At 31.2% G+C, this 144,179-nt stretch overlaps 9 protein-coding genes and 1 non-coding gene across 19 annotated transcripts; 7 read left to right on the forward strand and 3 right to left on the reverse strand.

The window, feature by feature from the left end:
* Window positions 1–7,425: 7,425 nt before the first annotated feature.
* Window positions 7,426–14,407, reverse strand: LOC110626757 (solute carrier family 35 member F1). 2 transcript variants are annotated; one of them, XM_043962012.1, is made up of 12 exons: window positions 14,183–14,407; window positions 13,835–14,025; window positions 13,275–13,369; window positions 12,829–12,886; window positions 12,439–12,633; window positions 11,212–11,288; window positions 10,395–10,477; window positions 9,993–10,044; window positions 8,845–8,913; window positions 8,399–8,485; window positions 8,222–8,283; window positions 7,426–7,959 (listed from the first exon to the last, which is right to left on the reverse strand). In XM_043962012.1, exons 2-12 carry the CDS (start codon window positions 13,950–13,952, stop codon window positions 7,734–7,736), a joined length of 1,122 nt encoding a protein of 373 aa, XP_043817947.1. In that variant the 5' UTR covers window positions 13,953–14,025; window positions 14,183–14,407; the 3' UTR covers window positions 7,426–7,733. The 2 variants fall into 2 exon arrangements, with proteins under 2 accessions (XP_043817947.1, XP_021628520.1); XM_021772828.2 differs by having other exon boundaries at window positions 13,835–14,407.
* A 14,165-nt stretch (window positions 14,408–28,572) lies between these two features.
* On the forward strand, window positions 28,573–33,271 carry LOC110626294 (probable methyltransferase PMT19). The gene is made up of 6 exons (XM_021772117.2): window positions 28,573–29,444; window positions 30,613–30,823; window positions 30,994–31,291; window positions 31,910–32,290; window positions 32,714–32,791; window positions 32,931–33,271. The coding sequence occupies exons 1-6, from the start codon at window positions 28,764–28,766 to the stop codon at window positions 33,151–33,153; spliced, it is 1,872 nt and encodes a 623-aa protein (XP_021627809.1). The 5' UTR covers window positions 28,573–28,763; the 3' UTR covers window positions 33,154–33,271.
* Window positions 33,272–41,918: 8,647 nt separating this feature from the next.
* On the forward strand, window positions 41,919–43,738 carry LOC110626196 (isoeugenol synthase 1). Its single transcript, XM_021771977.2, has 5 exons — window positions 41,919–42,152; window positions 42,255–42,389; window positions 42,617–42,845; window positions 43,073–43,276; window positions 43,357–43,738. The coding sequence occupies exons 1-5, from the start codon at window positions 41,961–41,963 to the stop codon at window positions 43,554–43,556; spliced, it is 960 nt and encodes a 319-aa protein (XP_021627669.1). The 5' UTR covers window positions 41,919–41,960; the 3' UTR covers window positions 43,557–43,738.
* A 20,108-nt stretch (window positions 43,739–63,846) lies between these two features.
* On the forward strand, window positions 63,847–67,759 carry LOC110626195 (isoeugenol synthase 1). The gene is made up of 5 exons (XM_021771976.2): window positions 63,847–64,137; window positions 64,613–64,747; window positions 64,831–65,059; window positions 67,228–67,431; window positions 67,520–67,759. The coding sequence occupies exons 1-5, from the start codon at window positions 63,946–63,948 to the stop codon at window positions 67,717–67,719; spliced, it is 960 nt and encodes a 319-aa protein (XP_021627668.1). The 5' UTR covers window positions 63,847–63,945; the 3' UTR covers window positions 67,720–67,759.
* Window positions 67,760–72,224: 4,465 nt separating this feature from the next.
* LOC110626711 (plant UBX domain-containing protein 11) lies at window positions 72,225–81,480 on the forward strand. 4 transcript variants are annotated; one of them, XM_021772758.2, is made up of 10 exons: window positions 72,225–72,382; window positions 72,737–72,836; window positions 72,943–72,995; window positions 73,106–73,187; window positions 73,754–73,819; window positions 73,920–73,987; window positions 76,000–76,218; window positions 76,306–76,825; window positions 78,198–78,464; window positions 80,911–81,480. In XM_021772758.2, exons 2-10 carry the CDS (start codon window positions 72,737–72,739, stop codon window positions 81,156–81,158), a joined length of 1,623 nt encoding a protein of 540 aa, XP_021628450.1. In that variant the 5' UTR covers window positions 72,225–72,382; the 3' UTR covers window positions 81,159–81,480. The 4 variants fall into 4 exon arrangements, with proteins under 4 accessions (XP_021628450.1, XP_021628452.1, XP_021628451.1 ...); XM_021772760.2 differs by having other exon boundaries at window positions 73,923–73,987; XM_021772759.2 differs by lacking the exon at window positions 72,225–72,382 and adding an exon at window positions 72,434–72,654.
* Window positions 81,481–87,161: 5,681 nt separating this feature from the next.
* On the reverse strand, window positions 87,162–87,233 carry TRNAT-UGU. Its single transcript has one exon. It is a non-coding gene; the product is annotated as a tRNA-Thr (tRNA).
* A 3,246-nt stretch (window positions 87,234–90,479) lies between these two features.
* Window positions 90,480–100,447, forward strand: LOC110626508 (2-isopropylmalate synthase 2, chloroplastic). 4 transcript variants are annotated; one of them, XR_002489736.2, is made up of 13 exons: window positions 90,480–91,280; window positions 93,229–93,442; window positions 93,526–93,606; window positions 94,216–94,308; window positions 94,385–94,471; window positions 96,425–96,525; window positions 97,382–97,415; window positions 97,505–97,579; window positions 98,807–98,890; window positions 98,996–99,130; window positions 99,658–99,800; window positions 99,881–100,107; window positions 100,231–100,447. XR_002489736.2 is itself a non-coding variant. In XM_021772433.2 (13 exons), exons 1-13 carry the CDS (start codon window positions 90,568–90,570, stop codon window positions 100,259–100,261), a joined length of 1,956 nt encoding a protein of 651 aa, XP_021628125.1. In that variant the 5' UTR covers window positions 90,480–90,567; the 3' UTR covers window positions 100,262–100,447. The 4 variants fall into 4 exon arrangements, 2 of the variants coding, with proteins under 2 accessions (XP_021628125.1, XP_021628126.1); XR_002489737.2 differs by having other exon boundaries at window positions 100,242–100,447; XM_021772433.2 differs by having other exon boundaries at window positions 99,881–100,045.
* Window positions 100,448–106,719: 6,272 nt separating this feature from the next.
* Window positions 106,720–111,636, forward strand: LOC110626872 (PTI1-like tyrosine-protein kinase 3). 2 transcript variants are annotated; one of them, XM_021773026.2, is made up of 9 exons: window positions 106,720–106,905; window positions 107,179–107,190; window positions 107,754–107,898; window positions 108,905–109,161; window positions 109,307–109,433; window positions 109,535–109,808; window positions 110,782–110,914; window positions 111,026–111,112; window positions 111,196–111,636. In XM_021773026.2, the coding sequence occupies exons 3-9, from the start codon at window positions 107,805–107,807 to the stop codon at window positions 111,328–111,330; spliced, it is 1,107 nt and encodes a 368-aa protein (XP_021628718.1). In that variant the 5' UTR covers window positions 106,720–106,905; window positions 107,179–107,190; window positions 107,754–107,804; the 3' UTR covers window positions 111,331–111,636. The 2 variants fall into 2 exon arrangements, with proteins under 2 accessions (XP_021628718.1, XP_021628717.1); XM_021773025.2 differs by lacking the exon at window positions 107,179–107,190 and having other exon boundaries at window positions 106,722–106,905.
* A 1,632-nt stretch (window positions 111,637–113,268) lies between these two features.
* Window positions 113,269–125,017, forward strand: LOC110625666. Its single transcript, XM_043961823.1, has 4 exons — window positions 113,269–114,687; window positions 117,092–117,353; window positions 123,455–123,632; window positions 124,194–125,017. The coding sequence occupies exons 1-4, from the start codon at window positions 113,391–113,393 to the stop codon at window positions 124,773–124,775; spliced, it is 2,319 nt and encodes a 772-aa protein (XP_043817758.1). The 5' UTR covers window positions 113,269–113,390; the 3' UTR covers window positions 124,776–125,017.
* A 5,235-nt stretch (window positions 125,018–130,252) lies between these two features.
* On the reverse strand, window positions 130,253–133,931 carry LOC110625834 (vesicle transport protein GOT1). 2 transcript variants are annotated; one of them, XM_021771495.2, is made up of 8 exons: window positions 133,780–133,931; window positions 133,511–133,573; window positions 133,293–133,356; window positions 132,259–132,350; window positions 132,078–132,158; window positions 131,849–131,946; window positions 131,684–131,765; window positions 130,253–130,560 (listed from the first exon to the last, which is right to left on the reverse strand). In XM_021771495.2, exons 3-8 carry the CDS (start codon window positions 133,321–133,323, stop codon window positions 130,522–130,524), a joined length of 423 nt encoding a protein of 140 aa, XP_021627187.1. In that variant the 5' UTR covers window positions 133,324–133,356; window positions 133,511–133,573; window positions 133,780–133,931; the 3' UTR covers window positions 130,253–130,521. The 2 variants fall into 2 exon arrangements, with proteins under 2 accessions (XP_021627187.1, XP_043817309.1); XM_043961374.1 differs by having other exon boundaries at window positions 133,511–133,864.
* Window positions 133,932–144,179: the final 10,248 nt, after the last annotated feature.

Raw genomic sequence — 144,179 nt, forward strand, 5'->3', positions numbered from 1 at the left:
AGGTTCGATTTTAATTAGAAAAAAATTATAAAAATTGAACCGAACCGATTAGTGATAATAGTATATTATTTTCAATAATATAAAGAGATTAGATTATATTAAAATTAAAATATTTTAATTAAATTTTAAAATATTAAAAATAAAGAGAAAAAAATAAAAGATTATTAAAAATTTAAATCGATAAAATTAAACCGAATTAAATCTATTCGATTCGATTTAATTTTTTATCAAAATTGATTTAATTCGATTTTCATAAATATTAAAATTTTAATTTTTAATTTATTTAATCCGATACAGTTTTCAATCAAACCGATCAATTGCTGACCCTAATTAAAGTTTCAAAACTGTATAAAAAATATTAATTTTGAGTTTCAAACAAAACCTATATATATATATATATATATATTATTACATTGTTATATTTTTATTATATTAATATTTATTTTATTTTATAATATTATGATATTCTTTAATTTATATTTTATTTATTTTAATATCTATTTTAGTTTTATAATATTATGATATTTTCCTTCAAAATTGTGAGGTAAATCTTGGCTTTGTTGAGTGTTCCCCTCCATTTGGATTAAAAAAAAATTGTGAGGTAAAAATAAATAGTCTATATAAAAATAATAAAAAAGTAAATTAACAAATAATACTAATTATTTGAAAGAGGAATTAAAAAATCTTACAAATTGAACACATAAACATTTGTTAGTTTAGTTTTCTAATTTTCAATTAGAAAAATGAAAATACATAAATCAAGAGTTTTAGAAGAAAATTGGAAATTTTATTTTTTCTTAAAAAAAAAAATCTACAATATTAAACTTGTAAAATGTCAAATTTTGAAATGATTGGATCTGTGAAGGATGCTCTTTATAGCGTTTGAGTATATTGATAATTATACAAAGATTAATTTATAATATAAATTAATAACTTATTTATATATTAAATTATTTTTAAAAAAATAAGAAACTTTTAAAATGGAGAGATATAAATATGAAATTCAAAACTTCATAATGTTATAGTTTTACTTTAAATTTTAGGTAAAAGACGATTTTAGACCCTTGTAAAAAATCTAAATAGACATTTAAAGTCCAATCAATTATTTTGGGCCATAAAAGTTCTTTAAAAATATTATTATTTAGTTGGTATAGTATAAAAAAACTCATTTGATAATCTTTTAATTTCAAAAAATATATTAACATATTTATAAAAATTTTAAAAATTTATTAATTAATTTTAATTTTAGCATTAAATATTATAAAAAAAATCTAAAATATTTTAAATACGAATAACTAATTAATAAATAAATTTATAAAATTAAAAAATTAACTAATAAATCTTTTCATATGACAATACTAAGTAATAGACTAATCAGTAGATTTACATTTATTATAATTGAGACTCTAAAATTTATAGGAGGGGCTCTCCAAGAGGAGGATGTAGAAAGATTTTCATTCTGTCTGTCCATTATGCCCTTGCTTGAATAAACACCTCAAGTGTTCAAAGCTTGAAAAACAAGATTGTGAGGATCATAAACTGCATTCGAAAGGCCATATTATTTCTATTTTTCTAAATTTGCCGTAGAATAAATACTGCCATTTGAATAAAACTAGTTCTCTCTGAAAGAGAAACAAGGGGCGATATCAATTCAGACTAACCATCCTTTATATTTGAAGTTGAAATGAAAGCTGACCTCAATCACAAAGGGGAATTTAACCAAATAGTTGTTGCGTGAGGGCATTTAAAAAACACATGCATGGCTGATTCTAGCTCACCACAATGCACACAATGAGGATCAATATGATTGATACGTTTATGCACTGCCTCGTCAGTTAGGAGCTTATCTAGAAGAAAAGACTAAAAGAAAATTGCCAGCTTCATTGGTAGAGGGATGCACCATATAGACTTTCCAAACTGCTCCATGTTACCAGCAGCAGAAGGATGCAAACCAGCCGCCTTATGATTCCTGGAATACATAATATCTCTCGCCACATAATAACCTGATTTTACTGTGTAGACTCCCAACTTATGAAAATGCCACACCAATCTATTTGGTCTATGGAAAAGACTAATGGGATAGCTTGAATACACTTGACCTCCTTTTGCTTAAAATTTTGCAACAAAATCTGCATATTCCATGAAGAATTAACTCGGTTTATAAGCTGGGATACCAAAGAAATGGAATTATCATGGTTTCTTTTCACATGGGGAGCTACTAGAAAGCTTAAGGGAATCCACCTTTCAAACTTGCAAAAAATGTTTATACCATCATCCACTTGCCACCTGACTCCCTTCTTCAGTGTTTTCCTTCCCGAAAGAAGACTATTCCAACCCAAGATGGTCGATAGCCCATTTTTGCTTGTAAAAAGGATTATGATGGAAAGTATTTGCTTTTAAGGATCTTGGCCAATAAGGAATCCGGACTATTCAGAACTCTCCACCCTTGTTTGGCTAATAAAGCCATGTTAAAGCTTTCTAAATCTCTGAACCCCAGTCCCCCTTTTGATTTTGGGTCACACATCTTCAACCAAGCCTTCCAATGAATTCGTTTTTCCTCCCTTTGTTGCCCCCACCAAAAATTAGTAACCATATTCCTTCCAAAGGGTAGCCAGCAACTTAAAGCACAACATTGCAAGTACTAGTATAGATGCTGCCACTGACTTTATAAGGACTTCCTTTCCTCCCTTCAACAATAATTGTTCTTTCCACCCTGTTTTTTTGAAAGCTACTCGGTCCTTAATGAAAGAAAACACCACCTTCATTGAAGGTGGAATGATTGCAGGGAGAACGTGAAATGTTTGTAGGGAGACCTAAGAATTTATCCGGGCCCTCAAAATTTCCAATGTGTAGAGTGGTAACTACAACCTGGCTTACTCTTTGGGAGGTGTTGGGAATAAAAATAAAGCTTGATTTTGCAAGGTTAATAGTTTGCCCACTGGTAGCAGCATATTCTCTTAGCACCTTTCTAATCTTCACTGCTTCAGGCTTAGATGCTTTTGAATATAAAATAGAATCATCAGCAAATATCAAATGCATAAGAGGGGGGCAGTACCTTAAAATTTTGAGCCCATGAAGAGATACATTTTCAATCTTATGTGCCAAGCCTTCTGCACATATGAGGAAGAGGTAGGGAGAGAGCGGATCTCCTTGTCTTAAGCCTCTCAAAGGGAAGCTAATGTCTATATGATGGCCATTTATATTGATTGAGAAAGAGACTGATGTGATGCAGGCCATTATCCAAGACACCCATGTACTGTGAAAACCCATACAAAAGAGCATATGCTTAAGTAGTCACATTCCACACATTCATACGCTTTGCTAATATCAAGCTTGAGCGCTGTTTCAAAATTTTTGCCTTTCTTTCGTAACTTTAGCGAAATCATTATCTCATGGTTGACAAGGATGTTATCAGAGATCATTCTATTCTTAGTAAAAGTTGCCTATTCCTGTCCAATGATCGAATCCATAAAAGGCTAGAGGCGAAAGTTAAGGAGTTTAGATATAGCCTTGTAAATCACATTGCACAAACCTATTAGTCTAAAATCTTTCATGCATTAGGGTTGTTTCAGTTTTGGAACTATAGTCATAAGGATATGATTCCAATCTGGGGATAAGGAGCTTGTCTCAAAAAAATCTAGCACTCATTGCACAAATCATCCCCAACAATCGACCAATAACATTGGAAAAATAATCCTCTGGTGCCTTCGAGGGATATGTGATTTATGGACTCCTAAATTGTTTAACAAGCCCCAATGAAGTTTCTCTTCTGCCTGTGAACCGTCTTTGCATGAAAATATGCAGTGTTCTTATCCCCTTATTTCAACCAATTGACTCTTATGATTCCAATCTGGGGATAAGGAGCTTATCTCAGAAAAATCTAGCACTCATTGCACAAATCATCCCCAACAATCGACCAGTAACGTTGGAAAAATAATCCAGTAAAACCATATTCTCATGGTGCCTTCGAGGGATTAATTGAAAAAATGGCCTTCCAAATTTCTTCTCTAGTAATCAATCTTATCAATGTTTTATTCAATTTCCTGGAAATTCTTGGTTGAAAATCAGTAGTAAACTCTTGCATATTTTGTGCCTCCTGTGATGAATAAATACTTTGGAAATAATCCCTTGCAATGGCTTTAATATCATGGATATGTGATTTATGGACTCCTGAATTGTTTAACAAGCCCCCAATGAAGTTCCTCTTCTGCCTGTGAACCGTCTTTGCATGAAAATAGGCAGTGTTCTTGTCCCCTTATTTCAACCAATTAACTCTTACCTTCTGAGCTCAATATGCCTCTTCCCTCATAACCTCAGAAGCCAGATCCCTCTCCAGCCTACGAATGGTGTCCCCCTCCCAACTTTGCATATTCCTTTTTGTCTCTTCTAAAGATCATTGTAATTGCATAATTTGCAAATGAGAATTGTGTTGGTGGTCTTTGTTCCACTTAGAAACAACTCTTTTGCATCAAAGCAATTTATCAGGAATGTTACCCAAACCTGTACTATATTGTGACTTCCAGAAGCTAGAAATTCCCTCTTTAACTTGTTGATGTGAAGTCCATTGACTATCAAACTTGAACCATTTTCTCACTCTCGGCAGCTTGGGATTCAAATTGAGGAGAATTGTGGTCCAAGCCAATGTCCTCCAAATGGATTACTCGAGCATTCGAGTAGGCTAGGAACCATTAGTGAGACGCTAATCCCCTATCTATGCGCTCACAAATATTTTGGTTCCCATTCCTTCGATTATTCCACATTAAAGGTGGACCAATGAAATTTAGATTAACAAGTCTCAATTTATTCATAAAATCCTGAAACAAAACCATCTTAGAGCAATAGTCATAACTTCTCCTAGATTCTCAATTATCCTCAAAATTGCATAGAAATCACCAATACATAACACAGCCTAACTAAAGGTGCTGGCATAATTAATAAAAAAAAGTTAATTGCTCCTTCATACTCACAGGGTTACTATTAATATGAACAAAAATCACATCCCAGTCTAAATTACAGCCCATATCAGAAACTGTAACATGAATAAAGAAATCAACAAACCTCTAGACCGAAACCATGAGATGTCCCTTCCAGGCTAAGCATAGACTCCCAACATAACCTCTCAGGTCTATAGTCACCAAATCAAGAAAACCAGTTCAATTTAGTAGCTTCTTCACCATAAACACCTTGTTTTGTTGTTTCCATTAGAAAAATAAGGTCAGAGGAGTGGGATATAGCTTACTCTTTTAGATGGTGAACTGTTAGGGGACTCCCTGGCCCTGACAGTTCCAACTTATAAATCTCATTACTTTAGGTGGGGCCATTGTCGGCTACCACCCCCACCATCTCAAATGTTGGTTCATACTCACAAAACTTCTTATTCCTTTCACTACTCGTCTCTCCTTCCTTTTCTCTTTTTTTTTTTTTTTTTTTTTTTTTTTCTTTAGAGTCATCAGGCTTCTGATCAGTTAATTGTTCTTCCTTGCTGGTTTCTAATTCCTCAATGACAACACTCGAATTTTGCTTTTTCTCCCTTGCCAGCCTCTTCCAGTTTCTTTTAAGACCTGTGGGCTTATTGGATGCTTGAATCTTAATACCCTCTAAAATTTCAGGTTGTTGCCTCTAGGCCTCTGGGTGGAATAAAGTCTTAGCCAAATGCCTAAGATGAGTGAAAGGCACCCACTTTTCGAAAGTCAGATCTTTTAGAGGAATACCCGAGGTTTACAAAGTCTTTGCTACAACCTTTTTTCTCTTAGCCCAACGAGATATGGGTTGATTGTTATGCCCCCGTCCTTTGTATTTAAAAACATGGGGAACCATGGATTGGGTCTTCACGTCCAACCGTGAGACCATACAGACAGCCCCATTAATGTCAATAAGAGAGTTGCTAGAAAACTCAACCCCCTACCTAGTTACACTCTTCTCCTCCTACCTCTTTTTTTCTTGGTCGACTCCTCAATTACTATTGTCGAATGACTATACTGTTAGAGAAAAGGAAAGCTTTTGAAAATCTCTATTGCATTAACCTTATGTATGCACTAAGAAGCAAGATAATTGCTAAAGAGATTTAGTAATAGGTGATTAGGTGCTAACTCTGATAAAGTTTCAAAAGGTAGTATCTCCAAGGCTTGCTTGGGGTTTTGTGTTTCACCAAAACGGGTAAGGATTTGTTGTTGTGGTTCCAAACATTGCTTTCATTAAAAAGGAAAGGTTGGATTTGCCTGTGTTCCAAAGGCCGATTAGTGGTTTTTGGTAGTGGTATGGTGGCTTGTATAGTGGTTTTCTGATGTGTGGCAGGTGAGGAAGTAACACCATGGATTAAGGAGCACAGGTGGTTGGTGTGATTTCTATTTCCTGAAAGGGAAAATTTGGAAAGGATCGTTTTGGTGGACAAGGTTATTGGAAAAACAGGTTTCTCTCTTTAGTTTGGGCATTATGTGTGAAGGGATTCGTGTTTGGGGTAGCTTTCAGCCATGGGCCATAGGAAGATTTGACAGTAAAAGGGAACTCTAAAGGTGAAGAAAACGACTAAATGAAAACGGAGGTACGAAACCCAGATGCAGAGAATGAAGTCTCAGAGACATCTCTGTCACTTACATTTATATTACTGTTATATGAATCCTGGGCTTTTCTATTTTTAAAATATTTGAAAGCTCTTATGGTCCAAAATAATTAACTGTACCTTAAACTACTTGGACACTATTTAAGAGCCTAAAATAACATTTTACTTAAAATTTAATTAAAGCATACAAACAAAAAATAATTATAATTACTTTAATTTAAAAAATTTTATTGATAAAACATTTAAATTGGTCGTTTTTTTAAAACATGTAATTTTATTAATTTTTTACTTTAGGGTCAATAACTCAATTTTATATTAAAATAATATATGTGATATTGTGTCGTTAATAAATAATGACAATTTTTAAATATTGTAAAAAATGTTGATAGTGTAAATAAATTATGCAGAGCTCAATATTAAAAAACTCAAATTTGATTCATAAAAATTTATCCAAGTTTTAATCTTAGTTAGAAGTCGAGTCAAATCTGACCAAATTTTTATTAAACCAAATCTTAAATAGTTTATCAATAATTGATTTATTTACGCTACACAGTTTATCAAATTAACATAGCATAACCATTTAAAGCTACTTCACCTTTCTCCTTCAAGAAGCGCAAAATGGATTTTGAATCTTTTTAAGGAACTTGAGGATTTGTCTCATTTGTTTTTCATGAGGGAAGAAGGTTAAATACATGGATGTAAGAACATTTAGTATTTATGGGAGTTGCACCGATTAGATGTTGTCCACATGAGCTATTAATAAAATAGAACATGGTGGTGATGCATTTATGAAGCCGTTTGAATGATTTTGCGCAGGCGTTTTATAATCGGTTCCAAATTTCAAATTCAAACCTCAGCCAATCTCATAAAAAAAAAACATTATTGCTATATTTGAAGAACAAAACATAAAATACGTTGTATCTGTTTCCGATGTTGTCTCAATGCTTCTGATGCTGCAAGCACCACTACAGCTACCAATTTTTCATTGTCCATATCATTAATGGAACTAAATGAACTCTGGATACCAATGATGAAGGAAACTGAAAATGGGAGCTCAACCTTTTTAAGAAAAAAGATAATTTGTGGATGGAAATACTATGGCAGGCGACATCCACACTTTTTGGAGGGGCCGCCATTACATTTGCAGCTACTATTTCTAATCGAAGTTGCTGAACTATGATTTCTTCTCTAGTGCATCTTTTCCTATGTTCTTGTTATAATTTTCTTGCTTTTCTCGAATGCCACTGGTAGCAGGGACTCGCTTGCTGCTATCCCCTGTTTTTGAGCTTCCCACCAATGTTCCTTGGCTGCGGTTCCCAGAACCTAACTCCTCATCAAAATGTTTGCTTCGCTCGGCTCCTTCATCAACAACATCGGCACGGTGTTCCTCCTTGTCAGCCCTGCAAATAGAATTGTTAAATGTACTACTAAAGAAAGCAAGAAATAAAGACAACAGGTGAGCTGTTTATATTAATTTTCTGCACTCATTAGACAAACTGAAATTTCAATAACATAGTGTCATGAAAACCAATGCAGCAGATCTACATTAACTCCAGAAGGACAAGCAATTGATTCAATTCAAGTTAATCGTTACTTGCTACATATTTAGGTTGTTCGTTTAAAGGTACCAAATTCAAAAAATGATAAAACAACCAAATGTACCCTGAATAAATAACCAGCCCAACAGCAACAGCAGCAAATGCTACATAGTACATCCAATCAACCTGAAAAGTATCATCACCACAAGGAACATCCGAACAAGCACAGTTAGCTACAAACAATTGGATATGGATTGTAGTTAAATTATTAATTAAACAGACTTATGGTTAGCTAACAAACCTTATCATGGTAAGCAAAAATGCGAATAACTACGGACCACATATCTGATGTTAGCAAAGACAGATTGAGCATTGTTGACCCATTAATCTGCAAAAAAATTAGGAATGAGGATACTCGTAAGAGCGCATACATGCATTAAGGTAAACCTCTCCTTTGCATGCAATTGAATTCAAAATTCATCCAAATATTTATTACCGATTTCAAAATTCATCATAGTTTTGATTTAAAATATTGGAAAAACTATGAAGTCGCAAGATGCAAGGCATTGGAATTTGGACAAAGATGATTGCTAGTTTGACAAGAGTGCTTAGTTACTATACCAACAAAGCAAAATATTTGGACAATAGGTGAAGCATAACTGAAACGTATAAATGGAAGCCCGTCCTGATGACAAGCCATCTTACAAACTTAGTAGGAAGTAGTCCTTGTGTAACTCAAACCCATACCTTGAGCAGGACAGGGACAAATGAGTAAAATAGAAACATAGCAAGTGCAAAACCCACAAATGGAAGAGCCTGAAAAAAGATGCAAAAAAGAAAACGAAGTTAAATTAGATTTAAGAACAACAACAAGCAATGCTCATTCTCATACTTTACAAATGCTGAAATTTAAAATGCACAGTGTAATGCTTAATCTGACAATTAATCACAACTTCAGTAGATTTTCTTTTCTTTTTATCAGGTACCAAAGCTGAAGAACTTGCCTTGAGAAATTATATAACTAAAAGCAACAAGTTAGTCCACGCAATATTTCTCTTAAAAGTTAATCATGCTAAGTGTGATAATATTAATGGATTTCATTTTCTCCTTTTTTTAATATTTCCCTCTCATGTCTATAAGTGTGAACATGTGGGAAATACAAGGATTTGATTCATGCAGAAAATAAGGGGAACTTAACAAAGCAGATAAAGTAGGACTCATGCATCCAACAAGGATTAGTTTGGGACTAAAGCATCCATTCAAAGTACAAGATTTTATCTCTCTGTTAGTTTTGTTCTCTTTGCGGAAAAGTTTTACCATCACTTGGACTTCATCAGTGAATTTCAACATCAGTCACTAAATTTCATTTTATCATCAACAAAATCACTTGACCTTGATTTGTTTCAGTAAGGTCACTATTATCAAATCTAATAGTGACTTTAGCGCATTTTTTCACGTGGGAATTAAAGATCATGAAATATTAATTGGTAGAAATTTGGAAGAAGTATATAGAAAATTTTACTGCTTATCATATCAAAAATCTCATTCAAATTCTACCAAAATCTAGTGACAGACCAAAAGCGACCCTTATAAGAGCAATAAAATTAACTGGTTTTGCTTATACACATTGAGGATTTAAAGCCATGCTAAACTAATTTATAAGTTCAATAACCAAGTGTAAAATTAAGCGTACTGGATGGAGAAACATTTTGTCTGCAGAATATGTCATTTACAAACAGGAATCAGTGGCAAATATGATACGCACATAGATACATTCACCATAAGCTATCTAGCTATTATTCTATTAGATTGCAAACCGAAGACAATTGCAAAAGTAACAAAATTATGATTCGCATACTTCCAAAAGGACTGAGAAAAAAGGACACAAAACTTACTGCTCCAGCTGACCAGTGAATAGATTTAAGCTCATTGCGCTCAAGAATGCTTCTGTGTCGTAATTAAGGGGAACAAATTATCACTATGATTGCATATAAAAACAAGAATTCTACTACACATAAACATTAAGATAGCATAATAAACTAATTCAAGGAACATAATAAAACAGAACATTCTTCTTCTCTTTTTTTTTTTTTTTTTTTTCCCTCTATGTAAAGAGAACAAAGCACCATTAAAGTCACCAGGCTGTGCCCAAAAAGAAGAGCCTAGTACATCATTAAGTTTCAAAAAAACTATCATCTTAAGAATGAATTATCAATTTAACCAAAAATAATAAGAGAACACCATCACTAGAAGGGTTAATCCTTATAAGAAATAAACACAATGAACTTAAAGGATACATTTGGATAGCACTAATTATTGCACCAAAAAATCCCAGCAGGGACATGAGCTCAACTCTGTCTGCATTCTTCACAAGGAACTCCTGCACAAGATTCAAAAATAAAAACAACTCAGACAAGCCATGCATGCATGAAGAATAACTAAATTCCAACTGTTAAAGCCTAAGTTAGTACCCCATTGGATTGCATCATAGTGGATTTCACTAAGAAGAGAATAGTAAAAATTTTCAAACTTTTAATCAAAGAAACTTTCAAACTTATAGCACCTGATAACCATTTGCAATTTTAAATTTCAATTAAGTGAAGAAGTACTACAAGTTATTTTTAAGTATACAGGAGCCCTCTTTCTCTCTACCACACAGTTTCCTGTATGTAGCCTATTGCATAACAATTCCAAACAGAGGCGTGGAAGGTAGAAAAAAGAGCAGCAGTTTCCCAAAATTAGCATTTTTCCTACCTGAATTGGTATGAACAAAGTTGTTCCCCTAAAATAGTCTGGACCTATACAGGACTCCTAGTCTAAAGAACGGACAAGTAGAAAAAGACATGAAAGAACAGGAGAGGTTACATGTGTGTGTGTGTGTCACCTCAAGAAGAAATTCAAATAACAGCTGCTAACCACAATAAATAAAAGAAAAAAACATGTGATTCTATGCTGGCCCAGGGCTGGGGCAGGATTTTTGGGAAATTGGAATAGGAATAGAAATAGGGAGAGAATTCTTCTGAGAAAAGAAATAGGATACACAATGCACAACTATAGGAAGAACAAAGTGTCATGAAATGCCTGCAACCCTGGAAAACATCTAAATTAGCTTACCTCACTGACATTACTAATGGCATACAGCGTTGCACCAGCAATAACAAGAGCATCCCCTTTACGAGGATTGCTCCCCCCTAGAAGCAGAAATAACTTGTTAAGTAGATTTTCATTTTATAGATTGAATCAAACAAAAATTCATAGCAAGAAATACAGCATATAAAGTGATAGATCTAAAATTTATAATATTACTTCTGTTACATCCTAAATAAAGGAAATAACTTGAAAGTTTTTGTCCTCAGATTTTTCATTTTAGAGAAGTTTCAAAGAAGTTAAATACATAAATTTAAAAAAATAAAATAAAAAGAAGCAGGAATTGAAGAAGCACTTTGGGAATTAGCAAACTTTGAACTACAGCAGCCCCTAAAAATCTTAAGAACCTAATTGCAGCCCAAATTTTCATTAGATATTTCCATAAACAACCATGAGATAGATATCATATTAAGTTTTGTTTACTTGACAAAAACAGTGCTTCATTTTTTTTCTGTAAATTTTTATTTCTCATTTTTCAACTCATATCTCCCTCAAAAAAATGCTTATGAGCTGCTGAAAATAGATAACTGTTTCTGGGAGCTTGTAAACTAGTAAATATGTGCATTACATCTATTCTCTATTAACAAATAATCAAAAGGAAAAAAAAAGAACAAAAGAAAGAAAGGAGATGAACACTTCTTAGAAGTTCATGTGGTCCTTGCTTCCATCTAGTCATGGATGGACTTTAATTGTATTCTGTAAATTTTCATTGCTGCATTTCTTTGGCGTTGGGCTTAATCATTGCTTTCTTTTTTGCTACATTTTGTTCAGGGAAGAAAAAAGGTAGTACAGTGCCCAACTGCTAAAACCGAGGGAATGGACCAATGATTTCACAAGTGAAACTAGGTTATCTGGTCTTCCACTTATTATAAGATTAAGAAAAGAAGTCTACAATGTATTCAAAATATGTTTTCCAAAACCAGTTAAAATTGGAAAAGGAAAATTAATTCTCACAGAAAATATTTTTATTTGTTCATTAGATAAACTCATTTCAACAGGTAAATGCACACTCATGTGCCAAAACACTACAAATTAAAGAAAATATTCTCTGGAAGAAGATATTTTTGGAAAAGATTGAGCCTCAATTAGCCTCAAGGTAATAGAACACACAAATGGCATTGACAAAAAAACCATCAAACCAATTAAGAGACCAGGACTAAATCATGGAGAACTTATTGAAGAACATATGTTTACCTGATCGGTCACCTGCATGAACATCAGAAAAAACAACCATGACCAGTCCACCAACACAAACAAGTACTCCAGCAATCTTCTTCAATCTATACTTTGTACTCAAGAAAAGCCATGTAAGAAGCATAACAGATGGAATTGACCAACAATCCAGCAGCATGACACTTGTAAGAGATGTGTACTGATAGGCCTTCACCACTGCTCATGGAATGAAGATTAAAATTAAATGCCTACATTGGAATGACAATTTCCTATTTCTGCTTCAATAATGAGAATGAACATACTGATGAATTTTATTTGCGATTTGAATGTTCGACCTCAAGGCAAAATCTACAGTGTGAGAAATAGGTGACCAATATGCAGGTAGACATCTCTACTATTAGGAGAACTTACCAAGAAAGTTGGCCTCTACATCTACGATTGCCAGGATTATGTAGTAGTACCATTTAGCCTGCCAAAATACATGCAAAGTGAGATGAGGCAAATTATACACACAAAACAGAAAGCAAGAAAACCATTAGAGGGCAATGAATTAATAAATTCTGGCCATCCTCCCCGGCACCATCACTCCTGACTAATTTACATCCCAAGTGTTTTTTTTTTCCTTTTTTTTCTTTTTTTGTGGGGGTGGGTTACAAAAGTGTAAAAATATTTAAAGACAAACATTCATCCAATCCTCATAACCTTATAACTTAGACAGCCATTGCTTTCTAATTCACACCATTCAGCTCCATAAAATCTCTAATCAATTGAAATTTGATGCTAATTCCAATTATTAAAACTAAAAAGGAGAGGGGAAAAAAAAAAAGCAAATGCAAAGTCGAAGCATATAAAGCCACCTTAAGAGCTTGCTTCCGATATAGCATAATACTTCCATAAACAATGGCCAAGAGCACATAATTTAGAAAAGACTGAGAAGTTGGTGCATTAATTCCTGCAATGCAAAAGAAATATACAGATAATCAAGTTACAATATTACTATCAGTCGCATTTATAGACGGATTGAGGCTCAGAAAAGAACTTATTTCCATAAGAGCACTAGAAAAACCAAGTAAAGCTAGTATGTACCACACAGAATCTTGAAGTAAAAGACTAAATAATGAAAATTAAATAATTTTAAGTTTTAAGTAATTTAATTTAAAAATTATACAAAAAAAAAACAGAAATTATATATTCTGGCATACAACCACGAGAAAAGGAGGAATACACTTATCTTTCTTAAAATAAATGCTTAAAAGTTAAAAATCAAACAAAAATGATAGTAATCAAATTCAGGGAAATCAAAATGCATTAAAAATTACAGATTTCAATATTTAACTAAACATAATTGAGGAAATTAAAATATATATATTACCGATTACGAAATCATAATCATATATTTATAAGAGAGATAGAGAACCTCTTCTGGCAAGTTCAGAGGATGAAAATCCAGTAGAAGTGATGAGCAGTGATAGAAACTGCCCCAAACCAAGACCCACCAATGTTTTCTTAGTCCAAATATCCTTGAAGTTCAACATCTTCTTCTACCCTTTTCTCTTCCTCTCTCTCTCTTCCACTCTTAAACACACATGCAGAGAAACAAAAGACGACCTAACCAAAATGATAAAGAAAACCAGTTCAAGACAAGAATTTTCTGTCAAACGGCACAAACCCAATTTAAGAAAAAACAAAGCGCCCACAACCCATTTGTCACAGCGCAAATTCCGGGCTTCAAAGGGGATGAAATAGCAAAACAATAAAAACCCACTTGAGGTTTGTGACAATGGAGAAGAAGTCGAGCCGATAAGAAAAGGTTGGTGATGATATGCAAGTGATAGTGAAAGTGAAAAAAGAGACCTTTTTCCTATTTGGAAACTGCAAAATGAAGCGAACAGATTTTGGATTTTATCAAATTCCGTGGAGAAAGGAGAGTTTTATCTGGCCGTCCAATTTCGGGTTTGGGAATTTGGAAATTTGACAATTTGGATGGCAATTATTTTCTTTTGTTTGTTCTGTTCGCGCTGTTAAGTGACAGAAACAATAGAACTACAATGTGAATTCAATATTGAGAGATTTGTTTGGATGTGACCATGCTCATTATAGTTCTGACCTTCCTATACAAATAAATCATTTATTTTTTACATGTAATAAAATATATTATTATTTTAAAGTAAATAAATTATTTTTTAACATTAACAACTTATTTGTCAATACATATTAAATATATATACCAATAAACTAATAAATCAATTGTTATTTAAAAAAAAGAAATTATTTATTTTTAATATATATAGTTGACTCTGACACACATGTACTGCCACTGTGAAAATGAAGTTAATATGTAAACAAATTTTGAGTAATTAATAATTTTATTTCAAGAGGAGAAGACTTTATTCATTGACTATAGTACAAGAATTTCTACGAATGTAGGCAATTATTTTTAAAATTATATAATTCACTTAAAACAATATTATTTAATATTTAAAAAAATTATTTTTATAATATTTAATTAAATATTATTTAAATAGCCATCCACTACTATTAAATAATATTTAATTAAATATTATTTGTTTGGAATGTATAAAATCAGAAGGAAATTTTTGATTTACTGTCTTTCTTTCCTCTCATTTTCTTATTGATTTACCGTTTGAGCTTGTCTTACTAATAGTTATAGATTGTCACCAGTTCATCCTCTTTCTTGTTATATTTTTTTAATTTTTTATTTTAAATCTATCTATTTTAATAATTAAAAAATATTTTTAATTATTTATTTAATATCACATTATCAACATTTTAAATTTTAATAAAAAAAATTTTTCCTTCGCTAATAATGAGAAAGCATAGGTGTTTATTTAATTATAAGAAAATTTTTAAAATTGCAAGACAATCACAAGGCATGATTGTATGGTACCATTTTATCACAAATTTAATTTTAGACATTATCTGAAAATGCATTGTATAGTAATTTTTTTACAGTTTATTAAGAAGTAGAGTTGTAATTGGAAGGAGCAGGGAGTTAGGATGAAGCAAACAGTAGGTGATTACGATGATCTGAGCAACAAAATAAAGAAGAGACGTGTACAGGCAGGCCAAATGGGATTGGAGAAAAAGCTTGGTTTGGTGAGATATTTTTTGACCAATTTATTCTCTAATTATTCCAAAACGGCAAAAAGAAAGTTATAGAAAACGAAGAAAGCGACACAATACCTCTTTTAAGAGCTTAGTGGGTTGTTTTGCATTTGCGAACTTCAAGCTTCCTTGGGTTTTAATGTTAGGTGAATGGTGTTTTGAGATTCTGAAAATAAAATTTATTGTATAAGTATAAATTTAGATGGAAAGAAAGAATTTTTTTTTTATTTGTTAATAACGTTTAACAAGCGTCATTTAATTCTCTCAACGTACATGTGGATAGGGCTGCAAAGTGATTAGACCTATTATCCTGTTTTACTGGGCTAAATTACTTTTTACTGGATCTGAGCTCGCAGTCGATTCGACCTGTCCCGTATATCTGAATCAAGATTTGAGTTGTTGAATGTATCAGCTAAGGAAGGTTTCAAAAACTTTGGGTTAGTATTATTTTTTTGAATCTGGCTTGATTCAAGGTAGACGAGATCCGACGGTCATCGGTCAAATTTTAAACTACTCTCATAAAATGTAAGCAACCTTATTGTAATCAATAAACTTAATATATTCTTTTGTCTTATAAAAATATATATATATATAGATATTTTTTTTTTTTTTAGAAAAAGAGGGATAGAGCTCTTATTTTATTAATGTAGGCCATGAAAGCCCCAACCTATCAGCATCCAGTAAAAATTTAAGTCACTTTTTTAATACTAATTTATTTATTAATTTTTTAACATTTTAAAAACTAAAATTTATTAATTTTAAAAATAATTTAGCATTGAAATAATATAAAGCGAGAATATATTAGAAAAAATAATATAAAATTCATCACTTTTAACTTATATTTTATTTATTTTACGTAAAATATCTTGTGTTTATTAAATATTTTTTAATAAAATAATTAATATTTTATTATTTATTTTTAATTTAAAAAATAAAATTTATTAATATATATATTTTAATAAAAATGTCAGCATACCAAAAATGACTTCTCATTTTCAAAAAGAAAATTATTTTTGTTAAAATGATTTATTTTTTTCTTTTAATTAAAAAAATATATTTATTAACTAAAATTTTTTAGTATTTTAAGCATAAAAAATATAAAACTATTTTCTTAAAAAATATTTTTTACGAAACAAATAGAGTTTTAATGATTATATTTTTTTAATATATGTGAAAAAATAAATAGGTGTATTTTTTGAATCGATTATAATGAAAGTATGCTGGATTATATAACTTTACATGAAAAATCATTATCAGGATGGCAAGTCTTAATAAAGGATCGGATGTTATAGTGTTCGGATCTTTCGCTCCACTAATAGAATTATATTTTAACTTATCACACTCTTGTCATGTGATTTTTTTTTATTATGACAGCCTATAATCTACTTTAAAGAATTATTGTGTAATATTTCTTTAAAAATAATTTTATAATTTTAAATATAATTAACATAAAACATTGAAAATGCATTTTCAATGTTATAGAATTCGGATCTTTCTTTCCACTAGTAGAATTACATTTTAACTTATCATATTTTTATTCTGTGATCATTTTTTATTATGACAGCTATAGTCTATTTTAAAGAATTATTGTATAATATATAAAATGAAAAGTTAATTTTTTTAAAAAATAATTTTATAATTTCAAATATAATTAACATAAAACATTGGAGGTGCACCTTCAATTTGATAAATTAAAACGGGAAGACTAATCTATTGAAGGTCATGTATATTAATTTGACTTTGTTGAACATGTATAATAATGTTTTGACGTGTTTGGAAAGAAATGACGTAATTAAAAATGAAAAGTTTTTATTTTTTATTTTTTTTAATACTCCATTGTGATTCTCCGTGATCCAATGTTTTTTTCTTTAATATAGAAAAAAATATTACAAAATCATGCACATCACTCTCGATTCAAATTATTTTATAAATACACTGAATCGTTCTGCATTAATTTCTTTTAGGCTATATAATTATGGCAACTATTAATCACAAAGTTCAAATATTATAGACTTCACATTTAAACATTCCACATGAGAATTGACTTTGCTTCTTTCTCTCTAATCCAAGATTCTCTTTGTTCCATAGTTTCTTCGTTGGGGGAGGACTGGCCTATCTATGGGCTCTCCCTCTTTAGCTCTTTTTAATATATTATTATTGAAAAAAAAAATCAAAAAAATTTATATGATTTTATTAATTTTTTACTTTAAAATTCATTATTTAATTTGTATCGATATATATAAAAAAAATACGATTTGATAATCTGACCAATGACTAGATAATCAGACGAGACAATTTAGTGAACGATCAAACGAGATGACTTGATGGACAACCAGACGACCTGGTAACTTAGTGAACGACCCGTCGACCTAATGACTGGCCTGATATCTTGACAACTGATCTAGTAACCGACCTAATGTTATTAAATTATCATACTGATGTTCAAATGGTTTGACGATCTGGCAACATGATATCACTAGATAACCAAACGATCGGATGACTTGATAGCCAATACAGAATGTAACGACCGATATAAGGACCTGATTAACTGAGTTATATTGCTTTAAAATTATATTATTTTATAAAAAGATTTTATTTAATCAGATTAGTTTAATTTGAGTTTTTTTAAAAGATTTTGTTGCTTTAAAATTATATTATTTTATTAAAAAGTTTTGTTTTATCAGATTAGTTTAGTTTGAATTTTTCTAAAATTTTTTATATTATTTTATTTTCTAAATTCTTCTAAACCGTTCATTCCAAATGAGTTTAGCTTATGAAATAGAAGGAATAAATAAAAAAATCTATTAATTTAAAGAAAATAATCCATTTTAAAATAATTGAAATCAACCAAAACGATTAATTAATTATATAAAATTTAATTGAAATAATTTTAAAAAAATTATATAAATTAAATACAAATTAATCATATTATTAATAATTTATAAAAAAAATAAAAATTCATCGCATATATTGTTAATTGTAATATAAATTTTGCTAATTATATATAAATTTTTATAAATTAACAAAGTTAAATGCATATAATTTTATTAATTTATGATAATTTAGAATCTAATTAGTAAAATTTCAAATACAATTAATAATATATCAAATTATTTCTAATATCTTTCGTAAATAATCAATAATATGATTAATTTATATTTAATTATTATAATTTTTATAAATTTAAGTATTTAATAAATTAAATTTTAATTAAATATTTAATGGATTAATATAAAAAAATATACGCATGATGAAAGTATATATTCGGAAAAAAAAAATTATGAGTTAGAGAAAAAGAAGGTACTCACAGGTTTAATCTGATAGTAAGTTCATCCGAGTAAATTTGAAAAATTTAAAATTTTACTTTCCGATCCTCAATCCCCAATCTCCCGTTTCAATAAAAAAAAAAAGATTAAGAAGTAGAGTTGTAATTGGAAGGAGCAGGGAGTTAAGATGAAGCAAATAGTAGGTGATTATGGTGATTTGAGCAATAAATTAAAGAAGAGGCAGACCAAATGGAATTGGAGGAGAAGCTTTTGATTTGGTGAGAGATGATATTTTTTGACCAATTTATTCTCTAATTATTCCAAAACGGCAAAAAGAAAGTTATAGAAAGCTTGAAAACGACACAATGCCTCTTTTATAAGCTTAGTGGGTTGTTTTGCATTTGTGAACTTCAAGCTTCCCTAGGTTTTAATATTATGGTCAAATTTTAGAGTACACCCGAAAGTGCAAGCAACCTTTTTTTAATCCACAAAATTAATATATTTTTTATTTTTTAATTTATATTAAATCATATGTCACTTTTCCATTTAAAATAATAATTTATTTTTTAATTTTTTAATACATGAAAATTTAATATAGATTAAAAATATAAAATTTATAAATTTGACAATAAGTTTGTATTAAAATAATATAAGAGGAGAATATAATAGAAAAAGACAACATGAAAAAATAGTATTTTTTCACTTTAATAAATTCAACTTATAGAAATGAATTATTAGCATTCCGAGACTTAGCCTGGTAGAAAGTGCATCCTTGTAGCCTTGAGAGGACTAAAATTCTACTCCCCAACTCCCTATTTAAAAAAAAAAAAAGAAATGAACTATTAAATTTTAAAAAGCAGAAAATATATACATTAATTTTAAGATAATATAAGGATGAAAAATTAATTTACTTTAAAGGATAATTTTATAATTTCATATATAATTAACATAAAACATTGAAGGAGGACATTAAATTTGATAAATTAAAATGGAAAGACTAAACTATGGCCGGACATGTATATCAATTACTTTTTTTTCAAAAAATATGTATAATAATTTTTTGAAGTATTTGGAAAACAATTTACGTAATTAAAAATAAAAATATTTTTATTTTTATTTTTAAATACTCCAATGATGTACCTCGGTGATCCAATGTTTTTTTTTTAATATAGAAAAAAAAATTATTAAATCATGCACATCATTCCTAGTTCAAATTATTCTATAAGAATACACCAAACCATTTTGCATTAATTTCTTTAGAACATATGAATATGGTAACTATTAATCACAAAGTCCAAAGTCCGAATATTATAGACTTCACACTCATGAGAATTGACTTGGTCTTCTATTACGTAGTTTTGTCCATCGTCGTCCTCGGTCTTTTTTCTGAATAGCTTCCTTTCTCTAGAGTGAGCAGTATTCGGTTTAAATCGAAAAAACTGATCAAATCGAATCGATTTAAAAATTTAATTCGATTTTTTATACATTTCGATTCAGTTCGGTTTTTAATTTCAGAAATTTCGGTTATTTCGGTTCGATTTAGTTTTGATCAGAAAAAAACCGAAAAAATCGAACCGAACCGATTAGTGATAATAATATATTTTTTTAATAATATAGAGAAATTAAATCATATTAAAACTTAAATATTTTAGTTAAATTTTAAAATATTAAAAATAAAGTGTAAAAAATATAAAAAATTATTAAAAATTAAAACCGATCAAACCGAACCGAATTGAACCGAATCAAATCGATTTGATTCGATTCGATTTCTAACTAAAATCGATTCGATTCGATTTTTATAAATACTAAAATTCAGTTTTCGATTTATTCGGTTCGATTTGATTTTGAATCGAACCGACTAAATGATCACCCCTACCTCCCTCTTCCACTATGGATGGTGTAATATTTTCTTTTGATCTGTTTGTAAATCGAGGAATTACAGTTTGATACTTTTTGGCCAAGTCTATCTTCTTTAAGCTTTGGAAGGTTTGCTAATTCTAACGAAATTCGATAAATGAATAGGACGACGATGAAGTTTTTTTCCAAATCCATTTTTCAATAGTTTAGGATTTGTGATTGTTAGGTCTCGACCTTTCTCTTATAGATTGGATTAGTTTTGAGGCTTTGTTTTGCTCGATAAATTAAACTTTCTATTTTTATTTTGTCATTTTTAATTAACTACTTTTATTATATAGTTAATATTTTATATTCGTCTTTTATTATTGTGAAAAAGAAAGAGTTATCTTTTATTATATATAGTTAACTTTTTTATATTTTTTTAAATAAAAAGAAATAAGAAATTGATTGAGTACAAGCTACCGATTAAATCAGAATATGGTTGTACAAAGAACCAATTAGCATAAAGTTCAAAAAATAAAATATTGGGTTCACGATAAATTAAACTTTATTTTATAAAAAAAAATTTAAATGAATTTGTGTAAAATCTTGTAAAATTTGAACTTACTTCAAAATAATTTTTTTAATTTAAAAAAAAATTGAATTCTTTTATTCCATAAAAAAATTAATTAAATTAAATTATTATAAAATTTTTGATATCAAACAGATTTTTATTAATATAACTTGTTTGTAAAGCCAATTATTTCATAGTCCCAATAATGAAGAAAAACAATTAATTACTCCATATCATATTATATGAATTTATTTGTTGAAAAAGTATTAATCATATTAAAAGTATGTCCCTTCCATTCTTTTTTTTTTATTATTTTCAAGAAAATTAGAATCTTATTTCATATAAAATAATAATTCAATTTTATTAGAACAATTTTTTTTGCCAATACTTTTAAGTCAAAAAGTTGTGTTTACAATCTAATTAGGATGCTTTTATTTATTTTCTGAGCTTAATTTAACTCAATTTTTTGACAATATATTATGTTAAAAAAAATTAATTTTTAGACTTTTATACAATAAGATGATTTTTTTTTTTGTTTCATAAGATAACAAATTTTAAAGATGCCAAGAAATAAAAGGATAACTTAATGACAATAGATAATTAATTAAATAAAATAAAAAACTCATAAAATAAAATTTGGAAAAATTATTAAATCATAGAAAATTAAAATCCTTAATTCCAAAAGTAGCTAAAAAATAAAAATGACTTTCTAAGAAGCTAGGATTTTTTTTTTTTTAAATATTTAGGCTCAGTTTGCATTGCAAAAATTATTTTATGAGAATATTTCTCACATTTTTTTATATTTGAATCACTTAAAATAAATTAATAAAAAAATTATTTTCTTAATTAAAAAATAAATAAATTGATGTAAGTGAGAAATTACTTTTAGACTTTCATAATCTTAGGTGCGTTCGTTATAGTTATTACAGTGATTTTTTATTTTATAAAAAATATGAAATTTATATATTTAAAAATGTTGCATTTTTATTTATACTACTTATTAAAAAAATATTTTTAAAATAAAAAATAAAAAAATAAAAACTATAACTATTGATTTTCTTATTACAGATTCTATCAAATCATTATTTTTTTATAATTTTTATTAAATTACCATCAAGCTTTTATCTCCATTAATTAAATTTATACTTTTAAATATATAACTATTGGGTTTAGTGATGGTTAATTTTGTCAATTCACGTGTTCTAAACGGCTATTTTGGACGGAAGGACTGCGAATTTGGACAGAAAATAAAGTGAGGGATTTAAGTGTTGGGTCGCTAAAATAGAGACGGCTATTTTGGACGGAAGGACTGCGAATTTGGACAGAAAATAAAATGAGGGACTTAAGTGTTGGGTCGCTAAAATAGAGGGACAGAAATGTTAATTACGTTAAACCTCAGGGACTAAAAAGTAATTTTCCTTATTTTTAATTAAAAAAAACAGAAATCTTACAATGATACCGAATGCAGCTTTATTTTTTATACAAAAAATAAAATAACTTATATTCAGTTATTAAATAAAAAATATTTTTTAAATATAATTATTTTTTATTGTTGATTTTAATGTTAAAAAAAATTAATAAATTTATATAAAGTGATATTACTAAAATTCTTAAAATTTTAAAAAATAACTTTTTCTTAAAAAAAACATTTTTTTAAAAAATTAAATTTTCTTTTAATCAATAAAATATTTTTTATTAATTTATTTTTTTTTCGAGTACTTCAAATATTTAAAAATTGAAAAAATATTTATTTTACATATTATTATAATGGAGGCATAATATGGATTTGAAAGTTTGAAGTACAGCCATTAGTGTTTAGTATGAAAGCTAAGCTAACTTCTTCACATCTTATTATAACAATTAATTAAAGAAAGAATCATTTTGTATTTGGACTTTTTGCATTATTGAAATGGTTGTGCTTCTTGCAAACCGCACAATGTGATATTCTTTTTTTTTTTCTTTTCACCTTTTTAGTATACTTTTTGAGTATTTTCCTGAATTAATAATGAATGGTTTTGGTTTTTATTTGATTAAATAATTGACTGATCCCATTGGTGAATTTTTGACTTCCTCAGAAAAGTAAAGAGAAAAAGGAAAGCAAAAGTGAGATTGTGGGATTTGACTTCAAATTCTTTAGTGGGTATTTTCTTCTTTCTTTGTTGGGCCACAATCAAAAGTCATTCAATTCCAATTGCTAAGATTGATATGAATCTTTAATAGGAAAATAATTTTTACATATAAAATTAGCAAATGTATTTACATAATTTTCCTTTTGCACTATTTCCTTCATATTTGTAAAAAAGGAGTAAACTTGAAACCCAATACTCTCTCATTAGCGTGCCTCCTTACTCCTTTCACAATAGTGAAATCCTCCTTTTTGAAAGCTGAATGTAAGAACTACAAAGGAAAAAAGAAAAAAAAAAGGATAATGGAAGAGAAAAACCCACCCAAATCTAACAAGAAAACTCCATTATGCTCAAGATTTGGGTATCAAAAGATGGGCAAAACATCATATTCAATGATAGAAGCCCCTAACTAAAAACCATAGATCTGAATAAAAAGGAAAGAGGAAGAGGGCCTCCCTCTACCCATAAGGGCAGATAAAGGCCGCACGTCAATGGCAAGAAAGGAGAGACTAGGCTCTCAAAAAAAGAAAACCAGAGAAAACTATGAATTATGATAATCTCCATGATTTTTATTTTTTAAAATAATCCCATTAATAAAAAAAAAAAAAAACAGAAAATGAAGGCTAAACGAAATTAAAGTATAACTAATCTAACAAATGAAAGTTACTTTAAAATTTCATTTATATACCATAAAAATAAAACTAAAAATAGGGACCCATGTCCATTTTTGGATACTTTATATACAAAAGTGACATATAATTTAAGCCTTGCTGCTAAGGACAAGCAAGCAAGCATTGTTCTCAGTAGTATAGTATGCACATAATTATGAAGAAAGATGCAATCCCACGAAGGTAATACCATATCAAGAAAGTAGCTAAGGATGAAGTTCATAATGGAGCTACTGCAACTAATTTTATCTAACAATCAGCCAAGAAGGAGGGTTACATGCATCAAGCAAGCAAGATAAATTTAAAAAGGATGAAATGCAATCCATCTTCAAATAATAATAATAATAATCATACCCATTTTCTAAGATCTTCATTTCTTTTTCTAAGACAACTTCTTCCTTATCAGCAAGATCCTTCTTCTTTTGCCATGAGATGGCTGGCGGAGGTTCTATTGTTATATGCTTTTTCTTCTTTCCTTCTCTAAAAATAGACATATTTGTATATAATAATAATAATGGAGTATAGTAGTGAAGTTGATGAAGAAAAATTGGTATGGATTTAAAAGAGAGCAAACCTAACGATGAAATATTTTATTGATAAGGATGTGAATATAGTCTTACCATTTCAATGAATAATTTTTGTTATAAAAAGTTGTAAATCATTTAAGGAGGAAATTTAAAAAAGAGATTTTACCACCAATGAGTGTTGAGTGTCACAGTAGGTTTTTTTCCTGAGAAAAGACATTGTTGGAAAGGAGTGAAGAATTTTCAAAGGATAATTTTCTATAAAATCTAAAAATAAATATAAAGAGATATCTTGCTTAACAAAAAATTAATTTATCACAAAAAATGAAAGTTGACTCAAAATACCTTTAACCTAAGATTATATTTAAAAAGAAATCTTGAGAGTTAAAATATAAAATTTGTAAAGAAATATGGAAGGGTATCATGCTAAATAATAATAAAAAAAACTTTGGTTCAATCCTTAGAGAAAGATATTGTTGGAGAAGGTAGTCAAGAATTATCAAAAGATAGTCTTCTATAAACTCTAAAATGAGTATGAAGAGATATTTTGCTTAATAAAAAAAAACTTTACTTTATCTTGACGAATGAAAGTTGATTTAAAATACCTTTGAATTTTGAGAGATATAACATGAAGAGGGATATTCTGCTAAATAAATAAAAAAGAACATTATCTCGATGAGTGAAAATTGACTCCAAAATACCTTTAGTCACAACATTATATTTTGAAAGAAAATTTTAAAGGTAAAGCATAAATTTCTAAAGAAATATAAACATTGTTTAGGATAATTTTTTTATTTTTAAAAACTTAAATATGGAAATTATGTTCTTGGAGGTTTTAAAATCTATAAAACTCCAATAAAAGATTAAAAATGGTATTTTACAACAGTTAACAAAGTAGGTAATTGTATCAATCCTCATAATATCACAAACTCACTCAGCATATTCTGCTTTACTGTGAGAAAAATTCATAATTCATTGCGGATAATAATTGAAATCATATGGCAATTATCCCTCTTAATACAAAATTTCACTATTACTTGCATATATGCAACTTTAAACAACTAAATAAAATAATTTAATATATTTAATAGACATTATGAAAAATAAATTTGTACAAAAATCACGTTGCGCAAAAGCGTTAAAGAAGTAAATCCTATATAGGTTTAGAGAAAAATCTATAATTATTAATAGAAAATAAGCTGGCTAATAAAATATGACGTTTGAATAGACGTATATAAAAGATCTGAAAAAATTAAAAAATAATGACAAAAAATTCGAATTAAGGTTTTTGAGGCCCTAAACAGCGTTTTTAGACCTCCTGATGGACCGATATGTAGTCCAAGTCAAGTAAAAGATGTACTGACACCCAAAGTAAAAGTTATGGGTAAAATGCTTTTTGTCGCGTTTGTGGTCGTATTTCGGCCGATCCGTCTATTCTAGATATTACGGCCTATCTTGTCCCCATCAATCTCCTCCATTGGGAAAGAACTCGTCCTCTAATGGAGCAGGAGATTTGAATACAAAGAAGTATCAAGAGTCATGATACATGAATATGTCCGCCACGTTAAATGTCTTTAAAATACTCATGGTGTCTAAGAGATCTATCACATAAGCATTATTATTGATGTGTTTGAGACCTGAATAGGGTCTATACTTCTTGGGCTACAGCTTGCTGTATGTACCAATCGGGAACCTCTCTGCGCAAGAACAACATTACTATATCTCCAACCTGGAAGACTTCTTATTGCTTATACTTATCTGCAGCTTACTTGTACTTTGAGTTTGCTTGCTCCAATTTTTGCTTCACTTTCTTCTGCACATCCACAATCTGCTCAGCCACGTGCTCTGGTTGGAACACTAGCATCTGCACGTTTTGTTGACAGTTTGATCAAATCTAACGTTTGTTGTGACACCTTGGTATAGACAACGGAAAAAGGTGAAGGACCAATGTCACTATAGAGTGCACTATTATAAGCAAATTCAGCTTGAGGAAGAACAAGATCTCACTGCTTCGGTTTATCCCCACAAAGTCTGCAAATTAGATTGTCTGTTTGCCCGTCAGTCTGCAGGTGAGTAGTACTGTTGAATTATAAGAAAGAATCAAACAGTTTTCATAGTATTTGCCAGAAATAGCTAAGAAACTTGCTATCATAGTCTGAGGTAATAGATTTTGAAACCCTATGAATACGAACGACCTCTTTGAAGAACAGTCTAGCAACAATAACTGCATGAGATTTTCCTATAAGAAATAATGTGTGACATTTTGGAAAACCTGTCAACTACAATGGCCTACATTTGAAGTCAAGTTCACCTTATTTTGAATTCTTCAATTTATTTTTAATTTTTTTAATTTTTATTTTTACTATTTGTATTTTTTATTTTTTCATAGCATATACAATCATTTAGGAGCTCTTTAACTTACTTCAAATATGTTGGAAATAAGTATGATTCTTATTATACAACTCTTAATATTTTAGATGTGGATGTACGCATGGTATAAAATAAAAAATTGACTGCTGCTCTATGCAGGCCGGTAAAAAACTTCAGTATAAATTATAAATATCTTACAATAAATTTACAACTTAAAAAGTATATTGTTCCTTCTTTCACATGGAAAACTTTATAATTGAAAATACTTATATAGCTAGTTGGATTTAAAATGACTAAAATGAGAGTGTCTAGCCATAAGTGTTGTAATGCACACCGTTTTATTTTATTTTTTGCCGCCCGTTTCATTGTTACACATCGTTTTATTCCCGGTTGCTCACTATTTTAGTGTTTTTTTTATTCTTTACTTCTATATTACACATCATTTCAATAATTCTTTATTTTTTTCTATCAAAATAATTCTTTATCATGGAAAATTTTATAATACAATCATTATATGTATAATAGTTGTATTATAATTGTTGATCATATGAATCTCCTATAGATTTTACCATAATCAATGTTAGCATGCAATCATTATAAATATAATAGTTGTATGGAATTATTTTTCCTCAAAAATAATATTTATGCAATAATAAAATTATTAACTTACTCCAATAAATAAGGAAAAAAATATGAATTTGATGAAATTCACAATTTAATATCATTAATAAAAGAAAAAATTACTACTTAATCTTTATAGTACGGAGAAACTCACTAGTTGGTTATTCGATTTTGAACGATATTTTAAAAAATCTACTAATTAGTTTCTCCATTAGTTTTAGCGGTTAATTAGTATAAAAAAATCTAAAATGTCATTGACACAAGAGAGACTAATTACTAAACTTTTTAAAAATTTGAGTGGCTAACCAATAAATTTTTCAAAACCATAGAGACTAAATAATAAAATACTCAACGGCAAAATTAATGAAATAACTAAATAGTAGATTTTTTTTTAAATATCAAGAATATTTTAATATATTTTTAAAAATTAAAGAATTAATTAATAAATTTTTTCATACTATAGAAAGTATGTAATAATTTTTTCTTAATAAAATAACCACTCTTCTAAATGTATTATTATACTATGATAATTTGCTTATTCAGCGTTAATAGTTTGCAACAGTTTCGTAAATTTCGATAATTTTAATATTTAAAATAATTTTGAATTCTTTATTTTATAATTTTTTTTTATATAAAATTATTTTGAAAAGAATAATTTTGAAAGAAAAAATTCTACCATTTTAGTATAAAAAATAATGAAAATAGCGTTTTAATATAATCGGCAGAGATTTTTTAATAAACTTTTTAGAATTATAGGATCTTTTAATATATTTTTAAAAAATTAAAAATTAATTAATAAAATTTTCATGTAGTTTAAATAATATATTTTTTTTAAAGAAAATTATTTAACCCTTTAAATATTTTACAATCTCCTATTTGAAATGAAGAATTTTACATGAATTTAATTCAATTGATTTTTTTTAATAATTTTTTTATTTAAAATAAAAAAATTAATTAGTTTAAAAAAATAATTTAAATATATTATTTTATTTCAAAATGAAGAGCTGCTTTTGCCAAAAGTCTTATCCAGTTATCCTCTTATGGAAGTGCCAGAAAGGGTCTACAGGAACTACTGTAGACCCTTTCTCCAACAGTACAAAAACTTCAACAAAAGTATAGTATCGGTTTTAGCTTAGCAAAAACCATGAATATACTCGAAAAGTGATTATAGCAAGACAACAGAAGAAGAAAGGAAAAAAAAATCAGTGAAATGCAGAAAATATTATAAAAAAACCATGCTAAGTCTTTGCTGTGAAAAGAAGAATAGGACAATGGGAAACCCAAATTTTCTCAAGAATCCTCTGGTGAAATTTCTCCTGGCCATTGTTCTATTTTCTCTTTCCTACATTCTTGGAATCCATACTAACACATTGAGCTCTACTTCTCCTGCACCTTCTCTACTCCAAAACCAGCAACTTTCACTCAGTTGTCTTCAGCAAAACTCCTCGTTGCCTGATCTTGACTTTGGACCACATCACAGGCTCTCTCTCCCTCAAGAACCCTTCAAAGATCTTCCATTCTTCAATTTTTGCTCTCAAAACTTCACTCATTACTGCCCTTGTCATGACCCAAATAGGGAAATGCTTTTCTCAACTGAAAGATTCTTCCATCGAGAGAGGCATTGCCAAGAACCTGATAAGAAACTACGGTGTTTGATTCCAAAGCCCATTGGGTACAAGAAACCGTTTCCTTGGCCAAAAAGCAGGGACTATGCTTGGTTCAAGAATGTGCCATTCAAGAAGCTGACTGAATTCAAGAAATCTCAGAATTGGGTTAGATTGGAAGGTGATTTGCTGATTTTTCCAGGTGGTGGGACTTCATTTACTCAGGGAGTGAGGGGTTATGTTGAGGAGATTGCAGGTATAGTGCCTTTGAAATCTGGGAGTATAAGGACTGTTCTTGATGTTGGATGCGGGGTAAGTAATTGGTGGGAATTTAATGGGACTTTTTTTTAATATTAATTTTGGCATGGTTGTCCTTGTCCTTTATATTGAAATCTTCTATATCTGTATATTTTAATTCTGCTGTTATGTTTTTTACAATAGTTTTTTATATTAAAATTTCTGTCTTCTTCTCTGTATTATTACAAGGAGAGGAGAACTAATAAAATATTAGATAGTTTTGCCTAACACATTACAAGGCAAGATTATAATTTAAGTCTGATATTGAAAAAAAAAAATTATAATGACTTGTGTTTCTTTCTGAGGTTATTTAGTTTTTCATGTTTTAGTATTTCCCTCCAATTTGAAAACAGTGCTTCATGTGGAGAACATAAGCATTGGTTGCTATTACAACTCATAGAATTGTAAGTATGGTAATTGCTCCAATGAAGGAGCATTGGTAGTTGCTCCTTCATTGCAACTCAGTCAATATATGCTTTAAATTAAGTAATGTAACCTCTGCTTTTCAGTTCCTGAACCTTTTTCTTTCCTTACAGCATAGATAACTTAGTTTTGTTGCATTTGGAGTGCATCTGTCTTAAATGAGACTTTTTGTTTTTAATATCTAATATGATAATGAACCTAGTAGAACTTAAGAATAAAAGATACTTTCTTGCCTTGTCTGCTAAAGCTAGTTTTATTTATAATGTGTTTTTCCACTGATTTTACAGCTCTACTTGTAATAAAAGTTAGCGACTCTTTTATTCATGTTGGATTTGATTTGAAAGATATTTAAAAGTTAGTTTTCTTGATGCTGACTCTCTTCAGCCTAAAACTCTTATGAAAATAGATTATTGCCTACTAGTTTTTGGACCTATTATTATTTCAAGAGCTATGTGCACATTGATTTTTGAAGTTTGAACTTTATTTATAACTCTCACGTACTGCCTCATTTGGCTTCGAGGTTGTGTTGCCAAATACACATTTGGCTTAACTTAAATGCAAATACCAAATGTACCTTCACATTTATGAGGTCAGTCAGATGAACAAGAATACAATTTATCACTTCCTGGATGTGGTCTTGAAACCAGTTAATATTAACTGGCATGCTTCTACAATTTTGTGGTTGCTATTATTTTAGCTGATGTATTAATCTATTTAGAGTAAACTCTTAGCTTTGACTTTTGATCTACGTTTTCCGCAGGTAGCAAGCTTTGGAGCATTTCTGATGGACTATAACATATTGACAATGTCAATTGCACCAGTAGATAAACATGAGGCTCAAGTACAGTTTGCATTGGAAAGAGGGCTTCCAGCTATGCTTGGTATACTTAGCACCCATCGGCTACCATTCCCTTCAAGATCATTTGATATGGCTCACTGTTCAAGATGCCTAGTGCAATGGACTAATTATGGTACCCTTGATTTTTTTAAATTTATTGCTTATCATCATAATCTTTCACAGTGCTAAGAAAATTTGATGTTTGTTTTTGGCTTTCAAATGATAAAAGAAATATCTGGTTGTGGAATTAATTTCATATTAAGCTCTCTCTGTCTCCTTATTTTTTGAAATGCAAATTGCTAGGTGGACTTTATCTGATAGAGATTGACCGAGTGCTGCGACCTGGTGGCTATTGGGTATTTTCTGGACCGCCTATAAGTTGGAAGGTTAGATTTAAGAATTGGGAGACTCAAGCTCAGGACATGGAAAAAGAGCAAAACAAATTGGAAGATCTTGCCAGGCGACTGTGCTGGAAGAAAGTTGCAGAGAGGGGGCATATTGCTGTCTGGAGAAAACCCACTAATCATTTACACTGCATAAAAAAGTCAAAGACTTGGGAATCTCCTCCTTTTTGCATTAACAGTGATCCTGATGCTGGTTGGTGAGTTTGTTGATTCTATATAGTTACACTTAGCCTAAGGAATGAGGTCATAATTTAAAACTTAGCAATTTGTCTCTGATTAATGCAAGAATTTTAACATGTAAATCTTTTAGAAAAAGAGATCTTGCATTTTGGTTGGACACCCATGTCGATTTGTTTCACATGAAAGACTTGAAAAAAGGGTAGCGGATGCATTTTGGTTCGACTTGTTTTCATTCCATTTCATCTTATATTAAAAAAGGGCAGTGGATGCATTTTCTTTCCACACATGTATATAACAGAGGCTAAAAGTTAGTATCTATTTGGAACTTTTGGGGCTAATTTTATTTTTCTCTTTCCCATTATGTATTAAATTGCTTCATCTAAGTGCTTACATGGCCAACAGCTATTTTGAATTAGCTTCTACATTAACATTTTCATAGCAACTCCACTCTCTTTGTTTCATTTAACAAAATGAGCATAGAAATCACTCCTGCTAAGGAACTGTTATGCTATAATTGGTCAATGGAGATAACTGGAATAGATATTAGCACTCCTTATTTAACATTATTGTTTAGTGAGTCTAGCTTCCGCTATAGTAACTAACATTAGTCTTTTTTTTCCTCAATGCTTTAATAGGTACATGAAGATGGAAACGTGCATTACTCCTCTTCCAAATGTAACAGATATCCATGATTTTTCTGGAGGTGCTCTTTTAAAATGGCCAAAAAGGTTGAGTGCTGTTCCTCCTAGGATAAGAAGTGAAGGAATTTCAGTCAGGGCCTACGATAAGGATAATCAGTTATGGAAAAGAAGAGTTGAATATTATGGGAAAATACTCGAATCTCTCTCCAAAGGTAGGTATAGAAATATAATGGATATGAATGCTGGCATTGGTGGTTTTGCTGCAGCACTGATACAATATCCAGTATGGGTAATGAACGTCATACCTTTTGATGCAAAGAAGAACAATCTTAGCATCGTGTACGAGCGTGGCCTTATTGGAACTTACATGAACTGGTAAAATACTAGTAGCTCTGTAGTTCATACTCTTACTAGTCTTTGTAACCTGGTTATGTCTTATTATTTAGATAGAAGCAAAGAATACTCTGTGGAAATTGTTGATCTCTGCAATTCAATCCGTTGCACTGCTTAGTATGCGTGTTTAGGTTGTTGAAAGGCAATTGCTTTTATTGCTTGGAAGTAGCTTTTCGGGTTTTCACTTTTTTAACTTTCTTCTTTTTTATGTTCTCACTTGACATCACCTGTATCTCCAGTAATTATGAATAATTTCCTTATGGAACAACAAATAGCTTTAGAGTATTATGCATGTATAAGTACAGTGACTTTAACTGAAGAACCAAGCATATCTCGGAAAAATAAATAATTCTTTCTTTTTCTTCAAGGTGATATGATGGATGTATTAACAATTCTTACTTGTAGGTGTGAAGTGTTTGATACATACCCGAGGACATATGATTTGATACATGCCTATGGTGTATTCAGCATGTACATGAACAAGTAAGTAATTTACTTCTATTTCTTTTCGAGTGAATTGTATAAGTTATTGTTTATCAATGGTTGTGTGCCCATCTCCTGCAACATTGTACTAGGAATAGAAATCCTCTTGTCTAATTTGAATTTATCTTCCCTCATGCAGGTGCAACATTCTTGATATCCTTGTTGAAATGCACCGGATTCTTCGACCAGAAGGAGCTGTTATAATAAGAGATGATGTTGATATCATTGTGAAGCTGCAAGGCATTGCAAATAGGATGAGATGGGAAAGCAAGTTTTTACATAGTGAGAATGGACCTTTTCATCCAGAGAAAATACTATTGATTGACAATTCTAAGCAGATATTGCATCCTACCATTCTGTGAAATAGCACCCATTTGTTGGCAAGTGTATATTAGATGCATACAGTAGTTATGATCTTCACAAGCATTGTTAATATGGAGGATTCACTTGAATATATATCTATAATATCCTTCGAGATTTAGATTATACTTTTTCAAGATTGTTATATTTCAGTTTTAAATTATCTTATCTAGTTGTTGAGATTTTATTATGTTTCTAGTACTAAATAATACCGTTAGAGTGATTGAATTATACAACAAATTAATTAATTCATTTTATTTAATATGATTTTTGTTTCAACAATAGTATAAAGAGCTTTAATAATCTTATGGGCCTGTGAGAAAAAAAAAATTATTTTAAGAGAGCTTATGAGAAACACTAGTACATATATTTGCATTAATTTGAAAGTTTATACGAGAGAGAGAAAAGTGCAGTTTCATGGTGAGAATTGTGATAAAATTTTCATGAATTATATGAGAGAAAGTGCTTAAAAAAAGTTTGATGATAAATACATTAATAAAAAATAGTTTTTTGGAGAGAAGTGTTTCAATAAAAAAAAATCAAAAATTGATAATTTAGAGATAAATGTTCCAATATAATTAAAATATTGGAGAGTGAAATCATGCAGTACCGGATATGAGATAAATCTTCTAAAGGAGAGGGCTTTTTTTTTTGGAATAAGTCAATTCATTTGGGACCTGCGGATCTACTCGTTTTCCTATTCAAAAATCAGCCATCGAGTGCAGATAAAGAGATGTCAAAAGAAACTTCTTACTTCCCAAACAGACCCTCTTACATCTATATATAATCGTTGATTTATCAAGAATACACAAAAAAAGCGTTTCGAATTGTTGATTTATCCTAAAAATGGCTTAGAATCAATAGTTGATTATCTAATGGATTTTTCCGTTTTAATACTCTATCCGAGAGTTATCTTGGAGAGAAAGTGCACCAAAATTGTCAATCAGAGAGACTAGAGAAAATGTTGGATCTCTTTGGCCTATATAATTCTTTGGTCTATTTGGTTATCAAAAATTGAGAAAATCTTCTAAGGGTAAGATGTTAGTACTAACTTCTTATGTTTGCTCATATATTTTGCATCATATTTCTGTTTGGATGCCTCTTTTTCCTAAACGAGTCTCAATCTTCTTACATTGGCTGACACTATTAAGTGATGGTCTAACATAAATAAGGTTCCTGGTTGTGTTGGTGATTGAGAAAAACCAGACTATAATTAGTTAAAATGGAATGTGGATAACTCTTGTATTGATAAACCTGGAACTTCAGCCTTTGGAGGTGTTCTCAAGGACTATAATGGTTGTTTTCTATACATTTTCTTCTATTCTATTGGTAAGGGTGATTCAAGCGAAACAGAATTCTTGGCTATTAAGAAAGCTCTTAGTATTTTAGCACTCTAATCAGATGTGTAGAAATCTATGCATGGACTTCTTTTAGAGTCAGACTAAGTCTGTGAAAAAGATTTCAAACCTAGACTAATTTCATCTCTTAGTATTCATGGAAGTTTAACCAGGTTCACAACTCCATCATAAACTTGTCAATGGCCTTCCTTGCTTTTAATATCCGACATGTACCGCCTGAAAGTAATTGAAAATTTTTTGGCTTGGTTATGAATCATCTGTTGCTCTTGTTTTTGCCATGGTAATTTGCTTAGATAGGTTTTCGTAGCTGATTTTGGATGCTTAGACTCAGCTCTTTTGTTGTGGGGATTCTTCTTAATACTTTTACACTTTATCTATAATCATAGGTCAATAGTAATTATTTGAAAATTACTGCATCTATCTCTGCTAAGGAGTATAAAACAAATTTGGACAGCAGCAGGTAGGAGGAAGAGAAGAAAGAAGAAAGAGATTAAGTAAAAGAAACAAATTTGGACAGCAGCAGGTAGGAGGGAGAGTAGGAGGAAGAGAAGAAAGAAGAAAGTAAGTAAAAGAGAAGAAATTTGGACAGCAGCAGGTAAACAAATTTGGCAACGGATAACTGGTTTTAGATTCTTCATTTCGAGAAGAAATTATGGTCATTTGTAAATGACACGATAGTATGAGATATTACTTAAACGTAAAATTTAACCATATATATTTTGAGTTAAAGTATAAATCTTGAAGTAAAAAAATAATGAAATAACCACCTAATTTAACTGAATATTTTAAAATTTAGATCACTTGATTGAGAAAGTTTATCATTTGCCTTATTTTATTTTTTAATTTAAATATTTAAATTTTAAATAAATTATTTCAACATTTGTATTTTAATATAATTTTGATTAATTTTTAAAATTAAAATTAAGCAATTCAATTATTAAATATATAATACAACTATAAATTTTATTTTGTAATAATAATTATAAATATTTTATATTAAATATATTTTTTATTTAAAGTAATAGCATACAAAAAAATATTATTCAAAAATAATATGTCTACTATAAAACTTTTATAATTATTATTCTAAAATTAAATTTATTAACCGTTGTATTATAAACAGTTAAATTATTATTGTATTTAGAATTAAATATATCATTTAACTATAGTTATTATTATTTTATACGTGTAATTAATTTATATTTAAAAAAATAATAATATATTATAAGCCGCATGCGATATAAAATTCTCACATTTTATAAATTAAAATTACATTTAAAAATGATATATTTAAATTAAAATATAAAATGACATATATATTATTATTTTTTTCAATTAATTAGCCCCTTTCATCATGATAAATGATATGTTTGAATAATTCAACCTCAAATTTAAAAATTTCCCAACCTTATATTTCTCGACTCATGAAATATTAAAAGGACAATGTTATGTCTTTGTTGCAATCATCGTTGAAATTTTAAGAGTTACAAATTTTAATTTGCTCAATTGAACTAGCCTTTTAGGTTTGACCAAAAATTGCATAATCTAATAGAAAAATAAGCAACCCTAGACGAAAATGTTTGCATTTCGAGAAAATTAAAATATTTAAATTAAAATGTAAAATATAAAAATATCTAAATTGTTGTATATTAACGTCACTCAAAAATCTAAAAGCTTAAAACAATTTTCAAAAATGTTGAAAATTTGGTTTGTTTTACTCGGAATGAAATGATTGGATTAGATAATAATAAAATTATTAATATTTAAAATTAAAGTAATCACTTTACTATCTTATTTTTATTTAAATTATTAATTTGTGATAATCATTTCATATATCTTATAATTTCATCTTTTAAATTTAAATTTATTATCTAATATTTTAATATTATGATAATTATTTTCAATATTTTTAAATAATATTTAAGTTTGTTATTTTAATAATCATATCTAAAAATTTTAATTATGAATATATATATATATATAAATCAAAATCTATAAATTTAATGGTAAATATGTTTAAAAAATATCAAAATTTTAAATGCACAAATTACATCAAGGATAAAAATTTAAGATAAAAATTATTAAAATTTATTTAAATATTAATTAATTGTCAAATAAAATTAATTAAACTCAAAAAGTTAACAATTTAAATATAATGATAAGATATTATGATAATTATTTTTTTAATTAATATTTAAATTTATTATTTTAATAATCTTATCAAAAAAAATTAATTTAAATATTATCAAAATTTAATTAGATTCAATTTATATGAACTCAAAATACAGGAATATAAATTTAATTATAAAAAAAATTATACAATTTCATATTAAATCTATGGTGAATTAGGTCTATCTGAAAATTGTTTTAAAAAAAAAATTAATTAAATTTTAGGTCCGCATATGGATAGTGGTGAGCCTTATGTCGATTTGGTTTAAAATCGAATTGAATTAAATAAATTGAAAATCAAAATTTTAGTATTTATAAAATTAAATCGAACTGATTTTGGTTAGAAATTAAATCAAACTGATTTGATTTAGTTCAATTCAGTTCGATTTGATTGATTTGAATTTTTAATAAATTTTTCATTTTTTATATTTTATTTTTAATATTTTAAAATTTAATTGAAATATTTTAATATTAATACGATCTAATCTTTCTATATTATTAAAAATAATATACTATTAACACTAATTGGTTTGATTTGATTTTTTCTGATTAAAATCGAACTGAATTAAAATAACTGAAATTTTTAAAATTAAAAACCGACATTGAACTAAAATAGCTGAAATAGCTGAAATTTTTAAAATTAAAAATTGAAATTGAACTGAAATAAATTAAAAATTGAACCAAATTTTCAAATTAATTCGATTCGATTGATTTTTTTTAATTTGAACCGAATATTGCTCCCCTTCATACAGATATAAAATGGCAAGTTGTGTGAATAAAACACTCAATCGGCTAAGAAAAAATGTATCAAATAATTAAGTTGCAAAAAAGAAAGTAAAGTAATAAAACGACATGTTTGAATAATTCAAACATCAAATTCCAAATTCTCCCAATATTATATGACTCATGAAATATTAAGAACTACAAATTTTAAAAATTTTGGTGATTTTAATGTTTACCAACTATATATTTATAAAATAATTATATTAACTGTCACACTGAAAAGATATTAGAATAATTTTAAATAATTTTAATGTTTACCAACTATATATTTATAAAATAATAGTTTTATCACTGATCCGTACATGCTTGTGTTTAAATTGTAAAAAAAAACTAATATAAATAATTATAATAATTTAATTAACATATTAATAATAAAAGTATAATTCACATATGATAAATTAATATTTTTTTTCGGATATATAATAAATCAATATGTTTGACGATAAAAGGAAATTAAACAATTATTTAGTTTAAACATTATGGCGAAATTATAATAAACGTCTTATCACTAATTTTTTACCATATAGATATTTCAATCAATTTCAAACTTTTACTATTATTAATACTTTTATTAATTTATTAAAATATTTTTTAATAATTATTAATGTAATCAAAATAGATTTTGTTGTGATTTAAATTAGTAAACTTAAAAACTAGAATAAAATAAGAAATTATTTTAAAATTAAAAATAATTGTATAAAAATTATATAATTTGATTTTTGCCATCTAAATTTTATACGTAAAGAGATAGAGTTAATTATTTTATCTCTTAAAAATTTAGTGGGATCATCGATTAATTGGCAAGAGATTCCACTAGTTAATTGATTTGAGATCCTGTGATTACAAATATAACGGGTATCTGCTAAAATATTTTCGACTAATGACAATTTTATGTGAAAATTCGATTTAATTAAAAGAGAGTGAGTTTTTATAAAGAACTGAATGCTACAGTATTTAGATTTTTCTTTTCACGAATAAAATTAAATATCGGTTTATAATATTTTTGGTATGTGACTATTTTATAATCGTAACTCATAATTTATTTTGAATGATTATAATGTAATATCAATTATTTTATAGATTTTTTCTTAATATTTTTTTTAAATTAACTTAAAAATGGACAAGTCAAATAGATATGAGTTAAACACCATATATGCTTTTTCAAAAATTATATATATATATATTAAAATTAAATAGGAGAATATTATACTTTTGATTACTTAATGATTGCATAATTATTTATAATATTTTTTGAGAATCAAAAAATAATATGGTCAATCTATTAATAAGAGATTTTATTGACTAATTAATCAGAAATTTTGTAGTTATAAAAATAGAATATGTTGGATTATAGTTTTTAACGGTAATTTCACATAGAGATTCAATCATTTTTTTAAATGGTGAGTTTTTTACGGAAACCCAAACTGAGATTGATCTGAAAATTAAAAATTTTTTTTTTAAGTATCAAATCCGATTAAATTTTTACCATGTGATCTCTTTTCTAGCGTCGGTATATTGACTTTTTATTGTGTAATATCAAATAATATAATAAATATTTAATAAAGTAGTTTAATATATAATATTTTATTTATTAGAAATTTTTTATAATATTATATAATAAATATAAAATATATTTATTTTTAACATAAATTTAAATTAAAAAACTATAAATTTTATTAATAAAAAATTTTAATCATAAATTTTTTTAAAGTCCTCAATGTAATTGAGAGAGAGTAGATAATCACAAGAATTAATGGAGGATAAAATAATATGTGATGTGAGCCATGAAGCAGAAATTGTCCACCACTAATATGTAAGCAATATCGGACACATTTGAGTTAGAATTTCAAACCATTTTTCATTAATTATTTAATTTTTCCGCCGACCTAATTGGAAGATCACATCTGAGATTTTTTATTTATTATCTTGCTATGAATTTCGAATGTTTATTATTTTAATTGGATCTCCATTACAATCTTAAATTTATAAACGTCTCTGTCTGATTTTGACGGACTAGGTCTGCGTTTATATATACAAACACCGTTCAAACTTCTGTACGCTGATTTTACAATCTAGGCATCGTTTGACTTCCATAAAATAATTTTTAGAAAAGTATTTTTCAATTTTTTTAATATTTAAAAATTTAGATAATTTAATTAATAAAATATATTTTTTTATAAAAAAAATACCATTTTAAAGAAAATACTTTTTTTAAAAAAAATTATTTTCACTTTAAAATTTTATTAAAATTTTTATATATAAATTTTTTATTTTTTTTTTCAAATTAAAATTTACAGAATTTTTTTATTGTAAAATCAATTATGCGAAACGAGAATAAATAAAATGAAGTTTTAGATTTCTAATAGTTTATCATTAAAAAAAAAAAAGGAAATGATTAAGTTTGGGTTTTGCCGAAAACCTTGGGAACCTTTTTGTAATTACAAGCAGTTTTCGTGTCATCTTTAAGCTCTAAAGTCTCAAATTTATTATGTAGTTAAATTGGCCAAACTGAAAAAAAAAAAAAAAAAAAAAAAAAAAAAAAAGCACGCTTTTGACTATCCATCGTTTATAGCTATTTTTTTTAAGTAGTTTTTAGCCTTATTTTTAATTTACATGAATGCAACAATTTTCCTTTTTTCAAATATTGTCTGCAATCAAAATTGAGAAATGAAACTATTAACAAAATTACATACTTTGATATAATAATATTATTTAATATATATTTATTCGTGTGGCAACATATATCACTTTTAAATATTTATTTTAAATTTAATCGACTAAAATCTGATAATGATAAGTATACCTAAATAAATCTAAAAGATCTCAAATTTTACTCTCTTAATTCTTGATCTCTATTTACAAAAAAATTTAATTAACTAAAATTTTTTATTTAATTTTTTTTATTTAATTTTGATTGAGCCTGGATAAAATTTTAACCAATGAAAAAGGTTTTTCATATAAAAAAATAATTTTTTTTAAAGAAAAATATCTTAAAAGAAAATCACTTTTTGAAAAAAGAAAATTACTTTTCAGAAATTTTTATTAAAATTTATATATATAAATTTATTAATAAATTTTATTTTTTAAATTAAAATTAAAAAAATATATTTTAAATATAAATGATTTTTTATAAATAAATAAAACCTAAAATTTATAATTTATTAATTAGTACGTAAAATAAAATTAATATTTATTTATTTTTTAATCGATATATATTTTACTTATAATATTAATAAAAAAAAACATCCTTCGCTCTCCTCTCAACAACAGCAAAAGATTTGTCGTTATTATAGTCAACCTTTTTATATTAAAATTTTAGTTTCTAGAAGATTCGTGGAAATTTTTATATAAAATCCAGAAGATAAAATATTTTATCTATCTCTGTGGAAATTTTTATATAAAAATATTAGTTTCTGAAAAATAAAATATTTTATCTATTTTTATAAATAAATAATATACATTTTAACACTCAAATTTAATGTGATGAAAAATATATTAGATTGAATGTTGAGAAATCTCATATTCAATTTTCACGAGGAATTTTTTATATTAATGGAACATGTATGATTATTAATTTTATTATATTAATCAAGAAAATATTAATTTTAACTGATTTAAATCAAAATTAATCAGTTATATATAAATGAAAAAAATTATAAATTATATTATAATTAACAAAAATTTAAAATTTTATTTTTTATTATAAAATTTTATCCCACCAATAGCAACTTCTACGCTAACTGTCCTTAGTAGGTTATATTTAGCGCAAATTTTTAAAATTATGTGAAAATTAAATAACTGATTAATGATAAAAAGATTTTACTCTTTTATAATTTAACCAATTAAATTTTATTTCAGTTATATCTTTTCATTTTATAGAATATTTCTGTTAAATATAAACGATAAAATTTGTATCTATCGCTGATAGATTAGAAATCTGTTATAAGTTTTTTTTTTTTTTTTTTTTTTTTTAAATAGTTGGTTTAGATTCTGCTACAAATGGAACCAAGGAAGCAAATGATTGACCAATCATATCATCGGAAAATACCAAAATGATCAAATTCCCAGCTAACAACATTGATTCAATTGCAGTCTTTCAACATAGTCGAGGAGACCTAAGGCGGATTCAACGAAGAAGGCTGGCCACTGCACGGAGAGTTAGAGGGAAAAAAAAATGGAATCAATAAAAAAAAAACCGTAATGTTTTAAAATCAGACTGAAAAGGAGTTCAAGGCATTTTAATCAAATATTTTTTAAAAATAGATGAATTAATAAATTTTATAAAATAATAGGGATGTGAGAGTAATTTTCTCCTAATAAAAAGAATATCTACGGGCTAACATGATGCATTTTTTCAATCAAAACAACTGCTGGTTTAATGACTACAGTTTTGGCTTTTCCCTTATTTCTATCTATAAATATTCTACATGCACCAGATTAATTAAGAACAGAAAACAAAGAACAAAGAACAAGGAACAAGGTAGCTAGCTAGCTAGCCAATGGATTCAGAAAAAAGCAAGATATTGATATTTGGAGCAACTGGGTATCTAGGCCAATACATGGTCAAGGCTAGCGCAGCCATGGGTCACCCTACCTTTGCTTATGTTCGCCCACTCAACCCTAACGATGTTCTTTCTTCAAAGCTCCTGCTTCATAAGCAATTCCTGTCCATGGGAGTCACTGTGTTTCAAGTATGTTTCTGTTAATTCTCTAGCTTTTATTTGTATGATTTTCTCATATTTTAATATAATTATCTACTTAAAAGATAAACAACTTAACTAACTTAACTACAGGGAGAATTGGAGGAGCATGAGAAGCTTGTTTCAGTGCTTAAACAAGTAGATGTGGTGATTTCTACTCTTGCTGTTCCTCAACACCTTGACCAGTTCAAGATTATCTCTGCCATGAAAGAAGCTGGCAATATAAAGGTAACTTTACTTGTTCATATTATTATAAACCTCATTCATTATTAACTAACAACACGAATATTTGATCTCACCTATTTTATATATAGTAAAAATTTATTCAAAGTTCGGTTCGATTTTTCCACTTGTAAAATGATAGAGTGAGAAATGTTAAGATGATTTAATTAAAGAGAATTTTTAATGCATGAATTGATGAAATGATAATTAATTAACGCGCACGATGTATGTAGAGGTTTGTTCCTTCAGAATTCGGAAACGAAGTTGACAGAGTGAGTGGGCTACCGCCGTTCGAAGCATTGCTGGCCAATAAACGGAGGATTAGACGGGCAACAGAAGAAGCAGGAGTGCCATATACTTACGTGTCTGCAAACTCATTTGCTGCATATTTCATCGATTACCTTCTCCATCCACATGAGAAGCTCGACCAGCTTGTTATTTATGGGAGAGGTGATGCTAAGGGTAAGTTTCCATTCTTCTTCTTCTTCTTTCTTCTTCTTCTTCTATGGAGTCGCAAGCAAAAAAAAACCCAGATTCCAGTTGAAAACTATGGAGCTAAAACTGAATATTGTGAAACTCATTTATAAGAAATACAAGAATCTGAAGCTTTATAGAGAAGAATCTTGTAAGCACATCGATTTATCTAAATATAAAAACTAAAAACATCTTGATTTTCCATTGCAATGAAGCTGTGTTGAATTACGAGGAAGATGTTGCAGCCTATACAGTGAGAGCAGCAACAGATCCAAGAGTTGCTAACCGTGTCATAATCTACCGACCACCGGGAAATATTATTTCTCAGTTAGATTTAATGTCTGCTTGGGAAAAGAAAACTGGAAGAACTTTCAAAAGGATTCATGTTCCTGAGGAAGAAATTGTCAAGCTTTCCGAGAGTAAGAAACAATTTTCCATTAAACTTGTCCTTTTCTCTGCAAAATAACTTAAAAATAATCAACTGTTTGATTGGATGCAGCATTAAAATACCCAGAAAATATCCCAGTAGCTATACTGCATAATATATTCATCAAAGGTGATCAGACGAGCTTTGAACTCACAGCAGAAGATCTGGAGGCCTCCAAGTTATATCCTGACCACAAATACACTTCAGTTGATAGGCTCCTTGATCTTTGCTTGGTTAACCCACCCAAGCCCAAACTTGCAACGTTTGCATGAGAGACAAAACCTTACTTCCAAGTTCTGGTGGTTGCTGCAAACCAAAAAAATAAAATGATTTATTTTTTTTATTTTATTTTGTTGGATTATTAGATGAATATTCAAAGTGTGCAGCTCACGGCATGAAAGTTTAAGAGTTTCTTATTGTATGTTGTTACGCTATCCAAATAAAACAAAACTTATCCAAATCTTCTTTTCCTTTTTCTTTTTAATCAGAAATAAACTAAAAATGACAATTTGGATTCGTCAGTCTTTGCTGGTGATTCTATCTTCATATAAGATATCATTTGAAAAGAATACATGAAAATACATGGTAGTTTTTTGTAATTTGCCATTCAGGTATTATGGATACGTGGGAATTTAAATAAATAAATAAAGCATATTTTCAATTGAAAACGCCAATCCTACAAAAATTTTCTTGCATAGAATAAAATTTTTAGCTACAATGGTATATAATATTTTTCATATATATATATTTTTTTTGACATTGAAAACGCTAATAGTATAAACATTTTCAGAATTTCTATGCTAATACGAAATACTTACTAAAAGAAAATTCTAATCAAGTTGGCGTTTTCTTAATTGACTTTTTTTGAAGAAACTATTGCATGACGTGGCAATTGTTGCATTAATGGAAAATTTTGCTTCAATTGGTTTTTTTAAAAGAATTTAATTGTTATTGAAAATGTCACTTTGCCTGACTTTCGTTTTATCACATCAATTATGAAAAAACTAATTGAATTGGCGTTTTCAAAAATATTAAGTTTCTTTAAAAGAATTCTTCTTGAATGTTTTTTTTTTTGGATAAATTCTATTTTTATAAATTATTTCGTGTAAAATGCATTATAAATTACATTATTTTAGTAATAAATTCTAAAAAAAACTCACATTTAACTTAAAATAATGCCAGGTAAAACACATGTCAAAGAGTTTTTTTTTTTATTGAGTGAGCATTTATACATCTTAATTGAGGCAAAAGATTTTTTAAAAAAAAGTATAAATGAATCAAATCGATCATAAGTTATTCGAGATTCGAATCTATAAAAATTCGATCGAGTTTTTATCAATTCGGAACGAGTCAAGCTCGAACTTAATTTTTAGACTCGTTTGGTAAACGAGCCAAACTTGAACTTTATAGTATTCAGTTCGTTAAAACTTATAAATTCGGATCATTTTCGAATTCATAAGTAGATTCGTAAATAGACTCGTGAATAGTTTCGTTAAATAAGCTGAAATTATTATTATAAGAGAAATAAACTTAAACTCTACGTATACTTTCATGAGCTAAATCTAAATTTTTTAAAGTTCAGTTTTATATAGTTTAGTTACACTCTTAAATTTGTATATATTTGGATTATTAAAATTTAAAAACTCATCTTTATAAGTTTAAGAGTTAATTTACAGATATATTTATTCAACTAAAATTATTTTACTTTTAAACTTATTAATTTTAAACTAAAACTCATTATATATGTAAATAAATTGAACTACTCATAAATTATTCAAGACTAAATTGATAAAAACTCGGCTCGTCTAAACTCGTTTGCTAAACGAGCCAAATTTAAACTTTTTAATACTCGGTTCGTGTTCAAAATAAATAAAACTCGAATTCGGCTCAATTTTAAAAAAATTTAAAACAAACTAAATTTAAACTCTTCAAATTTGAGTCGGTTTATTTACATCCCTATCTAAATATATGTTTCATAATTTTCTGATTAAGAACGTATCATTCATATGTTCTTTTTTTCCTCATTAAAAAATAATCTAAAATTGAAATTTAATTCAATTAATTGTTTTAACATTAACCATTTAAGATACTTGGCATATTTTATTTTCATGTCAAAAATGGTAAACCAATTATCATTATATTTTTATGTTTGGTTTCAAAGTAAAATATAAATAATGCAATGTAATGAAAATTTTTAATGTTAAATTTATTAATGATAGTAATAATTATTTATATTTATTATGATGATTAGTGATGACAATAATTAAATGGTAATAATAATATTAACGATCTTAGTTGTGATAAAAACAACGATAGTGACAGTAACGATGGCAGCAATGAAGGCGAAATAATTAGACAGTTGTGATAGCTGTGATGGTGGTTAACAATAAATGAAATAAATCAAAAGAAGTAATTGTGATTAATTTTTTTTAATGTAATTACTATTATATAATTTAATGTCTGATTAATTTTTTAAATAAAAATTAATAATACGTATGAATCATATTTAATTTGTCGCGATAATAACATCTAAATATTGGGTATTAACACCCACTTAATTTGATGATAAGTGCATCTGAGAAGTCTCAGATTTTACTTTTCGATCTCCGATCTCTATTTTCTCAAAAAAATATTAGACATTAAATTAAAGCACTCAAAAATATTAATGGAGAAATTGATCGCTATTCAAAAATAACAACTAAATTAAAAATGTTACTTTTTTTCGTTGCTAAAAAATTGATGACTGATTAAGCAGTAACCAAAATATGATTATTAAATGAGTGTCAAAGTAAATTTTACCATTATAAACTATGCTCGCATTTTTAGTTGTAAATTGATTGTTGTTAAATGGTCGTTACATTGATCGCTACGTTATTATTATAATTAAAAATGTTACTTTAATTATTTATATTTATCTCTATTTTAATTTTTTCCTTAAAAGCTTTTATGGTTACTAATTAAAATGTACGCTATTTGATTGTCAAGTGATCACCATTTAATTATTAATTAATAGTTAGGTTGAAATAAATACTTTTTATTTAGATTATTTTTTACAATTTAATCGCTGATTCCTTATTATTTTAAAATTAATTTGTTCCTATTTTTTTCATAATATATTTATATATTTATTATAATAACAATAAGTATATATATATTTTAATTCACACAATTCTGCAATTTAAAATAGTAAAAACACCGTTATAATTCAATATTAAAAATATAAATACTAAAATTAAATAGAAGAAATTCAAGTGTGAAGTATTTTCTTTTATTAATAAAGAAAATTTTTTATTTATATATCGAGAAAAACTAAGCATGCCATATCAATAAACTCACATATACTAATCAAATCTTTTTTAAATCTAAGCACTTGCATACTAAGAGAATAAACCTAAAAAACCTCTTATATAATCAAAACACAAATAAAATAAATAAATAACTTCAAAAATCACGATATCTAAGAGAATAAATCTAAAAAACCTCTTATATAACTAAAACACAAATAAGATAAATAAATAAATAACTTCAAAAACCACAATAACTAAAAAAAACCTAAGAATAAAGGTAACGAATCAAAACTAAAATCTAAAGAACAATACAAAATAAATAGGAGACCCAATAATATTTATACTAGTTGATGACCGCTGGATTCCTTCACCCCAGACCAGGGACTTGACCACAGCCCAAGGCCCACGACGTAGGGGCCCGCATACTTGATGTACATAACAAGCCTGGCTCATCCAACCTTCAAGGCCGGGCTCGGCCCATCTTCCTCACTCAAGTCGGCCCGGCCCGCACGAAGCAGACCCTCCCCACTCAGGCTTAGCATCCGGCCCAACTCTCAGCCCAGCCCAGGATCCGGAGTAATATTCACCAGACAGCCTGGCAGATCCGCTCGAACGTACGCACGAGGAGAATCAGAGGCCGTTACGCATGGAGCAGGCGGCTGATACCCTAGTACCTCCGAATCCGCATGGCAGAGACGCGTGGCCCAATCCTGGAGAGACCTTTACACGTCACCGGCAAGCAAGACAATGTATAAAAGAGGAGTCACCTCCTCAGGAAACTCAAGCCTTATTCAGTAATAAAAAACCCTTGTAAAACCCTATTCAATTGGATCTCAGATCATCAATTGGCGCCGTCTGTGGGAAACGAAGGAGATCTTTTCATCACCGGAGTTTTCACTTTCAAAACCCACTGAGATCCACGATGGCAGACCACCAAGACAGTAACCTTAATATTCCAAATGACTTGAGCTCTGCCCAAGATGGGCAGCAGTTCTCCTTTTCTAGCCCTACAACGTTGAATAACCAAACACCTATTTCTCTTAATCCCTCGCCAAGCCTGGCAGGGAATACTCCCACCATGACCCTGTCTAACCAAGACATTCAAACCATGGCTCTCCAGCTACAAACCACTGCTCACTGGTTGAGGCAGATAATGCAACAAAGGGGACTTAGCACCCCAGTAAACGCACTCCCAGTAGTGGAGGAACCCAGAACCGATGAACCCCAACCTACCTCTGCCCGCCTCCGAACTAACAACCACAATGCCAGAGAAGAGGAAGAACCGGAGGCCCGAATTCATGGGAGAAGGGCAAGAGAGTTGATAGAAAATGAAGAGGTGAACGATTATTCTGCCGAAACAACCAGAGAAACGGGAACTGAAACGGAGGAGGAAGAATGTAGTTTGGGCAAAAGATCCAGCCCGGCAGACGAGGAAATGAACCAAAAGCTGAAAAGGTTGAAGGAGCAGCTCCTAGCCGAGCTAGGTAAGAAAGATCAGAGTCAAACCCCCTTGCCTACTTCTTCTCCCTTCTCAAAGTTAATGCAGCAGGAGACCGTTCCCAAAAAGTTTATGATGCCGCCGATGGCGGCCTATAATGGGGCTGGCAACCAGAGAGAACATGTCATGAACTATAAGACCTTCATGGAGTTACAAACTCTGTCAGATGCTCTGATGTGCAAGGTGTTCCCAACAACGCTCTCGGGACCAGCGAGGGCATGGTTCAACAGCCTGGAGGCCGGAAGCATTAAAAGTTTCGGAGATCTGGCCACCCGTTTCATTAGCCGGTTCGTAGCCGGGGTGCCTGCAGATAGGAAGACGAGCTATCTGGAAACAGTGAGACAAAAAACTGGTGAATCCCTCAGAGAGTATGTCGCCCGTTTCAATACGGAGGCCCTGCAGATTCCCGAGCTTGACGAAGGAAGGGCGGTAGAGGCCATGCAAAAGGGAACAACCTCTGCCGAGTTCTTTGGTTCTCTGAGCAGGAAACCTCCGACCTCACTGGCCGAGTTGATGAGGAGGGCGGAAAAGTATATAAGGCAGGATGACGCCTTAGTAACGAGTAGATTTGCCAAAGGGGTGTAAGGAAAAGGAAAAGCCCCGGAGGAGGGAAGGTTGGAGAAACACGAGAAGAAGCGTGGAAAGAGGCCTGAGCCGTACAAGCAGGCCTGGGAAAGAAGGGATCAAAGGCCTCCTCCTCCTCGAGTTCTCGAACCAAGAGCGCTCCCTCCTTGGGTCCCGGAGAAACCGACTCCATTAAATGCGTCTAGAGCCGAGGTGCTCATGGCTGTCCAAAATAAAGAGTTTCTCCAGTGGCCCCAACCTTTGAAGTCGGAAGCAGATCAGAGGAATCCTGACAAGTATTGTCAGTACCACCGGACGCATGGCCACGATACAAATAACTGTTTTCAGTTAATCGCGGAGATTGAAAGATTGATAAAAAGGGGGCATCTCAAAAATTTTGTGAAGAAACCGGAGGGGCAGAGGCCTCAACCCGGTCCGGCAGCCCAGATGCCCAGGAGAACTGGAGCTGGACCAGTGAATGATGGGTCCAGTGGGACTATTAATATGATTGTTGGAGGAACTGGAGGACGGATGAACCGTCGAGGAAAGAAGAGAAACCGGGAAGGGGACACCAGTAATGGCGAGGTTATGCAGATCGTTGAACACTCTCCCATGACCATCGCTTTCTCTTCGGAGGATGCACAGGGCATTCAGATGCCCCATGATGACGCGCTTGTCATTGAAGCAGTCATTCATAATTTTCGGGTGAAGAAGGTTCTGGTGGATGATGGGAGTAAGGTCAACTTATTGCCATATCGGGTGTTCCAGCAGATGGGAATCCCAGAGGAACAGCTGGTTCGGGACCAGTCACCCATCAAAGGGATCGGAGGAGCACCGGTACTTGTAGAAGGGAAGGTGAAGCTGGCCCTTACCTTGGGAGAAGCACCCAAAGCTCGCACCCATCATGAGGTGTTTTTGGTGGTCAAACTCCCACTGAGCTACAATGCGATTTTGGGGAGGCCGGCGTTGTTCAGCTTCGAAGCTGTCACTAGCATCAGGTATCTGGCACTCAAGTTCCCAACGGAAGGAGGAGTGGGAATGGTCCGGGGAAGCCAGGAGGAAGCAAGGGCAGTATACTTGGCCACAGTGACGGAACCGAACTCAGCCGGAGAAGCGCTTGATTCGGAAGTTTTGGAGGTCAGGGATGAGACAAAGGAAGCCCGGACAGAGCCCGTTGGAGAGCTGGAGACCTTCTCCCTATCAGAAGAAGAAACGAGTAAGATCTTCAGTCTCAATGCCGGTCTCACCAAATAACAAAAAGGTGAAGCCATGGCCCTGATCCGAATTCACTCGCCGACCTTCGCATGGAAGCCCTCAGACATGCCGGGAATTGACCCCAAAGTAATGACACACCAATTGAATGTCCTCCCCGAGGCCAGACCAGTAAAGCAAAAGAAGAGAGTAGTGGGAAGAGAAAAGCAGCAGGCTACCCAAGAAGAAGTGCAAAAGCTAGAAGAGGCAGGCTTTATTAGGGAGGTTATGTACCCACAGTGGTTGGCAAATCCTGTGTTAGTCAAAAAAGCCAATGGCAAATACAGGATGTGTATAGATTTTACCGACCTAAATAAAGTCTGCCCTAAAGATTGTTACCCCCTCCCCGATATTAATAAGATGGTCGACTCAACGGCCGGTTTTGATTATATGTCTTCTTTGGATGCTATGTCTGGTTACCACCAAATCCCAATGGAAAAGACGGACGAGGAGAAGACCTCATTTATAACTGAAGACGGGACTTACTGCTACAGAGCTATGCCCTTTGGATTAAGAAACGCCGGGGCAACTTACCAACGATTAATGAATAAAATCTTTCAGAACCAGATTGGTAGGAATGTAGAAGTATATGTGGATGACATGGTGGTTAAAAGTTCAACTTTTCAACAACACATAACGGATTTAAGGGAGATATTTGGGGTGTTAGATCAATACAGGATGAAGCTGAATCCAGCAAAGTGTGCTTTCTTCATCAGGGGAGGAAAGTTCTTGGGGTACATGGTGAGTGGAAAAGGCATTGAGCCCAATCCGGAGAAAGTGGAAGCCATATTGAATATGCCAGAGCCGACCTGTATAAGGGACGTCCAGAGATTAACCGGGAGAGTAGTGGCACTTCATCGATTTATGTCAAGGTCAGCAGAAAAGTGTTTGCCATTCTTCAAAAAATTGAGGAAGGTCCCGAATTTTGAATGGACAGAAGACTGCCAAAAAGCCTTCACAGAGCTTAAGGAATACCTCAGCTCGCCTCACGTGCTCAGCAGCCCCATAAAAGGGGAAGAACTCTTGATATACTTGGCAGCCTCAGAGCAAGCAGTCAGCGCAGTACTAGTAAGAGTGGAAGAAGGGGAGCAGAAACCTGTTTTCTACGTCAGCAAGGTACTCAGAGACACTGAGGTCAGATACTCGAACATTGAAAAATTGGCATATGCCTTGTTGTTAGCAGTCCGGAAATTCAAAATTTATCTGGAAGGCCACCAAGGAGTTGTGATGACGGACCAACCGTTAAAGAAGATCCTACGTAGGCTGGAAACTTCAGGACGGATGTTAGCATGGTCCGTGGAAATCAGCCCTTACTGTTTGGAGTACCGACCTCGGACAGCTATAAAATCTCAAGCGCTGGCTGATTTCATAGCAGAATGCTCATTCAACGAGGAGAAGGAAGGATCATCCTCGGAGATACCAAACAAAGAAGGAGAGGGAGAGCTTTCCCAAGAGTCCAGCTGGAAGCTATATGTAGACGGAGCATCAGGCTCTGAGGGCAGTGGCGCTGGGATAATACTTAAGGGGCCGGAGGGCTTTAAAGTATGTTATGCCTTACGACTAGAATTCAAAACTTCTAATAATGTGGCCGAATATGAAGCCTTGGTGAACGGAATGTTGGTAGCTTTGGAGATAGGGGTAACCGACCTCGAAGTAAATAGTGACTCTCAACTGGTGATCAACCAGGTGACGGGAATATATCAGGCCAGAGATCCCATCATGCAGAGTTATCTTAATAAAGTAAAAGCTGTGGAAGCCGACCTCACGCGCCGAGGAGTATTTACGAGATTTCAGAGGATACCTCGACATAAAAATGAGGAGGCAGACTTGCTTAGTCGGCTGACCAAAGAAGAGTTAGAGCAGCTCCCTGATGAAGTCTACATACAGCATGTCAGCACACCTGCTTTAAAGAAAATATATACAGTACTGCAGGTGGAGCAGAGCCCAACTTGGATGACTCCATACTTGAGATACTTGGAAAAGGGCGAACTCCCCGAAGATAAAGTTGAAGCCAAAAAGATAGCAGCTCGAGCTGCCAATTACCAAGTAATAAGGGGAACTTTATACAGAAAAGGGAAATCCAGCCCATGGCTCCGGTGTGTGAGTCCGGAAGAAGCTGCAAAGGTAATGGAGGAAATACATAGAGGCCTATGTGGAGCTCATGAGGGAGCAGGGACATTAGCTAACAAAATATTCAGGCAAGGATACTACTGGCCCACTGTTAAAAAAGAAGCAGAAGAGTTTGTCCGGAGGTGTGACGTATGTCAGAGATTTGCTAATGCCATCAGGACCCCTGCCACTCCTCAAGCAAGCATATCAAGTCCATGGCCTTTCTCACAATGGGGAATTGACATCCTGGGACCTTTCCCCAAGACTACGGGGCAAAGGAAATTCGTGGTGGTGGCTGTGGAATATTTTTCGAAATGGCCAGAGGCAGAAGCAATAGCCACAATCACAGCTCGCAAGATGATAGATTTCGTATGGGGACATATCATCTGCAGATTTGGCATACCAAGAGTACTTATCTCAGACAACGGCAGACAATTTGACTGCAGCACTTTCAGAGCCTTCACGACGAACATGGGCATATGGCATAAGTTCTCCTCCGTGGCTCATCCTCAGACTAATGGCCAAACGGAAGTCACTAATAGAGCTATCCTTCAAGGACTAAAGAAACGACTGAATGGCGCAAAGGAGAATTGGGCAGAAGAGCTCAATAGCACTCTATGGGCACTCCGAACCACTCCCAGAGTGCCCACTCAAGAAACCCCTTTTGCACTTGCTTACGGCACAGAGGCTGTAGTCCCAGTTGAATTGCAGATCCCCACTCATCGAGTTCAGTTCGTTAGTGAGAACGCTAATGGGGACAAATTAAGGAGCAACCTAGATGCTCTTGAAGAAGTTAGGGAAGAAGCCCAAGTCCGAACTGCTGCTTATCAACAACGCGCAGCAAGATATTACAATCAAAAGGTCAGAGAAAGAAGCTTGAAGGTGGGAGACCTGGCTTTAAGAAACCTGGAAGCTACTGGAAAAAGAGCAGCCACAGGCAAACTAGCACCGACCTGGGAAGGTCCATTCAAGGTGACAAAAGTGGTTAAGCCCGGGGTATACCGAATTGAAGATATGCAAGGAAACCCCGAGCCCCATGCTTGGAACATCCAGCACTTAAAAAGGTATTTTCCTTGAAATATTTGTAAAGAAAAAACATCGTATTTTGACAAATGTGAATAAATGAAAATTGTTTATACAATATCATTATCTGTGTGAAAAAATATTTTTCATGATAAAGAAAAGAACAGGGCTCAGAAAGATCCCTCGCAAACAAGACCTCAGTTAGGCACAAAAACCAGCTGAGATGACGAAGCGACAGTAAGGCCAATGAGCCTGAATTTTGTACAAACAACCGGCGAGGCCCCGAGGTCATCCCGGAAATTCAAAGAAAAAACAGGATCCCGTAAGATCTCCTGGAATCAAAAACTACCGGCGAGGCCCCGAGGTCGTCCCGGAAATTCAAAGAAAAAACAGGATCCCGTAAGATCTCCTGGAAACAAAAACTACCGGCGAGGCCCCGAGGTCGTCCCGGAAATTCAAAGAAAAACAGGATCCCGTAAGATCTCCTGGAAACAAAAACTACCGGCGAGGCCCCGAGGTCGTCCCGGAAATTCAAAGAAAAACAGGATCCCGTAAGATCTCCTGGAATCAAAAACTACCGGCGAGGCCCCGAGGTCGTCCCGAAAATTCAAAGAAAAAACAGGATCCCGTAAGATCTCCTGGAAACAAAAACTACCGGCGAGGCCCCGAGGTCGTCCCGGAAATTCAAAGAAAAACAGGATCCCGTAAGATCTCCTGGAAACAAAAACTACCGGCGAGGCCCCGAGGTCGTCCCGGAAATTCAAAGAAAAACAGGATCCCGTAAGATCTCCTGGAATCAAAAACTACCGGCGAGGCCCCGAGGTCGTCCCGGAAATTCAAAGAAAAACAGGATCCCGTAAGATCTCCTGGAAACAAAAACTACCGGCGAGGCCCCGAGGTCGTCCCGGAAATTCAAAGAAAAACAGGATCCCGTAAGATCTCCTGGAAACAAAAACTACCGGCGAGGCCCCGAGGTCGTCCCGGAAATTCAAAGAAAAACAGGATCCCGTAAGATCTCCTGGAAACAAAAACTACCGGCGAGGCCCCGAGGTCGTCCCGGAAATTCAAAGAAAAACAGGATCCCGTAAGATCTCCTGGAAACAAAAACTACCGGCGAGGCCCCGAGGTCGTCCCGAAAATTCAAAGAAAAACAGGATCCCGTAAGATCTCCTGGAAACAAAAACTACCGGCGAGGCCCCGAGGTCGTCCCGGAAATTCAAAGAAAAACAGGATCCCGTAAGATCTCCTGGAATCAAAAACTACCGGCGAGGCCCCGAGGTCGTCCCGGAAATTCAAAGAAAAAACAGGATCCCGTAAGATCTCCTGGAAACAAAAACTACCGGCGAGGCCCCGAGGTCGTCCCGGAAATTCAAAGAAAAACAGGATCCCGTAAGATCTCCTGGAAACAAAAACTACCGGCGAGGCCCCGAGGTCGTCCCGGAAATTCAAAGAAAAACAGGATCCCGTAAGATCTCCTGGAATCAAAAACTACCGGCGAGGCCCCGAGGTCGTCCCGGAAATTCAAAGAAAAACAGGATCCCGTAAGATCTCCTGGAAACAAAAACTACCGGCGAGGCCCCGAGGTCGTCCCGGAAATTCAAAGAAAAACAGGATCCCGTAAGATCTCCTGGAAACAAAAACTACCGGCGAGGCCCCGAGGTCGTCCCGGAAATTCAAAGAAAAACAGGATCCCGTAAGATCTCCTGGAGACAAAAAAACTACCGGCAAGGCCCCGAGGTCGTCCCGGAAAGAAAACCAAAAAAAAAAAAAAAAAAAAAAAAAGAGGCCGAGCTCCCAGCTCGAACGGACTTATATCCTTACAATACTCAAGGTCGAGCTCCCAGCCCGGACCGATGTCCACAAAGGCCCAAGACCAAGCTCTCAGCTCGGGTTGGCTCATATCCTTAAGGGATCAAGGTACGAAGGCCAAAGAGAAAGGCCGAGCTCTCTCCATAGCAGGACTCATAAATGACGACATCCTTAGGAGGATAAAAAGGCTATAATCAAAGCCTATATTACAGCCTAAATCAGTTTATCTGAAACAAATATGCGAAATTACAACAAAGAAAGCAGGACTAAAAGCCAAAAACTGACATGATAGTTGTCATTAAAAAGGTACGAGACTTGATCTCTCAGATTATCAGCTAAGAGCTGAGCTCGCAACTTAAGCTTAATTCAGAACTTCTGAATGAAAAGATGTAGTTTACATCACAAATACGAAGAGTAGAGATAAATGTCAAGAAATATGAAAAACAAGAAGGAAAATAATATTTCATTAATAACTATTACAATTTATTTCTCCGGCGAGGAAGAAGGATAAATAGTCCTTAAAGGACTTACATCAGTAAGTACGCCCTCGCCCGCATTATCTCTATTTACAGCCACCCCCGAAGGAAGCTCGGTGTCCCTAGGGCCAGAGCTCTCAACATTAATAGTAGGGGCAACTTCTGACCTAAGGTGGAGGCCGTCCTTCTCAGAATCAAGATCATCTTCCTCCGACCCTACCTCGGATTCCTCTGACGAAGACTCAGATGGCCGGTCTATGTTCCTCCGAGAATCTCCTCGGGGCAAAGGGAAATCATCCTCCCCGTATAGCACTGACTCGCCATCTGAGTCCACTTCGCGCCTACGAAGCTCGGCCAAAGGAATATCAGGAGCCTGCCTAGCTTCTCTTAAACCGCGATTGTAGCCAGTTACATACATACGGTAGGCCTTATCAAGGATAGCCTTTTTCATCTCACCAGAAGCTTTATACTCATCAAGGTGTTCTTCACAAGCCTCAGCCACAAATTCCTTAAACTCAGAAGAGTCTTTGTAGTCCTGAAGATGAGCTTCACAGGCCTGATCAATTTTAACCTTCAGCTCATCAGACTCCTGATACTCCGCTATATACTGTTCACGCTTCAGCTGAGCCTTCCCTCCCGCATACTTTACCACCTCAAGCAGGGCTAAACATTTACGTTCCAAAGCCCTGACTTCATTCTTCAGCTGTTGTTGGCGAAGGTTGAACTCTTCAGCCGATGAAGACAGATCTTTGATACGTTCAGAACTTGTGCCCAATTCCTGCTCAAGGACCTCCACTCGGGCTAGGGCACTTTCCTTCTGAGCCTTCACCTCACTCAGGTGAGCTTGAAGCCCCTCAAAATCAGCCTTTAAGGCCTCATGTTGGCGCTGGACCTCAGCCCTTTGGCTTACAGCCTCATCCCTCTCCTGAAGGGCCGTCGTCATAGAGGACAGCTGTTTTACAACCTCTACACAACGAGTTTCCACTTCAGCTGCCCTCTCATCAGACTCCTGGAGAACTCTGCGGGTACGAGATAGCTCTGACTCCAGGGATTTGCTATGCTCTGCCGCCTCAACTGCTTTGTCCTCAGCTCTTTTAGAGGCCTCCAGGGCAGAATGCAACTCCACTCGGAGAGACTGGATCTGCTCCCGGGCGGCTGCCAGGTGGCCCCTCGCGTCGCTGGTGGCAGTCAGGTTCTCATCACGACGCGCTTCCTCGATCCGGCGGTCCACGGACTCCCGGAAAGAGAGATCACGGGCATCCACTTCCATAACCAGGCCTAACACCTAGTACGGAAGAACAATTGTCAAGAAAAGAAACAAAGCAAACTCAAAGAAAGGTAAAAAAATAACTTACCATCAGCAGCATTTCTCCAATCGTGGATCCGAGCTCCTCACGAGAGCGAGATTGGAAGGACACCTGCTCCTTGGTAGAACTGGCCAAGTGACCAGTCAGGGCCAGAAGACGAGGATCCGAAGCCTCTGTTATCCCGCCGAACATCCGTTCCCGGAGAAGTGCGGCAACAGCGGAGGCCGGAGACTCCGAGGAAATGCTTGACAGGTCCAGAATGTTGTCAGTAGGGGACGACGAAGGAACAGCAGAAACACCCTTCCCTTTCCCAATGGGAGGAAGAGGTGGGGAAGGACCCACAGCAGTCCGGGATTTTTTCCGAGCAGGAGATGGGACAGGCGTTCTAGAAGGGGTCGGACGCTTGCCCCCAGTCTTTGAGGGGACACCCTCAGATCCCTCAGGCTCAGTCCTCACAGGGGCAGGGGCACCTTCACCAGAAACCTCCGGGCTTTGATCCTCCAGGAGGACGATCTCCATCCCTATCCTAGAGATCTCCTTATCTTCAACAGGGGACTTAAATTTCCCCCCTAACACCTCCTCAGTAGAATGAACGGCACCCTGCCCCACTTGTTCAGTAGCTGGAGTTTGCTCCACAACAGCTAGGGAAGCTTCCCTCACGACCTCTAAGGAGGCTGGAACGGATCTAAACCCTTCAGCAGGCGTCAAGGTCGAGCTCGACCCACCATGGCTAGATGACCGAGCTGATTTGGTGCTGCGAGAGCTCGGCTTGGAAGTTCGAGAAGAGGCTTTGACGGGAGGTCGGCTGATCTTCTTGGAGGAAGCGGCCTGAGCCAGCTCTGCAGCAATCTCAGTTACAGAACGCCCATCTCCAAAGGCGTCAAAAATGGCATGCATGTTCTCCCGAGACAGGTCAAAATTCTTGGGGAATTTGATGCCCTCCATTCTAACCTCAGAAGCTGCAAGAAACAAGAAGTTATAAAGAATCAGCATACTTCCTGATATCATGAGCAAAGAAGAAACAGAATAGCCGGACAAAGCACTATACCCGTGTCCCGGATATCCCTAAGGTTGGACGCAAACATACACTTCTCGACATCATACTTCCTCTCAACGGAAGTCAGTCGAAGCAGCCCGACCTGCTCAATGAGACTCAATTCGGGCAGATCGTTGTAACCCGGAAAGATCTCCCCCCACCTTAGGTCCACATCCCATGATCGGCAGGACCCTAATTTCAACTCCGCCACAAGTAAATTCTCTACCCATCCCTTTATAGAATCCTTGTAGCCCGTAAGAAGAGACAGCCCATTACGGGGGGAAAAGTAATAGAAGTTTTGCTTCGCCCTAACCAGGCGGAAAAAAGTGACAAACAGACAGGCCGTAGGGGCGAAACCCCAACCCAGACAGATAGACTCGAAACAGGACATGAACAAAATGGAATTTGGGGATAACATTCGAGGAGTTACCCCAAAGTATTCAAACACCTCAACAAAGAAAGGGGTAAAAGGAAGCGGTAGACCAAATTCTCTCTGCTTCAGGAAAAACACTATGCTACGAACCCCTTGGGGATCCACTAAACCAGGTGGGCAAGGGTAAGGAAGAACTATCCTCTCATTCGGAAGAGGTGCTCGAATAAGATACAACGGAGTGTCTAAAAGCCTCCGGGAAATGTGATTAGTTATGTTGGAAGGGGTAATATGCGACTCAAGGTCAAAAACATCAGGAAGCTTTAAACTTGCCATGGAAGAACAAGGAAGCGTACCTGAGAACACGATGGGATGAAAAAAGAGACGTAGAAGGAATTGCAGGAAGACAGAGAGCAACCAAGAGCTAGTTCTTCAAAAGACAGAAGGAATTCGAAAAGAAAGAAAGAAAGGCTATTATGAGGCAAAGCGCTGATACTGAACAGTTTTGTCTTGGAGCGGCGTGATCATTAATTGTTCTCGAAGTTTACCCTCTCGAACGGTTAGGAAATAACCGGCCAGACGGTAAAGGGGCAAAAGGATGATCGCTGGGCTTCTCTACATCTATCAAGGGCCAAGTATACGATGACAGTCCATCATTTAAAAGCCCATTCGCCATTCACATAATACAGGCCCAAATCATCAGTCAGAGCAACTTAGCCTACTACTTTACCATCCCTATGGTAAATGCCGAGGAAACAGAGAGGCAAGTCATGAAAAGACTCAAAAGTACAAGCAAATGGGAGCATGATAAAGATCAGACTTGCGCATCACTTAAAAAGATTATAAGATTTGATTTACCGCTACTAAACAAAGGGTGGGAGATCGGAAAGAGGCGCCAAAAGCACCTCGGTGTCATACAAAGCTGAGAGCTTAGAGTTCAACTCATATAAAGCCGAGCTCAGAGGTCGGATTAGTCCAGCTCAGACAGCATGACTTGAGAGCTCGGCCAGCTAAAGGAAACTCAGAGCTCATTTCACTAAGCAAAGACAAAACTCTCAGGTCGGTCAATTCAGCTCGGACAACATGACCTGAGAGCCCGATCGGATGAAGGAGACTCAAAGCTCAATTCATCGAAGTAAAGACCGAGCTCACAGGTCGGTCAGACAGTCCGGTTCGAAAACTTGGAAGCCCAGTTGACTAAGTGGATCCGGAGTTCAACTCATCAGAGCTCGCAGATAGGTTAGATTAGCTCGGGAAAAAGCAGGACAGAGCTCAGTTGGTTAAAATGATAAGGCGAGCAATCTAAAGTATTTCACACATGATAAAAAAAGAACAGCTTAAGCATGAGAGCAGAACAAGAGCTTCATTAAAAGAAAAGCACATTACAGCACGTTACCAAGGCCTACACTACGGGATGAAAGACTATCCTTAAAGAATTTACATATCCAGATACTTCCTCATCTACGACTATCACCTACCCTACTATTCTAGTCTTCAGCTCGGAGGACTTCTCGTAGCTCGGAATGAGAGTTTTTTCAGAAAAGGCCAAGATCTGTCTCGCTATTACAGGGGAACTGAACAAGTTGATTCCTATAAGCATTTCTCACTGTTCCCCTGGGCGAACGTCCGGTTATCCAAATGTGATGCACGGTACATTCGAACAAGCTCAGATATGGTATGCCGGCCGTGCATCACACATGAAAAACATAAGTCTTCGAGGCTATGGCCCCGAAGAGATCGCGAAGTACACATTCGAAGAAATCGCTGGAGACCTGACTGAATGCAGCAGATCCCAGTCTCACGTAATACTGGTACTTCACACCAAAGGGAATAATAATACTGGTACTTCACACCAAAAAGAACAACAAGCTGAGCGCCGGCGCCACTCCCATTTATATCAAAAGAGGACAACAGGGGCATCGAGGAAATTCCCTGTTTCTCTGCGGAAAAAGGCGAAGTTAGAGCGAACCCCTTAACAGTCCAAAACTTCTCTGGAGCCCGGACAACAAGCAGAGGAGGAGGCCGACCAGACGACCTGGGTAAAGCAGTTTCAGCAGCTTGCTGAATGGTCCCGCCCTTCGCCTGCCATACCCGAAAGATCTTCAATGCACCCTCCAGACGCCTTAGAGGTAACATCAAATTTCCAAGAATTTTGAACTGACCCATATTTATCTCAGGAGCTGCAAAAAGTTTCAAAACAGGGACAAGTCAGAAACAGTTCTCCCTTAAGATGATAAGAGCACAATCAAGGCAAACCTCTGGGGCACAAGACAGCCTGTTTGAAGAAGGCGTCGGATAGACCTGCCACAGATAAAACAAGAATTTCTCGCTTCAACAGAAGGCTCAAGAATGAAGAAAAGCTGGCGCTGATATATACTCGGAGCCTGAGGACTTAGCACGGAGCAGAACTGCACTAGACTCTAAGCTAATGGTGTCAGATTTCTAAAAGATATTCACAGAAAAGGAAAGAAAGGAGATGTCCAGATAATGATGACAAGAAAGTAAAGGCGGCAGAGGACAAGAAAAATAGAGAAAAGACAGAAAGAGGAAAGAGCAGATAGAATTCAGAAACTGCGCAACGACTGAAAGATGAAAGGATGTTATTAAGGCACCTGAACCCGAACAGACGCGATCATAATAGTTCTTGATATTCACCCCCTCGGCAGTTGGAGCAATAACGGCCGAGAAGGTGAAGGGGCAATTGATGACCTCTGGATTCCTTCACCCCAGACCAGGGGCTTGACCACAGCCCAAGGCCCACGACGTAGGGGCCCGCATACCTGATGTACATAACAAGTCTGGCTCATCCAACCTTCAAGGCCGGGCTCGGCCCATCTTCCTCACTCAAGTCGGCCTGGCCCGCACGAAGCAGACCCTCCCCACTCAGGCTTAGCATCCGGTCCAACTCTCAGCCCAGCCCAGGATCCGGAGTAATATTCACCAGACAGCCTGGCAGATCCGCTCGAACGTACGCATGAGGAGAATCAGAGGCCGTTACGCATGGAGCAGGCGGCTGATACCCTAGTACCTCCGAATCCGCATGGCAGAGACGCGTGGCCCAATCCTGGAGAGACCTTTACACGTCACCAGCAAGCAAGACAATGTATAAAAGAGGAGTCACCTCCTCAGGAAACTCAAGCCTTATTCAGTAATAAAAAACCCTTGTAAAACCCTATTCAATTGGATCTCAGATCATCACTAGTTATCTTTCCTTATACTTCATTTGCTTTACTGTTGAATCCCACGTCAATTTGAGATATAGAGATAAATATAAATAATTAAATTATAATATTTTGGCTAATCATTTTGACATATAAAATAACACAATCACTTGTACAAGTCCAAGTAGAATAAAACAATATAATTAATATTTCGATACTCTTTTCAAATATTAGATATTTTAATCCTCAAAGAAATTTGTATTAATCTCGGAACAAAAAATTTTCTAAACAACCATTCACTCATGGATTCATAAACTAGCAAGTAATATTGCTGCAAAATTCAATCACCCCTTTAAATAGTTCTAGATACCTATTTTCCATTTCTAAAAGCAAATGGGCCAACATTATTTGAGTTTTACAATAATGATATTTTGTAATTCTTCATTCAAGGAATAGAGGGGGATTTCAGATAGGGGATTTGCGAGTTGAAGGAGAAAAAAATAATTAAAAAGACTTAATTAATAAGTAAGGGTAATTTAATTTTTTTTATAATATTTTAACGGTAAATAATAGAAAAAATTATATGAAAGGAATATATAATTGATGAAAATAAAATATATGAATTTTTTATGAATTTTTCAAAACATAAAAACTAATTTGTAAATAATTAAAAAAGGCTAAAATTTTGTAACGATAAAACTAAACAAATGTACTTATCTAAAATTTATGATTTTTTGAGTAAATTCTACCGCGATAAAATAGAAATATATATAAACGCATTTCTCTTAAATAAAAATTGAACGAGTATCATTTCAGTCTCTATATTTCGATTAAGACTTTTTATTATAATATATTATAAAATTATTATTATTATTATATAACATTTTTGTTATACTATATTATAAAATTATTATTATTATTATATGTAACAAGTATAAATATTGATATAAAAAATACGTCAACAAGTAGTAATTTTCAAAGGAAAACCTTTATGACTTTTTTATCATTGCAACTTGTTTTTTTTTAAAAAAAAAAAAAAAATTTGCAACTTGCTTTTCTAAAAAATTGAATTTAATAAGTCAAGGTAAACCCATTGTTGCAAATTTTCTATATATACGGTGTCATTTGCATACGTTCCCACGAAAATATAATTTTCTTGTATGTATCAAACATAACTGTAAAAATAAATATATTTTTTAATTTATTAAAAACAATATTTTAAAAAATAATTTTAAATATTATTAAATTAAAAGTAATTGATAGATAAAATTTTATATTTATATTGATAAAGGAACCATTGAATCCTTTCCTGTCATATCCATTTAAATCTATCCTAATTTAAAATTTAATATAGCAGACCTTATAATAAACAAAGACAGACAAACGCAGCCTTGGCCATATGGAGTTAAGATGGGATGAGCAGACAAGTCAAATTCACACATTTGTACCTAAGAATCATCAACATGATTGATGGAATTAAAATTTTAGTTTGATTTTTTATTTATTTTGATTTGATTTGATTTTTAATTTTAAAAATTTTAATTATTTTAATTTGATTAAATTTAATTATAAAAAAAATTAAAAAAATTAAACTGAATTGATTAATGATAATAATATAATATTTTTTATAATACAAAAAAATTAGATTATAATCAACAAATAAATATTTTATTTAAATTTTAGAATATTAAAACTAAATTATAAAAAATTAAAAACTTAATAAAAAAATTTCAACCGATCAAATCGAATTGAATCAAATAGAATTAAATCGGTTCGATTTTATTTTTATTCAAAATCAATTTGATTTGATTTTTATAAATATTAAAATTTTAATTTTTGATTTATTTAATTCGATTCGATTTTAAATCGAACAGAGTGAATGCTTAAATTCAGTTTATCATGGATTAAGACACTCTTAAAATATAAATAAGTGGATCATTCAAAAAAACAGATGAAATACATTTCAATCTTTTTTATGTAATGAATCGGATCCATATAAGAATTTTTTTATATATTGACCAACGAAATGCCACATAATTCATGGTGATGAATATTTATTAAATAATTTAATTATGATGCAATTTTATTTTCATTTAAAATTTTCATAAAATAATTATGAATATTTAAAATTAAATTATAAAATTAAGCTAAACCAAAATAGTTTATTTTAAATGATAACAGTAATTACATAATTGAATGATAATTAAGAGTCAATACCATGAAAAAAGGAATTAGTTTTAATTAATTATGTAGGTTACAATATTTATTAATTTTAAATACACCTAAACTATAAAATCATTAATATAATAAAGCTTACAATATTTGTTAATATTAAATAAAAATCAAATGAAGATATAACGAAATAAATTAATTATATAAACTCGGAGAATTACTCTGAAAGTAATAATTAATTAGTTAATTTCTTTGGTTTTTTTTTATCTTAATGAGCAAATTCAGCCGACCAAAAGAATATATATATATAAACGTATATAGAACAGCAGCCCCTTGGGCTTGACCAGAGATTAGTGCTTTTTTATTGATTAATTAGGGTTAGACAGATGCTTACAAGTGCTGCATTTTATATCTTCAAGTTTCTTTTAATTATACAGAAATATGCAAAAAAGAAATTGAAAGTATAGCCAGTTGAACAAAAAAATTTGGTCCTCCAAGCTTCTCTGCATGTATAAATCGAAGGGGCCAATTAGAAGCTGATCTGCATCATTTAGACCTAGCAACCTTAATTAATCACGTACGAGGAAAAAGAAGGGCAATGGATTCAGAGAAAAGCAAGATATTGATATTTGGAGCTACTGGGTATCTAGGTCAATACCTGATCAAGGCTAGCTTGTTTCTGGGTCACCCTACCTTTGCTTTTGTTCGCCCACTCAACCCTAATGATACCCTTTCTTCAAAGCTGCTGCTTCACAAGCAATTCCAGTCCATGGGTGTCACTGTGTTTCAAGTATATTTCTGTTAATTCTTTAGCTTTTGCTGAGTTGTTTTACAAACCAAGCACAAACTAATAAAAAAAAAATGTAAATCAAGGATCAGAAAAGAGTATTTAGCCTTTCAAGGTGAAAGGAAGTGTTCTTCGACGAACTGTCGAACAACACGAACAAGCTGCTCCCACACCAGCTATAGCGTGGGAGCTAAGCTGTACGAGCTTGTTTGATACTCATATAGTCGAACAAGCTCTCACAAGAGTCAGGGAATCAGGGAATCTCTGCATCCATTCCTGCGTGAATGACTCGACGGATCACAAGTTGCAAACTGTCGAACAAGCTAATACTCACCCTGAATCCATAAATAATTTCTCCAGCCCCTAATTTTCATTTTATTTTGTCCGCCCTGGTTTCCAAAAAACTCAGCTTTTACTTATATGATTTTGACATATTTAATCTGATTATTTACTTAAAAGATAAACAACTTAACTACAGGGAGAATTGGAGGAGCATGAGAAGCTTGTTTCAGTGCTTAAACAAGTAGATGTGGTGATTTCTACTCTTGCTGTTCCTCAACACCTTGACCAGCTCAAGATTATCTCTGCCATGAAAGAAGCTGGAAATATAAAGGTCTTTTTTATTATTATTTTTGTTATTTTTCATTGGATTTTACTGGGTTCTTTTGATCATTTATATTTATAAAATATTTTCAGAGATTCGTTCCTTCAGAATTTGGCAACGAAGTTGACAGAGTGAGTGGGCTGCCGCCGTTTGAAGCTCTCCTGGCAAATAAAAGGAGAATCAGAAGGGCAACAGAAGAAGCAGGAGTTCCATACACTTACGTATCTGCAAACTCATTTGCTGCATATTTTATCGATTATCTTTTTCGTCCACATGAAATGCCAGACCAGATTGTTGTTTACGGCAAAGGTGACGCTATGGGTGAGTTGCCACCTGCCATCAATCTATTCTCTTACCATTTTTATTTTGTTTTCTTGATCTCTTGATTTCTGATAAGAAAAGAAAAATTATTATAAATATACACTCTGTTTCACAGTAAAAGTTGAATTCACGCAACAACATTTTTTAAGGTTTATACATTGTACCAATTAATATGATATTCAATATTAATACTATTCAAACAATATTTTTTTTGACATTCACGCGTAATGCATTTATCACCAAATTAAATATGTTACTGCAACAAAAGTTTAATAATAATTTTAAATTATTATAAAAAAATTATTCTTTTCACAGTGTATAATAATATATTTTAATAAATAATTTATTTTATATTTAATAAATAATAATTTTTATTTATTATATAAAATAAATAAATAAATAAATACACAGCAGATTTTAAATTGTTGGTATTGACTTGAAATTACAATTTAAATATATAAGAGTAATAATTTTCCATTATTGCTTTAAATCCATTTTTATAGTAGTGTTAATTTATTATATTTCTTTTAAATTTTTTGCTAGTTTCTTTAGATATTATGAAAAATAAAAATTCTTAAAGAAATTTAGTAAATTTTTCTTTTGTTAATTGACCATCATTTTTTTTAATTGTTTCAAATAATTTATATCTATTTACTATTATATAAATTGAAACATTAAAATTATTTATATCTATTCTGTTAAGGCTAATGATATCAATGCTGATGTAAATTTTAGATTATATTTAATATATGTATTTACCTTCTTTTTTTTTTTTAACGTAAAGCTAATGATATCAACACTCATGTGAATTCTAGACTAATCAACTTGCATAAATATTTTTTTAATATATGTGTTTACTTTCATATTTTACTCATCTCTAATCTTTTATGTAAGACTATGAGATCAACACTTATCTAAATTCTAGACTGATGAACTTAAATTTAAATTTAATATATGGGTTTACTTTCATATTTTACTATTTTTTATTTTTTTTACGTAAGACTAATAATATTAAAATTTGTGTAAATTCTAGATTGATCAACTTAAATATACAATTAGTATATGAGTTTACTTTCATATATTTTACTAATCTCTAATGTTTTATGTTCAACACTTATTTAAATTATACACTAATCAACTTATTGATACATTTAGTATCTATTCTCTATGTTTTTTAATCGTAAGACTAATAATATTAAAATTCGTATAAATTTTAGATTATCAACTTAAATATATAATTAATATATATGAGTTTACTTTCATAATTTACTAATCTCTAATGTTTTATGTTCAACACTCATCTAAATTATACACTAATCAACTTATTGATATATTTAATATAAGAGAAAGTATAAAAAGATATCATATAATTTTATCAATTTTTCATTTTAGAGTTTTATGTCAAAATAATATCTGTGATATTATACCATTAGCAAACAACAATAATTTTCAAATACTGTCAAAAATATTTATTTGAAAATCATATTACGAAGTATTAATTTGATATAAATTAAGCCACAGATACTGAATTAAAAACAGTAAAATCACAATATACTATTGATATTTTCTCATTCTAATTAATAATTATGTTTTACTTATTTATACATTTAATATTGAAACAAAAGTATAAAAAAAGTATCATATAATTTTATCAATTTTTTATTTTAGGGTTTTGTGTCAAAATAATATCTATAATATTACACTATTAACAAATAACAGTAATTTTTTGATACTATCAAAAATATCTCGTAAAAATCATATAACGAAATATTATTTTAATACAAATTGAATTATAAATTCTAAAAACAGGAAAATCACAATATACTTTTTTATATTTTCTCTTTTTAATTAATAATTATGTTTTGCTTATTACGTCAATATTGTTTTACAGTATTAAAAAATTATTTTTATTTATTAATTTGATACAAATTAATAAATTTTAAAGTAAAAATTAGTGAAATCACAAAATTTTTTTAATGATATATGTGTTTACTTTTGTACACTCATTTAATATGTGGCTTTGGGACTATGAGTTCTATGTAAGAATATTTGATATAAAAATTTGATGCTAATTAATTTTTATTTCTTTGAATATATAATTTATATTATGAAATTTTGCAATAATTTATATAAAAACTAAAAGGTGTTTTCTTTCCCTTGCCATGAAGCTGTGTTGAATTATGAGGAAGACGTAGCAGCTTATACAGTAAGAGCAGCAACAGATCCAAGAGTGGCCAATCGTGTTATAATCTACAGGCCACCAGGAAATATAGTTTCTCAGTTAGATTTAATATCTTCATGGGAGAAGAAGAGTGGACGAACTTTCAAAAAGATTCATGTTCCTGAGGAAGAAATCATCAAGCTTTCTGAGAGTAAGGCATACAGAATTTGATTTTTATTTTTAGGATAAATAGACTCGAAACTTGAAATTTAAGTATTTCCATGTTTGATTGGCTGCAGCCTTGAGATTCCCAGAAAACATCCCAGTATCTATTCTGCATAATATATTCATCAAAGGTGATCAGATGAGCTTTGAACTCACAGCAGATGATCTTGAAGCTTCCAAGTTATATCCTGACCACAAGTACACTCCAGTTGATAGCCTCCTTGATCTTTTCTTGATTAATCCTCCTAAGCCTAAACGAGCAGCATTTGCTTGACCATTGCTGCAATGCAAGAATAAAATCTTAATATTTCTGTTAAAATTGGTGTTTTGAAACATTAAGCTTCCGTTTGGTATTAATTTCAAATAAATTTTTTGGTAAATTATGCATAATTTTATTTTTTTTAAATAAAAAATTTATAAATTAAAAAAAATTATTTTATTTTAAAAATTAAAATCGACGGTGAGAAGCAAACAAAATAAAAGCACACCATCATGTACATTACAAAATGTCATGTATATGATATTTTCTCTCAATCTATAAATATTATTTTATAATTTTTTTAATTTTAAATATATTTATAGAAATAGAACTTGTTATTATTATAGGATGTATTATTGCTAAATAATTAATTGACGAAACATTTTTTAGTATTTCAATTTGGGAACAGTAACATATACAACTATATTTATACAGATAAACGTTTTTTATAGTATTTATACAATTGAAACGTTTTTTTTTAAAATATAATAGCTAAAACCATATTTATATTATGATGTCATTCTAATAAATTCCCTTCATTATAATGGATAGTCAATTTTCAATTAAAAGAGGTGATAATTTTTATTTAAACTAATTAAAAAATAAAATAATTATTTTTATTTTTAATACTAATAATAATTGTGAAAATTCAATGGGATAAAAATGAATTTTCATTAATTAATTGCGTATGTTACTTATTTTTATTTTTAACTTAAATTATTAAAAATAAAAATATTAATATAATAATATCAAATATAAACAAATTTTCTCCAAACTAATCCATATACAATCCTTAGCCAAAATAATTTTTTCAAAAAAATAAACCATATTCACTGTTTGGAATACCAAATTTTAAAAAATTTAAAAGAAATAACTTTTTCTTTCAAATTTTTGTACGTGGCAAAATTAATAATAAAAGAATTAAATTCTTTTAATTTTTTATAAGAATTGATTTTGAACTAAAAATAAATCTTACTAAAATTATTAGAATTTTACAAAAAAAAATAATTTCATTTAAGGTTATTTACATCAAAATTATTTAATAAATTCTACTAAAATTTTAATTTAAAATCTCACATTTACTTTACCCACTTTATGAAATTTATATGAACTATTTAATAATTTGGTAATTACATATAAATGAAATAGTTCAGTTTTTAAATATCTAAGAAAGTATAGTTTTTGATAATTCTTGCTCCGTCTACCTGATAAAACAGAGAAAATTCTACTAAAATTTTAGTTTAAAATCTCATATATACTTTACTCACTTTATGAAATTTATATGAACTACTTAATAATTTGGTAATTACATATAAATGAAATAATTCAGTTTTGAAATATATAAGAAAGTATAGTTTTTTATAATTCTTACTCCGTCTACACCTGGACGGTATAGAGTGTTACATCAAACATAGCTTAAATGTAAAATTTTTACACCATAAGATCATTAACAAAGGCATTATAAAAAGAAACTGAGCAAAACATAATTCTAAACCATAAAATATTGCATATCCACAACTATAACTATTACATCAAAACTATAGTATAAAACACTGCTGACCTCCCGAGCTAATTGTTAGTATATTTGCCTCAGGCCATTATCTTAGACTTTTTTGTATATCATTTTGTTTATTAATAAAAGAGGTTTTATTATCATTATTATTTGTTTGTATGTTACATAATAATGACTAATATCATCGATTACTTATTATTATGATGATAATAATAAAATATGATTAGTATGATTATTGATTGATAATTATGAGATGATTATGTGTATGTTGATATAAATCAATAATCATAAATACTTGGTAGAGAATAAAGTACTAGATGGACCCACATTAATATCATTACATAGGTTATTGTCATAAGTGAATCTCAAAATAGTTATGTTTTAATCGTTTGACTTGAGATTGTCATAGTTTCCAACATAAAGACTATTATGTTTTGACATAACCAAATATTGTCTTTAATCGGATAATCATAAAAGTTATGATTGAACATAATAGAAATTATGTAGAGGATATTGAATAATCAAAATAGAATTTGTTCCTCTTTTTGAGAGAAATATTTTCTGAGTCCCTCGATAAGTGAGACTGAAATGCATGGCCATGATCAAATGAATTGATAATATGATCAATATCATTTGGTTTTATCAACCTATTTAGAGATCGAGAAATCATAAGTTTGAACATTGTAAGTTTGACATTGACCATGACTTATGTTCAAACTATATATCATGTGACAAAGAGATTAATACATGTTATGTTTCTTAGGCTTTATCGGACTTTCGATCATCATATTAATTGGGCAGTCATAATGTCTTGTTAGAAGCCGCTTATGATTTATAGGCCTTATTGAATTGGGTCTATTGCCAATTAATGTCAACCTATTGAGTTACATATAAAAAAAATAATTGATGTGCTATGTCATATTAATGAATTAGGAGTTCGTTAGTATAATTAATAATAATAAAGATGTTATTATTATAAATATTAATTATTTATTATTATAAGATAATAATATTTAAAAGATCTTCAGTCTATTTATAATTGTTGCATATAAAAGTTTTTCATTTTTTTTTGAAAAGAACTTATCACATATCACATAGATATATTTATATTTACGAAATTGTGATAATTTATTATTAACACTAACTCTTTTACTAAAAGATATATTGAACATTGCGGCAATAATGACTATAAAAAAAGTGTATTTTATTTTTTATTTTGTATTTTCAGTGCCATTATACTAGCACATGAAAGTTGAATTAAATTGTGATTTGCCAAGAATAAAATCTTAATATTTCGGTTAAAATTGGTGTTTTGAAACATTAAGCTTCCATTTGGTATTAATTTGAAATGAATTTTTGTAAATTATGCAAAATTTCATTTTTTTAAATAAAAAATTTATAAATTAAAAAAAGAATTTTTTTATTTTAAATATGAAAATTTATAAAAAAATTAAATTAAATTCTTATAAATTAAATTATTGTATAAATTTTTAATAATATATTGTAAAGAAACCAATTATGACAACTAATATTATCATCTAATTGCTTGAATTAATAGAGTTTTATTTTTATAAATAGAGTAATTTTTATTGTATTTTAAAAAACAATTGTGATCACTGATATTCATTTACAAATTAATTAAAAACTAAAATAGGTTAAAAACTATTAAATCTAATTTAATTAAGAAAAACTAAATGAAAATTAATTTTAATAGTAATAAATTTAAGTATTTAAAGTTAAAATTTTGAAATTAAAGTTTAATTTTGAATCTCTTTTTCTATGAGAGATTGACATGTATCATTTTATACTAATTGAAAAATGACATATTTTTTTAAAAAAAAAAAAAGAAATAATGTAGAACTACTTTAAATTAAATTAATTTTATTTAACGTCTATTACACATTATTTCACTTTTAAATATAATATGAAATTATATTATAAAAAATACTTTAAAATTAATATTTTTATTATAAAATCATAATATATATTTTATAATTCAATTCTATAATAAGATATTAAAATTATAGTATTATATATTAAAAAATTTAAATATATAACTAATTCAATGGATCTCTAATTTATTATTTATACATATATAAAAATTAATTTATAAAATTAAGAAAATTAATTATAAATGTCACTAATAAAATAAAATTCTATTGATATTATTAAATAATTGGTATTATTTATGATTATAATAATATTTCAAAATAATAATAAAAAATAATAGATAAAATTAAAAAAAGTTGTAGAATTGAAGCATTCATTTGGATCTTGTAGCATACATAACATTTTTTATTCTCGTTCAAACTCTTTTCAATGATGAGATTTTCTCAAATTCATTATTTCTTTTTTTTTTTTTTTGACAATTCTCAAATTCATTATTTCTAAAAGTATTCTAAACTGCTTTTTTTTAACGACTCTTTTTTTTTCTTTGAAATGATGATATAAAATCTTTATAATATAAATTTCTTCTTCTAATTCATTTTTCATCCTAAAAAAATGTTTAAATCGTAACTTCAAAATCTGCTAAATTTTTATTAAAAAAATAATTCAATATAATAAGTTTTTTTAAATATTTATATATAATAGCGACATAAAAATAAACACTAATATATAAATATAACGATAGAGTTTATATATCCTCTAATTTAATTTAGAGAATATGTAAATTATAAAAATTATAATTCATAAATGTTATTTTATAAGTAGATTTAAATAAAAAATTAATTAAATTAAAATTTTAAATAATAATAAATTATTTATTATTTTTTAATCAATCAAACTAAAGATAATTTATAATAATATAATAATGAGTATTTTAAATTATCTTTTATTTGATCTTTTATCAATTTTATATATAGTATAAATTATATAATAAAATAAAAAATATATAAATTTATTAAATTCAATTTAATTAATATTTAATTAAATAATTTTTATTTTATTTATAAATATAATTATAGTTTTTTTTTTTTTTTTTTTAAAAAAAAAAAAAAAAAAAAAAGAAGTTAGCAAGCAAATTATCAGTCTAATGAAACTTGTGCATTGTACGGTTACGGTGTAACAAGTCGCCCGAGTCATCCCTCTTTTTTCTTATCGGTTACACTCTCTCTCTCTGCGCTCGCCAGATTTGCGAAATAGATTCCATTTCTATCGAACAAGGTGGTAACCGCATATAAATTCGTTAATAACTTAGAATTTTATAATTGATCGCTTGAAGGTTTTCAAGTTGGGGTTGCTTAGTTGAAAGTTCGTGATTTAGGGTTTTACTTTCTCTGATCGTGCCATTGAATTTATGAGGATATGCGTTCCGAAACTAGTTTTCATTTGATTGGTTGCGATTGGAATTTTATGGTTTATTTAGTTTTGTTCGATGTATGACGGTTTGTTAGAGTGAATTCCTACTGTTACAGTACGATTCCTTGCTTTTAGTGGTGGGAACTTTGGTTTTTGTTGTATAGTAATTTCGTATTCACTTTAATTTAGTGAAATTGATCTTTGTATCGTGTCATGTAGATGGAAAATTCGTTATCTGCACTTGTATACAAAGGTTCTATTCCTGAAGCCATTCTCGAATCTAAGAAGCAGAAGAAGCTCTTTGTTGTCTATATTTCTGGTAAAATCTGTTCCATTTCTAATTTCATTTCTTTTGTTTTTCCTGGGTTAATAGCTGTTTGATTTTTTTTTCTTTTAAATTTCTGTATTTCGTTTTTGGTTTTCAGGTTCAGATGAAAAGTCAATTGAATTGGAAAAATCCACGTGGACTGATCCAAAAGTAATCAATACAGATATATACTTTCTGTTTTTTCTAATCTGACCTCAATTTTTTTGAATGCCATATCTGTGTCCTTTGTGGCTGGTTCTTATTCTGTGTGTTGCAATCAGGTGGCAGAGTCACTGTCAAAATACTGCATTTTCTTGCGTATACCGGAATCAAGCACTGATGCTGCAAATTTTTGTGCAATATGTATCCTTTGTTGATTGTTCCTACTTTTTTTCAAAACCTAGTATTGCTCCTACTTTTTTCAAAACCTTGTTTTTTCTTCCTTGGATGATAATAGGTATTATTCTGATTTGAGATTGAGCTGTGTCTAATAGTAACTTGCTGCTTGTTTGGTTAATCGCACTATGTTGTAACTTGTGCTTCTTCATGCTATTTAGATTTGAAATATCTTCAAATATGGTGATGTATGCTTTAGTCAGATCAGTAATTTGGCATATTTACTATAGGAAACCCATCATCAGGAGGATAGGGACACTGGCAACATAGGTATGAGCTTTGAATTTGAGAAAAGTCTTTGAATTGCCTCTCTAAAGCACCAATTACAATTTCATATGATTAATGATATGTAATGGCATCTTTGCACATCATATTTTTCCAGAAGTATGTTTGTCATGGTACTTCATTCATGCATTTCCTTGGCAAGATCAATTTGCACAAGATAGTGTGTTATCCTTCTATTTTACTTGTTTCGAACATAGTCTTTTCAATCTCTGAAAGCAAGAAAGCTTCCTTTAACAAACTTGTTACAGATCCACAGAAGTCTGTCCCTTCTATAGCAGCTATTGGGTACAATGGGGTTCAGCTTTGGCAAAGTGGTATGATATTTATATTATAACCTTTGTTTTAAGCAAACATAGGATCTGGCACATGGCAATGTCAGAAATTTAATTATTTTATTTTTGCATTATCTTTTAGAAGGAATTGTTAGTGGTGAAGTTCTGGCTTCCAGCTTAGAGAAGGCATGGTTGGGTCTTCATATCCAGGTATACCAGTATTGGCTTGTCTTAATTCACATGCACGTATAGTGAACACCCCGTATTGGTTAAGGAGCAAAACCAACCTTAGTTATTATAGAGAAATGTCCAAATGTGGGCAAAGGCTTTGTCACCTAAACCACCATTCTGAGGTTTCAGGAAATTGCAAAAATATCTTGTGACTTTGAGACTGTGTTGCATTCATCCCTATCTAGTTTTTATGTATGATTGAACTTTCCTTAGTTAAGTTCCCTTGCTACTTATTTTGACCTTGTTTAATGTTAAGTTACTAACATTCCTTTGTATGTAAACTTCTGAACCCTTTGAAGATCGAGTAACATTATAATTTCCAGCTAAGCTCTTTTTTTTATTATGCTCTTATTAAGATTTATTTTTATTGTTCTTTAAAGTGTTTTTTTTCCGACCCTTGTTTATAATATGATAAATATGATTTGAAGTGCACTGTCATTTGAGGCTTAAATCCATACCTAGTGCATGTTTTCACTAGAATATCCCCAATACCCTATTAATAACCTTAGATTCTTTAAATACCTAAACTAATGTTGATCACCAACCTTGGTATTGAACCTAGCAAATATATCAAAGCAAACCCTGATATGCTGCCATGCTATATTGTCACTATGGCCTGCTACACCTCTGCCACCACCACCATCGCCAACCCAACTTAATAGAATTGGCTTTTCAGTAATGTGTTGTTTATGGTCATTACTTATATGGTTTCAGCTTCTCTAAAACAGCTTGTAGTTTTTAGGGGTGAATTATGGTAAATAAAAGACCAATTAAGAAACAACTTTTATAGACCAAGCCAAACTGATTTATGGAACCAAACCTAACACTATGTTTGGATTGAGAGAAAATAAGAGGGGAAGGAAAATTAGAGAGGAAAATAAATTTATTTTCCACTTTTTCATGTTTGGTTAAGAGAGAATTGAAGAGGAAAGAATATTTCGGGAGGAAAATAAAAGTTATAATCCATCCATTATTTTCTCTCCAAATTGGAGGGAAGATGGGAGGGATCTTTTGAAAATGACTAAAACATCCCCATGTTTTATAGGTTGTTTTTGAAAATTTAAGGATAATTGTAACTTAATCATTCAAAGGCTACTTTCCTTCTAATATTTTCCTCTCTATCCAAATACAACTGTAATAAATTATTTTCCCTCTCAATCATTATTTTTTTTAATTTCCTCCTATTATTTTCCTTCCACCTATCTAAACACAATTTAAATTTCAACAGATCAAACTGAATCCTAACCAAACCAATTTGGTTCAATTTGAACTTTTTCTTAGGCTTTTTTTGGACTTATTTTTTGGATTCATTTCAGATATAATTTCAATTATATTTTTTATTTTTTAACCTGAACTTGCAGCCCAATTATAATTAAAAATATGTATATATATATGTTCTGTTTGGTTCAGTTCAACCCTTTTCCTTTCCCCTCAGAAAGCATTCCTTGGAGTACTTAAACGCTCAAAAAGCAACACTTTAACCAAGAAGTTCCTTTTGGTCCTGAAATTAGGCTTATTAATGTAGTGAAACCTAAGAGTGACCTTTTCCCTCTTTTAGCTCTTATTACTCCAAATTTTCAAAATCTAAGCAGTAGTGGTAACTGATCATTATGTGTTGAGATATTCTGTGCCAAACAAGATATTTCATGTACATGGCAGTACTTTCTCTTTCACCCCAAGTCCCCTACACATGTTTAGACATTGAGGATTCTAGAACCTAGAGGCAACTTCTTTTTGTGGTTGCTTCATTAGCAGAATTTTTTGGATTATGGAGAAGTCCTTAAAAGGTAGCAACATAACATCTTATGTTTACAAGGGATGTCCTAATTTCTGTACAAGTGTAGATCGGTAGTTAGTATAAACTAGGCTTCTAGCATGCTGACGTTAATATGCAAGGCATTTTGTATCTTATTTACAGATTGGTGCTGATATCTCATATTCATTTTTCAATACGGTGTTTTTTCATTGAACTGTCTGATCACTAATTGCAGGAAACAACTGCAACTGTCCTGACAGCAACACTTGCTTCAAAGAAACCTGAACTATCTACTGCAGAATCTTCTGATATTAGCTCATCTCAGCAAGGGAGTTCTTCAGGTACAGTTGTTCCACCACCTTCAGTGGACAAACATGTAGAATCCTCAGATGTTGGACCACCAGGTGCTTCTAATTCAGTAGAAGAAAGCAACATTGGTGAACATATGGTTGAGGTCAATAAGTTGTGGCCATTGTCTCCTTTTTATGTTTACCATTTTTATAACTATATTTTGAATTGTATTTTGCAATTGTATGAACAGGGCAATGGCACTAATTTTGATGATAAGGCACTTTCAAAATCATCTAATGCTGACAAGTCATTGAGTATTGAGGCTGAGCAAGCTGCTTCTCATGGTGATGAAGCCAAGGAATTAACTAGTCCTCCAAGGTTAGACCCAGACAGTTCTGTTGCTGGTGGCATGTCTTCTAGCACTGAAGATAAGCATCCTGCTGAAGAGAAGATTATTAATCAGTATTTAGGTATTCCTGGTGGAGATTCACATTTAGTTACTTCTGAAAAAAATGAAGCTGAACAAAATGAAAGGGATAAATGTGTTGATGCTATTAAGGCTGATATAGTGGGCAACAATAAGAGTGTTAATGCAGCCAGTGAGGTTCATTTGAATATCCGATTGCCCAGTGGAGTTAGCTTGCAAGACAAATTTTCTGTGACAAGCACTTTAGGAATGATCAAAGACTATGTGGACAGCAACCAAGCTAGTGGCATTGGCCCATATGATCTTGCTATTCCTTATCCTCGCAAGGTGTTCAGCAATCAAGGTAAGAATATTATATGTCAAATCAGTTTACCTGTTTGATAAAGGGTTTGGCTTGTTTAGTTTCCTCCTGAATGTTGTTGTTAGTGTGAACATGTGATCACCTGTTTTGGATTGATTTTCTTACACATGTTGCTTTGGGATATTATGGGTTTGTGGTGGGTCACAATACTTCAACCATAGATCTTTAACATGTGCAACTTAGAGTGTTCTCTTGTTTGCATTTAAGAAATGTAACCCAGTGCAGATTCCTCATGCTACATTGGCCAATAACATCTGACTTTAAAAGTGACCATCACAAGAGAATTTGAATGGGGCTTGGCCTACATGAGTGTATTTGTCGATACTTTGTGGCCAAACTGGTTACGCATTTTTATCATGTTTTCTATATTAAATAAAACATGAAATTCATATTTCTAGATGATGAACTTGATTAACTTCATAGTTTATATACTATGGATGATAAAGGAGATACACATGTCTTTTTTATCAGCTTATGTAAATCACTTGTGATCCTTAACTGAATAATCTTTTTGAATGCTATTTTTTGGCCTACATAGATATGAATTTATAGTGGACTGGATGCTTTATACTTTTCATGTTTGCACTATTGCACAATGGACTAATGCAATAACTGCAACTTACTGCTATATATGCTTAAACTATAGTCATAAATCAAAAGTAATAGTTTAAGCGCCGCAATATTTGCCTAGCGGTTTACTTATTTTTTAGCTTCGGATAAAAATTGCTGCCAAAATTATAATCTTATTTATTATATATAGTAAAAAATTGAATTTTTTTTTGTGGTAACTTTAAAATGCTGCCAAATTGTTACCCTAGTAATATTAAGGTAATAATTTCACACCCATTTTTAAGATATTGTTGCCTAAATCCTAAAATGTAGTAGTGTTACCACACTTTTTTTTTTGGCAAGAATATTCAGTGATCCACATTGGAAATTGGGAAAGTTGTGGATGTTGAATATTGCTCAAGTGCTTTCATGCTTGCTAATAGATTTAAGTATAACTACTTTTCTCTCATTACTGTTGTGACTCTAGTCCCATCCTGCTTTTTAAGTTTATTTCTTCTGTATTTCTATATTGTATGTGGCATCATAAGTCCTATAACTTCTAGCTCTTTATTTTTATCACTTGATATTGATGTTGTTATCCTTTTACAGATTGAATTCATAATCTAGATGTCTTTGAATTAATTTCATGAAGAAAAAAGGTTTCGAACTGAATAGTTTTCTTCTTATTTTGATCTAACCCTTATTTTCTTTATTTCACCATTTTTTTTTATAGATATCTAACACATATATTACCTTACTGCATCAAATCCTTGCCATCCATAATTTTGCCTGTAATCATATGCAGATTTGAGCAAATCATTGTCTGAGCTGGGTCTGTTCAATAGACAAGCATTGATAGTAGTTCCTCATCAAAGGGCCACAAATTACCACAGAGGAGGTTCTTCGTCTGACCAAACTTCTACAATAACCGACAGTGATTCAGTTGCACGTAACGGGGGATATTTTGCTTATGTCAAAACAATGCTATCATATATCAATCCACTTTCCTATCTTGGTGGTAATACAAGTTCATCAAGTCCTGGACAAGCGCAAAGTGGCATGTGGGAGTACAGTAAGTAGCTTATTCTAATGTTAATGGTTTTCTACTTCTAACATATGAGATGAACATGTCTCTATTAAGGCCTCTTTTTGTAGAGGTCAATTGTTAGGGTCCTTAGAAATGAATCAAGTTATGGGTCTGTTGCTGGAATTTTCTAGGGATGAAATTTTCTTTTTGTAACCTATGGTTGCAACGGAACAAGCGCCTTAGGGAACACCTAAAAATCTCTTGAGTTGAAGTATCCAAACTTTAGGAAAATTTTCTCATAAGTTTTTTCTGAGTTGCTGCACTTAAATACAAGAGGGAGATATAACCATCTCCTAAAAACAGGAAACCACTAAACAACATGGAGGATTACTCTCTACTACTGAGGAAAAGTAAAAACTAACTTGCACTATCTACATCATGAGCTAATCACTAAGAACATGGCTTAACCATTAACTACATGACTCTTGAAAATAGGACAACAATTAAAAATGCGAGAAGATGACAATTGAAATTTGGCAGCAACACTGAATTTTCAGCAACACTAGGTAGCATCACCTGTCATTTGTTCTGTATCTTGTTGAGGCTGGGTCTGCTAACATCAATGGTTTTCTATTTCTAACATATGAGATGAACATGTCTCCATTAATTCCTCTTTTTGTAGAGGCATTTACATCCACAAACGAGTTTTTGTATGCAACTCCCCTCCCCTAAAAAAAAAGAAAGAAAAACACACTCCCCATAAAGTCCTTTAGATTTGCATATAATCGAAGGGGAGGGGGAATAATAGGATTCCCTTTAGTGTCTTACTTTTTTATATTATTTACATTAATAAAAAGCTATTTAAATTATTTTTTTAAAATCTATTTTGTAAATTAATTTTAAATACCTAAGAAATTCTAAATAGGTTAAATTTTGCACTCCTATTTAATTTTAGAAAGAAGAAAAAACTAAATTTTGCATTTCTATTCATAGTGACAACAATGAGAATAAAAAATTGATTATTATTTAAGATAAAATTAAAAATAAAAAATTGATTATTATTCAAATAAATTTCAAAGCGTACTTAAGCTTAAAACAAATTAACTCAAATTCAAATTTAGACCTATTCACGAGGAAGTTGGAATTTTATTTCAAGTAAAACTCTATTTAATTATTATTATTTAAAATAAATTTCAAAGTTTATTTGATCTCTTGGTATAAAATTATAAATTGAAAAAGATTTTCCTAATTCATATTCTAATACTAACTAATATTCATTAAATTAAAATGCACTTCAATTGTCAGGACTTATGTGGAATTAAAATTCCAATGTATATATATATATTACTGATAGTTCTAACTGGGATAAGAAATAGAAAGTCCAAGCTTGGTGTAAGGGTTGCTTCTGAATATTGTGAAAGTACACGTATTTACAAGGTTAAAATAGAGGTCTTTGCTGTTAAAAATCTTCGAAGTGAATTACCCTATCTCTTGCTCACTAATGAAACAAACATATAAACAGAAAGCTATTAATCATCACTAATCATCTCACATATTTTTTTGTAATTGATTCACTGTACATAACCCACAACCCAATTAATCAATGTCTATTTGTGCTAATGGAAATACTTGTATTTATCAATGCATTATTATAGTATATGCTAATGGAAATATGTGCATATTTTTAGGTTTATTTTTCAAGTAAATTATTTTAATTTTCAAATACAATTTTTTTATGAAAGGAAAATCAATAATTTCAGTAGTTTCCTCATTCCTCAGACATAGTATAGGATTAAATCATTTAAACATGACAGAAGAATAGTCATCTCTTTCACAAAACAGAGTAAAATTATATTATTAATTATACTATTTTTCTTTTTTTAAGCATGTAATAACATAATAATAATATTATATAATATTACATAAAAAAATAAACAACTAGCATGATAACGTGCATCACACGTTTTGGTGTAGATATGCTTGATCTACTGATGGACCAATTAAACTGTTCACAAAGAACTCTTTTTTCCATCTTTTTCCTTGAATTAAGATGTTCCATAGATTCTTTTCCAATCTTTATATAGCTTTATAACAGACAGAGAGAAGTACTGAAAAGGAAATTATTTGCTTTGTTTTCCTTTGGAGCGTCATTCCCAAGTACCTGTATACCCAAGAACCTATGTGTTCAATAAATTAAATGTGTTTGACATCCATGCGTTAGGATTGAGTGAAGAGTTCAAGTAAAAGGTCTCTATTGAATCAAAATTGGTGCTTCATGGAAAATTGAAGACAGGCATGTGCTCAAATTTTAGGAAAAGTATCTTCAATTAGCTTCAGAACATAAATATCCTTTTCTATATATATATATTGCATGAACGTTCAGGAAATCTATGGAAATAGTTTCTTTTGAAACAAACTGGCTTGCTGGAAAACTTGCCGCAAATTACTATCATGGGACACTCTTCTTATCTCATCCTGTTTTGATATGTAGGTCCAAATCCTGCACTGCAGAGCAACAACTTAGCAAGGACAGACAGGCCATACTCCAGCAACTCACCAAACCAAAGCACTTCGGCAACTGGCAGAAATGATAACAGGAGCCGACAACCAACGACATCCCCATTCGGAAGCAATATTCACACATTGAAACACGATGAAGATGATAGCCAGTTTGGTGATAGAAATCCATTCTGGAATGGAAATTCAACTCAATATGGTGGCAACAGTGATGGTAAATAAGGCGTCTGCCAGAATTTCGTTAGTCCTATCAGCTTCTATTGAGTATGAACTTTTATCTATGGCAGTTACCAAGTTTAATTAAATGAACTACAGTAGTATATATGACCAACAATGAAAAGATAAAAAAAATCCTTGAGGGAAATAGAAGTCCTTGAAGTTACCTTGTGGTTGTAAATATCTACCTTTTGCCTCACGAATTGGATCTTGTTCGTGTAGTAGTTAAGAGATGAATAGGCCTACTTTTAAGCCTGTTTCTTTTATCTTTTCAATAGAAAACTAACGACGTATATTCAAGAATAAATGTGGAACTTATCACAGGCTAGTCGGCTTTTCTTTCTTTGTTTTTATTTATTTATTTATTTTTATTTCTTTACCATGTTGTTTGAGCATTTAAAGCCCTTAAAAGGACGTGCCACGGAAAGGGGAGGGGAAACTCGATCCCGTGAGCATTAACGGCCTAAGCGCATTGTTTGTTTTGTTTATATATATAATACTAGTCACAATCAGCTTGGTTAATTAGATATTCATCCATTGTTTTGCTAGCAGGTTAATAGCTAATAGATTTATTTATGAGTGATGTTTCACTTAGCCCTTAAAATTAACGAGTAAAATATTAATATTTTTCTTCATATGTTTGAAATGAGAGAAGCGAAGAGTGAAGAAAAAGAGCAAGGAAAATAGTAAATAGTAATCACGATTTTTTCTTTCCAAGTTGGAGAGCGGGTAAAAGATTAAGGTTTCATGAAAAGTATTTTTCAATAAATATTTTTATATATTCTGATATTTGGAGCATTTAAAAAATTTTTACTTAAATATTTAAATAAAAAATATTTATCTAGTCAAAAATCTAAATAAAAAATATTTATCAAGTCAAAGGAAAAATTAAATAAATTTAAGAAAAATATTTTTAAAATTTATTTATATATTATATTTTTTAAATTAAAATTATTATGATTTGTCACTCTGAAAATACAAACCGGACAAGATATCGAATGAAGTAATTTAAAACTTTCTAGTTGAGGCATCCACTAATCTGACTAATAATTAGTCAGTTAAAAGTCATATTATCCACGAATCTGACTAATTGTTAGTAGTCATATTATTTTGGATACTCATTCGAACACTCAATTTCGAAACATCTCTACCGTTTAAGAGACTTTGCCAAAATCATAATCTACTATGCATGTGAGATACTTGTCAATTAGACAACCTAAGAAATAGACACCTTTCAAAAATCAAAGCGGGCAATACTATTTTGCTAAACAAACAAAATTAAAATGCTCAAAATCTCGAAAATCTAAATTATTCCTATATTTAGATGGCTGGTGTCTCCACCCCGGTACAGTACTCCTATAACTTAGTCACCAAGCCTGTTTTGACTATAAATAGATGTGCAGGATTATTAATGTGGACAACCAACTTATAACAGATAACATTTTTTTAAATATCTCTCGTCAATTTGTTTAGGGAAAATAATATATAGTTGATTTAATTTTAATTTTAAATAATAAAAAATATTCATAAATTATTATATAATAATGTTAATAAGATTTTTAAAATATAAAAATAATTTATTTTTTATTAAAAATATTTTTCCTTCAATCAATTTTTTTTAATACCTCAAACATAAAAAAAATTGTAATAAATATTTTCTAATAAATATTTTTTATTAAAAAACATCAAAAAATATTTCCTTCAATCAATTTAATTGAGAAAAGTAAAAAAAAAATATTAATATAATACCTTATAATATGAATTTTAAATTAATACAAAATTTATAAATCATCATTATTTGCTAATAATGTAATAATAAATGAAATAATCAATTTTTACATCAATATTCAATCTCCTTTATTTTGTAATTCAACAACACAATGCAGCAGTATTATGCTTTTTTTTAATACAGAAAAGTAAAAAAAAATATTAATATAATATTTTAATTTTAAATTAATATAAAATTTATAAATTACCATTATTTATTAACGATAAATAATAAATATTATTTTAATATTAAAATAAATTATACATTTAAAAATAAAAAATTAATAAAACTAAATAATACTGTTTTATATTTTTTCTTTTTAATATTTCAACATATATTTTAAAATTTTATTTATTTTCTTGCACAAGCATTACTTTTTCACTTGCATTAAATTTATATTTTTGTACATACGTTATTTTTCAAATGCAATCTATTTACATTTCAACAATACAACAAACTTTACTTTATAAATGATTTTTAAACTTTCTACGCAAATTTCCATCTATCGTCCCTTTGTGACTCGACATTTTCATTTTTTTTTTTCTTAAATCTAATTTCTTTTTTTCTCTTCTTGTAGAAGATGATCTGCGTGAATTAATTATTGATGAAAAACGAAGATGTTGTTGTCGTTATTAAGAACTTTAGAGATATTCTGATGGTCACTTATAATTTCTATATAGTGAGAATATTTTTCACATACAATCCAATCAATTTTCAGAATATTTAGACCTGTTTGACAGATTTATGGCGACAATTCTCAAACAGTTATTGTATTGAATGATTTGGTTTCTAGTTACAAACCAGATATTTTATTTTTGATGAAAATAAAATCTTTTAGTTCCGTATAGAATTTTTTCATAAATTTTTATATTTTGATGGTTGCTTTTCGATCAATAGATAAATATTAGAAGGAGGTCTTTCGTAAATGTGGAAGAGTCATTAGTCTGTTTCTGTGATTAGCTTTTCTTCAAATTTTATTGATTCGGTTGTTGTTTCGGAAGGTAATGTTGAATAGAGATTTACTAGTTATTATGGGTTTCTGGAATCACAACGATGACGTCAGTTTTGAAATCTTATTCGAGTTTTATCTCGTATAACCTCTTTTTTGTGATTTTGTTCGGAAAATTTTAATGATTTATACTCGAGAGATGAAAAAAAAATAAGAAATATTTTTACCAAATTATCTTATGCATGTATTTAGATAGGTATTTGAGAAGCATTTTTGTAAAATTATCTTATGTAAGGATTTGATTTTGTATGATTATAAATTTTTGTTAGACTCTACAACTGATATTTCTATTAGATAGATTCGTCATAATACTATTCTAACTGCTCATATTTTAGCTAGCGAATTTATTAGGTATAATCATCTCTTTATTCTTTGTATAAGAGGATATCTCTCTTTGTTTAGTATAATTTTATTAAACATAATTTTGCTTAAAAAAAAAAACATTTACTTTATAAATGCAATTTTCAATTACGATCCTTTACATTTTTCAAAATCGCTCCTTACTTTTCTTGCACAGGTACTCTCCAACTTTTCAACGCATAATTCCTTTTCAAAATTCTTAACTGATGGTAAAAAATCTTTATGCAGTACATCTTGGCTAAGTCAAGATACTCCAAAGAAATTTAGATTTTTCTTTCCTGTTGCAATTATCTAATTAGGAATCAGCTCGACGACGTATTGATTATAACTGCATTGATTCAATTTTGAATGAATCTAATTTAGTATCATAAACTTAATCAAGTGCTTGTTGAAAATTTATGATAAATATAAAAATAATATTTTATAATATAAATATATTAAATTTATACTTATAATAATAATATTTATTATGAATATATATTAATAATAATAATTTAAATGATGTATTTATATTTCTAATTAAATTGAAACAATTATAAATACTTAAAATTAATAAAACAATTATAAAAGTGATAATTAATATAATTTAATTTAATTAAAAAGAAACTCACATGTCATTATCACGTGTCAAACTCTGTGTCAATCTCTTAGAGTGGAGGAACGCCATATGTCAATTCTGAATTTTTAAAAAATAACACGCGTCAATCTTTTAGAAAAAAAAATCTTTTAAAAAAATAATATTATTAATAATGAAATAAGCAATTCTCAATTAATATTGTAATTTTATTAATTTTTAATGATCTCATTACCAATAAGGTGCAATTAGTTCAAAATGCAATAAAAAAAATTAAAATACAATTATAAAACTATGTAAAATTTAGGGTTTTATTGCATATATTCATTTATTAAATTTTGATAGGTAAATGTTATAAAAAATAGAATAAACGATAAAATTTTTTTTTCACTTATAAATTTAATTCAATTTTAAGTATATCTAAAAAATTTTAATTTTCATTTTTCCGATCTTTCATTTTCAATTAGAAAATTCTTTTTTTTATATAGTAATTTGTAAACCAATAAAAATAAGATGATATTTAGTTTGGAAAGTATATAAAAAAATTATTTTAAAATTTATAATTTAATTTATGTTAAAATAATATTTTATACATTATTAAAAAATATTAATATAATAATTAAAATATAATTATTAATTAAAAAATATAAAAAGTATTATGTAATTTTATTTATTTTACCTTAAAATTTACCATTTAATTTATATTAAAATAATATTTTATAATATAATTTTCATTGATAGTATTTAAAAATTATTATTATTTATTAATAACACAATATATATATTATTATGACATGAATTAAATTATATATTTTAAAATATAAAACTTACGAAACCATATGATATTTTTTTTATTTTCATTTTTATTAAAATTAATTTATAAATATTTTAGAAATATTTCTCTTAATCGGTTTATAAGCTCTAAAAAAAATAAATCGCTTGTTTATAATATTTTTTAAATTTATAAGTTATAGAAAAGTAAAATAGGGAATAATTTTTTATTTTAGTGTTTATAAATACTAAGTTTATAAATTAATTTTACTAAATAAATTATTATTTTACTCTCCTCTAATTTTAAAACTTCACTATATACTTTATTTAAAATCTTTTTAATAATCTTAATAATTAATATATTTATAAATTAATTATTACGAAATATATTAACTATTTATCAGCCACTTATAATTATTTTAATCAAATGTATAATTATGAGATAAATTGATTTCATAAATTAAGTCAAATACTTTTTAAAATTGTATAAATTGTTTTTTATTAAATTAGAATATATATGTTATAATTTTTAATTTTTAATAAAAATACAATAATATTTAATTGATTAAATTAATTTATAAGTAAAAGCATAAAAATAAATATTGAAAAATTATTTTTTTATGTTTATAAACTCATTATAAATAAATAAGTCATTTAAATTGTAAAATGTCTGAAGATATGTTTAAATTATTTAAAAATACAATAAAGATGATTTTTTAATTTTAATATATAAAGTATTATTATATAAAGTAATACATTTTTAATTTTAATTTTAATATATAAAGTATTATTATATAATATAATATATAATAAATTAGAAGAAGGATTAATTTTCTTTAGCTATTATGAGGTCTTATTTTATTTTTACTAGTTTCCTTAAGGATTATGAGTTTTTTAATTTTTAATTTTCAAGTTTTTAACTCATAATTTTTATATTTAAAATTAAAAATTAATATTTAATTATTAAAATAAAATTTTTTACTCTTTTCAAAAAGTGGGTTGGTATGAACTAAATTAAAAGGTTAGAGGAAAAAAAATTTTCAAATTAAATTTTTATTTATTTATTTATTTTTCTCAAAGATATTAAATTCATACGCAGCTGATGTGGCTCAAAGAGTAATATAAATTTATAAGAAATTATCTCTAATTAACAATATTAAAATTTATAAAAATAAATTGATGGTAATAAATTTAATCAACAATAATTCTACGTACAAATTGGTAAAAAAAAATTAGTAAATTAAGAAAAAAAAAAGTGCTTTTAAGGACGCGATGCTTGTCCTTCGTATGTAGATGGAGCGGCTTGTCGGGCGTTCTGAGACACAATCATTGCGAGATAGCCTGTCTTTGATGCTCAACAGAGTCTTTTCACATGCGAGTGTCTCACATGCAAGTGTCTACATCTTATCAGTATCATGAAGGAGAAGAAGAAGTTCTATTCTAAGAGAATGAGAAGAAGAAAAAGAACGATGAAGCAATTGATTGTGATAAATAGAAAAATAAGTAAAAAAAATAAACAAATAGAAATGCCTCCACGCAGGATTGAACTACGGACCTTCAGTTTACAAGACTGACGCTCTACCACTGAGCTATAAAGGCAAGCATAAATTCCATTATTAATTAGATAATTTTGTATTATAAAATTATTTAAAATTTAATTTAAGTATCTTTTATAAAAATGCTTGTGATTTGTTATATCACAAAAATTATACTGCAAAATTTTATACTAAATAAAATAAAAACCAAGCATATATGTATAACATAAAAAATACCAACTATATCCAGTAGTATTTGGATATAATTAAAATAATTTAAAATAATATACATCGCGAATAAAATAATACTCACATATTTAATTTGATAATAAATGTATCTGAGTAAATGTGAGAGACGTTAAATTTTATTTTTTAAATTTTAATTTTTATTTAAAAATAAAAAAAATAAATGAGATAATAATGAATTATTTATATAATAACTCACACTGTTAAAAATTTAAAGATAAAATATTTTTGAATTAAATTATGAATTTTATTAAATCTGAACAACTATATATATATATATATATAGTAATTGGATGATATTGAAGAATGCCCAATTAATGGTATAAAATTAGAATGGATAATAAAGGCTGACGTTGCCCACACGCTCCCTGCTATGGTGGGGTTTACCTATCCTGAGTTTGTCCAATCCTAGTCACTGCCACCAACTCCCTACGGAAAGTCTACCCAAACTCAGATGAGGACAACCATTAATATATAAAATAATACTACTAATAAATTATTAAATTTTAAGAAAAATAATATCAAATAAAGAAAATAGTTTATATTTAAAAATATTTTTCAAATAAATTTTTTTATTTTTATTATTTAATTATAAGTTAAAAAAATAAATAATATTAATAAAGTTATATATATCAATAGTAGTAGATGCCTTGGGACTGTTTCTAATGATTCAAACAGTACAATATGTTAAATTTTTTCTAAATATATTTATAAAAATATTATTTTTAAAAAAATAATTTAGTTTTCTTTTTTATTAGAAAAATATTTTTTGATTTATTAATTTATTAATTATTTTATTATTAAAAAATATGAAAAATATTTTTTTAAAATAAATGGATGGTTAATATAAAATTTACTTAAAAATCCATTTATGGTATTTTAAATATTAATAAAATTTTCTTTTATATAATTAGCCCTAATTAGAGTTGGAAAAATCTCACAATTCTAAAAATATTTTTTTATTATTTAATTAAAACTGATCATTGTTGATTTTATTTAATTGAATGTTATGATAAGTTGACAATTTCAAGTTAGAGAGAAATTTTAAACTTGTTAATTTAAATTTATGTCATAAGATATTATATTGATAAGTTTAAAATTTTATATTTAAAATAATAAATTCTTGAGATTTATTTTTATTTTAACTTATTTAATTTACATAAAAATTAGTTATATTATTACTATAATATATTTTTTTAGTTTTATCCATAATTTAAATATAATATTTTATATTAATTCATTTCTGAATTAAACTACCACCTAAATTATTATTTTTTAAATTTACTCTAAATATTATTATAATTTTAAAAATTAAAAATTAATAATATAATTAGAAATAAAAAATAAAAAATATAGTTAATAATATAGTTGCAATTACACTATATACTAATTTAATAATCAACTAAATTCTATTTTTATAATATATTTTTTAAATAGTTTTTTATAAGATATTTTCAACCATATTCTTAATTACTAATCATATATTTGTTAATTAAAATAAAAATTAGAGTGAATTTTAGAAAAAATAATTTTATAGATGAGTTAATTTAAAATTAAATTAATGTAAATTGATATATCCAAATTATTGATAAAACAAAAATAATAATAATAATAACATTAAATATTTTAATTATTATAAATTTAAATTTTAGGTAAAATGATAAAAAATTTAAATCTTTTAAATTTTTATTAATTGTTTTTTGAAATTTATAGATCGATGATGTATTTAAAAATAAAATACATTTATATATATTTATAGATTTTAATAAAACTCTCAAATTATAAAAAATGATTTTTAAAATAATTTTATTTTTTATTGATAAAATTGACTAAATTTTTTTTGAATATTTTAAATATAAAAAATATTTTTCACAACACAAATAATTTTTAATTTAATAATCGATGGTTAAATCGATAAAAATGAAAGCATAAACTAAATAATTAATAAAATCTAATATGAGGAATTACTGAAAATTAAATAATAAGTTGTCTTATAATTAAATATATCATGAATTACTCATATTTTCTTAGTGGTAATATTATTGAAAAGTGTTTTTTTATATATATATAACTATCTCATTATTCGTATTTTATTATTTTTTCTCATTAAAATTCACTTTATCATTTTGTCAAAAAAAGAAAGAAAAAAAAAAAAAAAAGAAAGAAAGGGTAGAATAAGAAATGTAAAGAGGCAAAATCCAAACTAAATACTTCAGGAGATCATTTGGACTAACCAAAAAGCAAACAGATCTTAGATTCACGTGCTCTCCATCTTGAAAATAAACCTAATTATTATTAAATTAAATATTTATATAATTTAATAATTATTCGCAATATAATTCATAAAATTTTATAAAATTTACAATTTATCTTTTTAATAATAAATAATTTAATTTCTAAACTTTTATTTTTATCAATAAAATATTAATCAAAAAGAATAAATTCAAATGGAAGAATAAGTGATTATAAATATTAATAGTAAGTGCTTAGTTATTATAAATATTAAAGTTAAATTATTATAATAAGTAAAATTTAAAAAATTAAATTATTATAATTTAACGGAGAATTTTAATGAAGTATAAAATTATTATTAAATTTTTAGAGAATTCACTATTTTATTTTTATTTTAAAATTATTTAATTAAAATTATTTAATTATTTTATTAAAAAATTAATCAATTTATTTTAACATTAATTGAAAAAATTAAATAATATAAATATTTAAAATTATAAAAATTAAATAATAAACATACTTAAAAATATAGAAATTAAATATAAATAATTTAAATAATTAATCATGTGTTTAATAGAAGGATTAACTAATTAAATTTAATAAAATATATAAATATTTTATTTGATTAATTTTAAAATAAGGATAAATTAATTAATTTTAAAGATTTAATAATAATTTATTAATGAAATTTTAAAAATGAAATTATTTTTTATTAAAATAATAAAGATTAAATTGTAAGTTTAATTAAAATTCAGGGGCTTCATTGTAAATAGTCTTAAATTTAAATATAAATAATCTCGGTAAACTTATAACAGGTGCAACGTCTTATACAATACCAGTTAAACCTCGTTTTTCAATTTGCTAGGATTTATCATCCGTCTCTTTCTTCTCTTCATCCTCATCTCTCCTCTTCTTCTTCAATGGCGTCTATCTCCGCGCCACCCAATTTCTCTGTCTCTCAAATCACTTCCAAATCTCGACATCTCTCTCCTTCTCTTCTCCGCTTCACTTCTAAAGCCTTCCATTTCCCTTCAAATCCTTCGTTTTCCTCTCAATCTTCCATTCGTTTAATCAAGAGTATCATTTCCTGCTCCAAATCTTCTTCCGCAGCCCCTTCTCCGGCCGTACCTTTTCCTCGCCGCCGTCCTCAGTACATTCCTAACCACATCCCTGACCCTTCCTATGTCCGTATATTCGACACCACTCTCCGCGACGGCGAGCAGTCCCCCGGCGCCACCCTTACCTCAAAGGAAAAGCTTGATATCGCTCGACAGCTGTCGAAGCTTGGTGTTGACATTATTGAGGCTGGATTCCCTGCTGCTTCCAAGGATGATTTTGAGGCGGTGAAAACGATTGCTATGGAAGTGGGAAATGCCGTTGATGAGGATGGTTATGTGCCGGTGATTTGTGGATTATCGAGGTGTAATGAGAAGGATATTAGGACTGCGTGGGAGGCTGTGAAATACGCCAAGAGGCCAAGGATTCACACTTTCATCGCCACTAGTGAGATCCATATGCAGTACAAGTTGAGGAAGAGTAAAGAGGAAGTCTTGGAGATTGCTAGGAGCATGGTTAGATTCGCCAGGAGTTTGGGGTGTGATGATGTCGAGTTTAGCCCGGAGGATGCTGGCAGGTTCGAACTTTGAACATGGAATGTTGAATTCTTCTTGAACATGAAATTGGAATAAGAATCCTAGAATGTTCTTGAACCTTTTCTGCTCTGTTCTTTATTCCCTCTGTTTCTCTTCATTTTATTATTCTTCTTTAGCTCTAGTTTCTCGGATCTCTAAGCATCTTGCTAGAAACGTATTCTTCATTGCTTCTATTGATCTTCTGCAATTTTTTACCAGTGTAGTTTATTTTTTCTCACATTAAGTTCTCGTATCAAACAGGCTACAAAAATACTATCTTTATCTTTTGGATTTTCTTTATCTACTGATAGAATTTCTTCATTGTCATCTTTAATTCATTTGATTTGATTTAGAGCTTTACCTCTCTTTCCTTTGGTCATGCAAGCTTATACATTTACTTCTCCATTTCCCGGGGGTCTCCAACTTTTAGTATAAATTGATGGTTTATCACGAGTCTTTCTCAACTTATATTTCCCAAAGGTTTCCCAGCAGTAACTTTATATCCAATTCGCTTTTAATCTTAATAGCATTTTAAATCTCTTCATTCCACCACCAAGAATTCTTGGGGATTGCCGTTTTCCTTTTAATACCTTACTGTATCTCCTGCTACTCTTTTAATGTATCAATGTTTATCGTCTAAGTTTCATTCACTTTCAATCAATAGTCTATTATTGCCGATTTGGTTCTTGCTTAGGTTTGACTATCAAGTTTTACGTTCCATAAGTCTCCTTTCAATGTTTTCATTCTTTATCTTCATATCTAAAATCTCTAGCTTATGCTGAGTTGTTAGAACCTTGTCAGAGATAGATTTGCAATTATGTAGCCAATCAAATCTAGGTTTTTTCTAGAGTAGATATTCAGGCATACATACATTGATTCAGTGAAGCAATGGTACATATTGCTAATTTGCTATTTCTAGTGTTTTGATAGTTTTCTTTATTGGAGGTAAAACAATCTTTTGAAGGTGGTATAAACTTGTCTATAAGAAATTACAATGAAGTCTTATTGTTATTATGCCTTGCTAACTAAAGGATTTGGAGTCAAACCACGGAAATCTGAGGGTTGCATACACTTGCTGAGACATCAATTAGGATGTTGGCCTCAGTTGAAATGGTTTTGAAGAGATGAGGTTGTAATTGGTATCAGCCATCAGTTCAATCCCCTATTGCCATATTCTATCAAAAAGTCTGCTAATTTACTGATGTCTAACCAGAACAATATTTTGCAATTGCCAAAAAACTGGCTAGCGTAGTAAAATCCCTTTCCAGCTTTTCTGAACCTTGCAAATCTGGGTTATTTCATTGCTTTTTGAGCAATCAATTGGTCGTTGATGTGTCTTTGCTTTTATGCCAATGCTTTTGAACTACTTCTATTTTATTGGTACTGGGAATTTGTTTATTATTCTCAGCCACGCAAAATACTTGTCTGCATTTCCATTCTATGGGATATCAATTTTTAATTTTCTTCTTGAAAGTTTTGGATCTTGGAGCTGGGCAAGGTCGTTTTTAACAAAGATCGTCCATATTGTTAGTGATTAATCCAAGCACGAAGGAAGAGATGTTGAAGGAAAAAGCTCTTTGCTGCTACAATCTGTATTTGCAATTGATTGAATTACACTAGTTTTTTGTAATTGATTTTGTTGTTATACACTAGTTTTTCTTCGTAGTTGTTATTGTGAATGATTGTCAAAGACAAATGATTTTTTCCTATCAGTTGTTTCTTAATTTGACATCTTAAAGTTTCATTTTGTGTGCCTGTTCCATTTTAATAAATAATTCAGGAACTAATGAAGTAATGATTTATATTTGTTGTGTTATTATTGAATGTTATGCTCAATGACTGTAAAGTCTTTCCCCAACTGTGGCAAACTCTTTTTAGAAATTTTAGTACATGTTTACCCTTCTGCTTTCTTATGACTGATGGTCTCTTGCTTTCTGGATCTCTTGTCAGATCTGAAAGAGAGTTCTTGTATCAGATCTTGGGTGAAGTTATCAAGGCTGGTGCGACAACTCTGAACATACCTGATACTGTTGGGATAACATTGCCTAGTGAATTTGGACAGTTGATAGCTGATATAAAAGCCAATACTCCTGGAATAGAAAATGTCATTATTTCAACACACTGCCAAAATGATCTAGGACTTTCTACAGCTAACACATTAGCAGTATGTCATTGTTCTTTCCATTGTAATTAATGGTCATTGGAGTTGAACCTAAGAGCTCACATTATCGCTTTTACTAAATTCAGGGAGCATATGCAGGTGCAAGACAACTTGAAGTAACAGTCAATGGAATTGGTGAAAGAGCTGGAAATGCTTCATTGGAGGAGGTAAGAATCTATTTCGTGCATGGATATGAGTACTTCCATCAATAGCCTTTTTTTTCTTTTATTTTTGTGAAATAAAGCGTTAAGTGTATGAAATGCTTCGTAAGGCATCTAACAACTCTCTGTCCTAACAAATGTCAAGCATTCTATAGAGGAGTTATTTGCCATGATTCTTTCTGATATATTTTTTTTATCCTACTGCTTAGGAAGAAAGGAATTAACTTTTAGCAATTTAATAGCCTAGAAGTCACATTTTTTGAAACTTATTTTGTCAAACCATATCTTTTTGTCTAAAGAACTCACTACTAACAAATTATTTCACTCTAAACACTAACCTTACCAGCCATACTATTCAAAGACAATTCTTGCTGGTACTGCTAGTCTAAATGTCCCAAATGAGCTTCTCATGTAAAGTCCATCTTTAATTGCATTTCTACAGCACCATCAAATTTCTATACCTATTTTACTCATACTTCTTTAGAGTTGATGAAGCATTTGTTATGTCGTCACTGTTCTTCATACCATATCCTTGTTTCTTTCATTGTTTCGTTTTCTATTGTTTATGCCTTTGAGTTCTTATTTTTACGTTTGTTATTAATTTCTGACATGTAGGTTGTAATGGCCATAAAATGTCGTGGAGAGAATGTTCTAGGAGGTCTTTATACTGGAATCAATCCTAAACACATCACTATGGCAAGCAAGATGGTAACCATCTGCACAATGTTTTGCATGTTCATTTATTGTTTGTATTATGCTTCTTACTCGCCCATTGGTTTATTAGGTAGAAGAATACACTGGATTGCAGTTGCAGCCACACAAGGCTATTGTCGGGGCCAATGCTTTTGCTCATGAAAGTGGCATACATCAGGTTGGTACCACTGAACTCCAAAACACCAGGCATTTATTGTTTTTAGTAACTCATTTTATGATTATTCAATTGATTTGTCTTCAACCATTGTTGTGGAACCATCAATATGCACAGTTGTTTGAATCTTATGATTCTAGATTCGAATTTTACCATTCTTGATTTGAATCTTACAACTTGAATCTATTTCCCACTATATTGATTCGAATCTGATGAATCCCACATCGATTGTGGAAAGGGTTAATGTGCCCCTTATATGGGCTATAGGCACTCCTCCCTCTTAAGCTAGCTTTTGGGGTGAGTTAAGTCTGGCTCAAATTTAACATGGTATCAGAGTCTCCCTATCCGATGTTGGGCGTCCCATAAATTTGCCACGCACCAGTAAAAATTCTGGGCGTGAGGGGGTGTGTTGAATCCCACATCGGTTGTGGAAAGGGTAATGTGCCCTTTATATGGGCTATAGGCACTCCTCCCTCTTGAGCTAGCTTTTGGGGTGAGTTAGGCTTGTATGGGCCAAATTGTAATTGCACCTGAATTATGACTAAGTCGAAAGAATCAATAGTGAATCAGGTGAATTAATATGAATCACCAAGCCTTTACTATTCTAGGGATCATTTTAAAAGGCTGTTAGTTTAAGATTTCCTTCAATTTTACTATGAAAAGCTGTCAAAAAACTTTTTAGAATCTATTATTTTCCCTTTCCCTCTTTTCTTTTTTTTTTTTTAATGTTCATTTACTCCTCTAGTTGTAGTTATCAAGTTATGATATTTTATATTAGTATATTTTAATCTTTTAATGGAACCTGCATTCCTTTTTTATTATTTAATTTTTTGATCAAATTTAAATGAGAGTTTCAACACATATGTAGTGATAATCATTGTATACAATTCAAGGGTTCCTAATTTATAATATAAAATTATGTAACATAATAAGAATACATTATTTTATTATGGAACATATTTTTAATTGGATAAATGATAATTCTATATTTATTAAAATATATGATTATGATATTTTATACTTATTTTTTAGAACATATATTATTTGTAATTAATTTCTAAATATTTTTATTGAATATTATGATTTGATTCAATTCTCAATTCCCGATTCATAAAGTGAAGATTTTGATTCTAGATTAGAATCTCGAATTGGCATATGCCATTTAGGTGCTTTTGGTGTCGTAGTTAGATTTGTTGGCCACAATCCATTTCATTAAATCATATGTTCAGCTTGTTCTTTTGCTAGGGAAGTACCTGATGTCCATATGTGGCAGTTGAACTTTTTTTTGGGAATAGTTAGAACTTTGACATAGTGATTGCTGCTTGAGCTTATGGAATGATCAAAAGGGATTCATATTATAACAAAGTTTAGTTGGTTTAGATTTCAAATTCTGCAGAGTAGCATACAGGGTGACAAATCATGCTTTTTCATTGTAGCATGAAAATTTGCCTTAATGTGGGGCTTAAGATTTTAACCTTCATTATTGATTTTATTGATCATTCTTTTTAAATGCATTCACTTCATTAGCTTTTGAAGGTTGTAACATGTATTCTTTGGGCTTGTTTGGTACTGAGTTTGAAACCTGCTTTTTCAAAGTGCACATTCTTGGATGATATTATAAAAAGTTTGCTGTTTTAGAGTTTTTATCATAAAAATGTTTAGTTTGCCTTAAAAATAAATTTTATTGAGGTTTTATCAACATACTTAAGGTAATTTTTTTTCTCAACAATAGCTTTAACAATAATGCTAAACAGACTTTCACAATATCTGTTTTCTAGTAATGTATTATTTAGAGTTGCATAGTGCTGCATTCAAGATCTTGGCCCATTTGTTCCAAGTAAAATGGCAGTTACCTTACTGGTGATGAATTTTGGGGGAAACATATCCTAATTGATAATGGTCATTCTATTTTAACTTTAGGTTTTATGAGATGTATTTCTTCATCTTTTTTTCTAGGATGGAATGCTAAAACATAAAGGTACATATGAGATTATATCTCCTGAAGATATTGGGCTTGAACGAACCAATGATGCTGGGATTGTCCTTGGAAAACTCAGGTATTGGTCTTTTTTGTTGTTATGAGCAATGTATTATGTCTTCTAATTTAATTCCTTAACCCATTTCTTATGGTAACAAAATTTGGATGGAATTGAAAACAAATAAACATTCATTGCTCAGATTTCTTGTTGTATTGATCAAGTTATCGGAATGAACTGAAGTCGAAGCAATAAGTGGTGCTAGGAGATTTGTTTAAAATTAGCTAACTATAAAACATGGCCTGCAGATGTTAAAGGGGGAATGGAAAAACTACAGTTACTGCATAAGTGGATTATACAATGTACATTCCTAGGATAGTAAATTACTTCTATAATTTTATATTTGGTTCTCTAAGAGCTTGACAGTAGCTGCCAGCCTCTTAATATCTTTTCTAGGATTGTTTATAGCATGAATGATAATCTTGTTAGAGGTAACTGGAGCACCTAGTGCAAGTTCTTTTGTAATGGCTTTGATTGGAAAGACTCTTGGACAGGCTACATTCCTCATGGAATGGTGTTAGACTTATATGAGACATGAGTACAAGATCATGTCAGTGTATTTGGTAACAATTCTTGCCATCATTATGGGAAGAGATTTTCCAAAGCAACTGTTTTGTGGTGCTTCAACAGATTAATGAGCTTCCAAGTTAGCTGATTTTTTTTTTTCATATACATGAGGAATAAATGATAACTACCATTTCAGAGGAGATATGGAACTTTTCTTGATAGTATGTTGCTTTACTTTATTCTATGTTTAATTATGATGGGTGTTTTTAATGATATTTAGTGGTAGTTCATCATATGTTCTCTAGCCTCTAGAAATTCAATTTAATGATTTTTTTACTTGTTTTGCCGCCTTTGAATTTTTATTGTGAAGTGGTCGCCATGCTTTGAAAGATCGACTAAAAGAGGTAAATGATGATTCTCACATTTGAAAGTTGTTTAATTATCCTCTTCTTTGACACCTGCTTTATCCATTTGCTATTTTTGCTTCTTTCAGCTCGGTTATGAATTGAATGATGAGCAACTTGGCAATATCTTTTGGTCTTTCAAGGCTGTAGCTGAACAGAAAAAGGTGAAGACGCACTACTGATACTTTTCAGCTTATTTCACTTGTAGTTATAAAACGCATTACTTAATTTAGCATAACCACTGAAATTCAATTTGCATTGCAAAATTTCTCTACTTTAATTTTGTTTCAATAAGATCAATTTTGCTACATTTATAAAATTTTGTTCAAAATTTTGATATGATAAATTGATAACTAAGTATTTGCTAGATTGGAATTATGTTCAACAGATGAAAATTTGCTAACATCTCTTCAAAAATTGGCAATATGGATAAGTTGAGTGACCATGGCTGAAATTAGGCCAATTTTTTTCCTACACCGTTGTGTCCATTGTATAGTATGTCCATTCAAGTAGGTTAAAAGGTGGAAGGTAAATGGAAATAACCTCTTACCTTGTTTAGGATTTTATTTTAGACCAGAATGGAGAGTTAGTTGAGGCTAAATATTTACATCTATTAATTGCTTACTACCCATTTTTTAATGCCTAAATTAAGGTTAAAGGGTGTTACCTGAAGTTTTTAAATCCTTTTGGACCCATTGACCTTCTACTCTTTTAACACTTGCAAAGAAAGTGAGATCAATTGACCTTTCCTTTGCATTCCCTTTCATTCCATCCCATTCCTTTCCTTTACATTCAATAATTTTCTTTCCATCACCCCTAAAATTCCCATGCAATGGTTTAGTGTATTACATGGATAAATCTAGACCTTAAATTTCCTTTGTATCAGGTAGGCGTGTATCCTAACTTCTCTTTTGATAGTTGTGATTTCCAGGATTATACAGTTCTTATATAGTGTTGTTCTATTTGAAGTAAACACATCATATGCGTGTGCATGCTTTGAGCTCTGAGTTTTATGGCTCATACACATATGACTGTCTGATTTTCACTTTGGAGATATGTCTCTGTTGAATCAAACTATTATAACCAAATTAAATGTAAAGTATCACTGTTTAAGTCAGTTTGAGATCTGATTTAGGTCATTTAATTGGATATAAATCCAACATAAGAGCCCAAAGCTGATATAAATGTACATATATATATAAAATATGTAATGTTTGTAAAATATAAAAAAGAATATCATAAACAAAATATACAAAAGTATAGTAGTTAAAATTATTGATTGGTTGGTTGATTCAATTTCTGGTTTAGAAAGCAAAACCCAAGCTGGAGGTCTTTTTTAATGTTTTGTTGAGATGCTTATGTTGACTCTTGTTAAATTGTTCATGTTCTAGAGAGTTACTGATGCAGACCTGATAGCATTGGTGTCGGATGAAGTTTTTCAGCCTGAAATTGTATGGAAGCTTAGTGATTTGCAGGTAAGTTTGTATTTTTGTTTTGGTCACAATTTTCGTTGTTCACAATTCCATTTTTTTAATTCTCAATTACTACCAATATTCAACTGAAATGAACTTCATGCATAGGTTACTTGTGGAACACTTGGTCTCTCAACTGCAACGGTTAAACTAATTGATGCTGATGGCGAAGAGCACATTGCATGCTCTGTCGGACATGGGCCGGTGGATGCAGGATACAAAGCTGTTGATCTCATTGTGAAGGTTTACTTAAAATTACTTGCTAGAATTTTCCATTGACGTTAAAGAGATTGTCCAAGAACTTCCTTGAGCAGTTACCTAGGTGACAGTTAATGGTCAGATAATGTTTCCTGCAAGTCCTAACCAAGGCTTATTGAACTCTCAGGGCTAGAATTCAGGCTTGTGGTTTACCTATTATGTAAATTAAAAGGTTAGGTGTAGGATCTTGGAATATTTCCAATCAGTTGAGAATAACATCATTCAGTTGCTTCATCTTTTTTTCCCCCTCTCTCTCCTCCTATGCCTCTGAATTTATCTGCCCTCTCATTTCCCGAGTTACCTGAAAGATGCATTTATTTAGATAGTTGTGTACAAAGAACCTTGAGTGTAGTACACCCACAATGCTTGTATCATTGGTTACTATATCAGAGCAATTTATAGTCTGCTTGAATTTATATACTCAATTTTATTAGTGTGATTATTCTGCTTTTTGTTGGGGAGTGCATTTGTTATTAAGTGGGTGTTTCGTGTCGGCTTCAATGTGATTGCAGGAAGCAGTTGAACTCCTCGAGTACTCCATGAATGCTGTTACAGAAGGCATAGACGCAATAGCCACTACCCGTGTTGTAATTCGTGGAGAGAATCATCACATAACTAATGCTTTAACAGGCCAACCGCATCTACGTTCATTTAGGTACAGTTATTGCATAGCACATCTACTTTTTAACATCTCTTAACAGAACTAAATCTTTTTGTTTTCTTTGTGGATGGTAGTGGATCCGGTGCTGGAATGGATATTGTTGTTTCCAGTGTGAAGGCGTACATTGGGGCATTAAATAAGATGTTAGCTTTTAAGCGGCAGTTGCCAACGGCAAGAGTCTCTGCAGATAGAACCCCCCCGTATCCGCATGATGAAGCAGTTTGTGCAAACCCAGTGTAGTGCGTGCCAATTCGCCTTTTTTATTATGTTGAAATAGAGCAGAAGTGCTTTTATGTAGAAGGTGTCTACAATCCTGAAACTTTTTTTAACCTGACTTTGCCTGTAGTTTTTGAATAACTTATTTCGTTTTAAAAATGCATGGGATTTTAGATCTGAGTGAGTGACAGCTGAGTTTTGCATCAAGTTTTTGTGCAGGAAACCAGACCAAATTTTAGCTGCTAGGTGGGACAGGAAACTTCAAGCCTCCAGTATTGGTGTTGTGGAAGACTTCTTTTCATCACCTACTGCTGAAAGTTTTGAATGAGTTATTGGGTCTGGTAGAATTTTCCTTTTCTTTTTTTATTGTGTTGGGGACTGACTCACACTAATGGTGAATAAACTAATTGTTAGCCTTTCTATTTGAGTAACTTAGTAGTTCGTTTTTATTTCAAAATTATTCAATTTGAATTTCATTGTAAAATTTAACTTTTTAGTCTTTTTATTAAATATTGTTGTTTTGAAGAATTATTTATACTGTTTAAGTTCATATAATTTTAAGTGTTCTCTGTAATTTTAAATAGGCATATTTGCATGAAAAATTTTAAAATTTTTTATTATTTTATAATTTAATTTAAAATTTAAAAAGTTAGGTAAAATTGTTCAATATTATAAATTTTATTGTAATTATATTTAAATTTAAATTTAAAATTTAAATTGGAAAAGTTTCTTTGACGTGGTAAAATAATAGTGGATTTTTTTTATTATATTTATAAGCTATAGATAAATGTTATTAATAAAAAAATTAAAAAATTTAATTATTTTATAATTTAATTAAAATTTTAAAAATTAATGTGATTCAACAAATAAATTAGGCTAATATAAAAAATATAATTTTAATTTTTTTCTATTTACTATTAATTTCAATAAAAGTTGCAATTTGCCATTAATTTCAATAAAAGTTGCAATTTGCCATTAATTTCAACAAAAAGTTAATAATAAGTTTTATATTTATTGATTTTTATTTTTTAAATATCTTATTAGTTGTGCATTATATTTATTATAAAAAAATTATATTAATATAATAAAAAAATGTAAATAATATTTTTATTATTTATAGATATGCTATTAATACACTGATATATTTAATAGTATAAATTAGTATATTAAGCTAGTATTTTGATACACAACACATTATATTAAAAGTAGATGATAAAAATAATTTTTAAATATAAGTGGTCCGAGACAATCTAAGTTTGGCAAAAAAAGGTTATGGACACTAAGCAAAAAGTCTTTGAAAAAGCAACCATACCCGTCGACTTATTGGAGAAGCCAGAATCTTACGTAAAGCCAGAATCGACAGATCCGATAGAGGAGATCTAGATAGGTAAGACGCAAAAGGTATGGTTGGACACTGTGTTAACTGGTAAAATAAAGACTCACCTAATAGAATTACTAAAGAGCCGAATAACCACTTTCACTTGGTTTTCAAAAGATGTAATAGGCGTGGACCCGGCTCTTACCACTCATAAGCTATCTGTTAACAAGACTGTCAAACCATTCCAACAAAAGAAAAGAAAGTTTGTGCTAGAGAGGCAGCAGGTGATCAAAGAAGAGGTTGGTAAGCTTTTGAGTGCAATGTTGATAAAGGAGATTCAGTATTGCACATGACTTGCCAATGCGGTCCTAGTGAAAAAAGGTAACGGGAATTACAAAATGTGCGTGGATTTCACTGACCTGAATAAAGCCTGCCTAAAAGATCATTATCAATTGCTATCCATTGACAGGCTAGTAGACTCGACCTCGGGACATATAGTGGTTTCGTTCCTTGATACCATTTCAAGATACCATCAAATCATGATGGACATCGAGGACACATAAAAGACTGCATTCATAATAGATAAAGGAGTTTACTGCTACAAAGTAATATCTTTCAGTTTAAAAAACACAGAGGCGACGTACCAAAGACTGGTGTCAAAAATCTTTAAAGATATGGTAGGATCAACCGTTGAAGTGTATGTAGACGACATGCTGATGATTGGAAGACCATCTAGAAGATATTTGGAAAGTCTTTTAACATCCTAGATAAGGCGGGTAATGAAACTAAACCCTGAAAAGTATACCTTGAGGGTAAAGGCTGGGAAGTTTCTAGGGTATATCATCTCAGAAAGAGGTATAGAGGCGAACCCTGAAAAAATTAGCGCTATCTAAAACATGAAAGCAACCAAAACCATTAATGAAGTACAAAGGTTGAATGGGCGAGTCACAACCCTAGGACGTTTCATATCATACTCGGCCAGAAGATATCTCTCATTCTTTAAAAGCTTAAAAGGCAAAGGTAAGTTTTAGTGGGGGAAGAGTATGCAGAGGTATTTGAAAGTCTAAAAACCTTTTTATCATTTCCTCCGTTTCTAAGCCCACATGTCAAAGACGAAGTTTTGTTTCTATACTTGTCTATGACATAAGAAATAGCTTACTCAGTGCTCGTTCACGAAAATAATGTAGAGTAAAGTCCAGTATATTATGTCAGCCAAGTTTTGAAGGGGGCAAAGCTAAATTATCCTTCTTTCTAAAAGTTGGTATTTGCAGTTCTAATGTCAACTACAAAACTACGACCACACTTCAAATTACACACCAATGAAGTCGCGACAGATTATCTTTTGCGGAAAGTTTTATACAGGTCAGGGCGATTATCCACCTAGGCAGTAATATTATCGGCCTATAATATCAAGTATGTTTCTAGAAAGGCAATGAAAGCCCAAGTGCTAGCCGATTTTACTGCAACAATGACTCCACCATTAGAACCTTCAGAGTTTACTGAGTCAATCATAGAGGAATAGAAAGTTTGGAAAGATGAAGCTTGCAGAGTTGGGAGTTCTAGAATCGAAATGCTGTTATAATCTCAAGTTGGTATAAAGTTTTGGTACGCGGCAAAACTCATTTTCAATACCATTAACAATGTGACCGAATACGATACTGTGATAATGACCCTGAGGATCATTAAGGAGTTAGATATACAAAAATTCCTTATTTTTTATGGCTCACAATTTATTATTAATTAGTGTAACGGATAATTCAAAATTCGAGAACTAAATCTTGTCAAATATCTTGAAAAAGTTCGGTCCTAATAAAGTCAATCAAAAAAGGATAGAGCAGCTGTGAATTTTGCCGGGTGGCTAGAAGCAATAATAAAAAAATAGATTTTCTAGCCAAAATTACAGCGACCGGTGGACAACACACTTGACTCAACTGTTTCAATTAACCCATCTATTTATATCTTTAATTTCATCTTGCTAACAAACCAATCATGCTCCCCAAATATTAATTACTGGTTAGTTAAATTATTTTATCAAATATTAATCAGATTTCAACTTCATTTTTTATTTTAAAATTTTAATAGTTTATTTTATCTTAATTTTTATTAAATTTGTATTTTAACTTAAAAAAAATTAAATAAAATGAAATTAATTTTAACTTTAATTTAAGAGCTCTCAAAATTGAGATCCATTTGCTTCATCTCAATCCCACACGACACCCTCACTTGAACCATTCAGCAAAACCATCATCAGCATTTTCACCGAAACAGTCTTCCTAAACCAAACCCGCCGGTATCCATTCTTCCTCTCCCCTAGCCACAATTGACAAAAATGCAGCACCTCCACCACCAAACCAGACCCGGCTGCTTCCCAATCTCATGATCTTTCCTCGCATTTCATCGGTACCAATCAATGCAAAATAGTTATCTTGCGTCCAGATGGCAATTGCAGCTCTTCTATTGAAGACCTATTTTGCCCTTTACCAGAAATTGTCGATCTCTCCTTTTTTACTGGTTTGGATTTTTGGTGGCATTGGGTAAAATTTCAGTCCATTGTACCTTCATTGATCAGATCCTTGATTACTGGTATATTATCTTGTTATATAAATTTTGTGATAGTATTTATTTTGATTTTTACTATAAAAATATATTTTTAATTATATATTTTATTTTTTGATTGTATTAGATTATTTATATTTAATTATAAGTTTAAAAAAAATTTTAATTTATTGTAATCGAATGTATTGGGTTTATGTTTAATTGTGTTATATTGTGTATTTAACCAGTTGGTTTTGTGATATTTATGATTGTTTTAAATTAATGATATGAAAATTATAAATAAAAATGCAAATTTAAAATCAAATTATAAATTTATAAACAAATTGAGTCATGTGTGATTTAATAAATAACATTTACAAACAGAATACAAATGTAATTGTATCATAAATGAATTTATAAATAATTTATTTGTTTATAAAAAAATATAAATAAATATTAAATACAAACGGAGAATATCCATTTATAAATTCATTTATATTACAAATGATTTATTTGAAAAAATATATATAAGATTTATTATCATCCCACCATAGTTTAGTTTTCAAAAAATAAAAATATTAATTGTTTACATTTTATTTTTTTAAATTAATAATTTTGTCCACTAATTTATTTAATTATACGCTTTTAACCTAATGTTATATTGCAAAATTTTCATTAAATTTTCATTTCTTAAATTTCCAAATGTAATTTATTTAATATTTTATTATAAAATATTTTTATTTTGTGAAAAATTGTTTCATTAATAATATTATATATAGAATAATTGATAAAATATATGTAAACTAATATCCTATTTATTCGACCACAATTAAAAATTCTACAATTTAAACTCATAAAAAAATTTAATCAAAATTCATCTTTATTTCATTAACTCTTTTCTTTTTTTTTTTTGAATCAAATTAACTCTTTTCTTGTCTTTCCTATCCTCCTCCTATATATATACATTTAATTGGTGATATAACATTTGAAATATTTAAATTCAAAATCACATTAAATTAAAATTCATTACTATCAATAATAATTTAAAATTTTATTTTAAAAAACAAATTTATGTAAATAAATAAATTTAGATAAAGAAGGAGTGTCTGATTTAGTTTATAAAAATTAGTTTAGAAGCATTTAATGTTCATAATTATTTGAAATTTATAAATATTAAAATTTTAAATAATTACATGTTTGATTAAAATATTTATAAATGATTAATAAATATTTTATATTTTTTTTAATAGGAAACTATGTATGAAAAGTCGAATATGGATTTTTCAAATGAGTAAAATACTTTTATCCACTTGACCAAATTAGATTAGGCTATATTTGCTAACAAACAACTGGTCAAATCAATTTATAATTTTAGAATTTATAAGAACTAAAATAAAAAATTGATCTCCAAAAAAGTTAAAATATAAAATATATGTTAATTTGGATATATTTCAGGAACATAAAAATAATTTATCACTATTAAAATTTTTTACTAATTTATTGAAGGTAAAGTTTACTTTTAAAGTAATGTAAAGGGTTTTTAAATTAAAAATAAAATTTAGGGTTTTTATTTAATTAATCAAATCGTCTAGGTATATTGTTGCTATTATCCTTTCTTTTTCTTGTTCATTCCTCTAGGATTTAGTATCATTTCAATTGTGTGCTTTGGTCTCTTTTATCCTACTAAGGCGAAGTTGGCCTTTCTCTCCCCATCCAGATATGAATTTTCCTCCCATTACTGAGTCGAAGTGTGAAAAAAATCTTTTTTCTTCCTGTTTTGTACCAACTAGGACTGTTTTGAGAGGATTTCTTTTTGGGTTATTATGTTTCTCGGCATCTAATTGGATTCATGTGATATTTATTTACTATTGCAAATATAAGCTTTGATTATGGTTTTTTTTCTTGATCTATAAATTTTGTGGTACTGTTGTTATTTTCTTGTTTTTCTTACTAGCCGATTTTGATTTTATTGAAGTACATATAAGAACAGAAGTTTAAGAGATCTACGATTAAAAGTTTCAGAATCCTTATTTTGATGTGTTAATATTTCGAGATGCATATAATGATCAACGACTCTTACCATCGAAATCCAACAAGCAAGTCTTGATAGTTTTTGAGGCACGACTCTATAAAAGAATATAAATATCGACTTGACTGACTTACCGACCTAATAACCTAATAATATAATTAATTAAATTGTAATATTTTAAATGTTATTGTGTAAATATGCGTTCGTGAAAAACATATTATTTTAGTTTGAATTTTTTAAGATCTCTTTTGTTATTTTCGTTTTTTACGGGATGTCGGACATGAAATGGATTTAGTATATTTAACTTCTTTTGGTCAAAACTGATTGATTATCAATACATTAAAATATAATTTATTTTTCTTTCTTCACAAAATCAGTCAGTATGAAACCCACTAATCCGAACTCATTTTGATATTTTAACCACCATCTTTTTTTGGTCTCCACCTTATGCCTGCTTGCTTTTTAGTTGCTTTCCAAAGCCACCGTCTTCTGTTTCTGTTGTTTGCGGAGCTTCTTTTGTGTGTTTGAAATATTTTTTTGCTTTAGGTGATGGCTCCGGTTGTTGAGCAGAGGTGAGCTTCCATTGTTATTGACCATTTATTAGGATAAGATTGTTCCAAACTTTTAGGCCTTTGTGTAGCTGAGCTTTTGGGTCTTGGACTCATTCAATGATGTATGGGCTTTTAGTGCTTGTATTTTGAGCTAAGCCCTGTTCTACGTTACTTTATTTAGGAAAAAAATTAATTAATCAAAAGAAAAAAAGAACAAAAAAATAAAGAAATGATTGTGGAGAGAGAAAGGAAAAGGGAAGAATAGAATATTGTTATAAGTATTCTCTTGTTCTGGCATTGCTTATCTGTCTTTGTTTTTCCCTTTCTATTCTTTCCTCTCCAAAGCAAACCCTCCAATCCCATCTGTCTCTTTCCTTCCTCTCCCTCTCTCCCATTAAAACCATCAATTTTTGAGACTCCATTTCAGAGTGTTAGAGAGAGAAAGCTCAGGTATTTTTGCTGTGCCTCTAATTTCGGTTTCGATCTCGCTTTTGTTCTTCATTTTTGCCTTTTTTTTCTTTTTAAATTTGGCCCTCTTTCTCTTTACCTTTCGTTTCATTTCTATTCTTTCATTCTCACTGTCTTTTCTTTCGATTCTTCCTCCTCTTTCTTTATTTTTTTTTTCAATCTTTTAGTTTTCCAGTTTCTTTCTGTAATTTAAGGTTCTTTTCCTTGATTTCTTTGTGATCTTGAATTTGTTTAATGGCTGACGATTATCATCAGCGTAATCATGGGGTGAGGATTGATGGGTTTCTCTTTTTTCCTATGTAATGTGTAATTGGATCCTTTAATTGCAGCAATTGGATTGATGGGTCTCTCTCTCTTCTTTTTCACTGTTTCCGTATGCATGTGTAGCTACAGTGGTGAATATAGGTGATTAGGTTGACTCTAATTTCGTCAATTTGATGGGGAATTTTATTCAACGGTAAAAGGAAAGAAAAAAAAATTGTAACTACTAATGTGTTTCTGCATTTCATTTAATTATGAGTTTTCCTATTGTGTGAATTTTTCTTCTTGTCTCATTTAATCAAGCAAGCTGAACATGATTTTTCATATTGTTGTTTGATAATCGCTGCATTTCTAAGAAAAGATTCCTTTATCATTTCCAGGTATTCAACTGATTGGATTTTTTGTGTTTACCCTGGATCATATCTGTTTTTTAATTTAGATGATGGGATGTGATGATTAAAAATATAGTGGAATATAATTTGTTATTGCTGAATTATCTTTTTGGTTTGAGGTTTGATTCTTAGGTTTTGATGTTGAATTTACCTTGAATATTTAATGGGCCTATGTAGGCACATGCACATTGTGCCGTAGAGGATTTGGCTTTGAGGAAGAGAGACAAGATGCGCAGGTGGCTTTGTTGTACCTGTCAAGTAGAAGAATCGTATCCATCACGAGATGATGAGCAACAAAGAAGCCCAAAGCACCACACAGATGGTACTTTTCTCTCAATCTTATCTTATATGCAAGTTTTCTGATAAAATTGATGGTTAGGTTCCAGGCTTATCAGTGTTTATCAAGCTCATAATATGTGTAGTTCACTTTCCTGTTCTACTGCTTATTTCAGAAATAAAATTGTTAGTATGTCTGCGCATTGGAATTATGACTAGTTCAATTATATATGGGAGATACTATATGAAAAAAAATTAAACCTTAGGAACCTCATAGAAGTTTGGGAACTCGTTTTTAGTGTTTGTTGATTGTATTCAGAATTATGTAAACTCTTCTAAGATGTGAGTATTCATAAAATAATTGTTTGATCCAACAACTGGGTTTTGTCCCTCTTTGAATACACAATTTCCATTATGCATTTGCAGGGTCTGGATATATGTTGCCTCCATAACACTATTCCTGCCTCATTCACATTAGGATTAACTCTGCCATTGCATGTGTTTGCAATTATAAAATGTTACTTATCAATGCTGTCTTTGCCATGTTATTCCACTGCCAATTGCTAGTTCAGTTTTAGCCTGTTTGCTAATCCCAAATGCAAGAATTTAATTCAATTGAATTCTTCAAATGGAATGTGTAGGCTCTCCATTCCGTTGCCAATATTTACAATTTCACGACATTTAGGCTTAGAATAGTGAATTTGATTTTACAAGTTAAATGAATACAAATCAAATACAACTTGGAAAAAGAAAGTGCACTGCCCAGTGAGTTATTAGATTACTTGCTGGTATGTCTAGGTAGCAATTTCATGGAATTAATATCTGTTTTTGAGGATTGTGTTTAACTAAGGGGAAAAAACGCAAAACAAAGGGAAGCAATTGATACATTTTTTGATAGTCTTCACTTTTGAAAATAAAATAATGTGAAATGAGGGCTAACATCATGCTTTTTGATTGAATATATGCTACTTCATCTCATTTTTGCATTATTGTAGATTATGCATGATCTTCTGAATTGTTCAATTTGGCTTATTTACTTTTCTTAATATTAGGTAACCCCATGAAAGGATCAAAGGTATCAGCTCCAGTCAAAGCTGAAGTGCAGAAGGAAGCGCCTCCAATTGAAGTGCCTGCATTGTCTATAGATGAACTGAAAGAGAAGACTGACAATTTTGGTTCAAAGGCATTGATAGGTGAAGGATCGTATGGAAGAGTCTATTATGCTAACTTAGATAATGGGAAAGCTGTGGCAGTAAAAAAACTTGATGTTGCATCTGAGCAAGAGTCAAATATTGAATTTTTGACTCAGGTATTTCAGCAATTTGGGCAGAAAGGATATATCTGATTATTAATTCCTAAATTTGATTATGTTTCATTTTATATTAAACAATTTCTTCCCCCCCTACCCCCCGGCTGCCTGGTGATGCCTGATTTTATATGTTATTTGATTTCAGGTTTCCATGGTGTCCAAATTGAAGAATGAGAATGTGGTTGAGTTGCTTGGTTACTGTGTTGAAGGAAATCTTCGGGTGCTTGCCTATGAGTTTGCAACAATGGGATCTCTACATGACATATTGCATGGTGTGGAACCATCTCATGCACTTATTTATTTTGTATATCACATACTATAAAAAATTTCCTTTGGAAGAAAATGATTGGTTAACTTCCATTTACAATGACAGGTAGAAAGGGAGTTCAAGGGGCACAACCGGGTCCTACTCTTGATTGGATGCAGCGTGTGAGAATTGCAGTTGATGCGGCAAGGGGATTGGAATATTTGCATGAGAAGGTACAACCGGCTATAATACACAGAGATATCAGATCAAGCAATGTGCTTCTATTTGAGGACTTCAAAGCCAAGATTGCAGATTTTAATCTTTCAAATCAGGCTCCTGACATGGCTGCTCGCCTTCATTCTACTCGTGTTTTGGGAACCTTTGGTTATCATGCTCCAGAGTAATGCTTCTGAACATTTTTTTAAATTCTTTCTGTTTATTCCATTTTTGCCTTGATTGAGAGTTTTGAACTTTGGGCGGCAAGTTTCATGTCCTTGAGTTAAAGTATCTCAATTTTCAGTAGAATTCTTCCAGAAAATAAATTCGCTTTTACAGATTTTGGTGTGCTTGTATTTGGACACAAATTTTTACCATTGGATTTTGTATTGATTAAAGATGGAAGGTAAGCATTGATATAATGCCTAGTTCAAAACCCAGAGTTGAAAGTTCAATGTTGTGCTTTATACATACTTTATTTAGATGATGGTATACACTATTCATTGATTTTGAGGCTGTATTTGGCACCCTCTTGTTTTAATTTTAAGTCCCTTCTGTTGTTATCTAACCTTTATTTGTTGATGATTGGTGTCTGAAATCCACTTGCTGCAAGTGTCACGACCTGGTTGGAGCATGCAGTTGCTACAATTTTCTCTATTGTCTCATTGGAAAGAAATATTATTGTATTGTTGAAGGTTCGCCTGTTCAATTTTAAATGTTTTTGGTAGTTTGCAGGAGGATTTTCTGTGAAGTACTTTGATCCTTTTATCCTTCGACCATTCTATGGCATACAGTTTCTTCTTTTCTGTGCACTGGCACTGCTTATTGGAGCTCATGTTTTCTTAAAAACATGCACCTTTCCATTTTGCCATTACCTTCTCTTTCTACTTTTTTATCTGTGCTTTTATTTGTTTTCCTTTTATTGGAAATGGGTATAACATAATGCTTGTGTGAGTTCTATAGGAAGGATTTTTGACAGCTGTGAAACTTTTGCTTTGTAGTATAACTGTTGGAAATTATGCAGCCAAATATGTTGAAATTATCAACTTCTTAACTTATTTATTTGTTCTCTTCTGACGTTAGTTTCCTTTGAAAAATAAGTTATATTTATTTTGGAGCAATATAATAGATGTGCGATTTTTCTAACTGCTCTACAGATATGCGATGACTGGACAATTGACACAGAAGAGTGATGTTTATAGTTTTGGGGTGGTTCTCCTGGAACTTTTAACTGGGAGGAAACCTGTTGATCACACAATGCCGCGTGGACAGCAGTCCCTTGTCACTTGGGTGAGTTCTCTGCCATGGCTCTTTCGATGTTATAATGTCTCTTCCTTTCATATCTTTCTACTCTTATTCTTGAGTTGGTTATAGTCAGACCACAAACTTGCTTTTTGTTAGGCAACTCCAAGACTGAGTGAGGACAAAGTTAAGCAATGTGTGGATCCAAAGTTGAAGGGAGAGTATCCTCCTAAAGGAGTGGCCAAGGTATCATCTCTCATAAACCATGTACACAAGGATAGATGCATTTTGTTAGATTCTAAGATTGTGATTGTTTGGCTTTTTTGCAGCTGGCAGCTGTGGCTGCATTATGCGTGCAATATGAAGCTGAGTTCAGGCCAAATATGAGCATCGTTGTGAAGGCACTCCAACCGCTTTTGAAGGCTCCAGCTCCGGCTCCAGCTCCTCCTCCTCCTGAGAGCTAAAGCAAAAGAGTTTTACGGTTTACCTTGAGTTGGAAAATCCACAAGTTATGCACAGTTTGGCTACTTTGCTTGAGAATCTTCTTCTAAATATATTTTTGGGTTGTTGGTAAAAAGAGGATTGGATGTGGTAGGTTGGGATTGGGCTGTTTAATATCACTGATCTTGTGTGTTGAATGCTGATTCTTTCTAGAGTCATAAAATGATTTGGGATTGGGTTTGTGCAGGTGGAGATAATTACTATTTGTTTGTTTTCAATGGATCCCATATGATGATCTATTTATCTATAGTGTTTCTATTTCTCTCTCCTATTTCACTAATTAATCTCATCTGCTTTAGTACATGTCGTGTCCTTGATCCAAAATTACTGACAATGAATGTAAATAATAAAATTTATATATTATTTACGACATTCATAAATTTAATAATATACACAAATATACAACTTAATTATTTTAATAATTAAAATTAAAATTTTAACTAATTAATATTTAAAAAACAATATAATATTTAACTTGTTAAAGTGAACGTATCACGGGTAAATTATATTTACTCTTTGATATTCATGAAAGTTGTATTTTAGTTTTTATATTTTTAAATTTAATTCATTAAATTTTATTTGATTATTAAAATTAATTTCTATATTTTTAGAGATTGATTTCTAAATATTATAATTATTAATAAATTTTTATATTTATAAATTAATCTTTCAGTTTATTAAATTTTAATATTTCAAAAATAATAAAATAAAAATAAAATAAAAAATATGATATCTCCTTTTTATGCTAATTAATAAAAAATACATAGAGAAGAGAAAAGTTAGACGATGAAAGAAGTCTTTAGACTTGAATTTATATGTATATTGTATTAAGATTCTTGATTTAATTTTTGTTTTATTAATTTATTTTAAGATATTAAATTTAATAAATATGTCATATTAATTTAAAGAATATATAAATACTTATTTATAAATAATTATAATATTTAGACACTAATTTATATAATCAATATTTTATAATTAAATTTATTAATATTCAAACTAAATTATATATTTTATAAAAATTTAAAAATTAAAATTTAATTTATCCTAATTAAAAATTATTTTTAAATATCACATCAATATTGATTAACCGTATTAAATAAAAAAATCTCATTTTACTGATGGAGTAAAATCACATTTCTTTTTTATCATAAATTAAATTATAGAATTCTATTAAAAAGTCACAAAATCACATAATAATTCTTTTACACTTTTTAATTTATAAAATAAATTACTAGCAGGCTAGTTTATTATTATTTTTATATATAAAATAAACATTACAATTTTATTTAAAGATGAAAAAAAAATTGTTTTAGATAGGAAATTATATTATGAATATAAACATTACAATAAGTTAAAAATTAAGTATCTTAAAATAAAATAAAATAATTAAATAACTAAATAAAATAATTATTCAAAAGAAATTAAATAAATATATACATAACAAAATTAGGAGTCCAAGTTAGTTTTTGTAACTGTCATTAATTTTAATATGATAATTTACTTTTCAACCCCCAAAGAAAAAAATTGATTGAAGATGCAAATGCCATATATAAGTAAATAAATAAATATATAAAGTTTTTTTAAAAGATCAGAATTAAATTATAATTTAATTGGTAGTTATCAGTATATTAAAATAAATCAATTTAAACAATTGAGAGTTTGGTTTCTACCTCAAAATTTTAGGTAGGTCTAAGTTTCTTAGAAGTCTAAGAAACCCTAACCCAAACTAAATATTTCCCTTTTGGCTGAAAAGATTTACTGTGGGGGCGTGTGTAAAGTTCAGTGAATTTTTTGATAAGAAAATGCAAGAGGGACTGATATGAAACTACAGTCAAAATTGGGGGATGGATGTTATAATTTACCAACTTTGTTTAAAATTTAACGATGCTTTATATACACATCTCTGCTGCACTAGCAAAACCCTCTCTGTTAAACCCCAATCCTCTCTCTCACTCTCTGTGCACTTGCAAATCTCAAAGATCAAAGCGATTCTTCTCTCTCCTTTCCTAGTATTCTTCCAATGATGGCTGACGATGCGGACTCTGATGCATGCGTTGGGACCAAGAGGAGAATGACAGAGATCGAAGAAACTCTTCTTCAGCAACAAGAAGAACCCTCCGCTTCTATCTCTGCGCAAGAGGAAGAGGTTTCAAAAGAATCGTCTTTTACTTCTTCATCCCCACAAGAAGACCAAGAAATCGTGCAAGACATTCACAGTCCCACTTCCTCTAAGAAGGTTAAATGCTCTGTCATTCAACCTTACAATTGTATTGAAGAGAATCAAGGAACTTTAGGTTGTGTTGATGAGGGCAAGGTCATTTCTTGTGATTTGGTTTCTTCGTCTATTGGATGTGAAGGGAACATTGCAGATTTTGCCAGAACAGTTGAGAATTTGGGTATGCAGGTGCAAGAAACAAATAATTGTATGATGGATTCTGTCTTTGGTAGTGAAAAAGGCCAAGGAGAGATTGAAGGGACCCTCAACGATGGGAAGAGTGAGAAAGAAGGGCAGCTGGGTTCTGCCAAAAGTGAAATGGGTTTCCATGGAGCTGAAGAAGTTGATAAACATAGAGCCTTAGACTTAGGAGATCACAAAGGAACTGAAATTGAAATAGGTTCTGTCATTGTAGAGGAGTGTTTCGTGAAGGGAAAAGCGGAAGCAGAGACTTTGCTGGACGCCAAAAAGAAGCAATTATTGGCAAAACTTGAGGCTGGTTCAATCTTTAAAGATAAAAGCCATATGGAAAAGGTTCCGGTTCCCAACCTTACTGCAGGAATCTTGGAGGGTCTCAAAAGAATTGACGAATCTGTTAGACCTTCACTGAAGGTCGAAGTAATTGATGATACAGCACTGATTGAGACCGTTCCAGTCCCCAAAACTGGGAATGTTGGTGTAAAGGTTGCAGAGAGGAAAGGAAAGAAGAATGAGAAACAAGAAGCTGATGAAAAGAAGGCAAAACGACCACGAAGAAAAGGGAAGGATGGGAAAAAGATTTTGGAGCCTAGTTATGAACAAAACCAGATGATCCCAGTTCGCAAAGCCATCAATAACACGAGCCAGGTTGGTGAAGCTCAAAATGGTGGTAAAAAGGACGGGGATCAAATAAGAAAATACTCAAGAGAGGAGATGGAAGCCCTGCGATTTGTGAACATTGTAGACCAGAGAAGGTTGTGGAGACTGATACACACTGGACTTGGAGATGCTGTTGTAAAGGAGTATAATGACCTGACAGGCTCAAAGCATCAGAAGAACATATGCGTTAACTTTGATCCTCGTCAGCTCTTTGGAAGGAAGGAAGTTGCCCCTGGAATTCTTGGTGAGTGAAATTATTTTGCTGCATCTTGAATTCAGTACTTATTCTTTTAAAAACTTTAATTCTTGCATTTTAATTTCTGCCGTTTTTTGTTTAGAAGTCGTTGTGATGTTATCAAACACCCCCCCCCCCCCCCCCCAAAAAAAAAAAAAAAAAAAAAAAAAAGAAAAAAAAGAATCATTGAAATGGAATGAGTTATGGTGTGTTGTTGTAAACAAGTATGAATCATTTTCTGTACTATTGCTTTTGGCCTGAGGATGAGTAATTATAAAAACGAAATTGCATATGTACTAACAAAAAGGTCAGAAAGCTATATTGTAGTTTTGCAGGCTATGGCCTGGAATAATTAGGATCTTGATAAATTGCATATGTACAAACAAAAAGTAAGAAAGTTATATTGTAGTTTTGCAGGCTACAGCCAGGAATAATTAGGATCTTGATTGACACTGTAATTTGATTTAAGATATAAGATACTGTTATTGACGCTTGTAATTCTCATACTGAGTGTTTGCTTGAGTCAACTAGTTTTCTCTTCTCTTCCTGTTTATTGTTCAAATCAATAAATCTATTATGATATCACAACCAAACATGTGTGAATGTGGCACTTAATTTGTGTCCTCACCAGCTTTTATATGCCTAAGTTAACCGACTGGGATTGAAGTTTCTTTTGCGCATATGCCATTAATTTAGACATTGTTTGGTTCCATTTGTTGCTTGTTACTTATTTATATTTTTTTAATTTTTGCTTTCAAATTAAAAGCTAATAAGTATGTTGGTAAAAATATATAAATATATATATATGCTTTTAATATCTTGTAAATATATATATATAGTAGTGGTGATAATGGTGGTGCTGATGACGGAGGAGGTTGAGAGTAAATAATTTTTTTTTATAGAAAGCAATTTACTTGCTTCCAAGTTCCAACAACTCAATTTTAACTGTGTAAAATATGATGTTCATTGGTTTTTATTTATTTATATTTTTATTTTGCCTTCAAAAAGAAAAGGTTGACTTTTAGCAATGGAGAGAGAGAGAGGTACTTTAACTAGGTTTCAATAAGTTTTTAACATAAATAAGCATATATTTAGAGCTATATTATTATTGATTTAGAATTTGACATCATATGATTTAGTTATTCATGTGTATGTTTTAATTTAATTTATGCACCCTTTTATCCATTCAGTGTTTTCCCTCATTGCTTCATGTCTTGTGAATCAGCTGAATCTTTGAGATAATTTAAATTGCTGTAGCATGGCTAGAAAATTAGCATTTGGGACTAACATAAAGCTGAAATGGTTTTCTAGGACAACTAAAGTCAATGTTTCGGAGTTTCTTGGATTGCTGATGTTGATGTTGTGGCTGTATTCTTTTTGCAGCAACCACCATGAGATGTCCTATCTTTTTCTTTGCTCTGCTGTAGTGAGAATTTATTCATTGGATTGAAACTTATAACAAATGAAAGGCAGATTACATATTAGTTTGCCTGCATATAATAATCAAGGTCCGTAGATTGGGTTTCCAAAGTGTTGTCTGTATGTAGTCCCCTTAATCTCATTTTTTGTCCTACTTCCTTTCAATTCCCTTCATTTTAATCTTACAACTCAAAGCTTGATGCTTGTCTTTTGTGTTTTCTCATCTTTAGGGTTGTTTGCTAGAGATCAGTGATTCTTGATTTTTGGCTCTGTTTTGCCACCTCTTTTTTCTTTTTCCCCTTAATGTTTTATGTAATCTGCTTTTCTTCCCTGGTGTAATTTGATTACTGTTTCCATCCTTCCTCCTTACATTTATTTCCATACTTTTCCTCAAAAATAAGCCTGGTAATTTTCCTCCCATGAAGATGCAAACGTCCACTAAATTTCTGAGCATTCTTTTTTCCATAGCGTACCTTCTGGAGTCAGCTCGATTTTGTCAATTTGATTTGTTAACTTTCTGTTGTGGGCAGGTATGGTTGCAGCAAGGGGAAGATGGAATCATTTGAATAATTTTGTGCCGTTGAAGAATGGCCTAAAGCAATCTGCAAACTCCTTATGTGCAACATAGTCGACTTATATACCTTGAGCTATATAGTTAGGCAAATGACTGTTCTAGACTTTTGTTCATACTGCTTGTATGTGACCCTTGTACATGGGAAGTTTTTCTCTTCACCGACCTAGGTTTTAGTTTTTGGGAATACTCTTTTGTTGTATGGTATGATCCACGACATTTGTTTGCATTTTCAGACTGATGACTCCATGCTTCTGCTAATGCATTATACGTGAATGAAAAGATGTGCTTATAGTTGCTCACTATTACTTGCATGTGTTGTTCTTTATCTCTCTCCACCTTTATCTTATCCCTCCCTCTGGATGAAGTACTTCTACTTTTAGAAATGTGAAAAAGAACTGTTTTTTCATTGGTTAATTTCAGGGGAAATGTCTTCTGAGAACGTTGACAGTAAATTAAAAAACACTGAAGAAGATGAGGTAGAAAGTTTGAATATATTGGGTCCTTCTCACGAGAGTTTTGGTGGTGAAGATGCCTGCACTTTTTTGGAAGAAGAGTGCAATGAAGATGAGGACAGTGATGAAGATTATGCAAGCATCCAGAGACCTGCTTTTCTTGTAGAAGGAGAACCAGATTTTGAATCTGGACCTCCAGAAGACGGTTTGGAATATCTTAGGCGTGTCAGGTACTACATTATATCCTTGCATGTTTTCCTCCAATTGATGGTGCTGCTTGCTGATTATCGTTAGGTTTATTTAAGTTGCCTCTTAAGTTTATCTTTTCAATTTCCTGAGTTGATGACTGACTCTGTAGCTAGTGATGTTTTTTGGTTTTAATACATTCTTATGCTGGATCTGTTTGTGTATTACGAAAGAGTCGAAAGAGTCATAATTTAGTTGTCCCATAATGGAAGGGTTGTGCTGCTTTTCATGTTGGTGTCCTCAAGCCATAGATTTCTAGGAAGAAAACAATATGCAGGAGCAGGACAGAATAAGTGCAGTAGAACTACTTTGTTGTGAACAGTTTTGGAAACTTTGATAAAATCCCTTGGCCAATACTATATATATATATATAGATGTAGATATATATATATATATGTAACTTTGTGAGTAGTGTTGTAAAAGTAGAACTACCATGTCGTTGAACAGTATAGTTAAAATTTTCAAATATGTGCTGGTTGTTTTTGAGCATTCATTAAATTCTCAATGCAGTTGCAATTCTAGAACTTGATGATGAGGTCATTATATCATCAGTATGACTTTTTCTGGGCTTGAAAAATCTGAAACATGAAATTATTTTCTTACTTCCAAGTTTGTAAGAGTGCAATGTTAACCTTTAACTAATGATGATACAATTTCCTTGGAAAAGATTGAGAATTTCTTGTCAAATGAACTTTAATGATCTAGCCAATGAAAAAGGACAATCTTATGACAGCCAGTTTCCTTGCCAAGTCTAAAATAAATTTTCTTGGGGTAAGATGGGGCCACAACACTTATGGGCTCTTTATTCTTTCTTCAATCTTCTTCAACATTCAGATGGAGAAATTTGCAAATCAATATTCCAAATCCTCTTTTATATTGTCCTTGTTACAATGCATTTAAACAAACAGTTCTAGATGTTTTAGATCTGTAATTGCAGCAGTTCAAGTGAAGTAAATTTGCAGATGAATTGGCAAGCCCTACCAATTTCAATATACTTAACACTAACTTTTCTTGTTCCGAATGTATGGGTTAGAGAAAGTCAATACGTACTTGATTAATTATGAGGTTAAATGTGTGTCTCAGGTTTAGAATAGTCATATAAGTGCTATAAATCAATGAGAAGCTGAGAGAAGCTCCAAATACATTATGAAATTTGTGATCAAAAGAGATGACAGAACCTCGATATGGCTGTGGTTAGTATTACAGGTTAAGTAGCACAGACGTGAAAACAAGAAAAGATGCAACATGACATGTCCATATGGCATTCTCTGAAAATGTAAGACATGAGATGCTGGAGAAAATTGTACTAAGAAAATGTATATTAGTATTTATAATAATATAATTATTTCAGTAGTATTTCATTAGAATATTGATTTGTATAATCTAGTGTCATAACTTCAAAGTAAATCTCATATTGTACTTTGCCTTGTTAAATTTAATACCTTATATTGTACTTCAATGAAGAGTTCTAGTTTCATTGATTGCATATCTTATAAAAATTAAAATTGGGTTTCTTTTTGTTCTGTTACTTACTCTCCCCCCTTAAGCACATAAATTTTTAAAGGTACGGTTAGAATCCATGTTTAAATTTTTAAGTTGTAAATTACCCTGTCCAGTCTTTTAAAATTTTCTTTGTAATTTCCAAAATTCATAAAATAGTAATAAAAGGAGCAATTTTTTGAAGTTTCTGAATTTTTTCTTTTTTGAATGTCTGACATGGGAACGCTGGCCATATGATCAAGCTCATGATTTTTTCTTGTGTCTAATTATCAGCTTCCTGTGTCCGATTTTGCTTGTTTCAGGATGTTATTTGTTTATTGGAGCAGAATGTCGTGTAGCTATATTCCCAGTTACAAAAGAGAGTAGAAGTTGGGGAGAAAATAGAGGGAGAGAGAAAGAAGGGAGAGGGAAAGCAAAGGAGAAGAAAGAGAATCTACATTGTTTATTTATTCTGGAATATGCCCCATTACAAATATTTCCCTCCTCTTTATATTAATCCTACTTGTAACAGAATAACTGCCTACCTACTCCTGCCTATTACAATCAGCTCATCTCATCTCATCTCAGTCAACCCATCCTAGCTCATTCTCCTATTCACAGCATTCCCTGCCTCTTAAAACCATTCTTGTCCTCAAGAATGAATAACGGAACTGACTTTAATCTTTGTGTTGAATCAGTATTCATCTGCATCATTTGTTGAAATGGAAAAAAAAAAAGGGAATAGAGGCATTGTCGTTATCATTGCTGGCATTTTCCACTGCATTTCAATGCAAAAATCCTCCATTGACTAAATTGAATTTTCTGCTGCCTCCACATTTGAAATTCACTCTCTTTTAAGCATTATATGTCTACATGATCCCATCTTAGTTGTATTATCCCAAAACTTCAGAACTCTTTTCCACCATCTCTTTCATAAACTACCATAGTTTATCCTTCAATGTCATTTTCATTCACATAACAAACTTATCTCTTTACCTGGAAAATACAACTTCTTCACATATTTTTCTCTCTAGAAGATTTGTTGTATATCTATCAAATCAAAATCACTTCCAGCTAATGGTGTATTTTTTAAAACATTAGCTTCTTCTTCTTCATCAATCTTGGACTTTTGTTCCTAAGAATTTCAAGATCATGGGCATGATGAACCACATTGCTTGAATTAACATGACCAGTTTCTGAATGCTCAATGATCCAATTACAGAGGACTTAGATTTATGAGAGAAGTTTCAGCACTGTTGTTGTTCTCAAAACTCTGATTACTCTCATTATTTACACCATTAGCATCATTCCAGAACTCTGCTGAATCAAATCTTCGCTCCCATGAAAGGTAAACTTGTCATCAAGGGAAGAAAACCCTGCTCCATCTCATTAGTGTCCATGTCATTCTTATTGGAGCCCTCGCTTGAGCATCATGGTCTTCATTTGGCTCGTCAGCATTTGCAAGAAGGAAATCTCATAAGCTTTTTGTTCAGATATCAGACTTCTCAGATTTTCCCAATTTCTATTCTGTTTTCTGTGTGACTCTTCAGCAAAATCTTTTTGTGCCAATCTTGTAGTTCCATGGACTGATTGTATTTTGTATCCAAGAAAAATTGAGGAAGAACAAATACCGATTTCAACCTATGCCCTTCCAGAACCAGCTCTAATACAAACTTTTTTATGTAGCCATGTTCTCTGTTACAGATAAGAGTAGAATTTGGGGAGAAAATAGAATTTGAGGAAAAAAAAAAGCGAAAATCTGCAGTATTTATCCCCATTACAAATGTTTCCCTCATATTTATACTAATCCTACTTTTAACAGAATAACTGCCTACCTTTTCCTGCCTATTACAATTAGCTCATCTCATCTCAGTCAACTCATCCCAGCTGATTCCCTTATTCATAACACAGAAATGGGGGTGAATGAAGAATCTCATGGTACTTGGTGATGAAAATTTTTACTGTTCCTACACCAAAAGGAGGACTCACACCTCTTGGGCGATGAGATGTGCAAAATGAGAAAAGATGGTCAGGGGTCCATGGGAATCCCCTAGTGAAAACCCTTCGATACTCAAGGCAGATCTAAAAAATTTTTATAGTGAGATTTTTTAGGATAGAGTAGTAGGGACCAAAAAATTTTTGTTAAAAAGGCAGAGTTAGGAAAGAAAGGGAGAGTCAGAGGCTGGAAAAAGGGGGGGGCCCTTTTTACCTTGTACTTTTATTGGGGAGTGTGAGAATATGCCTTGGCGTATACTTTAGGTGGAATCTATTGTTTAATTTAAATTATTTAATATGTTATAACTTCACTTGTTTCATGTTGCAATTTGAAGTGTCCTCGACCATGAGATGTATGCTAGATCCCACAATGTTAGTCATACTTTCAGCCACACTCCTGGACCTTTGGGTTTAAAATCTCTTAAATTCCATGGTTTTAAATAACAGCCATTACATACGGGTTTTGGGGTTGCTACCCATTACCCCGTTATACAACGGCTCCCCCTAATTTGCAGGCGTAACAGTCGTTACATAACGATAATGGCCATTATCGACGGTAAAGTAACAGTAACGGCCATTACTAGTAATTGAAATTTTTTATTATCCTTCTTCTTCTACTCCCTATTTTCATTTTCATTAGTTTTTACACTTTTCAGCAGCTTCAAAGGTTATATTTTTTAAGTTTTCTCGCCCCTTTCTCTTTCAAGTTTCAATCTTCCCTACATATTTCTTATATAAGCTTAGATTCATCATAAACTACTGTATTTTCAAGCTTATTTATTCTAAAAAGTTGGTTAAATTTTATATATTTTAGTTTTTAGTTGTTTTTTTCCTTTTTAAAATTTTTTTTGAATTAAAGTGTTAATCTATAGTTAAATTTGTATTTTGAGCTATTAGTTTACTCGATCTATAAAGATTATGTTGGTTTTTCTTATTTTAAACTATATGATGTTTAACTTACATTAAATAGTCTATATTACATGTATTTATGTTTGTTATGCATTTGTATACATTGTTCTGAATTAAATCTAATTAATATCGTTTCATTCATGAATTTTGCAAATTTTTTTTGAAAGATTTGTGTAGCACTAGGTTATTACTGTTACGTTACGGCCGTTACAGACCTGTTTCCGTTACTCGCAACCACGATTTAAAACCGTGCTTAATTCACCTTTTGGTGGGAGGTGTGGTGGACAACTTGTGGTGGTGTCTAGCAGTTAAACAATGGAGGGAAAGGATTTGTTGATATATACTTGTGATGAAAAACTGAAAAACAAATTGCATCAGTTAAGAAATTAAAAAGGATTAAAGTAGGAGGATAAACTCCTCCTAGAAGAAATAAAATTGAACCAATGAAGAAAAGCTTTTACTAGAATGACATGACTGTAATTCTTTGTTGAGTTAAAGAAATCCCTTTAAACAAATCATTAGCAGAATATCATTATGAAGCCAAAAACACTATCCCATTCCCATCCTATCATCAACCCTATCACAAATGATTTAGTTGAAAAATTCTCTCATTGCATGTAATAAGTATAATACTCTATGGTTGCTTAGTCATTCCGAAGCCCCTAAAATGGGAAAAAATGTTTTTCAAATTTTCATGGATAAATCCAATAGTAATTGCCTATAAAGCTTTATGGCCATTGAACCTATTAAACATCATCTGTTTGACTGTGTCAACTTGCCTGACAAAGCAGATGCCTTTATGCTAACCTTGCATTTAGACATGAATTTAAATTAAGTTCATGGAAATGGAAACAAAGAGAACTTTAATTATGGTTCTGAAATGTCTTATAAGAATGCATCATTTGAAATTCACTTCAAATAAGTTTGTTGATCTATAAATCTAAATATTTATTCATGAATGTGATTATATAAACAGTGGATGAAATTTTATTTGCACAATTTAAACTAAAATCAAATTTAAATCCAAATCTCTTATTTCAAGTCATTGCTTCCGTACATGACAAAGCAAATTTTAGCCCCTTGTATGAAGTTAGAAGATTGGTGGACTCAAATTATTGGTTTTAAACAAATATCACCAGGATTCTTAAGCATGTTCAGGCAAGTATGGCTTATATTTTTCTTGATGGCATCTATGTAAAAACTTTATGGTGCTTGATAAACTATTTGTGATGGAGATGTTTATTCCAAAGGGCAAAAGTCGCATAAGAATGAAAGAACAGAGGGAAAGTGAGTTTTTCTGGGATTATTACTTGTATAATTGGGATTTAAATGTTGTTACAACGCTGCCCTGGTTAGGTTAATTTTTATTTTGAACACTATTTTAAATATGTTCATGTATTCAGACATATTCAATACAAAAATTGTGCATCCATGTCCATTTTGGAGAATATCAGTTGAGATGCAATGGAAATATTGAGAGCTAGTATTATGAAGTTTCTGAATCTTTTTGCTTATTATCTCTCCTTGAAATATCAAAATTAAATGCAAGGCACCAATTAGCTGTTTAACTATATATTGTTGGAGTTAGGATTTACATACATTTTGCATTAGCTTTTGCAGTATCATAATTCATAAGGGAAAATTAGCTGAACCTTGAAATGTAATTTGTGATCAAACTGACTTTCTTGCTTCCTCTGTTTAGGTGGGAAGCTGCTCATATTCCGAAAGTTAAAGTGGCCAAGCATGATAAGAGTAAAGTTCATAAAGAACAAAGTGTTTATATGCCCCAGATTCCTGAGATTGCCAAGTGCCCGGAAAATTTAATGCCATTGAAGCGATGGGAGGATGCATTTCTTGCTGATTTTTCAGAGTTAAGGATGGTATGGTGCTAGCCTTAATTTTATTTTATACTCGATTGGGTTGACGATTTTTTTTTTAAATATATATAAAAAATGAATTCGTCTTATTCTTGCTCTATCTTGACAAGAAAGGTGAAGATATTTCTATTCAAAATTTTCCTTGAAAAATTGCTGCATGTCTTCATATTCATACACTGGATAGTTATGTTGCAATGTCAGCAGTAGTGGTTGCTTTTTATTTTATTTTAAGCTGGTGAATAATGAAAATAGAACTTATTTGCAGCTTGAACATTAGAATTTCTTTTCACTTTTTATTTTCTCTTTCCGAGAATCAGACGTTTTACTTAAACCGCTGGCCATCTTGTGTTCACATTGCACATGATATTCAATGATTATTTAACACATGATTGTTTTAATTATACAAATAATATATATGTATATATATATTACAATGATTGTATTCTAGTGATGTTTCTTTGTGGTATCAAAGTATTAAAAGGGACAATCTACTTTGCTGTAGAATTCCATAATCCATATTCTCTAGAATTAATTTAATTTTATTGTATTTTTACTGTATCTCAGTTTTCATCACGCAATGAGGCTTCCGGCACTGAGATTTCATGTAAACTGCAGTCCTTGTCTATTGTTCATGAGCAGAACACTTCCTCTCCTCAGCTTGCTGAAAGTATTATCCTTGAAAAATTTAATAACCTTGTAGCTGATGAAGTCGATTCCAGTCTAGATGATTCCTGTCTCAATGACACAGTTGACCAATCATCTTCAGCAAATGCTGAAGGTGGTAAAGCATTAGCATATTCTCAGCACAAGTCCCTTAGAAGTTCTACCAGTGAATCTTCTTCCAACTACCCTACTTTGTCGGCGATTTTAGCAATGGATTCTGTTGCACGAGCATCAGCGCTTAGGAAACGCATAACCCAGGCAGAAACCATGACGACACTATCAAAAAATGATTGTCTATGGCTCTTTGCTTTATGTGCAGCAGTTGACACTCCACTGGATGCTGACACTAGTGCTGCTCTACGAAGCCTCCTCCGCAAGTGTGCTAGCTTGCGAGCGGCAAAGTGTGAACTTGATGATGAGGTTATAATGCTGAATATTCTTGCCACAATTTCAGGCAGGTATTTTGGACAGTCTGAAAGCTGAAGCTTGGCAACTAAAATTCTCTGTTTAATGAAATTTTGGTATTGTTAGACGAGCTATATATTTTATTATCTGATACAAATTAAGATGATGTGGATGGTGGCTTGATTTGGTTGTTGGCGGTATCACTGGTACTGGGAACTTGTTCATCCTTGATTCCAGTCTACTTGCCATGTTCCATAATTTTCATCCTTGGGTTGGTTTGGCTCAATTTTAATTGCATTTGAAGGAGTGTTAATGTTTCAGAATCTCTTAATTTGTAAAAAGGAAAATGAAAATGTTATTATCATTACTAATATTACTTCAATAGAGCTGCTGCTTTTTTTTTCTTTTTTTTTTTTTTTTTTTTTTTTTTTTGTTCTAATAAAGACAGATTTTCAATTTATTTGTTATGTAAGTATGAGAATAGCCATTTGTTTTTTGCGTAATTATTTCCGAGGGATTTATTCAATTATGTCAAGCCAATTATTCTTTCCGTCTCTTCGTCCTTTTTAAAATAATAATATATTTATTAGTTTATTTAAATATTTATAAAAAAAGTTATTAATTAGTTCTTTGTATTTAGTGTAATATTTTTTTTAATAATATTTAATAGTTAAAATTAATAAAAAAATATTTTAATATATTTTTTAAAATAAAAATATCAACTAATAAGTTTTTAGAGTTAAATAGTAAATTTTTCTAAATAAAAACACCAAAAACTAACCATTACTTGAATCATCAATAATACATTCCAAAGATGAATGGAGGAGAAGAGTCTAAACAAATCATTCTCGCCAAGTCCTTCTGGAGAGGAAAATATCTCATCTTTTTGTTCTTTGAGCAAGTTTTCATTCATCCCTGGAGAGCATTTTCTAGGTAAGGGTAAACCAAATTGAAAAATTTATCCGAATCAAATTAATACAAAAGTTTGATTTTATTTTTTTTAACTGTTTGTTCGGTTTAATTTTTATTTTTAAAAATTTTAATTATTTTGGTTGAGTTTGATTTTAATTGAAAAAAATTAATAAAATTAAATCGAATTAATTATTAAGTAATAATATATTATTTTTGATAATACAGAGATTAGATGATAACTAAATTTAAAATACTTCAATTGAATTTTAAAATATGAAAAATAAAATATAAAAATTAAAAATTTCAACCGATAAAACTGAATTAAATCGAACTGAATCAAACCGATTTGATTTAAATTAATTTATATCCGATTTCATTTAAATTAATTTCTATTTAAAATGTTTTCACAAATACTAAAATTTTAATTTTTGCTTTATTCAGTTTGATTTGATTTTAAACCGAACCGATTAAATGCTCATTCCTATTTTTTAGAGATAGTAATGGATCAGATATTTTCGAATACACAATCCGATCGAATATTTACGAGATAAATTTGAATAGTTATACTTGTTATTAAATTTGAAAATTAATATTGACGGATTCAAATTTTACATATTGAATGACCATTATTTAAATCTATTTATATAAAAAAATAATTTAATATAAAATATATATTTTCTAATAATATCTATAAATTTTTTTTATATGTTTTCATTCAAAAATTAAAATTTAAATATTTTTTTCAGAAATATTGATTTTTTAATTTTTTATATAAATTATTAATTAAAATATATAAAATTAAACGAGTTTATATGGACAGTTTAGGATAATTTTTAAATTTTTAATCGAATTTAGATAAAATTTTGTATTGACAATATTAATTCGGTTCGAATTTGAGTGGGGAAAGTTTCACAAATACTTTATCCGTTTACATTTTTAGCAATTTTTTTGTCCAACTCGAACGGGAAGATTCCTTTTCCTGCTAGGAGAGTGAGTTTTGAGGTTGGAATGTACATATTATTTATCGTCTTATGGTATATCTAGCTCTCAGTCGAGTTCCTCTCAAAACGTTTATCCAACTTGCATGTCTTGGTTGAAGGGAGCTAAGACCATATGTGCCCCCTCTTTTATCTAGATCTAACGAGTGGCTAGTTGTGGTACTCTGCTAGACCTAGATTAACGTGTTCAAGTCGTCGTGAGCCACATTTTCCCCCCTCCTCCTACTTCTTGGTGCTTTCTCCATCTCCGGCTATGTTGAGTCCCTCACTTTGTAGTTGTTTGGAACTTAAAGCTATGCTCTTTGTCTTCTAGACCAGCTCAGGTTTGACAATTGTTAGTTTATGGGACAATGTTTAAAAAGCAGGAATGTGCCTTCGAAGAACCTCAATAGCTCTCCCTTTGTCAGTGTCAATACTTCTAAATTGCCTTTTCATGACCATCGCTTCTATTCTATTGTTTTGTTTCTGGATGTTTTGAGCTTTCTAAGATGGAAATGAGTCTCTGGCAGTGCCGAAAATCCTCTTTGGTATGCCGATCTGATTAATGTAGGATTTGGAGATAAATTTCACCGATCGTTAGAATTTATAGTGTTATAATAATATTGTACTTTAATTTCATTTTGTATTATAAAACTTTTCAAACTTTAAACTTTATAACAGAAAAGTTTAAATTACCTATTTCAGTCTATTTCTCAATTTTCATCAAATGTGTCGTATTTGATTTGTCAATAAAAATTATATATTAACATTCTCTTTTTTATCTCGTTTTTTCCTATTCACTAAAATAATCTCTCTCCTTTTCTCTCTATTTAAAAACTTATTCTATAATTTATAAACATGCATTAAGTTTATAAAAACTTTTATAATTAGATTTTGAATTGATATAAAAAAATAAAACATCAATAGTTATGATAAAATATTAATTAAATACTCGACTATACTTACAATTATTCATATTTTTAACAATCTCATATTATTTCTTTAATACATTAAATTAGAATTTTTTTAAATTTATTTATTTTTATAGACTTTACATTTATGAACTTTCTTTAATAAAAAATATTTGTTCTAGTCAATTTATGTATTTATTATTGTTCATGATTCATTCACATCATAGTGCACTAAATATTATTAAATTATTTATTATTATTGTTAAAAAAAGTTTTATGCAAGTTTTTTTTTTTCTCATCTAAAATTTATTTATAAGAGTTTTATCTATATTATAATATTATTGCTAAAATTACGCACTGCCGAGTGAAAATATTTTTAGTAAAAATAAATAAATAGATTGAACGATACTCCCATGCATGGGAATAAGCTACCCAACTGAATATTGAGGTTTTTTTTTTTTTTTTCTTTTTCCAATGAAGGGTGTTTGATTTAATAGGCATCCAAACAGATAAACTAAAGTGTTTGATAAGCAATTAATAGGATCAGCTGATAGGCAATTGATAGTAGCCTATAGACTGCATTTTGGATCAGCTCTAGAGTTGTTTTTATCGACCAGTAGTTATTTTGATTTTATTTTTTATTTAGATTATATTATCTTTTTAAAATTCATTTGATATAATTTTTTAAATTAAAATTAAACAATGTCTTCAATGAAAACAATTATATTGTATCAATCGCCTCCCTGTGATGATTTCTTTATAAAATCTTTGGTAAAAAATATATCCTACTATTTTTTCTTTATTATCTATATTTCATAAAATTGTACACCATGAATAAGAACTAATAAATAGATGGGCGATCCTATAGAAAAATATTAAGATCGATTATGAAAAAAATTTATTTGCTGAGACAAAAATTGAGATATCAAATTGATATCAAATCAACCAATAAAAATCCCAATGAACCTGAAGCATAAAGAGTTAACTAATCATAAAAATAATTTCATTCTACCATATAGTAACTTTATTATCTTTTAAATCATATGTTTTTTTTCCATATATACTTTGTCCCACCCTTCTTGTTGTCAACATAGTAAGGGCGTCATTCCTTTTCTTTTCTTTTCTTTTTTTAAGATAAAAATTAAAATTTTTGCAAGATATACAAATCCATAAAGATACATAAAAGATTCAAAACCTTCACAAAGAGATATAATATAAAATAGAATCTTAGAGCTCCAAAAAGAAAAGCCCAAGAAAGCAACTTAGACCTATAAACAACTTAACTCATATCCCTAACTTGATAGTCATAGTTTCAAGCAATAATAGCCGAGACCATATACAACATACCGAAGGATTGAGAAAAAATTACTTTATTTAAGCAACTAGCAACCAGATTTCTAAAAGGCAAGAGGTCAATATCAACCATCAAGAAAACTATATGTATGTCGGAACAAAATAGAGTCATGACAACCGGACGTTAATAAAAGAGAAAATAATTTCTATAATCAGATTTGGTCTACATTACTGGAGTCGAAAAGAGAAAGATCCTACCAACCGGTTAGATCCAGCAAGAGAGAGGGGAAGCACTCCTTAGAACCACAAGATATTACTGCCATCCCTTGCTAGAATGAAGCTTGATTGGCACAATCAGGAGACCTTCACCTGCAAAACAAAGAAAAACATAGACTAAAAGCAACCAACACAACTAGGTAAGAGAAAATAGAAAACTCACTCACTGAAGAACCTCTTCCCGTCTAAGTGACAATACACAAAAAAAATTTCCTCACCTAAAAGGATAAGGAACAAAACCCACATAGTCGGCCTCAAGCTCAAAAAAACAAAGGCCTCCGGCCTCACCGTAAAAATAGCATAATATAGAGAAACACATTCTCTCTAAAAACTTAGAGAGAAAAAAAAAACTTCTTATATATTCAGCATGTCACTTGACTCACTTCAATTATTAGTTTAGAGTGGAAGTAAATTTTAGGGTTTAATTAATAATTTTTTTAATTTAGGTAGAAGTATAAATTATTTAAAAATTTCAGTTTTTTTATCATTTATCTTAGAATTAAATTTTATGAATTTTTTTCATTTTATAAAAAAAATAATTCTATAATTTTGAGACTAAATTAAGTTTTACTTATTAATAATATTAGAAGAATAATTTTATCTAAATTTTATAAACATCTTTATTTTTATTAATAATTTAGGGATGATATTCTGTTACTATTCATCCAATTCAACCTATCTGATTAATTTTCTTTGAACTTGCCCTAATATATCAAGAACTTTCTAAAGCTCGAGAGCTTACATTATTTTTGAATTCATATATGATATATTCATCAACAATTAAACACATCTCAATACGACCAAAAAAAATTATATATCAATGGCTATGCACCCAAAACACTAATTTATACATCTAATACTAATCGTACAACAGGCCAAAAAAGAAAAAGAAAAAGAAAATCACATCTAAATACGCAAATAGACCGCCCATAGTTACCTGATCGACGTTTAAAAAGACAAATTGCAAGTATAGAATTAATAGACAAAAAGATGCTGCTTGTTAGTTTGTTCTGCTTCAACGCAGCAGAAAAATGTTAGGATGAAAGAAAAGTTTCCAGCTCCCACTAGACATTCCATTCCGCGTGAAAAATGTACAATGGACGCGAAACAATAAACATCTTCAGAGCATGCACACTGAGATCAAATCATTTACTTCCTCTGTAGAGCAGAAAAGAACTGAAGAATATGAAGAATACCCTGTAATCATTCTAATTTCCTTCTTTAGTCAAATCACAATAATCTTCTACAATATGCAAACAAATAAAAAAAAATAAAAGCTAGAAATATTGTTTACAAAGATTTATAACCTATCTGCACCTTAGTTGCACTTTCCTTCAATCCCAGAATTGCATCTCTAAACCCAAAAAAAAAAAGGTCTGGAGCCAGACAGTATCCTTTACCGTAGTTCAACATGGACAAGTACAAAGGTTAGTTGCACTTCTCTCTGATTATGAATTACACAGGAACTCTTTTTCCTCGATAGCGATCCACGAACTGCGTATTTTAATTGAAAAAATAAGAAGCGAGTTCAAGTAACAAATTATTAGCGTGCAAAAATTTAGACAGGGAAATATATCGAGTAATCAAGTTTCCACAACTCAGCTCGACAATCATTGGGCGCAATCTCATGCTCAGGGCTCACCATGCTCCAACCTTAATGCCTCAACAGGAAAAAGACAGGCAATATTCACCAGGCATGCACCTAATGTGCATTGTTTTAAGCCCAAGGCTCTAAAAAGGCGTGCCTTCTTTATTTCCAACTTCAGGAAGAACCTCCATTGACCCAAAAAAAAAAAAAATAATAATAGAGACAGAATTTGTTGATCTACCAAAACTCAATATTGATGCATTCAGAAATTTTAAGGAATTACTATTATTTGCGATAACTAATTGCTAAATCTTATCAAACCATCACACCCAGTAACACAAACCTCTCATCATATCCTCATATGTTGTCTGTTGTCAATAATCATGACCTTTTAATCCATATCCTAATATGCTGTTTTCAATACTCTTATAATCTCTCATCTTAACTACTTTTTGAACTCTTCTATTTCTAGTTTATATGAAATTGTCCTTTTTAAATACATCTAACGATGCTGTGTGGATCCTTTATTTCAGTATTATTATGATATTACTTCTTTTACCTTTTTTTTTTAATTAACAGGCTATTAAATAATTTATAATCAGCCAGCTATTTCTAAAGAAAAAGATATATTAACAGGTTATTTAGGTCCTCTGTCTCTAAGTTAATTAACCCAGTCAACTAGTTGAATCCTATTAAACAGCTACAATCTCACCCAAAGTACTAGATTCCAATTTCTTGCAAGTTGGTTGCAATTTGAAAGAAGACATAACCTGAATATTCAGGTTGGTTCAGTTTTGAACATTTGGAACCAAGTTGAACCATCCAGACAATTATATTAATAATCTCTCTTTTCTTTTGTTTTCTTTTCTTTTTTAATATCTTGAATAGCATCTAGTCTAATGTTTTTATGGTAACAAAACAGCAGTAATAGGCTGTCTCAACCGAAATAGTGCAGAAGCTCTAAGCAACAGGAAAGTGTTACTGAATAAATGCAAAAGGAGTTTATTTTAAGTTCCAAACTGAACATACCGATCTAATAAATGGTTGTTGAAAGACCCAACCAAGAATAGGTATCCTCTGAAGGAAAATAGCCAGTGTTGGCCAGAAGCCACTGCACAAAATTCCCATTAGCATCTTCAACCATGCAAAGTGAACAGATAACTATAAACCAGTTACTTAAGAATTTTAACTGACCTGAAGAGTATAATGGACCCATATGCTTCCAAAATCATGCCAATAACTGGCCATCCTATGACAACAAAGAAGAAGCCAGCACCAAATGAAATAGTTCCCTGCATGACCAAAAAAGCACAACTGGTTTAAAGAAAGTATGAAATGCATGTATGAATATGATATCACTGTGTAAAATGCATTGTTGAGCATAATAGTTCATGGTATACAGAAAAAAGAGGTGAGGTTACACCTTAAAGTTTTGACGTTTCATGAAGAACTGTATGGTGGATTTTGGCCCAATAGTTAGACTCACACCTGAGATAAAGAGGATCTGAGCACATAACAGAGAAATAAGAGAATTAAATGGATACCACAACACAATATGCAAAAAAAATATACAATATTTCAGGATATACATAGAAAGCACTTACATTTCCCATGGCAAGTAATCCCTTGTCAAAGAAGAAAATGATGCCCAAGAATGAGAAAAATATGCCAAATCCTGTCAAGCCTAGCCCAATCTCTGTTTTATTTCACAACCACACAAATATGTGGAGTAAGAATTAGATAATATAGACCAAATGGATATAATGAATGACTAAATTCCTTTTTCCCCTTATTCATAAGCTAATTTGCGTTAAAAGCACTACAATTAAAGTTATACAAAGCAATCAGCCATGACTGATGAAACCTCGAGGAATGCCAAAATAAGCTCAATGAATTATACAGTATTGATCAATATATGATGGTTCAAAAGCAAATGACATCACCAGGAGCACTGTATGTTTTGCAACACTTTATCAGCTAACAACTATTAGAGACTTGCAAATGGTTCTAGTGAGCTACATAAAAATTTATAACACCAGAATGGCAAACAAGTTCCTTAATTATGATGTTCATAGTTGTAATTATTAGAAGCATTATGTTGCACCATCTTGAGCTTAACCATTTTAGATGGCAGCCAATATTGTTCTTATTTATTTATTTATTAAAATTCACATTAGCATGCATCAAAAAGATGCTAAATTATGAAAGAAAGATGTCAAATTCTAAATGAGCACCTCATCATAATTAAGTTCTCAAGCTAGCATTCATCAAGGATTTCAACATCATTTCTTTCATGGTTAATGCCTCTCAAACTATGACATTAGAAAGACATAGAGGTTGATTAGAACTCTAATATCAGGTTTCTTTTTCTTTTAATGGAGAAACTGATAAAGCAGAGGGAAAATGAGAAGCAGATGAAAATTCTCCAGATCCTTGAACAAGGAAAGAATTTCTCCACATACAATTTTCAACATAAAAAGAGTTTGTAAATTTACTATTTCACCTCTCTCCACAAGTAAATTTTCAACTTAAAACAAATTTCTAAACCTATAACCGACTTCATAAAAAATTCTCAAATTATTCATCTGTGTAAGCATAAACAGGCGTGTGCAAAGCAAACACATCAAAATTCACTTACTCTTGCGGTCATTCATTTCAAAGGAGACCATCTTGTTGTTGCTTCAGGTACTTGATTATGTTCACTGCATCACAAGAACCACCAAAAAAAAAAGGAACGAAAACGAGAAGATATTAGATTGAAAATCAACTAAAGTAGAGAATGCATCAAGCCAGGGTTTTCATAAAAAGAATCGGATCTTACAAGATCCGCGAATGATGCAATTTCATAGTTTTTACCTTAGACAAAATCTGGAAGAAAAGGAAGCTAGGACTCTTCGATTAAAAACTTTCTAAAATGAACTGCAAGATGAAGATTGAATCAAAAGCATCAAAAAAGAAACAAAAATAGAAACAAAGAGAGAGAGATGTAGAAACAGAAGCTCTAATTCAAGCCAAGAAGCAGTTAGCCCTAAGTTTTCCTTCGTGTGCTTTTTCCTACTAATATTTCTGATCAACCAAACAGAATTGAGAATCCGAAACCATGGAGAGATAAAAAGAGAGAGAACCTGAGATTGAGATGCGTGCTTGAGAGAGAACTGAGAAGTGAGAGACGCTAAGTGGAAGACGAGACAATTGAAAAGAAAGGAAATGTCAGTTACTAACTTCTTCCATGCGATGGAAAATTATTTCGGCTCGGCCTACTATGATCACTATGTTAAAAAAATCATCATAATAATAATAATTACTAAATTAAATATTTACAGGGTTTTTATGGTTACTTAGTCTAAAATAAAATAATTTTACTTTATTATAAAAATATATATATATTAACGTGATTTCTGTTGTTTAATGTAATTATTTTGCGAAAAAATATATTAAATTAATAAAAATTAATATTTTAAATATATATATTTATATAAATTAATAAAATAAAATAATTTTATTTTACATATATTTTATATTTATAAAAAGAAATATATTATATTTTTAAAATGTCATGAGTTTTTATTAATTTCATAATTTTTTTAAGATGCATATAAATTTATAAAATCTATAATCATTTCAATTTGAAAATATTTTTTAAAAAATTTTTATATAGTGTTTAAAATTAATTTTTGTTTTTTGTTAAAATTAAATACTTTTTTATAATATGATTAGTTACGAAAATTAATTCACTTAAAAGAATTTAAAATAAAATATAAAATTTTCGTAAAGTATAACCAGTTTATGTAGCAAAATAATTGTTATTTTATCCTAGAAATCCCCTTAAAATTATGTATTTATAAATATTTTTTTCTAATTGATTTTGTATAAAGCAGGAGTGTTAAAATTTCATTTTCTATGAACAACGATCAAAATTTTATAATTAAATTTGTGCATTTATTATATGTATTTTTTAAATACTAATATAGCACAATAATCATCTTAGGTAGACCACGTGCTCGTACTCGAAAATAGGATTACGTGACAAAAATATGATCAGATGAGACACAGTTTCATAGTAAAAAAAGAAAATCTGAACGCTTCAGATCTCAACTTTTCATCAAAATTCGCCCTGTCAACTAATAGGGTAAAATTTCTTAGAAAGTTATAATTAGAGAACGTAATCCAACAGATTTTGTTACACCTATAATCGCGGAATCTCATATCCACTAGCCGGCACTAATCGAATTTTCATGATATGTGATAACCAACTTCATCTTCTTGCAATACAAAAAGAGATGAATACAGATATTAAAATACGCAATTCTGGCACAATTACTGTTAAGTTCAAATCATTACATTACACTCACCTTTTATAGTTTATTAATTTGAGCGTTGGAGTGACTACCATAGGCACCTATCACCTTGCTTTCTTTTTCTTACAGATTGACCAATCGCAGCACAGTCTCGTTTCAGTCACATCATTTAGTTCCGTTGCCGAAAATAATTCTATTGGATTTTTTTTGTTCAATTGGAGTATAAACCAATTTTTCATTCATTTTTCTCTTAAAAATTAAATTTTTTCCTTTTTTATTCTCTAAAATGGCTGACAATTCATGAGCTGCAGCTAAGACTACTGCCAACAAGGGTATAATCATTTCCTCCACTCTTAGTAGTGAACCTGTATGGTTATACATGTAATTGTAGGGGGACTCAATGATGGAAAGGGAAAAAATACATGTTGCAAAAGACGTCCTGTCAGTGGAGCAAGAAATATAAGCAAAGGAGGAAGTAAAGTTTGGACCTGTGAACAAAGCAATAGGCTTCTTTCAAAACGATCAGATGGTTATCAGTGTCCATTTGAATAGGTATAAGGTGAAGCGAGTTTGATGGATACAGATAGTTTTGTTAATATCCTCACCTTAGATGTTTTTTATAAGCTAGATTTAGATAAAAATAATCTTGTTAAGGCCTCCTATCCGTTGTGGAATTAGGAGATAAGACCATGGCAGTACTAGATACTATCAACCTTCCCCTTGTATTGGGTGATGAAAAGTATAAGTGGGAGTTGTATGTAGAGTTCGCGGTGGTAGATATCCCACTCGCATACAATGTAACATTAGGTCGCCCAGTCTTAAACCATCACGATATAGTTATTAATATGGGTGCTATGTGTCTTAAGCTACCAGCTCTAGGAGGATTGGCAGTCTCGACCAAAAGTCACCACGGAAATGCTATGGGCACTCCACAAAAAGTCTTGAGAAAGCGACGATACCCATTGATTTGTTGGAGAAACCTAATTCCCACATAAAACCAAAACCAGCAGACCTGGTAAAAGAGGTCCAATTAAGTATAGACAAAAAGGTTCTCTTCGAGACTGCGTTAAATGGTGAAATAAAAAATCGTTTAATAGAATTACTAAAATACAGAGTGACCACTTTTGCCTGATCTCCAGAAGATGTAACAGGTACGAACCCGACCTTTATTACCCACAAGCTGTTTATTGACAAAAAATAAAACAAGTATAACAGAAAAAAAGAAAATTTTCACCAGAGAGGCAGCAGGTGATTAAGGAGGAGGTTAATAAATTATTAAGTGTAGGTTTAATAAAAAAAAGTCTAGTATCCTACATGACTGGCTAATGTAATGCTAGTGAAGAAAGCAAATGGAAAATGGAGGATGTGCGTAGATTTTATGGACTTGAATAAAGCATGCCTAAAGGATCATTATCCACTCTTGTCTATTGACAAGTTAGTAAGATTCTATCATGGGTCATGCGGTAGTTTCTTTTCTAGATACGATTTCAGATTACTACCAGATTATGATGGACACCGAAGATGCAGAGAAGATTGCATTTATCACCGATGTCGAAGTCTTCTATTACAAGGTGATATCGTTTGGGCTAAAAAATGCAGGGGCGACTTACCAAAGGCTAGTATCAGGCATCTTCAAATACATGGTGGGATCAACCATCAAGGTATACATGGATAATATGGTGGTAAAGAGTCGGTCTTTAGAAGATTATCCAGAGGACATCTAGAAGGTTTTCGACGTACTGGGCAAGGTAGGTATGAATCTTAATTCTAAAAAGTGCACTTTTGGGGTAAAAGTTAGGAAGTTTTTAGGGTATATACTCTCAGAGAGAGGCATAGAGAAAAATCTAGAGAAAATTAGGGACATTCAAAATATGGATGCACCTAAAACCATTAATGCTATACAGGAGTTGAATGGGCGGGTCACAATTCTTAACTGATTTATATCATGCTCGGCCAGGAGGTACCTACCATTCTTTAAAGTCTTAAAAGGCAAAAATAAGTTTGTTCGAGGGGGAAGAGTGCGTAAAGGCATTTGAAAATTTGAAAATCTTTTTATCATCTCCCCCTTTGCTAAGCTCACCCGTCGAAGGCGAGATTTTATTTCTGTACTTGTCTGTGACGCAACAAACTATAAGTTTGGTGCTCATTCGTGAGGACAATGGAGAACAAAGCCCAATTTATCACGCCAGCCAAGTCTTAAAGGAGGCAGAATTGAACTATCTTCCTCTCGAAAAGTTGGCGTTGGCACTCCTAATGTCTGCCACAAAGCTATGTCCATGCTTCTAGTCACATGCCATAGAAGTCAGGACAAATTATCCTTTGAGAAAGGTTTTACATAGGCCGGAGCTTTCAAGGCGACTGTCCATTAGGTAGTAATATTGTCAGCTTTTGATATTAGGTATGTCTTATGAAAGGCATGAAAGGCTAGGCAGTAGCTGATTTTATTGCAAAAATGACTCCGCCATTAGAGCTTTCAGAATTGCCTGAATCAACCATCAAGGAGTGGGAGGTTTGGGTGGATGGAGCTTGTGGAGCTGGGAGTTCTGGAATTGGAATCCTCTTGCAGAGTCAAATCAGGATAAAGCTTCTCTATACAGTAAAACTCGCTTTCAATGCTACCAACAACGTAGACGAGTACGAGACTGTGATTATGGCCCTAAAAATCATCAAGAAAATAGGTATACATAAATATACTATTTTTAGTGACTCATAGTTGGTCATTAATCTATGCCAGGGACAATTTAAAATTTGAGAACCGAACCTTTTCAAATACGAAGAAAAGGTTCGCTCCTTAGTATAGAGGATCAAGGAAAGGTAGGGCAACTGTGAGCTTCACCAGGTGGCTAATGTTAGGAAATTCAGAGATTTACTGCAATCCAAACACGCAGCGGAAAAATTAAAATCTCTGATTTCCTTCTCGGAATCTATGTACTTCGTTTAATTCGAAAGGAAGGATAAGCTACTAACCTGTTAGACTCGACGAGAAGATACAATCTCGGACTCAAGGTGCTGCTTTTTTAACTAACACCCGCTATGGTATCCACACGAACGTCTCTTATCCTTCTAGAGTGCTAGCTCTCTCTGATGGATAAATTATGTGATCCACAATCTGCAATTGTTAGACTGAATTCTCTAAAAATTGTTAACTCCACAATTCGTAGAAGGAGTTTATTTATATGTTTTAGTCTTTTGTTTTCCCACAACTCTTTTCGTAAAAGAGTTGTGTTCAGAACCCACTATTACAATCTCGCAGATACTCAAATATCTTATGTGATAGAGTTGTGTTCATAACCAACTACCACAATCTCGCAGATACTCAAATATCTTATGTGATAGAGTTGTGTTCATAACCAACTACTACAATCTCGCAGATACTCAAATATCTTATGTGATAGAGTCCTTTATTTATAACAGTTACAGATAGACTGCAGATCCTTTTAAATATTATTATCTTATAATAATAAATAATTAATATTAATAATAATAACACTTTATTATTATTAATTATACTAATGGGCTTTTAGCCCATTAATATAGCACATCAACAACGTTCTTGTGTGTGACCCAATAGGCTCACATTAATTGGCAATAAGCCCAGTCCCACAGGGCCCATAAATCATAAGTGGCCTCTAGCAAAACATTATGACTACCCAATTAATATGAAGATCGATAGTCCGATAAAGCCTATTAAATAGAACATATATTAATCCCTTTGTCACACGATATCTAGTTTGAACATAAGTCATGGTCAATGTCAAACTTATAATATTCAAATTTATGATTTCTCGATCTCTAAGTAGACTGATAAATTCAAATGATATTGATCACACTATCAATTCATTTGAGCACAGCCATGCATTTCTCAGTTTCACTTATCGAGGGGCCCAGAAGATATATCTCTCAAAGAGAGGGACAAATTCTATCTTGATTGTTCAATATCCTATACATAATTTCTATTATGCTCAATCATAACCTTTATGATTGTCCGATTAAAGACAATATTTGGTTATGTCAAAACATAACAGTCCTTATGTTGGAAACTATGACAATCTCAAGTTAAAGAATTAAGACATAACTACTTTTGAGATTCACTTATGACACTAACCCATGTAGTGATCTCAATGCCGGTCCATCCAATACTTTGTTCTCTAACAAGTATCTATGATTATTGAATTATATCTACATATACATAATCATCTCATGATTATCAATCAATAATCATACTAGTTATATTTTATTATTATCAACATAATAATAAGTAACCAGGGATGTCAATCATTATTATGTAACATGCAAACAAATAATAATGATAGTAAAAACATCTTTTATTAATAACCAAAACGATATACAAAAAGGTCCAAGATGCCTAGGGCAAATACACTAACAGCTAGAAGTGATAATAAAGAGGCTAATTTTCTGGCCAAAATAGCGACGACAGGTGAACAGCACTTGACCCAACTATTTCAGTTCAAAGAGCTACACGCTCTTACAACTAACGAGGAAGAGTCTTTTCCCATAGAAGAAGGAGAATCATGTATGACACCTGTGTATAAATTTTTGACACTAGATAATTTGCCAACCGATGAATTATCGGCTAAACAGGTAATAAGAAACTTCTCTAAATATGCACTAATTGATGATTGGTTGTACAGGAGGTCCTCAATTCAACCATGGCTGCATTGCGTAACGAAAGAGGAGGGCTAGAAAATCTTAAAGGACACCCATGAAGGTGATTGTGAGAGTCATGAAGGAGCTCGGACGATCGCTCGAAAAGTATTCAAACAAGAATACTACTGGCCAACGATAATGCAAGATGCGAAACAACTTGTCCAAAAATATCAAAGATATCAAGTGCATGCAAGCATTCCAAGGACCCCTGTAGAGATGCAAACGGCAATTAGAAGCCCTTGACCTTTCTTTCAATAGGGCTAGACATCCTTGACCCATTCCCAAAGGCAACCGGGTTAAGAAAGTTTGTGATAGTAGCAGTGGATCATTTCAGCAAGTGGGTAGAGGCTAAGGCAATTCAGTCTATCACCACCCAACAGGTGATGTCCTTCGTCAGCAAGAACATCTTCACTCAATTTGAAATTCTAAAGGTAATAATTACTGATAATAGGAATCTGTTTGCAAGTTCTAAGTTCAAAGATTTCTGCAGGAAATGGGAGATTAACTCAAGATTCAGTTCGGCCTATCACTCACAGGCCAATGAAATGACCGAGGTCACAAATAGGACTATCCTACGAGGACTAAAGAAAAGATTTGACAAAGCTAAAGGCAACTAGCCTGACGAATTATTCCACATACTCTGGACATACAGAACAACCCCAAGAATAGCTACAGAGGAAATCCCTTTCTCTCTGGTGTATGGGGCTGAGGTAGTAATCCTCTAGACGTAACAGCCCGGACGTGATCCTCGGCACTGTTACCGTTCACGGCCCAGGGCTATCCCTCGCCTGGCCTCTTGCCACCTCGGGCTTTCCACTGGCGTCATGAACAGCTCTTAACATCCATTCACCCTCACGGGTTCCTGGCAGGATTTGTCCCCTTGGGTTCTTACATCGAATGCATCCTTCCCCAAGTGGATTTGGCCCAAATTTCCCTTTGGAAATTAGGTCGCCTCCCCCACTACTCGAACCCTTGACCTCCCACTTTAAGGGAATAGTCTGGTGAGAGTGAGTACCAGTTGTTTCAATTTCTGTAACGACCCGAAAATCGGACCGCTACCGGCGCTAGGATCCGGGTCGGCTTAAGGCCGCCAAGACCCGTAGCAAGCCTGACTTGCAACCTGAAAACCTGTTAAATCCCATACATGATCACAACATACATAAAAATTTAAAACTTTTCTTTCATACATCCAACTCAACCTGAACATGCACTGCACATAGTCATAATCATAAACATGATCCCTCTGTGGGATCTCATCAATGCCCCAATGGGCGATACCTCATAAGATGAGTTGGCTTTCATGAACATAATAAAAAATTTTTGATCATGTAATAAAAGGGATACCTCATACACAATGTCAAGCACAATATCTAATCCTCAATATCATTATAAGACTGAAACTGTACTTTTACATAACATTAATACATCTATCATGTCCACACTAACTATTACATACACGTGACTTCATTACTCTTGTAAACCTCCTAGTCTACCCTGTACCTGCAATCCTGGGAAAATTGGGAGAGGGGTGAGCTACTAGAGCCCAGTGAGCAGAATAATAAAAACATATGATAACATGAAATGCATCACATCACAGCTAATCACATCAAGGATGAACTTGTCACCAATAGCCCTCTACATGGTCCAACTGTGCCAGAACGTAGAATGGGTTCTGGTCTTTCCCTTACATATCATAACATAACAGTGTCCAACTGTGCCAGAACGTAGAATGGGTCCTGGTCTTTCCCTTACATAGTGCCAGCGAACGTAGAATGGGTCCCACTGGTCTTACTTTCCGTACCGTACATATCATATCGTCATATCATAGATCGAGGGCTATGGATCATTCAACATTCATCCACATCAACATCAAAATGTGCAATGCAACATATTCGTGAATTCTAATGCAAGCAACCTAATTCATCACATGGCATTCATGATGCATGAACAATGCTCAAAACTTTGAAATTTATTTACTTTAAACGTAAAGGTTTATTCCACTCACCTCTGGATAGCTCTGACCAGACACTGGGGCAACAGACTCACTGCGGGGGTCCTCGGTTCCTCGGGTCCGAACCTACACAGGTGGACTCAAATGAGGGACCAAACATACCTGAACATAACTCTAAACTATTCCCCAAAAACCCCCTAAAACATCATGGAATAATCATAGAAAAACATGCAAGAAAGGGCTGGACAGGGCACTTTCGGCGGCAGGTTCGGCGGCCGAAAGTCCCTCCAGAGCCGAAAGTCAGGCAGGTTCGGCGGCACCTTCGGCGGCCGAAACTCCCAGACAGAGGCGAAACTCATGCATGTTCGGCGGCACTTTCGGCGGCCGAAAGTCCCAGACAGAGACGAAAGTCTCCTTTCGGGGGCAAGCTTCGGCAGCCGAAGGCTGCCTCCACAAGCATGTTTGGCGGCCGAAAGTTCCTTCGGCTGCCGAACCTGGTTTCTCCTAGAATGGCAGAAACTCAGCTCCCTTATGCATTTATGCCTCCATTCTCATCCAAACATGCATAAACTTATTCTACAACACTTATACACAAGCATACAAGTTTCTAGGGGTATCAACTAACTAAAACCCCAACTACAACACATCAAACATACATTTGCAAGCCACATTGTTCAAAATCACATCAAAAACCCATAAGCTCAACATAAGCTACACATGCATTTTCTACCCCATGAACTTGCATAAAACTTGCTTAAAACATAAAGTAAGCTAGAGATCGACTCTTACCTCTTGAGGATCGAGGGTAGAGGCGATCTAACTTGGAGTTGGAAGATATTTGAGTTTTTGAACCTCAAAGCTCCAGAACTTGCTCAAAACTCGGAAATCTTCAAAACAAGATGAAAACTAGTGAAAAACTTGAAAGATCTGAAGGAAAAGACTCAAGATCGGTGAGGGGTGGCGGAGGACTCACCTTGGCCCACAACGGGGAGAAAAACTCGCCCGTTTTCGGCTAAGGGACCCTTTTATAGTGGCTGGCCAGGCCACGTTCGGGGGCCGAACGTGCCTCCGCATGCATGCCATGTTCGGCGGCCGAACTTGAGGTTCGGCGGCCGAACCTAGACTTTCCTCACTTATGCTTTCGGGGGCCTAAAGGCGCTCCCGAAGGCATGCATGTTCGGCGGCCGAACCTGAGTTTTCCTTCAAGGTTGTTTTTTATGCAAAAACTCATTTCCATTTTACTTAAAACCATGAAATACCTTAAAACATTTTATAAAAACATGATTCTACCCTACTAGAGGCTTTCGACATCCGAGATTCCACCGGACGGTAGGAATTCCGATACCGGAGTCTAGCCGGGTATTACACTAGAGATCCAAGTAAGTAGTTCCAGGATACAACACCCTGAAATCTTAGGAAATCCTGAAGAAATGTGGTTCAACCTAGATCAAGCCGAGTTTTTATATGAACAGACTGCAATCAGAATAGCAATTTACAAAAACAAGATGTCCAGAATGTTCAAGAGTAGAGTCAGGTCACGTGTCTTTAATGTACGAGACTTAGTCCTTAAAAGAACAGATGTAATAAGCGGTAGTGCATGGTCTGGTAAGTTAGGCAAAAACTAGAAAAGACCATTTAGAGTCTCAAAGGTTATTCGTCCAGGGTCTTATAAGCTGGCCAAATTAGATAGCCGAGTCATTCTCCACTCTTGAAACTTTTGTAATCTGAAAAAATTTTATTAATAATAATTAACAATGTATCTTTTCATGTGTTGTGTTATTCAGTGACAAGAAACGATGGAGTTGCCTTCTTCAAAAAGATGAAAGAGCATTCATTTAAAACCACAAGGCGGGTATCTACTAGGCATATAATCCGGTTATCAGTCCTGTTAACTAAGAAATTTTATGCCAGGCCACAAGGCGAGTATCCGCCAGACTTATAATCTAGGTGTTAGTCCCGCTAATTAAGGCATTTTATCCTAAAACCACAAGCCAAGGTATCTGTCAGGCACATAATCCAAGTGTTAGTCCCGTTAACTAAGACATTTTATACCAGGCCACAAGGCAGGTATCTACCAGATCATATTCTAGGTGTTAGTCTCGCTAATTAAGCCATTTTATGCCAAAGTCACAAGGCAGGTATCTGCTAGGCACATAATCTGAGTATCAGTCCCACTAACTAAGGCATTTTATGCCAAAGCCACAAGACAAGTATCTGTCAAGCCCATAATCAGGGTGTAAGTCTTGCTAACTAAGACATTTTATGTCAGGCCACAAGGTGGGTATCCGGCAGGCCAAATGATCAGGTGTTAGTCCTGTTTCACAAAAAGTCTCTCAGGCATTTCATGCTCAAGCCACATGTCCGAGTAATAGTCCCATTTTATAATTTCTCTAAGGCATTTCTTGTCCAGGCCACAAGGCAGATATCAGCCAGACCACATGTCTAAGTATTGGTCCCGTTCTTCTAATTTTCCAAGTTATTTATTTTATGGCCACTAGTTAAGCTAGTGATTGGGTGTTATGATCGGTTTGCAAGTCTGTTTTAGTCATTTTCTGGCAAAGGCAATGATTACCAAGTTCTTTCTTGGCTGCGTGTTAACCCTTTAGTA

This window comes from Manihot esculenta, chromosome 11 (genome assembly GCF_001659605.2).
Source record: "Manihot esculenta cultivar AM560-2 chromosome 11, M.esculenta_v8, whole genome shotgun sequence".
In the NCBI taxonomy this organism is placed as follows: Eukaryota; Viridiplantae; Streptophyta; class Magnoliopsida; order Malpighiales; family Euphorbiaceae; genus Manihot; species Manihot esculenta.

Coding starts and splice junctions, on each gene's coding strand:
- LOC110626757 (XM_043962012.1), bottom strand. CDS start 13,952: ATGTTGAACTTCAAGGATATTTGGACTAAGAAAACATTGGTGGGTCTT. Junction 11,289..12,438: donor TCATGCAGGTGACCGATCAG/GTAAACATATGT, acceptor TTCTGCTTCTAG/GGGGGAGCAATCCTCGTAAA. Junction 10,478..11,211: donor CCATTAGTAATGTCAGTGAG/GTAAGCTAATTT, acceptor AATCTTGTGCAG/GAGTTCCTTGTGAAGAATGC.
- LOC110626294 (XM_021772117.2), top strand. CDS start 28,764: ATGCTAAGTCTTTGCTGTGAAAAGAAGAATAGGACAATGGGAAACCCA. Junction 30,824..30,993: donor AGTGCAATGGACTAATTATG/GTACCCTTGATT, acceptor GCAAATTGCTAG/GTGGACTTTATCTGATAGAG. Junction 32,291..32,713: donor ATTGGAACTTACATGAACTG/GTAAAATACTAG, acceptor TCTTACTTGTAG/GTGTGAAGTGTTTGATACAT.
- LOC110626196 (XM_021771977.2), top strand. CDS start 41,961: ATGGATTCAGAAAAAAGCAAGATATTGATATTTGGAGCAACTGGGTAT. Junction 42,153..42,254: donor TGGGAGTCACTGTGTTTCAA/GTATGTTTCTGT, acceptor ACTTAACTACAG/GGAGAATTGGAGGAGCATGA. Junction 42,390..42,616: donor AAGAAGCTGGCAATATAAAG/GTAACTTTACTT, acceptor CGATGTATGTAG/AGGTTTGTTCCTTCAGAATT.
- LOC110626195 (XM_021771976.2), top strand. CDS start 63,946: ATGGATTCAGAGAAAAGCAAGATATTGATATTTGGAGCTACTGGGTAT. Junction 64,748..64,830: donor AAGAAGCTGGAAATATAAAG/GTCTTTTTTATT, acceptor AAATATTTTCAG/AGATTCGTTCCTTCAGAATT. Junction 67,432..67,519: donor AATCATCAAGCTTTCTGAGA/GTAAGGCATACA, acceptor GATTGGCTGCAG/CCTTGAGATTCCCAGAAAAC.
- LOC110626711 (XM_021772758.2), top strand. CDS start 72,737: ATGGAAAATTCGTTATCTGCACTTGTATACAAAGGTTCTATTCCTGAA. Junction 72,996..73,105: donor CCACGTGGACTGATCCAAAA/GTAATCAATACA, acceptor TGTTGCAATCAG/GTGGCAGAGTCACTGTCAAA. Junction 76,826..78,197: donor CAAGGTGTTCAGCAATCAAG/GTAAGAATATTA, acceptor AATCATATGCAG/ATTTGAGCAAATCATTGTCT.
- LOC110626508 (XM_021772433.2), top strand. CDS start 90,568: ATGGCGTCTATCTCCGCGCCACCCAATTTCTCTGTCTCTCAAATCACT. Junction 91,281..93,228: donor AGCCCGGAGGATGCTGGCAG/GTTCGAACTTTG, acceptor ATCTCTTGTCAG/ATCTGAAAGAGAGTTCTTGT. Junction 99,801..99,880: donor CCGCATCTACGTTCATTTAG/GTACAGTTATTG, acceptor TGTGGATGGTAG/TGGATCCGGTGCTGGAATGG.
- LOC110626872 (XM_021773026.2), top strand. CDS start 107,805: ATGCGCAGGTGGCTTTGTTGTACCTGTCAAGTAGAAGAATCGTATCCA. Junction 109,162..109,306: donor ATATTGAATTTTTGACTCAG/GTATTTCAGCAA, acceptor ATTTGATTTCAG/GTTTCCATGGTGTCCAAATT. Junction 110,915..111,025: donor AGCAGTCCCTTGTCACTTGG/GTGAGTTCTCTG, acceptor GCTTTTTGTTAG/GCAACTCCAAGACTGAGTGA.
- LOC110625666 (XM_043961823.1), top strand. CDS start 113,391: ATGATGGCTGACGATGCGGACTCTGATGCATGCGTTGGGACCAAGAGG. Junction 114,688..117,091: donor AGTTGCCCCTGGAATTCTTG/GTGAGTGAAATT, acceptor GGTTAATTTCAG/GGGAAATGTCTTCTGAGAAC. Junction 117,354..123,454: donor GAATATCTTAGGCGTGTCAG/GTACTACATTAT, acceptor TCCTCTGTTTAG/GTGGGAAGCTGCTCATATTC.
- LOC110625834 (XM_021771495.2), bottom strand. CDS start 133,323: ATGGTCTCCTTTGAAATGAATGACCGCAAGA. Junction 132,351..133,292: donor TGAAATGAATGACCGCAAGA/GTAAGTGAATTT, acceptor GAAATAAAACAG/AGATTGGGCTAGGCTTGACA. Junction 130,561..131,683: donor AACAACCATTTATTAGATCG/GTATGTTCAGTT, acceptor TAAAATACGCAG/TTCGTGGATCGCTATCGAGG.